Source organism: Scleropages formosus, chromosome 11 (assembly GCF_900964775.1).
Source record: "Scleropages formosus chromosome 11, fSclFor1.1, whole genome shotgun sequence".
In the NCBI taxonomy this organism is placed as follows: Eukaryota; Metazoa; Chordata; class Actinopteri; order Osteoglossiformes; family Osteoglossidae; genus Scleropages; species Scleropages formosus.
The window spans coordinates 24,726,052-24,868,211 of record NC_041816.1 but is presented as its reverse complement, the minus strand read 5'-3'; the positions used below and the strand labels follow the sequence as shown (position 1 = coordinate 24,868,211).

General features: G+C 42.9%; 10 protein-coding genes across 17 annotated transcripts in view; 4 read left to right on the top strand and 6 right to left on the bottom strand.

Annotated features, from left to right (window-relative positions):
• The window catches only part of tspan4a (tetraspanin 4a), a 58,085-nt gene extending 38,341 nt beyond the window's left edge, over nt 1-19,744 (bottom strand). The window contains exons 1-2 of one of the 2 annotated variants that reach the window (XM_018763771.2): nt 19,636-19,744; nt 1,119-1,198 (exon numbers count right to left, since the gene is read on the bottom strand). In XM_018763771.2, the coding sequence (XP_018619287.1) occupies nt 1,119-1,181 (63 nt within the window). In that variant the 5' untranslated portion in view covers nt 1,182-1,198; nt 19,636-19,744. Of the gene's footprint in view, nt 1-1,118; nt 2,564-19,635 lie in introns of those variants that run through there. The other variant, XM_018763770.2, reaches the window with a different exon arrangement.
• A 1,027-nt stretch (nt 19,745-20,771) lies between these two features.
• taldo1 (transaldolase 1) lies at nt 20,772-28,297 on the top strand. The gene is made up of 8 exons (XM_018763934.2): nt 20,772-21,004; nt 24,114-24,237; nt 24,329-24,436; nt 24,544-24,675; nt 24,929-25,104; nt 25,837-26,034; nt 26,401-26,546; nt 27,932-28,297. Exons 1-8 carry the CDS (start codon nt 20,902-20,904, stop codon nt 27,962-27,964), a joined length of 1,020 nt encoding a protein of 339 aa, XP_018619450.2. The 5' UTR covers nt 20,772-20,901; the 3' UTR covers nt 27,965-28,297.
• LOC108941240 (schlafen family member 9-like) lies at nt 28,163-35,251 on the bottom strand. The gene is made up of 5 exons (XM_029256357.1): nt 35,187-35,251; nt 33,030-34,089; nt 32,778-32,900; nt 31,832-32,561; nt 28,163-31,735 (listed from the first exon to the last, which is right to left on the bottom strand). The coding sequence occupies exons 2-5, from the start codon at nt 34,072-34,074 to the stop codon at nt 30,916-30,918; spliced, it is 2,718 nt and encodes a 905-aa protein (XP_029112190.1). The 5' UTR covers nt 34,075-34,089; nt 35,187-35,251; the 3' UTR covers nt 28,163-30,915.
• A 1,960-nt stretch (nt 35,252-37,211) lies between these two features.
• Nucleotides 37,212-53,223, bottom strand: cd151 (CD151 molecule). Of its 4 annotated transcripts, none has more exons than XM_018763954.2 (8): nt 53,105-53,223; nt 48,536-48,620; nt 47,629-47,820; nt 40,834-40,908; nt 39,902-40,006; nt 38,981-39,139; nt 38,677-38,763; nt 37,212-38,368 (listed from the first exon to the last, which is right to left on the bottom strand). In XM_018763954.2, the coding sequence occupies exons 2-8, from the start codon at nt 48,617-48,619 to the stop codon at nt 38,309-38,311; spliced, it is 762 nt and encodes a 253-aa protein (XP_018619470.1). In that variant the 5' UTR covers nt 48,620; nt 53,105-53,223; the 3' UTR covers nt 37,212-38,308. The 4 variants fall into 4 exon arrangements, with proteins under 4 accessions (XP_018619470.1, XP_018619471.1, XP_018619473.1 ...); XM_018763955.2 differs by lacking the exon at nt 53,105-53,223 and adding an exon at nt 53,029-53,099; XM_018763957.2 differs by lacking the exon at nt 53,105-53,223 and adding an exon at nt 52,825-52,976.
• A 4,793-nt stretch (nt 53,224-58,016) lies between these two features.
• Nucleotides 58,017-78,361, bottom strand: cracr2b (calcium release activated channel regulator 2B). 3 transcript variants are annotated; one of them, XM_018763389.1, is made up of 10 exons: nt 78,325-78,361; nt 69,171-69,427; nt 67,795-67,906; nt 66,793-66,922; nt 64,977-65,123; nt 63,634-63,724; nt 63,416-63,511; nt 60,709-60,896; nt 60,530-60,601; nt 58,017-59,292 (listed from the first exon to the last, which is right to left on the bottom strand). In XM_018763389.1, exons 2-10 carry the CDS (start codon nt 69,423-69,425, stop codon nt 59,118-59,120), a joined length of 1,266 nt encoding a protein of 421 aa, XP_018618905.1. In that variant the 5' UTR covers nt 69,426-69,427; nt 78,325-78,361; the 3' UTR covers nt 58,017-59,117. The 3 variants fall into 3 exon arrangements, with proteins under 3 accessions (XP_018618905.1, XP_018618906.1, XP_018618907.1); XM_018763390.1 differs by lacking the exon at nt 78,325-78,361 and adding an exon at nt 78,177-78,318; XM_018763391.1 differs by lacking the exon at nt 78,325-78,361 and adding an exon at nt 78,188-78,318.
• A 725-nt stretch (nt 78,362-79,086) lies between these two features.
• tmem138 (transmembrane protein 138) lies at nt 79,087-92,605 on the top strand. Its single transcript, XM_018763206.2, has 5 exons — nt 79,087-79,167; nt 84,006-84,762; nt 88,857-89,028; nt 89,635-89,710; nt 91,871-92,605. The coding sequence occupies exons 2-5, from the start codon at nt 84,635-84,637 to the stop codon at nt 91,981-91,983; spliced, it is 489 nt and encodes a 162-aa protein (XP_018618722.1). The 5' UTR covers nt 79,087-79,167; nt 84,006-84,634; the 3' UTR covers nt 91,984-92,605.
• A 4,755-nt stretch (nt 92,606-97,360) lies between these two features.
• On the top strand, nt 97,361-98,867 carry saa (serum amyloid A). Its single transcript, XM_018763466.1, has 4 exons — nt 97,361-97,404; nt 97,607-97,725; nt 97,864-98,002; nt 98,393-98,867. Exons 2-4 carry the CDS (start codon nt 97,638-97,640, stop codon nt 98,529-98,531), a joined length of 366 nt encoding a protein of 121 aa, XP_018618982.1. The 5' UTR covers nt 97,361-97,404; nt 97,607-97,637; the 3' UTR covers nt 98,532-98,867.
• A 162-nt stretch (nt 98,868-99,029) lies between these two features.
• On the bottom strand, nt 99,030-115,356 carry hps5 (HPS5 biogenesis of lysosomal organelles complex 2 subunit 2). Of its 2 annotated transcripts, none has more exons than XM_018763119.2 (23): nt 115,182-115,356; nt 113,628-113,763; nt 113,393-113,503; nt 112,784-112,848; nt 110,738-110,930; nt 109,584-109,714; nt 108,961-109,179; nt 108,802-108,873; nt 108,360-108,448; nt 108,061-108,239; nt 107,588-107,746; nt 106,829-106,988; nt 106,223-106,340; nt 104,705-104,851; nt 104,021-104,089; nt 103,263-103,864; nt 102,115-102,235; nt 101,880-102,029; nt 101,570-101,689; nt 101,367-101,480; nt 100,927-101,033; nt 100,483-100,777; nt 99,030-99,706 (listed from the first exon to the last, which is right to left on the bottom strand). In XM_018763119.2, the coding sequence occupies exons 2-23, from the start codon at nt 113,733-113,735 to the stop codon at nt 99,646-99,648; spliced, it is 3,390 nt and encodes a 1,129-aa protein (XP_018618635.1). In that variant the 5' UTR covers nt 113,736-113,763; nt 115,182-115,356; the 3' UTR covers nt 99,030-99,645. The 2 variants fall into 2 exon arrangements, with proteins under 2 accessions (XP_018618635.1, XP_018618636.1); XM_018763120.2 differs by lacking the exon at nt 115,182-115,356 and adding an exon at nt 113,903-114,091.
• A 2,118-nt stretch (nt 115,357-117,474) lies between these two features.
• Nucleotides 117,475-130,395, bottom strand: gtf2h1 (general transcription factor IIH, polypeptide 1). The gene is made up of 15 exons (XM_018763169.2): nt 130,284-130,395; nt 127,905-128,060; nt 126,770-126,962; nt 125,171-125,333; nt 124,954-125,047; nt 124,187-124,336; nt 123,928-124,007; nt 123,678-123,808; nt 123,141-123,228; nt 122,410-122,498; nt 121,462-121,579; nt 121,240-121,330; nt 120,525-120,640; nt 120,314-120,406; nt 117,475-119,863 (listed from the first exon to the last, which is right to left on the bottom strand). Exons 2-15 carry the CDS (start codon nt 128,056-128,058, stop codon nt 119,777-119,779), a joined length of 1,647 nt encoding a protein of 548 aa, XP_018618685.1. The 5' UTR covers nt 128,059-128,060; nt 130,284-130,395; the 3' UTR covers nt 117,475-119,776.
• Nucleotides 130,396-132,188: 1,793 nt separating this feature from the next.
• Nucleotides 132,189-141,501, top strand: tollip (toll interacting protein). Its single transcript, XM_018764001.1, has 6 exons — nt 132,189-132,386; nt 137,673-137,822; nt 138,260-138,442; nt 138,794-138,946; nt 139,127-139,217; nt 140,047-141,501. Exons 1-6 carry the CDS (start codon nt 132,354-132,356, stop codon nt 140,265-140,267), a joined length of 831 nt encoding a protein of 276 aa, XP_018619517.1. The 5' UTR covers nt 132,189-132,353; the 3' UTR covers nt 140,268-141,501.
• Nucleotides 141,502-142,160: the final 659 nt, after the last annotated feature.

The following is a 142,160-nucleotide window of genomic DNA, read 5'->3' as shown; positions in this document are numbered from 1 at the left end:
CAAGAAAACAATTTTGTGTGGCTTAGTTAATATTTAGTCAAAACTTCATTTACGTTCACATTTATCCTTTTTTAGACTTACACTACACTTATATACCAGTAAACATACAGCAGTGTGTCACTCCAACGAAAGGAGCGATCCGGATGCAGACAAATGATTCTTGAGTACTCTCAGTTTGGTATGTACCGTGGTATATAACTGGATACATTACATGAGTAGTTGAATATACGTTTTTTTTGTTTTTTTAATAAAGATGATACAGTTTGCATTTATGGAGTTCACACAGGAGATCAGTCGAAAAGTGGTCTAAAAGAGATGAGTTCTGAGACCCTTCTTGAAAACTGAGACAGATTCAAAATTCATATTAAAACAGTAGTTATATTATTACACAAATAAAAAAGAATTATATTTTAAGGAAGTATTAGTAGCGGAGGAGAAGAGTAATAGAGAATATGACTGGAGTGAGGGAAATAAGAGAGGAATGAAAATGTTACAGAAATTAAATGACACCTTCGTCCATTTATATATTGGGCCAATATGGGAAACGCACTTTCCACAGAGCATCAGAGGTACAACAGCAGGTGCGTCCAGGCAATGACATCCAGAAACTTTTCACCGTCTGCTTGGTGATCCGTTCCGCACGAAGGACGCGAAAGGAGTGCGTGCGCATACATGTGCGGAGCGACGCTTAAGAAAGTAAGACCGGGTTCCTTCTCATCCGTCGTAACGCGCTGAGCGGCGAGTGTGTGGTGTGCACCGACTCAAGGCAGAGGAAGGAAAAACTCCCCGACACCTTCTGCACTCCAGTAAATAGAAGGCATTACTACACACTCGCACGCACACACTGGCAGAGCCACGGGCTAATGCAGTCTCCAACACACACAGGCCGGCACAGCCACACGCGCACGCGTGCACGCACACACACGCCAGGGAAGAAGTGTGTCGGTGATGAGGATACTGTTGAGGAAGACTCGCCTACAAGAGCGGGTATAGGAAGCTCGCCCTCCCACACACACACACACACACACACGCACGCACCTAGAGAAGCACACGCAGGTGCCTTCTGGTGGGCGGCACGCCGATGACGGCGGGGTTCGAGGGGGAAGAGGAGGACTCACCCAGAAGAGCAGGTTGAAGAAGACCATGCCGTAGCGCAGGCACCGCAGGCAACCTTCGGCCATCCTGCAGCGACGCAGCTCTAGGAGGAAGATGAAGGATAAGTCCAGGTAAAAGACCACGTACTTCTTCCCGTGGGCTGCTGCGTAGCCGCCCTTAGCCGCCTGGGGCCCCGGGGTCGTACGGAGCCCGAAGGTGAAGGGCCGGCTGCTGTACTCATATTCGCTGCTGTAGCGGAGCGGGGGGGAGCCCGGCTTGCTTTCCAGGGACGGGCTGCGGCGGTAGGGGGATTCGTCAGTACTGGAGCGTCGCATCGGGGGGCCGGCCAGGGGGCCCGCAGGGGGCCAAACGATCCCTCGACTGTTATTATGGCCCTCAGCAAACCTGTCGCACACCTGAAGGGAGCCGCCGGGCGGCGAGGTTCGGACGTCCCGAGAACTGCGGTCTAGCGTCCCGACTTGAGTCCGAGTTTAGCGGGACCCATCTAGGCAGCCGGAGGCGTGAAGTAGCCGTCCATCCCGAGTGCTCGAGTTTAGGGTCGATGTCACTTGACCCTCTCGAACTCACCGCGCTCAGCCTTAACAGCGATCGGCCCTTTTCACGAGACCTGCCACGAACAGGTTACCCAAAAGTCGTGCCACGGGAACGTCGCCCCCGCCCACCTCTGAGCAGGTCGGTCCGCCTCCCAGCACCACGCACTTCAGGTCCACCCGGCGCCCACCTCGGTCGTCCCACAAGACCCTACGTCTCGCAGCAGATCCCACCCTCAGACCTGTCCTGTGGGGGAACCTGCAGGGGAGACGAGGAGGAGGTGGGATTCCTACCGCGTCCTCGTTTCTCCTGAATCCTCACCCTTCCCAGAAACCAAAGTCTGACCTGGGGATGGGGGTGTCAACAAAACGCTCCATGCCAGCGAGGAATGACAGTGAGACTAAGGGAGCAGAGAATGAAACTATAATGAAGAAGAAGCAAAGTAGCGAAGGCGGTCGCATCCTCCGGCCCCAGGTTGTGCAACAGCCGCCTCCTTGCTTCTCATGTGTCCTGCTTTCTCTCTCTCTCTCTCTCTCCCGTTCTCTCCCTGTCCCTCTCCTACAGTCCTGCCTTTCTCTGCAAGTACGATCAGAGCACCGCTCCCCTCCGTGCACCGCGCCCCTCTGTGCCGGTACGGTCCGGTCGGGTCCCGACGGGGAGGTTTCCCAGGACAGAGGCCGTGTCCCTCCTGTCCTCTTCCACCAGCTCGTCCTCGTTGTCCTCTGCAAGCAGGTGCTCCCTGGCCGCTCGCCAGGGTCACGGCCAGGGACGGGGAGCCGGCAGCGTGTGCAGTCAGCTTCCTCGGAGGAGAGAAAAGACTGCAGTGTGGTAGTAGTCCTGTCTGACTGCCTGGAGCTCCCCCTCCCCTCTCTCACGCGCACTCAAACGCGCGCACACACATCAAGCATGCACACACACGCGCACACACTCACCACACACACACCCTCCCCTCATCTCACACGATAAGTATCCCAAATTCTAATAAGGAGGGGGGATGGTGCACTCATTGAATGGCTGGCCACACCCCCCTCTCTGGTTGAGCCAATCGCCATCATCCCTCGCCCGCGTCGCCCCGCCCACCCCTCCGTCTCTCCGTCACACAATGAGACCGGGCTTCAGCGATCATCAGTTCCGCCGTGCCTCCCTCTCTCTGTTTCGCCCCGCCCCTCGCTCACATTCGACACCCCGAACACCACGGAGGCGTGTTCTCGCACCCGATCTCCTCCTCTACCTCCAGACCCTGCGAGGGCCTCCCTGCCCCCCCAAGCAGCAAGACACCTTGCAGGCGTATGTCTGCAGCGTTGCCCCCCAAGGTTCAGCCCTGCACACGCGTGATGTACATTCACTCATGCGCACACACACACGCACACACACACACACACACACACACACACACACTCCAGTTGTCACAAGGCAGCACATGCAGAGAAACACGACTCAGTTAGAGGGAAGCCTACATCGATCCCCCAAGCAGCAGAAGGTTACCACGGTGAAGACGCAGTCCACCTACGGTGTCCACATTAAGACAATGACAGCACAGTAGTGCCCTATCAGCGGAACCCGAGGCCACAGCAGGAGGCTTTGTGTGCGACCGGGGCCTCTGAGACACACACCTTTGCTCTGAGTATAAAGCAGCGCTTTGGTGACTCTCACAAATCTCAGCGAACCGCCAATGCTGCCGCATCTTAATATGAGACACGTGAAGGCCTGGCTGGGAGCCCCGCGTGTCCGTCTGCTGTGCAGAACGTTCCGGAAGCGCTGCGACTACGAACGCGGCTAAAACCTGGCACGGCGCGGCACGCTGCGCTTGCCATCTGTGTGGGAGCGTGCGCCGCGCGTTCCCTGAACTCCTGTAGGAGGACATACGCCTATATCCCTCACGCCTGATTTGCTTGAGAATCGTGCCACGTCACAGAAACGGTCCGAGGAGGAGAGACATTAAACAGGATTAAATGAACTTCTTTTCAGTTATCAAACAGGAACGGAATCAGCTTGTACTGCTGTAGAAGTTTAAAGCAGTGCAACTGTTTAGTAACAGTCCTTATCCTTCCAGGTATGTGAATTAATGTATTCATTCATTCATTTTCACTAACCGCTTGTCCTGGTTAGGGTGGTGGTGGTCTGGACCCTATCCCAGAATCACTGGGCATAAACCTGGGGGGAAACCCCTGAACAGGGCACAAGTCCATCGCAGGGTCACCACACACACACACACACACACAAACTCATTGACAAACTACAGGGACTGTTAGTGTCACCAGTTCACCTGAACTGCATCTCTTTGGACTGTGGGAGGAAACAGGAGCGCCCAGAGGAAACCGAAATCAATGTATTTCTGTTTTGCTGACAGGTCTATTAAGTCGTTATTTCCACTGTATCCAGACGCACTGTAGCCACAACGGCATTTATTAAAATTTCAATGCGAGAGGGAGGGGAGCGGTCAGCTGATACTTCACCCCATTAGCGGTGAATTTTAACGCTTCCTTGTCACAGTTCAGAGCACGACTCACGTTCATTTAATCGCACGCCTTCTACTTCTGTTTCGCACAATGGATATTGTTGCACTGCTCTTTTCAGGGTCATTGATTATACTGACAGCAGAGGCCGATAAGCAGCGATTTTTACCGCCTGTTGAAATGTGTCCAAGGGAAACCCATCCTAAAGCCCACATCCTCGGGAATCCGACCACAAAGTTTCTGACACGTCACAAATTGTGCTGCGGCGTTGTCGTGGACAAACGCGGCGGTAATCCCACACTGCTGATCCTGTCGTGCTGTGCAACTTACACAGCTGGAACATAATAACTTCATCACAGTCTGGAAAATTCTGACGCTCAGATAGTAACGGAAACCATTCGGCCAAGTCAGGATCACGGCGGTCCGGAGCCTATCCCGGAGTTATAGGCTGATGATACACCCCTCATCCAGGGAGCCAACCCTCAACATTTACATTTATTTATTTAGCAGACGCTTTTCTCCAAAGCGACTTCCAATGAACTCTATGTAGTGTTACCAGCCCACACACCTTATTCACCGCGGTGACTTACACTGCTAGATACACTACTTACACTGAGTCACTCATCCATACATCAGTGGAACACGCTCTCTCTGTGTCGCTCACACACTATGGGGGAACCTTAACAGCATGTCTTTGGCATGTGGGAGGAAACCAGAGCACGCGAACACTTACACTGCTAGATACACTACTTACAATGGGTCACTCATCCATACGTCAGTGGAACATGTCTTTGGACTGTGGGAGGAAACCAGAGCACCAGGAGGAAACCCATGCAAAGAACATGCAAACTCCACACAGACTGAAGGGGGATCAAACCCACATCCTCTCGCACCACACAGGTGCTGTGAGACAGTAGCTCTACTCACTGGGCCACCCATCATCCAGCCTACAGCTGCTTGGAAAGGAAAAACGATTTTTGATGGCAGAGCTGTCAGCCACACGGACCCCCCTGCGCCCCGCAGCCCTGTTTCCACTCTTATTCCAGCTCTTTCAACTCGGCAGACACCCGTGTTAAAAACGGAGCTACACGGCACAGCGGATGATGTAAGAAGATAATTAGCCTTGATAGACGACGTTGAACAAGCGCGTCTCTGCGAACGTAGGGCTTTTGCATCCGAGCACATTTTTATTAACATCCCTGCGATGGCTGGATAACTTAATTAGCGTTACGAATTCCTCGCTTGCTGCCCCCCCCCACCAAGTATCGCCTTATGTTTCCAGCATTGGCCCGAGCAAACTTTCCAGGATTTAAGTTGGATTACGTCTATGAGAAAAGCAGAGTGTTAAAAAAAAAAAAAAGTCTAACCTCCTTCATTGATATAAATCAGTGTTAAAGAGCTGTATCACATTAAGTACGAGCCAGATAGTTCCATTAAATGTCGCTAGGAGCTGTGGATCCGACGCTTATTCCCTGTCTGGGCTGCGCTCTAGATGGGCTGTCGCGAGGATAAAGTATTGCTGTGTCGGCTCGTGTGCGACTTCAGCTACAAGTTAGTTTCTTTACACTTACAATATCTTTATGGGCCCAAACAATCTGAGCTCTTCACATGAATTTATGCATAAGTCCTGTCAACATGTGCAGTACATTTAGCTGACGATTTTCTCCGAAGTGATCCACAACATTAAGCCGGGGTGGCACTGCGAGTAGCGCTGCTGTCTTACAGTACCTGGCTGGTGCGAGAGGGCACGGGTTCACTCCCTGCTCAGTCTGTGTGGAGTTTGCATGTTCTCTTTGAGTGCTCTGGTTTCCTCCCACACTCCAAAGACAGGCTGTTAAGGTTCAACCATAGTGTGTGAGTGACAGAGAGTGTGTGTGTGTTCCACTGATGTATGGATGACTGACCCATTGTAAGTAGTGTATCTAGCAGTGTTAAGTCTTTGGGTGCTCTGGTTTCCTCCCACACTCCAAAGACAGGCTGTTAAGGTTCACCCATAGTGTGTGAGTGCTGGAGAGAGTGTGTTGCAGTGATCTGTGGATGAGTGACGCAGTGTAAGTAGTGTATCTAGCAGTGTAAGTCACCATGGTGAATAAGACGTGTGGGCTGATAACACTAAAAAAATCAAATCAAATCATTTAACTACATAGAGTTCTGGAAGTTGCTTTGGAGAAAAGTGTCTGCTAAATAAGTTAAGATTACAGGTATAACAATCTCACAATTATTTAGACAGCTGGGTGATTTTACTGGAGTAATTTAGGGTAAGTACCTTGCTCAACAGTACCACAGCCAAAGGTGGGGATCAACCCTGCAAACGTTGGGTCCGAAGACAGCAGCTCCAACCACTACACTACCAGCTGTCTTTAAACACTTGCACATGTAAATGTAAATGGTTTTCTCTTGCCATCACACTTTATCGAAAAACACGCGAACAAAATGCGAAAAACATGCGAACGAAGATACAATATTAGTTCAACTGTGAACATCCAGAACCTGGTGAAAATTACCCAGTGGATTTGGGTATTTTTACTTTTAAATGATGGGTATTTTAAAAAAAAAATTCACCTTTTCATCCAAATAAACTCAGTCATGTGTTACATATCTGTTGCTATCTTGTCTGTGCCAATTAAAAGTATTGCACTAGATGGCATTAGACTGAAAAATCAGTCAAGGGTTCAGTTTCATGCTTAATCTCGGCACCTTGGGGCGGAACGTAAAGTACATGTGGGACAGCACCCATCCTGTGAGCACGTTCCCCTTCCCCAGTGACCTTTAACCTTTGAACTGCAAAGAGCCAGAGACCCTAAAGTCAGGGGTAGCTGCTAGCGTAGTGGTTTTGAGCTACTGTCTTTGACCCAAGGGTTGCAGGTTCAAATCCCATCTCTAGCTGTTGCACCCTTAAGCAAGGTGCCGTCCTTAAAATTGTCTACCTGTATAAAGGGGTAAATAATGGTAATCTCTCAGCATATTTCAGACACAGTTGTTCTCCAAGGCTGGCGTTCAGGTTGCTAATGTTTCATTACCATTCGAGGTGACATCGAGATTGGCGTTTAGGTTGCAAACCTTGACTGGTGATGAAATGTTTGCAACCTAAACGCCAAGCTCGGCGAAAAACCGAAGACATCAACCATCAACCTGAGCTACAAAGACCACCAATATTCTCTATGATCTTCATATTTCAGACACCTTTCCCCAGTCACGGGAGGATGGAGAACATTGGAAGGCTTTCACACTGGAGAAGAGCCCTACTTGTTCCAGCCTGCCCCCCTCGCAGCATTAAACGTCGTTTTAATCCGCCGCGCGGATTTTGAATAAGATTTGTACGGATACGTGACCTTGCGTGCAGATACCGACAGTCGAGGCAGCTGAATATTCATAGACACTTATCTACAAGCCATAATCTTGTTTTCTCGCAGGAAGATCAATCCAAAGAACATGAGAAGATGCATGTCTTTTTTTCATCTTTTCAAGCAAATCGTGATGCTGATGCTATTTAAAGACTGGCACCCCAACCGAACGTTTGGGAAACGTTCTAATCTGGCGTTGGGTTTCTTTTCCCCGGACGTCTTCAGATCCATTCGTCTCTTTTCCAATGGCTTCAGCTGAAGTGCGACACCCGAATGAGTGCAGGTGTGATCAGTCCAGGTATGATCAGTCCAGGTGTACCAATCTGTGAAATTGCCCATACGTTTGTATAAATGAGCAAATTAATTAAACAACTGTTATGTATCAGTAGACACCAAAGTATCTCTGAATTTCCTTTTGTGACACAGTAGAACTGTCCCTGGTGTCCAATGCCACATGGAAACTAAAGTACTTGAAACAGTGTTCCTTGTATCCCTGGAAGTGATTTGTTTATTTTATTCATTCATTCAGATGACACTTTTCACCAAAGCAGCTTGTAGTTACCTACCCAGCTGGGTAACTTTATCACAGTAATTTAGGGTAAGTATTTTAGTCAAGGATATTACAGCTGGAGGTGAGATTTCAACCTGCAACCTTTGGCTCTAAAGGCAACAATTCTAACCCTATGCTGCCAGGTGTTTCTCTTAATGCAACCTTGTACCCATCTGTTTATAGTTGCGTTGAGACAGATTTAAATTTAATTATTTATTATTATTATTACTATTATTATTATGGGGGGGTGCAGTGGGGTGGACCGGGTCCTGCTCTCCGGTGGGTCTGGGGTTCAAGTCCCGCTTGAGGTGCCTTGCGACGGCCTTGCCACGGACTGGTGTCCCGTCCTGGGTGTGTCCCCTCCCCCTCCTGCCTTACGCCCTGAGTTGCCAGGTAGGCTCCGCGACCCTGTATGGAACAAGCGGTTCAGATTGTGTGTGTATTTCTTATTCTTATTATAAACTTGTACAAGATTCCACCCAGAGCTCTGTTGCCACACATCTGATCATCCGTGCGCCATGTGTGCAGTGGTGGACAGTACCTAGCTCTGTCTCCCACTCAAGGCGAAACGGACCAATTTGTCTTGCTTTAGTCTCCAGGCCCCATAAGGCTCGTGTGACACGGAGGGGATTCAAACCCAAATCCCTGTTGTCGGCCACAGGCCAATTTACTAGCAGCGCAGCCCGGACTTGTCGCATTTCATTCATTTGCAAAACCGGAATTCTCATCTCTGTCTCAGCGGAGCTCACTAATCACGGCGCTTTTAATTTGCGCTTTACGTCCAATTTCACTCAGCCTGGCGGTGGAGCACGAAGGCGGCGTTCGAGATTTTGTCACCCGTTTCACAGCAGCGCCACAAACGTCGTACCCGCTGCCGTTGCTCCTTACCGCAGCCCGGCTAGTGAACGGGTGGGCATGCATCGGTGCCGTAGGGGTGTAGCACGCCATCGTGTGTGTGTGTGTGTGTGTGTGTGTGTGTGTGTATTTAGACTGGTGACGATAAAGATGTGGGGACTGGTGGTGCACGGAGTCCTTCTTTAAGGTAATGCCAGTGCAATCATCTCCCATCTCCATTTAGGATTACAGGAGAATTTTCCCCATGTCTCGAGTTCTTGAGGGATTAAATTAACGAATAATCTTTCTTCCATATACAAGCACACGTATGCTCTCTTTACAGCAACGTGCGCAAACACACCAGGTGTAAACGGAGCCACCAGACAGGGACGCGAGGCTCAGACATTCATGTCCAGCGCAGACCGGACTCAACGTGCAGGGGTGGAGCAGCAGGCAGATTCAGCCGAGGTGTCTGGTGGAACACAGACTCTGGCCTAGTCATCACACCCCACACCTTCTGTTATGACATCGTCGGGATTGAACTTAATTCTACACATCAGCACCGAAATCCAAGCACGGTGACCACAATCCAAACCTGGACTTTCCTACCAGAACCTCAAACGGAGTCACAGTTTTGGCAGTCAAGTATAAAACAATGTGTGCTCACATATTCAGTGAAAATGTTTTAGTCTATCAAGGGAAGGACAGATGTTAGGTTACTCAGTCAGTAGACACTTTTCTCCAAAGCGACTTCCAACAAACTCTATGTAGTGTCATCAGGCCACACACCTTATTCACCGCGGTGACTTATATTGCTAGATACGCTACTCACACTGGGCCACTCATCCCTACATCAGTGAAACACACTCTCTGTGTCACTCACACACCATGGGGGAACCTGAACAGCATATCTTTGGACTGTGAGAGGAAACCAGAGCACCCGGAGACGTACACTGCTAGATACACTACTTACACTGGGTCACTCATCTGTACATCAGCGGAGCACATACACACTCTCTGTCACTCACACACTATAGGGGAACCTGAGCAGCCTGCCTTTGGGCTGTGGGAAGAAACCAGAGCACCAGCAGGAAACCCATCCAGAGAATATGCAAACTCCACACAGACTGAGCAGGATTCACACCCACATCCTCTCGCACCACACAGGTGCTGTGAGACAGCAGTGCTACTCGCAGCGCCACCCATCATCCAGCGTACGCCTCCTTGGAAAGCAAAAATAATCTTTGATGGCAAAGCTATCAGCCACACGCCCCCCCCCCCCCCCCCCCCCGCACCAGCTTGTCTTTGGACTGTGTGAGGAAACCAGAGCACCCAGAGGAAATCCACACAGTCACAGGGAGAACATGCAACCTCCATTCAGACTGAGCAAGGGTCAAACCCATCTCCTTTTGCACAACTCAGGTACTGTGAGGCAGCAGCGCTGTGTGTACAACAAATTTATATTCTTCTCCTTAAATGGTGTCAGTACATTAATAAAGTTATTTTCATCGATTTTCTTAGCTATTCCCGATTCAGTACGACACATAAATTAGTGAAAGCAAGAAGAAGCTGATAGGAACTGGTATGTGATGTTCTCGCTGATGCGTCAAATTTTTTCATAAGGTGTCACTGAGGGCAATAACACACATGGGGACAATACCGCGGTCGCTCTCCTCGGACTCCTGCACAGGCCGTCGCTGTCATTGCCCTCAAACCACCTCACCTAACTGTCGCCGTGTTGAGCCACCGGCCCGGAAATGGACAGTCCCTCACCTTTGCTCGCACCTTCTAGTCATCTCTTTCTCTCCCGCTTCCGCCGTCTAAGCACCGGAGTGCAGCGCCTGCATTTAAAGTGCCAGCATTTGCCTCCAGGACCCTCGACTTCATAGTCGTTCCCTTTGATGTAATTCTGAATCTTTTTCTTGAGTCAGCTAAAGCTGTTATTCTGCTCCCTTTAAATCCATGTTTTATTTAAATCCTTGCGAGGATGTGCGTGTCTTAGACAAGACCGCCACAGAACCCACCTGCCAATAGACAGTTATCGAAGCGTTTCTTTCGCAGATCGTCGTTTTCTTGTTGGAAATACACAGAAAAGGTGCGGACGCCTCGAGGACGGCGTTCCAGCGAAGGAGTTCCCCCCCCCGGAGCACCAGCCCACATCCATGATGACTGCAGGCTCCCTCGCTGCCGGTGTGATGGGAGGAGGGAGTCCCAGGCCAGACAGCTGAGTGCGTGAAGCTCAATGCACGAGCGAGCTTGCAGCACGAATTCCGGAATGTTCCCTTACATTGAGCAACATAACGTTGTACATTCCTAAATCTTCCCAGTTTCTACAATCTGAGTCTTTTTAACATTTTATTTACCTCTTCGAATGGAGGACACTTGGGGGAACAAAAAAAAAATGCCAGAAGGGCATAAATAAATCCTAGAGCGGGGAAAAAAATAAAGTAATTATGCGAATGCTTAGACATAAATTAATAAATTTAATGAAAATGTAATAAGGGAGGCCCTATGTCTCTGTATCTAACATATTCTGAGTCCCACAGATTATACACACTGGATCGGCTGTAAAAAAAATCTTTTTTGTCTACATCCGTCAACACGAGCCATGCATTCGATAACAGCCCTTGGTGGAACGCAGCCGCAAAGAATGAACCTAAATTAAATTTACCTTTGTAAAGGGTTCACATCTCACGTTTCACATCGCTAGGATTACATGTCTCTGAGTTGTGGCACTTGTCTTTAGTAATAACGTTCTTTGAACCTTCTGAGATTTTTGTTTCAGATATCTTTTAAGAGTGTTATGTATTCCAGCAATGTCTCATAAGTTTAAATGGGTATAGTTCACTCTGCAGTAAAATGCTGAGTCCCTGGGTTGCATTCTCAGGATTTATATGCCTTGAGGGTCAGTGCAATGTAAACCCTGCGGATTTACCCAGAGAGCAGCAAGAATACTAAAAGGGCCGTTGCTATAACTGAGGTTTCAAGTAATTCAAAGGCTAATGAACTGGATGATGTCCAGCTGCATAGAAATAGGTCGAACCCTTAGCAGGCGAAGCAGAAGGGCTACACCACCGAAACATGTGAAGGGAAAGGGAAGAAGAGAGCAGAGCACAGGTCACCTATGAAGAAATGCATGTTAGAGAGGAATGGAAGGTATACAAAAAAAAAGAATACATATTTGTATTTCAATTTATTTTTTGAAAATATTCAGATGCAGGATGATATTTGTTGCAAGAGCTCTGTCGCCCCCTGGTGGTGAGACCCGTGTACTGTCGCGTCTCCCTTGAACCCTGATTCAGATGCTGAGAAAGTAAAATCCACACAATGCTGTCAAAGTTAAATCAATACAGCTGCGCGTATGTGAAGCTCACAAGCTCATTAAAGAAGGAAAACGTCCATTATGTGTTACTATTTCTGGAACTGTAAAAGCACAGTGAAACCATGTAATCGCTGTAAAATCGCATTCTCTCCGGTTGTGAAGGACTTCTCATACTCGGCGCTGGGAACAGATCAATTTAGGAGCTAAAATGAATGATGAGAATCTATAACCACAATCACTGACCCCCAGAAGTTGTTTCTGAGGTTGATGAAGCACAGTTATTAATTCCCCCTGAATTAATTATAGCTTTGGAAACATCTTAATGGAAGAGGGCTAATGCAGCACACAGCTGGGTAATTTTAGCAGAACAATTGAGGGTAAGCAGCTTACTCAAGGGTACTGCAATAGGAGGTGAGACGCAACCCTACAACCGTTGGGTCCGAAGGCAGGGGCTCTAACCACTACACTACCAGCTGTCCCGTTACTCAGCATTACTCGGGTCCTGCCAGTCTCTTCGGGAAACAAAATTGTGATGCAACAGTTCGCTTTGCAGCCCACTCCTGGTTCTCACTATTTACTTTGCGGTGAGATTCCCTTCACGCTGACCCCTCTATGTTTGACACGAGACCCAAAGAGCAAATCAAGAAGCAACCAGCTGCCTGTTGTTCAGCCTCGCCTGTTACCCGGTCCTTCCTCCGCTGACGTTCGGAGCATCGCTTTCTCCGCGCTGGCTGGCGCTGGACCACCGAGCTGTCACGGATTTACCGCCTTGATGTCCACGCACTTTGATCACTCTCCACACCCTGCCTGAGGCTCCATCCTCATCCCCTCCGCAGCAATTCTCCGGGGCCCTCGCAGCTTTCATCGATGGCTCTGCTCCGGCGCGCCTCGGTGGGCTCCTGCGCTCCGTAAGAACTGCGCGCTCAGCCGCCGCGACTTTCTGAGTACCACAGTAATCTTTTCAGTTCAGTTTCACTTACTGACACCCGCCGCAGAAGGAAAAACAACATTTGTTTACGGCCTCTTTCTTTGCTCCGGATCACTTTAAATTCCTGTTTGTGTTTAGTGAGAAATATAATCTGCAGATTGAGATTTAAGAAGGGCATCGTCAAACATTTCGACCCAAAGTTTTTTGAAGTGCGGAAATACATTTTGACTTTTTTTTCTATTAATAGTTTTCATGTTTTTAATCGGAGTTAAGAGATTCTGTGATTTTTGATGTCAAAACAAACCCGTGGGACAGAGAAGTACATTTATTTATTTAGCTGATGCTTTTCACCAGAGTGACTTACAATTATTTACAGCTGGATAATTTTACTGCAGCAATTCAGGCTGCGTACCTTGCTCAAGGATACTACAGCTAGAGGTAGGATTCAAACCTGAAACCTTAGGCTCCAAGGGCAGCACCTCAACAAAAAGCATCCTAGTATGCATGGCAGAGAAACTGGAGAACAGGAATGCTTCATTATGAGCTGGTAGTGTAAAGCCAATCACCCAGAGCAATGCGGTAACTGAACAGAAGATTACCGTACCCTAGAACAATAATTTGAAGTAGGTGGCACAGCAGGCAGCACTGGAGCATCACAGCTCCAGCCCTGTGTGTTCAAATGTGGGTTCTAATCCAACTCTGGCAATGTGGACTTTGCATGTTCCCCCTGTGTTTGCATGGGTTTGCTTGGGCTGCTCTGGTTTCCTCCCTAAGTCAAAAGATGAGTGCTTGAGGTTTACTGGTAATTTGCCCTTTGTGTATGTGAATGAGTGTGTGATTGCCCTAAATGGATTGGCATCCCAACCAGCGTGTACCCTGCCTCATGCCCTACACTTCAGGGATAGGCTCCAGACCACCACGATCCTGCACTGGATAAGCATTACTGAAGATGGATGCGTGGAGTAATTTATAGCATTTGGTTTGGATTACACAAATAAACCAAAATAATATCTTGTACTTCGGTCCGAGTTTTGGAGGAACCTAAACAAGGAAAACTAATTTAGAGGTCATCGGGGGAAATATAATTATTTTCTTTGTCTATAACTGTTATTCGGCTGACAGCTTTGTCCAAGGCAAATTACAGCACTGAGTTTTCTCACTAAGACACCCACGGTGATTTACTCAGTTGTTTATAAGTCCGTGCTAGTTTGTACTCTGTGAAACACACCCACTTTGCATTGTGTGATAGATACACACATCCACACACACACATCCACATTGTCTGAAACCACTTGTCCCGGGCGGGGTTGCGGTGAACCAGAGCCTAACCCGGTAACACAGGGCGCAAGGCCAGAGGGGGAGGGGACACACCCAGGACGGGATGCCAGTCCATCGCAGGGCACCCCAAGCGGGACTCGAACCCCAAACCGACACATCCATCCACTGAGATTTTACATACACGCTGAGGTCGGTAGAATACGGCAGGGGGACGTGAAATTCCACACAGACAGAGCTGGTTTGGGTATCAGGCCCACTACCAGAGCCCAATAGCAGGGTATACGCTAAAATCACCAGTACTCGTGTATTCTAAATCTTCACTGCTTGAGGACCAGTGTATCCATTTTTTTTACAAAATTGAAAAGTTAAGCTTATATTTTTTATAGAAAGACAGTGTTTGAGAGCTTATGTGTTTCGCAGTATAGGAGTGTCGGCTCTACTCCCTCGTCTGAATCTCAGCCTTTCTGGGTCTCTCACGATTATTTTTGGCACCGGACTCTCTTGTGTTGTCCTGCTTCTACAGCCAGGCTGTGGTCCCTAAGCCCATATTTAGCCAGGATCTGCCTTTGTGAGAGCGACAAAAATTGTAGTGTTGTCTTCACTGGCTGCTCCGCGAAAAACAGAGCACATTCCTCTCCTATAAATCATGTTACCAAAACTCTCATTCCATTAAATCCTACGAGACCTCGACCTCCAGACAAGACTAAAGTCTGCGAAGGTGGCAGGACATTCTGCTACACGGCACGACGCGACAAAATGACCTTCCTCAAATATTGAAATATTTGCTCTGCTGTGAAACATGAAAAGAGTGCGCAGCAAGGTGGTGAGCAGTTTTTAGGAACGCCTGTCAGGTGTCAATAGCCTAAGGTTAGTGCATTCATTGCTCACAGCTGCTTCCATTAGACCCACAGGCTGCAGGTTCAAATCCCACCTAGTTTACATTGCATTTATTCATTTAGCAGATACTTTTCTCCAGAGTGACTTCCAACGAACTCTGTGTAGTGTTACCTGCCCACACACCTTATTCACCGTGGTGACTTACACTGCTAGATACACTACTTACACTGGGTCACTCATCCATCCATACATCAGTGGAACACTCGCTTTCTGTCACTCGCTCACCAATCCAGCTGGACAGCATGTCTTTGGACTGTGGGAGGAAACCAGAGCACCTGGAGGACACCCACACAGACTAAGCGAGGATTGACCCAATGTCCTCTCGTACCACCCAGGTGCTGTGAGACAGCAGTGCTACTCGCTGTGCCACCCAAAACCTCTGGCTGTAGTACCCTTGAGCAAGGTGCTTACCACGAATTGCTCCAGTAAAATTACCCACCTGTATAAACAGGTAAGTAATTGGAGGTACCTTAATATTGTAAGTTGCTTTGCAGAAAAGTATTAGCAGAATATGTAAAAATCTCTGAGTTTCAGTTGTAATTCTTGTCCCTTGTTTACTTATGATCACACACACACACATTGGCTAAGGCCACTTGTCCCGAGCGGGGTCATGGTGAGTTGGAACCTAACCCAGCAACGCAGGGTGTAAGGCTGTAGGGGGAGGGGACATATCCAGAACGGGAGGCCAGTCTGTCACAAGGCACCCCGAGCAGGACTCAAACCCCAGACCCACTGGAGAGTACGACCCATCCAAACCCGCTGCACCACTGCGCCCCCTCTACCTATGATCATCTTGATTATTAAAATCAATGCCTGTCAAGATACACACACACACTATCTGAAATTGCTTGTCCCATGTGGGGTCGCAGGGAACCGGAGCCTAACCCGGCAACACAGGGCGTAAGGCTGGAGGGGGAGGGGACACAGCCAGGACGGGACACAAGTCAAGACATCATTTCAATAATTGAGCCATTAAACATCAAACATTCACTTCAGCAACCACTTATTGCACGAAGGACATGTTGATTGAGCAGATCTTGGGAAGGGCTGGACGAAGGGCGGGGCGAAGATCAGGGTGAGGAGGGCTGAAGGGTGGGCCGAAGGGCAGGCAAATGGTGGGCCAAAGGGTGGGGCGAAGGGCGGGGCGAAAGGTGAGCCGAAAGGTGGTCCGAAGGGTGGGCCGAAGGGTGGGCCGAAGGGCGGGGCGCCACCTTGATGACACAGCCGTCCATATAGAGGTACTTGTCCTCATTCACTCACTTTTAATAAGGGCAAATTGCAGTCAGCAATCTGTCTGAACAGCACATCACTGAATAGCGTGATAAAAAAAGCACTCCCAGAAAAAGAAAAAAAAAAACATTAAAGAGCTATAGCTGGATTCAAAGCACCAAGCCCTGCAGTCATCATACCTTGTCATACTGATATTTTTCTGAAGAAACCCGTAACACTGAGATATTTTGACGGAAACTCGCATCAGCCGCTCGTATGCGTATTATTGCAGAGCGATGCCGAACGTTAAACCGTCAAGCATAGCTCTCTGATTTTAACTTAACCACCACAACCGCAGAGACTGAGGTCCAAAAATTCACGTGTCGGATAGGAGCGTCCAACGGAAGAGTCCTTCTTCCAAGTGGAAGGGCCACGTTTTTACTTTAAAAGTCTCCAACTGAAAAGAAGGGGATATCATTTTGGAGTTTACATCAAAGCAGCATGTCGGATTTCTTTCTGGAGGTCCTAAAGGCACGATTTCATCTACATTTCACATTTTTTGTTCCTCTCAGAAACCACTTTCCCAACTGTACCCTTCGGTTTTCCCCGAAACATCACTGGTGATCGGAAGAAAGGCCAAACTGGGGCTGAAGGAGTCGCATCCTAACAGCGGTTAAGGTCAACATGTTTCCTTCACTAAATTAGAGGGTTGTTTAGGGGACAGCTGGGAGTGTAGTTGCTGTAGGTTAGAGCTGCTCCCTTTGTACCCGAAGGTTGCAGGTTTGAAACCCACCTCCTTCTATAGTACCCTTAAGAAAGGTACTTACACTGAAAGTTGCTCCAGTAAAGTAACCCAGCTGTGTAAATGGGTAAATAACCGTAAGTCCCTTTGGAGAAAAGTGTTAAACGAATGTCTAGCTCACAGTTTTACTCCAAGCAACTAACTGTATTATCATGACGATAGTGCTAATACAGCTGTTTGTTGCTGCTAAAGAGGAGCACATCTGTGACAGTTGCTGCATGAAAGCTCCATATTCTGACATCATCCTCTCCCTGCTTCTCCGTTAGGACTTATCGCGGAGTCCCTTCACCCTTCGGCTTGACACACACACAAAGTCCAGTGCGGGTATTAATGCTGGGTTATCCATTTCCAGAGAAACCTTTCATTCCCTCCCTTCTGCTCCTGTCTCATCTGGGGGAAGTGCTGTGCTGGCGGGGCCTCGCTCTGCGTACACCCGGTGTTTTTGTTGTCGGCTGTAACTGGCAAATGCTACGCCGCAGCTAAATTCCACTGCAAACCACAAGAAACTGTAACAGCAGTGGCTCGAGGACTAAAAACAGCCCCAAGTTCACCTACAGATGACACACAACACAAAGCACACACACACACGTGCAGTAAATACAAGAACAGACATATAAATAAATGTAGGAACAGCTGACAGTGTGGTGGTCTGAGCTGCTGCCTTTAGACCTAAAGGTCACAGGTTTGAATTTCACCTACAGCAGTAGGACCCTTGAACAAGGTACTTACCTTAAAAATCCCTCCAGCAAAATTACCCGGCTGTATAAACTGGCAAGTAGTTCTAGGTAGCGTCACATTCCAAAGTCACTTTGGAGAAACATGTGAGCTAAATGAATAACTCCTGTATAGAGAAATATGCCATTCACCATAAATAACTTAAATAGTCCTAATACAGGGGCTCAGTGGTCTGTAGCCTATCCCAGAAGTGTAGGATGTGAGGTATGGTACATAAATAGAAATACATACACAATTCTAATAACATATTTCTTATTCACATTTGGCTGAGAAATATTTGATGGTTCCTAAAATGCTTTCGTAAATTCTGAATTTAAACTTAAAAACTGTCCACTCTCCTAAAAAGTATAAAACTGCCCTCTAGGCCTGGAGCATCACTTGCCATGAAGGCTCCAAAATACTTGGTTTGCTGTTCTGAGTCAGTCTCTGGGGTGCAGCCAGAGGCCTGAATGAGATGGTATCTTTCCCTAAATGTGGAGGGTGGGGAATACGCCCTGCAGTAGAGGAAAGCGCTGGAAAGTTGCTGAAATATTAAACTGCAGAGCGTTGCCTTCCTTAGAAGCTCAGGTGTTTTTTCATTCCCCTTCCACAAAGACCCTCTTTCTCTCCACTGCCCTGAGCTCGCAACACCAGAGGAGAGAGAGATTTTCACACCACGAGGGAAGCAGCTTTAGGGGGAAACTTACACCATGTGGCGAAAACACTTTTAAATTACACTTGAAATCACATGAAATCGATCGACGGGCTGCGACTTGCGAATTAGTGTCAAAGCGTTTTGGTGATAGTGTTTAAAAAGAGGCTTTATACATGTACTGTTAAACACAAAAAAAGGAACAGGATCAAAAGCACACATGCACATAAAGCTATGAGAATTCATGGCTCATAGAATGTCATAATTCACAGAATTTTACAAAAACCAAGAGTTTCCAAGAGTTCCCAAAATTTCCAAAAGTTTAAAACTGGCTGGCTGATGTCAAGGAAATTACTGATTCACTTGTCCTACTGTCGCCCTTCTGATTGTTATTAGCTGTAATACCTTTAATCCAGCCGGCCTGTTTCATAGATCTCAAATGTAACCGGTTAAAGAGAAGAGTGGAAAAACGCTCTGCCCTCGCTGGCACCGGCCTCCCCCATTTGTATGCCAGTGACGGCAACCCTCTATCATCTGAGACACAGACTGCCCTCTCGGCGGTTACCCCCATTCCCAAAGCCTTGTTCCACACCCAATTCTATACTTTTCCCAAAAGCTGAACCGTGACCATGATACCGTCCTACCTGACAACCGAAAACAATCTGACAAACATCTTCCACTGAAGCCAAAACACACCAGATCAATCACCGCACAGCCCCACACAGAGATCAGGAGCGGTGAGACCAGCACAAAGTCACCAAACCCCACAACTCTGCGTGACACCAACACCCCGAGAAGGTCTAGGTCTTACACTGTGTCTGCATCTATTATCTAACAACCACATTTCATTTATTGTTCCTTTATTCTTGATGCTTCAAAAGTCTTTAACCACCACCAGCTTTGCCACTAAAGACAGTGAAGTGGCATAGTATTTGTGTGGTCTTACAGGTGTTTTGTGCATTTGCTGTGTGTGTCTGTGATGTCAAAAAGTGCAGTCCTTACCTCGCTCACCACCAATGTCCCCTGTCCCTGTCCCTGTCCCTGTCCCCTGTCCCCCGTCCGGGACTGCCGAATCCTGCTCACACTCGTAGGGTGTCGTCCGCACCCCAGAGAAGTGTCTTTTACAGTTTCTAAACTTTACGTAAACACCCCAAGGAAACACTTCCCTCCCAGTTTGCTAAGTTTGGCCAAAATAGTCCATATGATGGAAGAAAAACTATTACAGGTTCCTCCTTGGGGGGGTGGTGGAGGGAACACACAGCAACACTGACATCTAGCGGTCACAGCGACATCCAGCATCGAGCCACTTCGGCCCCAAAACGATCTGAACATGTTTCTCCGCCTGTACTGCACCACGTCTTGTTGCATGGAGACAACAAGTATCTTTACTTTTCCTTAATACACAAGTTAAGTTACCAGGAAGCAGCTTTTTCTGCTTCCAAGACACGGAGGCATCTCTTATTTGGAAAGACTCAAAATGAAAAAACACGTCTATTTTTAGTGTTATAAAGTTATTTTATTTGCCTTATATTATTATTTTTCAGTACTTGCTTGCTATACCATATATACCATTACTATACTATTGCAATGCTTATAGTATTGATATAAACAGTAATTATAAAAATATTTAATATGAATATATGCGGCAAAAACCAATCATGCTGATTCACACCACACGACAGCATTGGTAGCTAATGTCACTGTTCTAGAAGCGGGGCGAGTTAACAGAACTCAATTTCATGCTTACAGTGCAATTCAGGCTCTTATAAATAATGAACACTGGAAACATTGTGTCGCGCGGCCTGGGAGGAGCTTCATTGAATGACAGAGACGTGTTGGTGTCAGGAGAGCCCAGTTTAGCAGCTTAGTGCGGCCAAAAATAAGTATTTTCCATTTGGCTGGGGATTTTTAATTAAAGTAACGAATTTAAATGAATGATACATGAGTGCAGTTTTAAAAGACAAATATTCTGAGAGAAGTTTTAGAAAATTTTCTCCAAAAAAACTCTTTCTTATTTGCATAAATAGGCCTGCGTACGTATCCCCGCCCTTCCTGGTTCAGGATTGGTCAAAACTGGTGGGTGGGGCCTACGTAAAGCCAAACTGGCACTGGCCATTGGTGTATAGCAAATGGACGTATTTCCGTGGCTCCGCCTGCGCCGAAGCGCGCCTCCGTCTCCTTCGGCCGCGCTCTCGGCTTCTCGTGGCTTCGAAATTCCTCCGTTGCACGCGCACTGGTATAAAAGGACCCCCCGCTCAGCAATTCGTTATGTCAGTGTCGAGCAACCCGGACAAGCGGCAGAAGATGGAGTCGGCTTTGGACCAGCTGAAGAAGTACACCGTGGTGGTGGCGGACACCGGCGATTTTAATGGTAATGACGGGTGAAATTACTCGGGCCTCGCTTTCCCGACCAACTTGGTCACCGCTACTTCCTTGAAAGCGAATTGCACGACGACGCACCGCGACGTTCGTGTCCGAAGAGTCCAGTTCAGTTGCAGCCCTCGCTTGTTTTCGTGCCTGAGCCTGAGGCGGTCGCCGAGTGTGGGCTGTCACTTCCGTCCGTTCGAGGAGCCGAGTCGGGCCTTCGTGTGCAACCCCGGACACTCGCAGCGATTCCTCCGACGTACATCTCGTAATAGTACGTCTTACAGATGGAGCTCGTATCTCCTGCGTACTTCGCCTTTCACAGCTGGGCTCGGAGACAGGCTGTTAAAATCGGGCTCGCGGTTAGCCACCGATTCGCTCTCATTAATAAGCACGATTATTCGCGCTGAAGCACCGCGCTGCTCCACCTGTATCATATGGAATGGAACGCGGCTAATGGGTGTGTCAGTGGCCTCTCTGCCTGCGTCGCCGTGACGGTGCGGCTTTATTTCCTCGCATGAGCGCGCGCCCCACGTCTCTCTGTTCCGCGCGGAGCTTCGCGAGGCGCCCCACGTCGTCCGAGGGTGACACGCGCCGAGAAACTAAATGCCGAGCCGCGTACCGCGGGGCTCCTCATAACCTCCCCTATGATCATGCGGGAGAAACCACCTCGCTGTGGAACCCAAGAACAAATGTCTAAAGGCAAAACCCTGCAGCTCACTTTTGTTTGCAAAAGTAAACCGTTAGGATGCTGTGTCACGATGACAGGGGGAGTCTGGCGCGCGAGGAAATAAAACGCCTCAGGCCTGAACATTTCTACACCACACAGTGTGTGAAACGATGAAACTCGGTGCAATGGTCACGTTTTCACCCGTAATGCAAATATAATTTTCGACGAAGTGCTTTAAGTAAATGTGTATTACGTGTGCTGTACTTACAAATTCAGCTCTTGGAAGAGTCCCTGTAGGTATGAGGTAAAGTGACCTGTATTAATACGATGTCACTTCAGAAACTATACAGACAAACTTAAAATGAGGGAGAATGTATCGAACTTCCTGTGCTTGTCCTCCTGAACTGAACTTCTTCAAGAACAGATGAACTAGTCATACATGCATCTACATTTATGATACTTCCCTCCAAAGTAACTACTTAATTTATACAGCTAGGTAATCTTCTGGATCAGTTTTGAGTAAGTACCTTGCTCACGGGTACTACAGTTGAGGGTATGATTCAAACCAACAACTTTTGAGTCCAATGACAGCAGCTCCAAGCACTCTGCTACTAGCTGCCTGTTGCTGATCTAGTCTTTTCCTTCTAGATGTGTACAGTAATGCTCAGTGTGGTAAGTTATACTTGATATTGCTCATGTCTTGGATGCCTGTTGTGTTGAGTAACAAGATCTCTTCAGGAAACTTGGAGGCGGTACTGTAACCATATTCTGGACTGGTGCGATAATGCAGTTCCAAGTGAGTCTCATTTAAACCAGTTATGAAGGAGGGTCTGGTGTGGGATTTGTGTTGCAGGGATCTGATGGTCAGGGATGTAACAGTATATGTATGCCTGGCACTCTTTTTAAAACTTAATCTGCTTCCTAAATGGATTCTGGCAACTGCCAGGAGTGAGTTAAATGAGAACTTTAACCCTTATGGTTTTTGATGAGCTTATTTCAGGAAATAAGCCTCCAGTCCAGACCAAAGCCTGTGGAAACTTAACATGGCTGTGTCCCTTACATATTGTAACTGACTGACTTCTCATTTTGAAAAGAACTAACATAATTTTTCGAAATGCTTGTTGCACAACTCGCCGTCATTGTGAAATGTTCCTGGTTAAGGTCGGCGAATAGAAACAGATGAAAGACCATAGTAATGCAAATGGTGTGACTTCTAGAACACCATAACCCCTCTAGCTCTCTATCAAGGTTTTGAAAGTCTCACAGTAAAGATTCCACTTGTGCCCCCTGGGCACAGCTGCCACCTTTACCTCTGTTTTTGTAGCTATATTCATCAGGGTGAAGTGTGCAACAAGGGCCAGGAACACAAAAGATCAGCTTCTGCTGATGGTATGAGGAGGCAGCTTTGTGATGTTACACAGTGGCAGATGACAGGATAACTGGGAATTCTGGGGGAGCCCTGGGTGGGAGAAGAGTAGTTTAGTACAATTAGCTTATTTATTTTTAAGTCATGACACGGTGTAATGTGTCGTGTTCATCTGAGGTTGTATTTACCTGATTTTTAGACCTGCTAAGGACCAGATAAGATTATGTCATATGTAAAACCATAGAATTCTGAGGGTGTACTTTTTCACATGACTATCTCCCCCCAGACACAGTTCTACTGTTATCCATGTCATGTCACATGTAGAGTAGTGTAGCTTTCCTTTGCAAAGGGTGGGGACAGCTGTGACATCAAGCCTTGGTCTAATTTGTGCTGAATCACTGTTCCATTTGTGGAGTTTTGTTTGTTTGTTCTTTAGGGTGGCTTTTATTTGCTTTTTCTTGAGACAAAGGGGGGGGAAATCATATACAGATAAACACTTGCACTCCCTATTTTTCAAAACTTACTGTTTTGGTGTGTGCAAAAAGGAGACATGAAATCCAGTTAAGCTGCCAGTAATGATGGTCACTATGGTGACCTGTTGCTTCTGGGGAGTTTCTGCAGTGCTTTTTCTGCTAATAGTGTGAATATGTGTATTAGTATAAAGACATTGCATGTTGGTCAGTGCTGAATGGGCATTTGCAGGAACACTTTTGTCTCCCCCACTTCATTCAATGTCAACTTAAAAAGGCTTATTTATGGCAAATACTTCTAAAGCAGATGGATCATTAGCTCCTATAATCTTGTGACCTGGGGGTAGAGTAACTTGAAATTGAAGAGGATGTTTGCAATTCATTTTCAACAGTTAAGTCTAGGTGCCAGTATATGGGAAGTGGTGATAGGACTACAGAAACAAGTGTTTTATATGAAATTGTCCCAGTGATAAGCTAGTATGTCACCAGTGGAGTAAAATCTTAAACTTTCTAAGAACAGAAAGGGAGTGGAGCCTGCAACTCTGGATTTTTCTATTGTGATAAAATTCCCCTTGAAGGTGGAATAAGGTGTTTTTTCTATGCCCTGCAGCAATTGAGGAATATAAGCCCCAGGATGCCACAACAAATCCCTCCCTCATCCTGGCAGCAGCAAAGATGTCTGCTTACCAACATTTGCTGGACCAGGCCATCAAATATGGCATTGCTAAAGGCGGGTAAGACCAGTAGGTGTTTGGTATTGCCTGTTGTCACAGTTGATGTCAGCACCTTCAGATGGCTCAACTGGCATCTATAATATGATTACAGAACTGAGGAGGAACAGGTGACCAACATCATGGACAAGCTGTTTGTGAGTTTTGGCCTGGAGATCCTGAAGAAAATTCCTGGGAGAGTCTCAACTGAGGTTGATGCCAGGTTTGACCTAGTTGACTAGTGACTGGCCAAGAACATTTCTTCTCAACAAACCATTGTTCAGCTGAATGCATGTACTGTCAGCTCATCTCAAACTCTCCTTGTTTTAGGCTATCTTTTGATAAGGATGGAATGGTGTCTCGTGCACTGCGGCTCATCTCCTTGTATGAGGAGGCGGGTGTGAGCAAAGAACAGGTTCTCATCAAGCTCTCGTCCACCTGGGAGGGGATCCAAGCTGGCAGGTGTGTATTGTTTGTACCTGTATGGAATGTGTTCTGGTCATGTTTCTGCAAGGTTCTGTATATTCAATAGGTTAAATCATACACAGGAAGACCTGTGTACAGCATCTGTCAGGTTGTATTGATGGAGTTGTTCTGAAACTTCAAAACTGCTGAAATTTGAGCATTTAGTCCAAGTTCTTCCACATGTGGAATATGCCTTCAGTAAATGCATCTGTGAAAGGCTCAGTATGGCTTTGCATGTGCTTCTCCACAGAGAACTAGAAGAAAAGCATGGAGTTCACTGCAACATGACGTTGCTGTTCTCCTTTGCCCAAGCAGTAGCCTGTGCAGAGGCCCACGTCACCCTCATTTCACCATTTGTGGGCCGTATCCTGGACTGGTACAAGGAGAACACAGACCGCAAGAGCTATGAACCCAATGAGGACCCGGGTACTTGCCATATTAAGTGTATAGGGTGCTTTTGATGGCTTTACTAGAGTGCTGTGAAATATTTGCTTCCTTTTCAGTTTTGCCCCCTCCTGTGAATTTCATAATATCTTCTGTTTTGGCAATATATGAATAGAACCAGAGTTGTCTTTTCCTTAGAGTGGAATACAGCAATTTACAAGTGCTGAAAACTGCCTTTAATCTCTAATCCCCAATTAGTCTTCTATTAGGAAAAAAATGATTTTGGACCAAGTATGTCAACCATTAAGCTGCCAAGATGGATTTATAGATGCATTCCAATACAAATTGGACCTCAACTTCAGAAATGTATAAACAAGATTACACAAGTGACTCTGAACTAGTCAAACCATAGTGGGAACCATGCTCATGAAGTGGGAAAGGGTGGAACAGTGATTCTGTCTAGGAATGGCTGTCCTTCCAGAATCTCCATGCACAAACCATGAAATCACTGAGCTCAAGGAACCCTAGAACATCCAGGGAATTGCAGGCTATTGTTACCTGGGAAGTTGGCTTTCTTTTTACAAATGGACAAAAATGAATTGCAGTTGAAGCCACTGCTCACTAAAATAACAGCTTTCTGCTTGCTAAAAAGCTCCTGTAGGAATGTCAAGTGGGCTGATTCAAGTGTAGGTTTTTTAATTTGGCCCTGTTTGAAAACCAAGCACAGCTTGCTAGGACCCTCTATCAAACATACTACTGCTGTCCCCTCCACAGGTGTGGTGAGTGTGACCAAGATCTACAACTACTACAAGAAGTTTGGCTACTCCACAGTGGTGATGGGTGCCTCCTTCCGCAACAAAGGGGAGGTTAAGGCCCTAGCTGGATGTGACCTGCTCACAATCTCTCCAGCACTCCTGGCTGAGCTAAACCAGGACCACAGCACTGTGGTGCCCACCCTCACAGTACAGGGAGGTAAGGGCCATATAGTTCAGCTATCATGGGGTCCATATCAGTGCTGCATGATAGCAATATGACAACACACTACCTTATACATGGTTCTGATTACATGATTGAACTAGAGTCCTAAAAATGAGATTATAGTAAATGGTGTGGAATATGCAAATATTTGTGTTCATTTTGAATTGAAGTCCTGCACAAGTTTCCCACCAAATTGGGAGCATTTTTGGGGGGGGGAATGGAACATCCTACCAATTTCTTTAGAAATTGGTCAAGTATCTTGAACACATCTTTGTACTGTACAAGGTTGCCATGTACCAGAAGCTACAAGGTGGTATAGTTGTGTATTTTATTCCCCCCTCAACCACTCCTGTGCATTAGCAAAAGCTGCTGACCTGGAACAGCTGCACCTGGATGAGAAAGAGTTCCGTTGGCAGCACAATGAGGATCGCATGGCTGTGGAGAAGCTGTCTGATGGGATCCGCAAGTTTGCTGCTGATGCCGTGAAGTTGGAGAGCATGATCAAGGTGAGACTGCACAAAGACTTCTTAGACTCCCTGCAGTCCAAATTTTCAGATTAAAACTCTCAGTTTCTACTAGGGGAAGCAACCTGTATTTACATGCCCAGCCTGTCTTGTCAGTAAAACCAGTTCAGATACAATAGATTTTAAGACCAAATTCAGCTCATCCAGTTTTGGCTACCCATATCAAATAGACAGACAATCCTGTGTAGGATACAGGATGAATCCCTCACCAGTCAGCACTGAATACAACCTCATGTAGACTTCATTTTAGTTCTTATACAGTACATTTGTATTCAACTATGAACAGGTGTCAAATTGCATAACTGAAAAATGAAGTTCTCCCCCTCTCTCAATTTGATATGGTAATCTTTTAATCTGTTACAATTAATTCAATTGACATTTTGTCATTTAGCTCTCACTTTGCCAAAGCAAGTGAGAATGTTAAACTATTTACAATTTACCCATTTATACAGCTGGGTAATTTTACAAGAGCACTTTTAGGGCAAGTGCCTTGTTCAAGGGTATTACCACTAGAAATGGGAACCAAACATGCAACCTTTGGGGTCCAAAGGCAACAGCTCCAACCTTGACATTACTAGCTGCCCTTCATTCAGACTTGACATGAAGGAACATAAGTCGGTGTCAATCTCCAGACAATCCCATTGTCTGTGACTCTTAGACATGTGAGGATTCTTTCCACCATGGGGGTTCTACCAATTTGTGTAGTTTGGCTGCTAAACTTACACCAGATACTGACAAAGTATAATGGAAACATCTTCTGGGTACTTTCTAGGTGTAACATTTAAACTTGCTGACATCACATGGAGGGACTGCAAAATCACCATCTTCATGCCCTTTCCAGCTGGGGTTTCTATTCTAGCAGGATGTTTGCCCCAATTCCAGAAAGTTTAACTGCAGGTCACTTTTTCCTCTACAAGAGAAATGCTCTAAATTGGATTGTAAATTTAACTAAACTTGGAAATCACTGTCCTTAAAACAGTCATAACCCAACAAGTGCATTCACAGCTACAGCCAAGACTTGTACAGAACCTAATGTATAAATGCAGGCAGATTACTTTTTAAAAAGTAGCTCATGCTGTTGAAAGAGACCAGGAGATGAACATGACAGGCTAACTGGGACAAGAGCAAAGCAGGAACAGTGGATAGCACTAGCTTCCTATATAGATAATGTTTCAAGTTCCTTTTTGATTTACCAGCTGTAACTGCACCCTCAAACCCAACCAAACCAGTTCTGTAACCCTGGTAACTTCATAGGTTTGACTTTAACAGAGGTGATTTCTTGCATCACACAATTCAATTGGCAATAAATGATTGTTTTATACTACTGATACTGCATGCACCCCCCCCCCCCCATTCTTCTCTTCTAGGAGAAGATGATGAATGTGAAGAATGGTCAGTGAGGAAGACTTGAACTTCTAGAAGTGGGAAGGTTATTTGGAACACCAGTGGGCCAACTCATCCTCATACCAGTATGGACAGTGATCCTATGAGCAGCCCCTCCCTGTTAGAGGGCAGGGGTGTACATTAGGTAATTCCTGGGTAAAGCTGAAGAACCCTGCTGTTCCTCTACAAATGAGGACCCTCCTGGGTTTTGTTGATTTGATTAGAAGTGGCCCCAGTCCAGGTTTCTCTTAACAAAAGGATTCCCATGATACTCCTTCCACAGGCACATTCCATAGGACAGGAACTTTTTTACTGTCTATTTTGTAAAATTAATAAACTGTCCATGTTGCCTCACTTGTTTAAGTGCCTTTACAGAAAAACACAACTAAAAGCCTAAGGGTCCAGAGGGTGCTAGTTCTACAGTGTTGCTTCTAGTTCAGTCCAGTTTAGGTGTCAGAATAGAGAGCTGATATCAAGATAGTTTACCATTTATAGTTGTCTCCTGGGGAGACCTTAAAGGCATTTATAGGCAACTAGCTGGTCTCCTAAACTTTGCTGAACTGCCCACTTGAGAGTTCCATGGCTGTAGAGTTGAAAGTAGCCTTTCTGACATGTTACAGAGAGGGGAATGACAAGCACCTTTCTCTGTACACAGTACACTAAAGGGATAAAATGATTCCTTTTGTGTTTGTCAGGGTTCTGTTATAAGGTAAATGAGTGAAAGAACTAATCTATTTGTAGGGGATGGTTTGTAGCAGAGGCTGAAAGAAGCTTCAGAAGATGATTTAATCAAAATGGCAAGAAACATACAGGCAGGCTTGAATCATGATGCTATACATATCTTTGACATATGCATAGAACAGTTATGACTGCAAATTGTGACATCAAGCTGGACTTGATTTCAGAACTGTTTGGTGTGCTGAAGGTGGGTGTTCACTGACACACTCAAGAGGGAGTTGCTCCCCAGAGTAATAGCAGCTCTCTACCCACATTACAGCTGCTGTGCTGCAGATGACCTTGAAATTTACATAATTAGTGCTTTCAGAAATAATGTTTTCATACAAAGCCACAGACTTAATACATTCAGTTCACATACCCATTTTGAGAAGCAAATGGGTGTTAGTGAAGTTCTCTGGCCAAAGGATGACTTTGCATTCAACAGTGAGCGCAGCAGCTGTCCTTGCTGCAACTGCAATGTAATGACACTGGTCCCTACAACAATTCACTAAATGCAGTACTTGAGAAATACATGGGTGACAAAGTAATAGTTTGTAGTTTTTCTCAAATGAACTGAGAAGCTGAATTTACTTTAGAGCCACTACTCAGCTCTGAGTACAAATAAACTTATTGCATTGGACTGTGGAGTTAGAATGATTAAAATGCCAGTATTGCACAGAATTCTTAGTCAACTCTCCCCCAGACATTCCCGAATGTCCCATAAATGTGTTAAAATCAGATGCTCTGCAGGGGTGGGTAGGCATCGTTTACATATCGCAAGGAGACTGACTGTTCTTGAAAATTAGCTCAGACTGCTGTGGAGAAATTCACAAAAAGTATTCAGAACAGTTACTCCTCTTCCTACTTTTCATATAATTCAACACAAATGTGTGCAGACTGCTCCTATTCATAAGTGTAAAGTCTAGAAAATGACTCAGGTCTGGCCCTAGATTGTTAGTCAAAATGTGTTCCTAATCCAAAAAAAAAAAAATTAACCACTATCAACTGTCTGAAGAGCATAGACAGCTAATGCTGAATATACTCATCCCCAATATCAAACATTATTTGTTCCTGAAAATCTATCCAAAGGGCAAGTGTCTGGATAGAAGATTAAGGAATATGTATCATTTATTTCTCATGAGAAATGTATAATCTATTCCCAGTGGACCAATACTTGTTGGAAAATGATACAAATCAAATCATACACATTAAAATTCCAAGATTTATTTTTAAAAACTAATCAGATTAGTTGACAGTATTGTCAAGTCTCGTAAGCATCGCTATCCGTGTAGTTGTGACTGAAGCAGGTGTTTGGATACAGTCTTCTCGACAATGGAGTGCATTATTCACAAAAAGTTTCCTTATACAGAAGAGGTGCTCGCTCATACCTACTAACTCAGCTTTGTCAGGTTCACAGTGGTCTGGAGCCTATCCTGGAATCGCTGGGCACCGGGCTAGTCAGGGTACACTCTGGGCAGACCAAGTGCGTTGCAGGGCAACAGAGATGCAGTAATACAAGACTATTTTCGATAGTAGATTTGCCTACTGTGAAAGGGACGTACAAGTGTACTGCAGCTGACGTGATTTAAACAGAATGTCCAAGTGGGCAAGAAATTCCCGAAAGCAAACTGCTGCCACAGTTTATATCCAATGTAATGTTAAAATGGTAAGGAAATTTATACTACACTTAACATGCAAGATTAGTTTTCACACTTTTCATCATGTCAACACAAACAGCCCAGATTTACATTTATCTAACCAATGCCTTTGTCAAAACCAACTTGAAATGTCAGTTCTGTACACAAGCCTCATGTAAGTTCCTTCAACATTAATGGAGTTATCTATTTATGCACCTTACCATGATTTACCCCTTTATAGAGCAGGGTATTGTAATGGAGCAGGGAAAGACCCTAATAAGGACACCCCTGCTCCATCTCTTGGTGGATTTTTATTTTGTTTATATTTTCATAAGGTTTATCTTTTATTAAATTTACAATTTTTAAAAAATGCCCATCCACTGGAACGGGTTATGGGTCCAAGCAGGAGGCATGTATGGTCAGAGACATTTCTACATTTCAGATATGGTCCACTTATGAGTCAAAGCCTTGATAATCACACATAGAGCCTTTGTACTAGGATGTCTGGTACAAATCTTGGAAGTTGCACTTAACTATATATCTCTATGGGGATGAGTATACAGATTGCATATATAGGCTTACACTGAAGCCCAGAACTGGTGGAAACAAAGGGCTCAGCTCTCCCGTCTTTTGTGAGAGCTATTTCCTTTTGCTCCATCTGCCTGTACACACAGCACATACAGCTGTGTTCTGGCTCTGGACATGGCTGAAACCAAAAAATGGAACGCTCTGTTTTGGTGAAATGGATGGATGCTGGGATTGATCAAAATAATGATATTCCTCTCCAGACCAGAAAACCTGCGAACCGAGTCAACCACAATCACATTTCCATCAATTGTCTCTGCGGTACAGGGGTAGTGCTTCAGCTTATCCCCAAATTCTGTACAAATTTTTGGAACCTCCTCCAAAGTTGAGCAGAGAACAGCAATATCATTTGGAGAATTCCCTTTGCTCAGGAGCCTTTTTACAGTTGAAATGAGTTCAGAATGAACATATTGTGGAGCTACTGATCTCTCCTCAAAGTAACCTTGGAAAGCGTGCATGCAATGTTTCTCCCTCGTCATCTTTTCCAAGTGTTTCTGTATCTCTTCACCTTGTGCTCTTGTAAATTCAGCCTCTCGAATTCTGTTAAGTACTTCACAAACTGCACTGTGAATTGCCACACTGTTCCTCAGAGACTCTCTCAAGATGATCTTATTGGGCTGTTTCGAGGGTAATGGTAGTCCACTAGGCAGTGAGTGACTCTGCTGAAAATAGTCCAGGAAAACCCAAAACACACCTCTCTGTTGCTCCACCATATCTTTGGCTTTCTTATACCAGTCTCCATCTTCCCGACGAAAGTTCTGAGCTTCATCAACAATTACATGCTTCACTTCTGGAAAGTTCCATCTCATAAATGTTTTCCGTGTCACACTTTGACAAATATTTAAATTCCTGAAAAGAAACAAAAAAAAGTATTGAAAAGTCCTGTTTAATTCTAATGATTTCTGAGGAATGCAGTGTTCTAATGAAAAAAATTTGGAAACTTACTCTATGAATTTTTTCAGGGGTACATTCTCACAGATATAAAGGATATTACTTGTTTCACATCCAAGTTTGTTTTTAATTCTTCTCATCAATAAGGTTGCAATGACAGTTTTCCCAGCTCCAGGGTAGCCATGAACAAACAATTCTCTCATATCTTCAAAGTCATATTTTTCCTGAATGATGCAAAACTGCTCAGCTGTGAGCAAGTTCAAGAACTCTGACCCCAGCATACTGCTCAGAGCTGAGGTGAAGCTCATCACCACAATCACCAGTGCTTGCAGCAAGGCTTTTACTGTCTTCATGTTGCTCAGCTTGTAGCAATCAGGATAGCGAGGCTCCGGCATGGATTCAAGGCTGCCCCACTTAGTCAAGATTGGTTTTCCAGTCTCACAGTCCACCAGCTGTGGGATTATGCAAACCCATTCCAGATAACCTCCTAGATTCACCAGCTGCTGCTTTAGGTGAAATGCAACATCCCTGGAATATTCCCGCAGAGCTTGGCTTTCATTCTTCACCACACAGTAAAGTGAAGGTGTGCTCTGCTCTGAAACCAGCAAGGCTTCACACAAGACTTCCTGGTTCCCTGGTCGGTTTATGTCAACTGCCCAGCTATTGGAGAAAATTAGGGTTCCTCCACCAGACTGCAGCTTCACCAGGTTTTCAAGCTTTGGATACTTTTGAAATAGGCGTTCCTTCAGCGGATCAGGTCCAGTTGTTATGATCTCCGGATGGACTACGGAAACAAATTAAGTTTTTCTGTAAGCGATGGTATCAAGACAGATTAACTGCTTGAGTGTCTGCACCGAAAGTTTTTTACATGATGTGAAATGCACCTTTGATTACTAAGAATTGGATGTTGCTTTAAAGAAAAGCATCGGCAAATGATACATATAATTCACTGATTATTTCACTGTTTATATAAGCTGTGAAAAAAATAAGAACGACTTACCAGGAAACAGGTTCTGCTGCAGTTCACTCAGATGGGCATCTTTGATACCATACACTGGCTTACACCTTGGTGGAGCAGCCCCCAGACTTAGGATATTATCAAATTGGGAGCAAAGCTCTTTATCTGTACGACAGAAAAAGCACAGGACCTCAAACTCACATTTTACAAGTCACATTCAAACAAAGTTATATTCTGCTTTGAGGAAAAGCACATGCTAAATGAATAAATGAAAACCATTTGGATGAGGTCTACCTGGATCGGTAAGGTGCATCTTCTCCAGCCAAACTCCGGCCTTTATCGGGCACACCTTGTCATTTTCAATTTCCCAGGATTCGGGATGGTTTTCAAAAATGGCACAGCAGAACACTGGAATATGTATGGCCACAACATGAAGCTGAGAAGTGGCTCCTTCCTCAAGAACCTTGAGGATGCGTACCTCCACAGACCAGTCATTTTCCTGGGTACACTGCGAAGTATGAACTAAAATGACCTTGCGCCACATCTTTCCAATTTTGGTCTCTATGAGACTGCAGTCCAAATTCCTGCCGCATCCCACGACTTTTTTTGTTTTGTCATCAACACCAATAAACATATATCCTCCATCTGTGTTTGCAAAGGCACTTACATATTTTGGAACAATTTCTTCTAATCTTTTAATCATGTTTTCAGATCCAAATTGTTTTAATTCAACATTAACACTTTCACCAAATGACAAAACTTCTCCAAGCTGAACCTCCTGTCTTGCATACAGCTCCTGGGCAGATTTTTTTATTCCATTATTGCCAGATATCATGCGGCGTCTCTTTGGGGCAGGACCTTCTTCCCGGCACTGTGCCAGTGTCTTTTTCCATAAAAATTTTTCTAACGCGTTGGATTCAATAGTTGAAGTAGATGATCCAGATCTTTCTCGGAGACCCGTGTCCACACAACAAAGCCGTGGCCGATGACCAACAGAATTCCAAGATTTTACAAAAACCTGCAAAATTGCACCCTTTTGTAAGAACTCAAAATAATCTTCAATAGTTGAGGGATTAACTAAGTCTTTCAAAGTACTTTCTAAATCTTGCCCTATACCATTTTTGGCATAGCTGTATTCATGATTCTCAATTTCTGCAGAGATAATCCCACCCCCAGAGTTCAGCAGAGCAACTGCCGCCATTATAATTCTGTCATGCTGCTCCTGCCTTTTAGCCTTCTGCAACCGACGTCGGCCCTCCTCGCCGAAGGTTATCTTCCCAGCAGCGAGTACCTGATCAGGGTACTCACTGGACAACACTGCCAGTTTTGATGGATCCATTTGGTTGAATAATCTGTAAAAAATTGAATTTGGAAATACATGTCTGCAGCTGTTGGTTTATATTATTGACATAAATGTATTACTAAAGGGGCAAAATCTGTAAGAACACAACCCTTCAAAATTAAAGTGCATCCAAAAATGATACAGAAAAATAAGGACAGAGTTTAACAGTTTGAAGCATAACCTGTGTTCTTTCCCTCCAATTACAAGCCCTTGTCCTTAAGAGACATCCTAAAAGGTTCTTTAACTGAACTAATTCAAAGAGCAGTTCAGTCTTACGTCAAAAGAATTTACTAGCAGTTTCTGTAACTCACAACCAACGTTCACCCTGCTCTAGATCTGGCCACAGTCATTTATCGTGCTTTTTTATTCCTTTTTTAAATTGATCACAGGTCATAATAAATACCAAAACAGGGAACTGAGACCGCGCATGCGCGTGCACGGGGCTGTTGTGACAATCTGGTTAGCGCGAGCTCCTGGGAGCGGGAGAGTCCGTCAAGCGACGCCGATTGTGGCTGTCATCTAAGTTTATTCATTATTATGATAGAAGAGTTATAGAGTTATTATAGAAGAGATATACAGTAAGCAAAGTGCCTTTATCAAACGACAAGCATACGGAGCCAGTGAGTGACGCGCCCCTTCAGGGGCTGTGTGTGTTAGTCACCAGTCCTGACAGACGTTACACCAGTAGCAGTACAAATACATATAAAAAGCATTCGTCCGCTTCCTGTCAATTTCTTTCAATTAATTTTCCTATAAACTTACGCCAACTTTTGGTCAAAATTACGTTTGTAATTTCGAGACGCGCTATATATTTTAAGTGTTTAATCATATTGAAATCAAGTGGAAGGGTAACAAACTAGGTTTACTAAGAGTCACATCTGCAGCCATGTCTCTTTCTCTATCAAGTAATGCAAAAATAGTATTTTTGCTGAGATGTGTACGTAGCTTTGCTTTGGACAAAGCGTAGTAAATGAATAAATGTAAATAATATAAAAGTCCCGAGGATGTTTTGTTTTCGTTGAACAAGCAACTAATTGACCTATCTGTATGTTCCAAAGGGAAGCAGCAAATAATTAAAAGTTTGTTTAAAAGGCGCATCTGTACCTTCTTCTTCTACAGCGATCTTACTCCGATACTGCGCGGTCGACGAACTATCGCCTCAAAGGAAAATTGTTTGTTGACCACAACGATTTGAATTGCCGCTTTCTTCCACTACTGCTTTTAGCCAATCATCTTTCACCTTGGCCCTAGCAACAGGTTGCGCATGCGGACTTCTGCTTTTTTGAGTACGTGGTTAAAGAGCCCTTCCTTTTCCCGCCTTTCACGTGGTTTTTAAAGGCAACTCCTACTTCAGGCAACGAAAATTCGCGAAGGTAGGCGGGGCGTAAGGGTGCCTCTGGATTTGAAGCCTTTACGGTTTAATCACGCGACAGTAGTTTCGATTCAAAATGTTTTCATAGTGATGCTGCACTTAAAAATGCAACTTGTCCTTTACCTATCAGCTTAAAGCGTGTATTTCATTAACTACATGTGTTAAACGCATTCTGTTTGAAGGAAGATGATGACAGACGTGGCCTGTGTGTCTCAATCAATCAATGTGTCCATCAGCACTGGCTTTGCTTTATTATATTACTGTGTTGATTTACAGAAAAATTGAATTAGGGTTTTCAGGCCCGTTCCTGGAAAGCTTGTGCATTTCTGTTTTTGTCTTTTCTTTCTGAATGTGCAACATGCACCTGCTCTTATAGTGTAAGTCAACCTTTGTGAGGTTCAGATTTATGGAAATGCAAACATTTTAATGTGTCCCCTTAGTCCAAGGACCCACCCCCACCATCCACTGGACACCACCTTCTGATCGGTCCACAAAGCCCGAGCATCAAACTGATCAGGTATGGGGGTGGTCTTTCTTCCAGGCAGCTTGACAAGTCAGAGGAGGTGCAGAGAAGTTCGCTTTTGCGTCCTGTTGGAGCCCTTTGTGAGGTAGCACCTTTGGGCAAATATGTGTACGTACTTGAGAAGATATGGTGCTTTATTTATGTATTATACATGTTTTCCACTCTCTTGAATACAAATACACCAATGATTACTTAATTTTGCTTTTTTTTTTTTCTAAAGCAGCTTACAGTGTTAAGTTACTTACAATTATTTATCCATTTATACCACTGGGTAATTTTAATGGAGCAACTTCTTAGGGTAAGTGCCTTTTTCAAGGTTACTACAGCTGGAGGTAAGACTCAAACCTGCAACCGTTAGGTTGAATGGCAGGAATTCTAACCATTCCACTACATGCTTTAGGTCATGTAACTGGCAAATATCTGTAGCTGCAGTATCTTGGTGCCACATTAATAAATTAATTAATGCAGCAGCAAAATACCACAGCTGCAAAATCTATGGGCCAGCAGGATTGTTTTCTTTCCTACCTTGTCTTTCAGTAAGGAGTTCTGTTTTTTCCTTTCCTTTATGGTCAAATGGCTTATAGTTTTAAATACTAATACTGTATAGCTATTGTAATAATCTAATGTATAGCCAACCTTTTGTCTTGTGTCTCTAATCCTTAGTTCAGCACTGTGTGAGGACTGTTTATAAGAAATAAACAATTTAGGCATGCATTCTGATGGATAGTTAATTCTCTTCTGTGTTTATGATGGTTTGGGTATGTTACTGTTCATCAAATATTTGGTTGCTTGCCGCCAGTATGTCTTACATTACATGTCATGTTGTGGCCAGGTAAGGCTGTCCAGTGTTATGTTAGCCATTTAACCTTTAGAAATACAGAAAGACACCTTATGAATCATATCCTGCCATTCATTGTTGCATTGGTGTTTTACATTTATTCATTTAGCAGAATTGATTAGCAAAATTTATACAGTTGGCTAATTTTACTGGAGCAATTTTAAGGCAAGTACATTGCTTGACAACTACAGCTGGAGGTGGGAATCAAACCTGCAACCTTTGGGCAGCAACTTTAACCACCACGCTACCAGCTGTTTCCTGTTTTCTAAAGGAGACTATGAAATGGCAGACATGGGCTCAGAAAAATTGCTTGATTCAGTTATCCTTACATCAAAACACTGCAACTGATATACATGTTATACAACTGTATAACTAAACTGTTTTGGAGAAAAGTGTTGGATAAGTACGTTATGTGCCCAAGTTTTAAATGGTAATGAACCAGTCGTCACACTCATTGAGTTTTCTTTGTGCTTTACTAAAGATTATGCACAAGTTATCTGGTTTACAAAATGTTTCATTCACATAAGATACAACTTTTAACAGGAATTTCTCTTTTATAACGGCTATTTGAAATTTATAAGAGGTAAAACCATGTACTAGTTTGCCAGAAAAAAAGCTATTTTAAGTCAAATAATGTTAAAAAGCAGCACCTTGAACCATTGTCAAGACCAACTAAGGTAGGAAGAAAGATCAGCAGGAGAATGAGAATTTCACCAAAAATAAATGGTTTATGCATCTTTATTTGAGCTGTACTGTTTGTTCTGTAATATAGTACAGGTCCAAAAATAATAACTGTCAGCTTGTTATAATTATGCAATATTGAAGACATCTGAGTAATGTGATCAGCTCAAGGCAACAGACTAGCTCAAGGCACAAAAGTATACCATCTTCTCATTAGTTCAAACTTCTGTTAAATACAGTACTAGCTATTTATAAAAGCAGTGACTTTCATCCTTTTAAAAAGGCAAAAAGAATGAAAACATGAAGCAGCTCATTTTGCTCTTTGTATAATCTTAAATCAGTTGCTTTTGATGATGAATAACTGAAAATCCCTTTTAAAAAATGTTTTAAAAATTGTAATAGCTACAGTGTGTTACTAATGCATTAGTATTAGAAAAATCATGTTTCAGAAGGCCTAACACGAAGTAGGTACAGTGAATATTTTTGCTTTTCCCCCCCCACACTTCTCTCAAAGGCCTGAAAGCCATTGGGCAGTATGAAGAAACAACTTTGGCCTGGACACATACAATCTGCGCAGAAGGAAATCTTGTATTTGCTACTAGAAAATCCAAAATGGATTACTACAGGACTCATTTCCCTCATCTCACACATACTGCTTCTTATTTTTCCTCATCTGCACAGCTGTTCCACTCTCCCTCAATTTACATGCCACATATACAGAGAGACAGAGAGAAAGAGACAGACAGCAGTATTAGACCATAAGGCGTTAAAGTGGCAATGCAGTGGAGATGGGGCAGAAATACGACCGCTCCTGTGTTCAGTACGGCTCCGCTTTCAAACTGCGATACAGGCAGCAAGTGAACACCATTCCTACAATCTGAGGGGAAAAAAAAAAAAAGAAACAGAAAAGGTGAGTCTTCCCAGCTGATATTTATTTGCCCCATTTCTTTAAGTGCAGTTATATTTTTTTTTAACAAGACACATTTGCTTTGTCATACGCATGCTTTCTTATTTTGCATATTTATATATATGATCTATTGATCTGATCAATTTATTACCGGGCAACTATTTGCCCAGCCTACATTGACTGGGTAACAGCAACAATATTTACATGAGGGAGCTGAATGGGGATATACTGCCTGCACACCATGCAAAAACAAAATATGCACACAACGTCCATCTCACCTGCACACAGGCTATCCCGATCCCCACCGCTCCAATGATCTTAAGGTGTTCTAGAATGAAGTTTTCCAGTTTGGTGATGCAGCCACCCTGGGGAAGTTGACACTGCTTTATGAGAGCAACCTCTTTACGAGTTAAAATGGGGTCCTTTCTTCAAAAGGTGTAACAGCAGTTCCATTCCTTACTTGAGCCACCAAGAATTCATCCACAATTTCAGTTTCTTAACACACCACCTCCTGTCTGTCTGCTTTGATTTGTGAAAATAATGTTTAGAGTTTTTCTTCATTGATTCTAGTGTATCTTTTACCTCCACCTTGTAGATGTTTGAGGGGTGGTCCCTCTTGCCACAGAGCTCAGTGGGGGTCTTGCAACAGCTGTCGGGCACCATCCTCCGTTCGGCCTCTGAAGACCTGATCCAGATACTATCCCGCCAGTCAAAGGAATTGTTACTGCCACAGCATTTGAACTATGGGAGAAGAGAGAGGATCATTTCATGCGTTAAGGAAGAAGTGATACTCTGGAGGAGGGAGCAGGCACCCATCAATGGGGCAGTTTCTTTTGCACTGTCCCAAGAATAAAAAGTGAAAGAATGCACCTGTTTTGATGCAGCACATTTCCTCAACCAATAATGCAGCTGAATCCTCTTACAACAGCAAATACACCATAATAGAGCATATGCTCAACAAGACTGAGTTCCCAAATATTCAAGCAAGCCTTTGCATAATTTCACTCAGTACTACTAATACTTTTGCCCCAGCCCTCCACATGACCAGACTGGCCATATACAATAATAGAAATATATTACAGAAACTGCACACTAATATATTACCAGAACATTTTACAACTTTTCAAAATGATACTTGTCAAGGAATCAAATTTTTATATTTAAATTTTAAGATTCAAGTTTTAAAGGTTCAAGGTTTGTCTTAAGTACAGGTACCATGTACAAAGTACTAAGATTCTTGTTTGAGCAGTTCTCCACAGACTGAATTGAATTGTACAACTTAAAAGGAGCTAATGAGTATAGAATGTACGCCCTGTGTTGCCGGGTAGGCTCCGGTTCCCCGTGACCCCGTATGGGACGAGCGGTTCTGAAAATGTGTGTGTGTGAGTATAGAATGTAGATCAGTGCACATATAGAACCGACAGCAAGTTCATACATTTACACAGACTCATGAAAAGAGGTAAAAAGATTGAAGGGTACGAGGGTCCCTTTTCATCATTTAACCTCCTGCTGCAGTTTGTCCACAGCCCTGGTGATGTGATCTTGATCGGTCTGTTTGTACTTCTGCACCATGGTCTCCTTCAAATTCTGCTTCAGCTCCTCATTCAACTGCATAGCAAGAACAAACAGGAGGTCAGACATGCATGGTCATTGACCGGTGTGAGTAGCAATGTAATAATGCACTGATGACATTAGTTGAACATTTTGAAAACTTAGTAAGAAACAGAAGGAAACAGTTTAGGACAAAGACAGAGCTCATTTTTGACTTGAGAAAATGACAATGGAATGACATGTACTGTCCACTAGGGGGGCCTGCAGTTATGGCCAATGAAGAGATGTTTGACAGGGGAACCACTTGCAGCACACAAGTCTTAATATCACTGAAAATTCCATAAATTAAGAAAAAAAAAATATTTCTAAAACTGAAATGCATTAGGTGATAATACATCAAACTTTCCAGGCATCACCTGAATGTTTTTAATTCTGCCGAAGGAATTTTTACAGTAAGATGTTTGTGTAAAATAAAACAATTTCAACCCTATGAGTTTTGGGGGGTGGGGGGGACTGCACATTACCAGTTAATTTAAAAAAAAAAAATCATGGCATCCAATGGATATTCTAAAAAAGAAATTGGATGGATCAATGATTTCATGCCTAAAAATGAAAAATTTTGTCACAGTAACTAGGAAGTGTACTGTATGTTTGCTAAAAGTACCCAGTAAACCAACAGTAGCAATTTGATCAACATGTGAAAACCTATATAGCTGTAAATCCACAGACAAATTTGCAACAGGTGCTTGGGAATGTGGTTGTGGAGCAGTTACCCAGAAAAAGTGTATTACTGCTCATTTTTACTATAAAGCTGGATGGAGACAATTGAACACAGCTGTATTCACAGGAACAGAAATTTGATGTAGGACTTAAAAAGCTTTTACCTGTTGATAATAGATGTAGGCCAGGACCCCCGCAAGGATCTCCATCAGGAAAATGCACAGTAAAAGAACAAAGTACTGTGGGATAAGAAGCAGAAATATTTTTTTAAATCACAATTTAGCATTACATATTGAATACAAAAAGTGTAAAGCAAGAAGAGTAGCAGAGCAGTAACCATTGACTTCTATACTGAAACGTGAAAATCAACATCTCATAATAATGGTGCAAATGGAACTATAAATAGGAAATATGGCAGAAAAGTATCTGAATGCAAAGTATTGAACACTTCTTTGTGTCCCCTACTACTTGAGAAGATGTTACACTCCTGGAAAATAATAGCATGGAAAAAAACTGACATTAGAAGTCACATTTACTTATTTATGGATTCATTTAGCTGAGACTTCTCCAAAGCAACGTACAACGTTAAAATACCTACAACCGTTTACTCATTTATACAGATGAGCATTTCAGGGTAAATACTGTGCTCAAGAATGGGAAAGCATAAGGTAGGCACCTTGAATAAAAGTTTCAGAACAACAACAACAATAGTAATAACAATGTGAGTGCTAAGACTGACATGTTGCATTACACAGTCCCCCCTCAGTAGCACAATATGGCAATGAGTCTGACTTTTAATTGTTAAAAGAACGGCTGTCTCAATGCTACCAGAATTCTAGATTTCGGCTCTGAGAAAACACTTCTAAACACATCGGAAAACTGGATCAGGAGTTTTTTTTGTCATGGGACTGTTGACTCTACACTCATCTGAATTCGGCATGCTATTTTTACAAACTCGATGCACAAAAGCTTAGCCTCAGGTCGGACCCAGTTGTCTGGGACAGGATTCATTGTGCGCTTGAGGCTCAGTGATTTTATGAACAATGACTCACTGCAGTGCAAACACGCTTGCGAGGGATACTGTGGGTGTGTCCTCGTGTTATTCCCAGAAACAGGACTATGGTGCCTTGACCTTCTACAGGACTTTTTTTTTTTTTTTTAAAAAAAAAAAAAAAAAACCCTTTAACTTTTCTTGTATCATTCTCCTTTGCGTAGCAACAAAAGGTAATACATTCCTGTGCCACTCTCCTCCTTTGTTTCAAGCAAAAGAATGCAATGCAACTAAGATCAATTTCTGCCTAAGAATTTGAATTCATAAAGTCATAGGCAGTTATATCTAATACATTTTGGGCTATATTCTGCATACATTTTATAACAGTAGCCTCCTGGGAAACTGATGGGATGGTCTGATGGAAGTCAAAAGAATTTTTAAAACTTCAGTGTTGTGGTCATATTCCTCCTCCTCTCAATTTTTTATAAAATGGAATTTTTTTTATAAGCTAAACTGTATTGTGTGAAAGCACCCTGTAACCTTTTCTTTTTTAGACAGTTTTCTTCATATGCTGCTGGTTTGTATCACCGTGTCTAACATTTTGGCTGCTTCAAGCTTCTGAAATGCAAGGGAGCAGCCAAAGGGTTAAGAAGCCCTGTCCTTCAAGTGAGAAGTTTGCCCTGCTCTTATCTTACAGGCAAGTTAAAGCTGGAGTGGCAATCCCTGCATTGCTCCCACTTGTCACAAAGATTTCTAACCTGTGCAGAGACAAGAAAGATTTTAAAAAGCTTAAAATACAGAGTGGAGCTCCTGGAAGCTGAAGCTATAGGCAAGGCAATTTAGGGAAGAAGCTTGCCACAGACTAAGTGTTAAAGTATTTAACACATCAAATACAACAGAAAACCAAAAATTAAACAGTTCTTATACCTCACAATAAAAATCAGATTAATACCCTTGCAAATACTCATGTAACACTAATCTTCAATTTCTAATTAAAACTTGAAATACTTCAACTGTGAAACAGAAAATCTGTTTCACATAACATAAAACCACAGGACATGAAGTATTAAAAGAAATTCATGATATATCACAAAATATAAAACCATCAGCTAGGCCAAAGTGTAAGATCTGAGAAACTCACAGACTTAGAAAACTTTAAAAAAAAAAAAAAAAAAAAAAAAATTTAAAAACGAGGCTTATTCCCTGACACAATAAGTATTATTAAAATAGTACTGACTTGTGGTTAATACTGAATCCATATACACTTAACATATTAAGTCTGAGCCTGTTCATGTCCAACACTTGTGTGAGAATACCACCACCACCAAGGGGCACTAACTACCTGAATATAATAGGTGGCGCTGTAATTTCAGCAAACTTTTAGGAGCTTACCAAAAAATGAAGTAATATAATAGTAGCCACTGATAAAATCTTTGTGAAATAAAATATTTCCATGTAAAATGGGTTTTCATTTCATCCCATTAAAAACTCTGAAAATTATTAAGTGCTGGAATTAATTAAACTATAAGAATAAGCACAACATGTCAAAAATGGCCATGAACACTCCACGTCCCAGCGTTTAGGGTCATAAGGTCAAAACAAAATTTTATTCAGAGTAGCCACCAAAATAGCTTGGGAACCAGTGGTGTAGAATGTGGTTAAATGCAGGAATGCCAGAGCTGGCCTTGAGAACAACACAAAGTGTTTGAGGACTGTATGCTACTGACCTATCATGTAGCACAATTAATGTCCATCTTTTTACATTTTTAACTGTTCACAAGAATGACCCATACTAAGAAAGCAATAAAGTCGAAAACTGCAAGTTGACAGTAAAAGAATATTATCATTAACCAATTTGATCCCTGCTTAATGCAGAACAACTTCTATCAAAAGCAACATTACAACAGCAGGGAGGTAGAGACTGTCTGTCAACTGCTGCTGAAAGAGGGGGCAGCTGTGTTAGTATACCTCAATCAAACACCACGCTACAAGCCCCCCGCAAAACTCCCTCCCGAGAACCCCTGCTCAGAACGAAGAGGATCGAGTTCCATGACTCCCACCTTCCCTCCCAGCTCATTCCTTTGCTGTGACTCACTGTCCAAACCTAGAGTCTTAAAGAGACACACACAATACCACCTAGGTCTCCTAAATTCAGCCACCATGCAGATAAAGACAATGCAGACAAGCAGGCAAACAAGTGGGGAACACAAAGACCTGGGCAAAAGAAGTTAAGAACAAAATCCTTGATGCATAACACAACCAGAGCACTGGTTAAATATAACTGCAGTAAGTCACACTAAAACACAAATACACTCATGTGGAATGAAGCTGGGGCCAATGGGGACGTCCTAGCATCAAAACTGGTTAAAAATTCAAACTAAACCCACTGCTAAAACAAAATTTAAATTAGGCTGTGAGCTGATAATGTCAATTATTCCTCCCAAAAGCCTCCTCTTATATCCATATAATATAATCAGTATTCCAATTCCTGTTGAAGTCATCCAGCTGTACTTGTCTTCAACTGGGCAAGTAGTGATGAGATCAGATGGGTTTTCTGGTTCACAAGAATCCAACCAAACAGTCATGGGGTGTGGCTGCAGCTCAGTGAAACACCGGTGTACCGCTGTATGATGAAACAGGAAAGGCAATTGTACTTTTCTTTGCATGTACTGGCAGACTGTTTTCTAGGGTATAATCTTAGTTTTGCCCATTCTTGTTTGCTTTTAATTAAGAAAATGCCATAACTGCCTGGTTTCTTCACATATCCTCAACAGGCACAGCACTAAGAAATAGATTTTTCACAGAAAGGAATCATTTACTTAAGCTTACTTTAAAGGTCTTAATTGTACCGTCATCAGTGTCAACAATTTCATAGTGTATTTAACATCAAATAAATTCACAAATACCTGCTGCCTGCTACAAGAACAGTAAACACATTAATCCACCATTGCAAATGAATATTAATATACAGTATGTTGTGCAAGAGTGTACATATTCTATACTATGATTTTATTAATGTTAGTACTGTTATGTAACAGAAAACAGCTGGTAGTGCAGTGGTTATGGTTACTGCCTTTGGATCCAAAGGTTGCAGGTTTGAGCTCCACTTCCAGCTGTAGTACCCTTGAGCAAGGGTATATGTAACTGTGATAATTGTAATCTTAACATTGTAAGTCACTTTGGAGAAAAGCAGCAGCTAAATGAATAAATGTAAACCTGGATCTAGGGTAGGTCACATGAATGTTTACTAAGCTGACCACAAACTCTGGTTTTAGAGACCCACAACTTTCATACTTTTCTCCTCATATATAAGTTATGCATGGTAGCATGGTTGGAAGAGACATGTTTTAGTGAAGTGAGCTACAGGAGCTTTAAAATGAGATTTTAGATGTACAAAACTGAATGAAGTGAATGCTGTCAAAACCAAACTAAAGAAAGTTTTCCTCTCCATTCCAGGTATGGAAATAAAATGCTCCAGTTCAACCAATCACATAAATAGTTTTGAAAACAATACTGTCAGGACTGAACTCTCATTCTCTGCTTTAGAGTATTTGGTCGCATCACAAGCGGAACCAGGAGCTGCCCTGGAGCAAAAAGCTGAGCTGCACCAGTTAAAACTGGACAAAGTGGAATACAAAACCAGAACAATAATCTGAGAATTGTGAGTCTACCTGAGAAAACTGAAATGAACACTAGGCTCAAACAAGTTCTTCAGAACTGATTAGGTTCCTGGGTAGGACTGCTGGTCAATTCCCCTCCTATTGAGATTGATTTTGTGAGACAAAATCTACCAGTTTCTCTGTCCCAGCCCAACTAAGATACGTACAAGAAGATCCACCAGTGTGATGACCCAACATCTGTTGCTGCAATTCTGCCAACTCCAAAGGGCTGAGACTGGTTCACAATAGTATATGATAGAGCTGAGTTTCAGTGTTTGGTTTCTATTGTTGGTCAATTTCTATTCAGCTTTCTTTATTTTGTGGTGTATTTCCTTTATGGGCTTTATTGTTTACCATTGTGTTTTTTTTTTTTTTTTTTTAAACTTGTTTGCAGGGTTTGCTCCTATGGCCCTGCAGTTGAACATATGGAACCTTTTCACCATGAAAGTGATTACTACACAGCTGCCTTTCCCATGTTTTATCCCTGCTTGCACTGCATACTGCTTTAAAACACTATTTCCTACAACCTGGGATTTTACCTCCCAAAAAAAAATATATCAGATCTATACGCAGACCATGGTGTGTGTGGTTTCAGGCATAATCAGGTGCCATTTAAAGTGCAATGCCATGACAAGAAATTGCTGATTTTGGTTGTCTTAAACTGTGTGTGTATTATATGTATATACTGTATATATAAGCATTTGGATGCATCATTTGTTCTGTATATGTGCACGTCTTGTGTACGTCCTTAAACTTCTGTCAGTTAGAATGAGGTTAGGTGCCCATGTTTTGTGTGGATTTGAGGGTGAGTGCAAATGAATCTTTCTTAAAGGCTTTGTGCCAAACATTAGACTTCATGGAATCTGGTAGGAAAAGCAAAATGAAGCCAGATTTCCAGCTAAGTTGATATCTGCAAAAATGCCAGAAATGCAAACAAATGCAAACCTGCAGACCTCCTTCCTCAGTGGCGTGGAGGATGGCAGTGAAACTATTTAAATACATCCTCTTTGTACTGCTCCTTGTGCGCACAAAGGGACAGATTGAAACTCGGTGTACTGAGCTTTTTACATGTGGACTTTGGGTGGGTGAGAATGCTGGGTTTTTCACCAAACTATCACATGATTATTTTAGAATAAGAATTTTCCAAATTCCTCCATAGAAAGATCCCCTTTTAAGCATTAAAACTTGCCATATTAGGTGACTTGATGTCATTCACTTAAACACCATTGTATCTTTGTCATTAATTGTATTCCCATTAACAGAATTGCCACCCCACAATGATTTCTGGATCAGTGAGTAGAAATTATACAAAAAATTAAGACTAAACTTTTTATGTCCCTTTTGAGCTCACTCTTGTTTTAACAGTGTTTTGATGCTTAGTATATTTAAATTTCAAAGTTCTCTTAAAATATGCCAATCAAGAGCCAATTTTGCCACAGTGGGTTAGGGTTTTAGATTCTTTTCCTACCAACACAACCCTCTGTATGTGTCCATGTCTTTGTGTCTCTCTAAGGAAACCCTGACTCATAAAAGAGGAATAAACTTGGCCATTGGCAGAAAAACATTTTCCTGCACCCACCCATCTCAAAATATTCCTGCTAACACAGTGGGCAGCTTTTGTATCCTGCCTTACCCCCCCCTCGCCTGTTTTCCATGCTCCACTGTTCTGCCGTGTAAAAACGTTTTTCTTCCATTTTCACATTATGATCAGATGTGTGCAATCTATATCCCTTCTCTTTGTCCATTGTCGACATTAGTTCTGCTGTGCACAGCCATGGTAAATTTTTCCAGCCTTGTGCCAAGTGTTTGCTTCGTTCCAACATGAAGCATGTTTTACAGTATCCTGCTATGCATGATCTGTGCTCATCTCCCCACTTTTTTGACCTGAACTAAGACAGCAGTTGCCAGCTTTTGTCAATGAGATCTGAAAGCATTAATGCCAACCTCTGCTTCAGTAGATACCATCAACCATTTATACCCTTTCTGATTCACTACATACATCTAAATGCCTAAAAAGTGAAGATTTCAAACCTGGATCTTAACTGCTGAACATATTTTTATACATTTGAAATAAAACAACTAACTACCTTGATTAAGTGTGAGTAATGCTTCAGTGAAGGATGGAATAAACACTTTCATTGATTGCTAGGATGAGTGCTGACAACTGCTGGTCTATGATATACTTTGCCTGTGCATACCTGTGCTTCCATTTCTTGTATTCTGCTGCACAGTCACTGAAGGATGTGTATGAACTTCTTCTGGTGTGTGGATGGTGGTGTACAAAGTATCACTGTATCCAACAGACCCACCACTCTCAGAAGGTTTCTCTGCTCCTTGAAGGTAGCGCAGCAGCCTAGCACTCCTGTCACCATGACGATCACCCCAGCCAGTATCAAGATGTAGGCTGAAGCTGCATATGTGCTGGACTGCAGCAAGCTGATGTAGTCACTCTTCTCAACCAGGGTCCATATGCCAACAGCCATCACAGCGCCACCTGCCAACTAAGAGGACACAGAGCCAGCAAAGTCAAATACACTGCTAGTCCATGAATATGCAGTATCGGTCAAAAAATTTGAGTACAGCTGGGCAACCTGGGCAATACAGGTTGGGATGATGAGGACAAAGACTAAAAACAAAGGAACCCACATGTGAACTACATCTGAGAAAACATGTTGACTGATTTATTGCTGAAACTAGCAATGTTTCAGGAAAAGTAAGTTTCCAGCAAGCGTACTCAAACATTTGAATGACACTGTACTTATACATTTTGATAGAGCCTTCTAAAAGTCTTCACAATCTTAGATTCTTAAAATCCAGTTGTTCCCAATTCTGAATGCTTTCCAAATAGGAATTTCTTTCACAGAATTACACACTGAATGGTTATAGAAATTGGATTTAAAAAAAAAAAAAAAAGATTGAGTCTTTACTACCATTTATAGAATTTAGCTCCTATACAGCAAATTGCTGAAACACCGCACACTACATGCCCCAATGTCTGGAATAACAGCAGATCAACTGATTCAAATGTTTCTGGGTGAAGAGTCAAACTATTTCTGCTGTGCTCATTTCAATCAACGGTCAAAACATGGTACACAGGGGACTGAGGCAAAGCAAAAAGGCTATGTAAGAGAAAAGCTACATAAGGCATGTGAAGACTTCAACTGGAAGCAAATGATGCAGTGACACAGACACACAAAGTAAGGCGGAAAGACTCACCCAGAAAAGGAAGTTGAAAGTGAAGAGCAGGTACTTCAAGCAGATAGTGCCACATGTCTCCTTCTTCTCGTCATACGCCCCCATCCTGAGACAAAGGAGATGGAGCCCTTCAAGCATCAACCACTGCACCCCTTTTCATACGGTTGTTTCCTGTATTTTCACAATGATTTTGAAATTTCTTTGAAATACTTAACTTGATGGTACAATATACAGACCTGAGAAGGCAGAATACAAACAGCTACATTTCAGGAGCTCAATAATAATACTGTAGTTTTCTAATTAAAAAAAAAAACAATTTCATATCATTGAAACAGTACTGTCTTTTGCGAGCATGTTTGTTGCACAGTTCTTGTGATTCAAAAACCAAATTAAAGCAAACTAATAAAAATACTCAATACATATCCACCAGGTCCAGGTTTGAAAACCTGTGACATACAGTTTCTAATAAATGAGAGCAATTTGGTTGATTCATGCTAAGGACACAATTTTAAAACTGGACTCTGGGAGGGAAAAAAAAAAAAATTGAAGTGTGTGGAAAAAGCTGGGAAAAAAGGACAACCTGCAACGAGATGGACAATGAACACCTATCAACAAGAGTTCACACTGGCTCAACAACATTTTTTGCACATAGGTCTTTAAAAGTGTGTTGGGTCTTTTACTGAATTAGCTTAGCAGATTCTACAAAGACTTTGATTTACAAGCTAATTTAATCACTATGGTAAGTGTTGTTCTTACAAATACAGCATGTTTACACTGAGCATCCTGCAGTTCCAAAGATTATATATTAAATTCTGTAGACACTTTATCATGTATCTTAAGACTGCAAAGATAAATTCCAATATCACTTAGCAATTTTAAATTATTTTTACAATAATTAAATTTAAAATTAAGATATTTAAATAGCAAGATTTCAGAAAGCTTCTAGCTATTTCAAATTTAAAGGCATGACAAAATTTACAATAAAGCACACATATCAGAATTGGAACACAGTAATGAGTATTTACAACATGTCTAACATTACAACAGCAGACCTCATTGGCCAGCTATCAAAATTCTCCGGAGCTTCGCACACCTCTGCAGTACTACACTGCTGAGAAAAGTCCACAGTGAGTAACCGAGTACAGAATAAAGGGTGAGTACTCTACACACAGTGTAAAATGTGATACTTTATTACAGTACAGAGAGAATCAGCATACACTGTACAAACAGTGCTGAAAGACTGCGTGCGTGTTTAACACGTGTGGAGGAAGGATGCTATGCCTCTCTAAAGGCCTTGACAATTGCCACTCCTGTCTTCCCAATTCTCTGCATTGATGAATCGCACAAGACGCCCAGACAGTTCATCATCAGTGCCGCTCACGCCAAGACAAACTGCTACGTAACATTATTAGCATGTCGGAGAACATGTGCCCATGTCTGACCTGTCGAGAGAGTACAGTGTGCCCCTGTGAGTTAAAAAGGACACCTGTTGATAAGTACTTAAGTTTCCTTCTGCGCCATTTCAGTATCAGCCACCTAAGGGTTATCCACATCCCCTTTATAAACAACCAGCCCTCTGCTGCCACTGATTTGGCATCTTGGGGAAAAAGAGGGAAAAGTATGGAACCCAGTCAGGTGCATGGTGGTGAGTCAACCAAGCATCAGGAGGGCCCACTGATCTCACGCATTCCTTCTCCCTGACTGCACCCACCAGACGTCTAGCAGGACTACGGAAATCCCGGTACCGCCCTTCCAGCCACCTGCCACACCCTGGGCACTGTCTCAGCAGCAGGTTCTGGGGATGTACAGCACATCTTCACGAAGTGTCAGAGCTCTATTGTTCTGAAACTTCTTTGCAAGGTAAGGAAACGGTGTAAAATTTGCAAAAACAGACCGGAAAGTGGTGACACCAACAAGGCACCAAAATAAAGAGAATGCTGAGCAGCACAGGCTTTTCCAGGCTAAATTCTCCCTCTCGCTATTAATTATACCACAAACCGTATATGATAATTGAATGAAATCTGATTCTGGCACAAAACCTTATTCTGCATGTTAAGCAAAAACAGTAACATAAATTAACACAGATAAACCAGTTTGTGGCACTTGAGAATTAAGGAATGCAGGAATAGTTAAACTGAACCCAGTAACATACATTCCGCATTGGCTTGCTTCTTGTGCTGTAGCCCATGGGTTTTCAGCAGCTCCTCCCTTTGTCTGGAACCATCGAGTCTGAACTCGCTTCCAACCCCCCGCTCTCCCTGCCCGCCTTCATTACTATAATATACACCTTCTGTAACCCTCCCCCTAGTAATCTCTGCGGCGCAGACAGCCAGATCACTGAGGGAACATGCCGATGCTCCCCTCTGCACCCAACCACAATATGCCTCTTACAAAAGAAACACTAATGAACAACACGTAGTATAAATTATAGGGTGATAGGTATATTAATTAAGTTTTAGATTTCAGAGTGCCATTTCCCAAAGTGCACTGGTCTGAAACACACCGGGTTTGTGATACAGGCCAGCAGGGATCAAGGTGTTGCGTTATGGATTTAACCCCATCAGCTGACAATGGATGTTGTATTGGAATTGCAGCACATGATTTTTTTTTTGCAGGCTTTCATTGGGGAAGTCCATCTATAACAGACAGAAAAACTTTTAAGTGGCTTTGTTATGCCAACAGAAACCAAAGTGTAATTTTCTTTTTGAGAAATGTGTCATTTGTATTTTATTTTCCAGTCGAGAACACTCCCGTCATCTTCAGTTTGTTTTTGGCGGTCACCTCGCACGGCTCTCAGTGCCCCTGGTGATAAGAATGTCTATGGGTCTAACACTGATGCCTTTTGCCAATGCCAGTTTCGTCAAGTGAATCACCAACCCAAATATTGTTCCTGCCCTCCTTCTGATCCTGGTAATGTTTTGGTGCTGTGACCCGGACCCGAGAAGATCAGCCACAGCTGATCATGGCGGGTTTCAAGTACACAGCAGGAAGTAAGATGGCTGGTTACAAAGGCAATCTGAGTGGCCATGCATGTAGAAAACTGCTGCCCAGCTGTCTCAATCCATCAGGATATGACCCTCACCTCACACAGGTTTATTAGCCAAGTTCAAACAAAGCTTTACTGGCACACTTCCATTTGAACCATACAGTAGACAGTGTGGCGAAAGAGACCAAAAAAAGCTCAAGAAAACAGAACGCTAGTGTCAGGAACTTTCAAGAGGGTAGTTACATCACAGTTTTTCATTCCTTACAGTCTTGGAGAGTCAAACCAACACGTGAACCAAGTTGTGTACATAGTGAATGCTCACATGGTCTCCTAGACAACGCCACCTCAGCTCAGCGTGTTTGTGTTGCTCCTGCTTCTTCTCTCAAGCATCAGTGGGCAAACACTGTGGTCACCATTGATGGGAAGAACTGAGCTCAGCTACTGACACCAGTACATAAATAACATTGTAATTTACGGACTTCGTCGTTCTATCCAGATGCACATCAACAACTTGAGTCAGAAAAACAAGTCTATAACATGAAAACGAAGCCAAAAATTCAGCAGACCCAAATCAGGAGATGCGATTTGGTAACAGTAACACAAGTATCCCCAAATAAAAGACAGGAAATCAATCTGTGAAAGTGTGAATGAGCTTGTTTCAACGACAAAATGAGAGTTTTCCTCACTTGGAGGAGAAGTGCGAGAAGATGCCGGTGTCGAGAGCGCCAAACATCTAGTGAAGGACCAGAGGCACCCAGTGAAGGACTGACTTTGAAGACATGTCCGATGACTTTCTGCAGGTGTTTCTCACACACTGTTCGCAACAACTGCATGCAGTATTATAGAGGAGATGAATAGAGCAAATAAAGAAATAAGGTGGAGTAAACAGCAGCCAGGAGGAGAGGGGAGGAGGCAGAAGAGCCTAGGGCCCTTAACTTAGGGCCACGGTGCGGAGTATGTGGAGCGACCTCAAGAGGAATCAAAAACAAGTCACAAGGTGGAATTATTACACGCCTACCTGTGTGGAGTACCAGCAAGGTGCTCAAAAACCCTCAGAAAAAAAGTGCCACCTTAACTTCTCCTCAGTGGTCGACACACACACACAAAAAACGAGTCGTTGTTGTGTAACGAGTCTCGTCACGGGCGAACACAGAGGGCTCCGAGGACTTCCCACACACTTTTTTTTTGTTTGTTTTTTTCTTTTTTTTTTTTTGTTTTACCCTCAGTCACGACAGTTAAACCGCCTGTCACGCGCCACGCCAAACACCTCAGCGACAGAGGAAACACACACACGATACACTCTCTCTCACGCTCTCGTTCGTACTGTATTCCAGATCCGCACGTTCACAACTTCTGAGCAGACGAGGGTGCGGAGAAGTCGTCCAAGGAGATGTAAAGGTGAGCTTTCTGAGGGACAGGAGGAACGTGAGGCGATGGAGTTTCTCATCCACCGCAAAACAGCCCCGGTCGGTGCACGAGGGAGGGGGGTGTCTGAGTGCCGACAGCGACGTCACTCATCATTCTTTACCTTCTTCCCCGTCTTAGTCCACTTGCTTAGCCCTCGTCTGCAAACTCAATCAAACGTACAAAATGATTTTTAGTACCTTGCGGCGCCTTCCTTTGGTCGACGTCCTTTGTATAAGCGGGGGAGGAAGAAAAAAAAAAAAAGGACACACAGCGCGAGCACTGCTAGCGCAAACTCCGCGCGAGCTCCGCCCCGAGGCCACTCAGTTACAACGAGTGGCTCTGCCTAGCGGCCCGGCCCTCGTCTCGAGTGCGCACTTGGTGTGTGGCTCCACCTAGTGCTCACAGATGGTACTGCACAGCTCTCTGGGCTGTGTCTTGAGAGTGCGCTGCCACCTAATGGTCACAGATGGTACTACACGGCCCTCCCCCTACAGCGTTCTCCGCAGTGTGTCTTAAGGTCGCGGGTTCGAATCCCACCTCCAGCTGTAGTGCCCTTCAGCAAGATACTTACTTTAAATTACTCCAGTAAAATTACTTAGCTGTATAAATGGGTAAATAATTGTAGATTAATATTGTAAGTCGCTTTGGAGAAAAGCGTCAGCAAAATGAATGAATGTACTGTAAATGTTAATGTATATTTGTCTTGAGAGTGCGCTGCCACTTAGTGATCATAGATGATACTATAGGGCCCTCTTTCCATAGCGCTCTATAGGGTTAGTCTTAAGGGTGCGCTGCCACCTAGTGGTCACAGATGATACCACTGGTGCCCCTCACAGCGCTCTTCGTAGTGCGTCCAAAGGTCGCAGGCTCGAATCCAACCTCCGGCTGTAGTACCCCTGAGCAAGGTACTTACCCTAAATCACTCCAGTAAAATTTCCCAACGGTATAAATGGGTAAATAATTTTAGTTACCTTAACACTGTTTGGAGAAAAGCTTCTGCTAAATAAATTAATATAAATATTTCTAGGTGCTATGCCACCTAGCGGTCATAGATGGTATTGCATGGTCCTCTTCATAGCGCAGCGCATATTGTGATGCTTGGATATTTCTAAATTCCTGTGACATTATTGGCTGTGCCACTGTAAAAATAACATAGTCCTTACATCGGGCTTTTCAGTCCCAGGTGCTCAAAATTAAAACACAGGAAATTTATACCAGTCAATTCACTTAAGACCCAAATGAGCCGTCCAGAATTTTATTGTAACTTCAACTTGTTGTATAAATAATTTGCAGGTATGTTTAGGAACTACTGGTACAGGCATATTTAGTGGAAAAGGCTGGACAGTTAAGAAGAAAACAAAAAGAAGGAAAACTATTGTATCTTCACTAAAGGTCTTTCACTTACTGTAGATGGCAGAACAGCATCAGTATGGCATCCCATAGTGTGTGAGTGACAGAGAGAGTGTGTGTTCCGCTGATGTATGGATGAGTGACCCAGTGTAAGTAGTGTATCTAGCAGTGTAAGTCACTGCGGTGAATAAGGTGTGTGGGCTCATAACACTACATAGAGTTCATTGGAAGTCGCGTCGGAGAAAAGTGTCTCCTAAATAAATAAATGTAAATGTAACGGATGGTTCTCTAGAATTATACATCTCATATATTGTCAGAGGTGGTTTGCTATAATCACCATAACTGGACTCTGTGTACAGTATAGAGCACCCTGTATGTCTGAGTACAGCATTGAATCACAGTGAATGTAGCATTGTAATTGTAGGAATTATACAGAATCATATTGTGTCTGCCTGTATAATTTTGAGCAGATCTTCATACACATTTATTTATTTAGCAGACACTTTTCTCCAAAGCAAGTTCTAATGAACTCTATGTAGTGTTATCAGTCCACACACCTTATTCACCACAGTGACTTACACTGCTAGATACACTACTTACACTGAGTCACTCACCCATACATCAGTGGAACATGCTCTCTCTCTCACTCACACACTAATTTACCTGAACAGCATGTCTTTGGACTGTGGGAGGAAACCAGAGCACCTGGAGGAAACCCACGCAGACACAGGGTGAACATGCAAACTCCACACAGACTGAGCAGGGGATCAAACCCATGTCCTCTTGCACCACCCAGGTGCTGTGAGACAGCAGCGCTACTTGCTGTGCCACCCAACACTTGATCTTTAATGTTTGACTTATGAAATTTTGACGATGCAAACATTTTCCCATGTATTTATTTATTTTAACTTTGGAGTTACACATAGAGCTACGAACAGACTTCTAGTCCCAGTTAAGTGCAAAAGTTATAGAGTCTATAGTCAATGTAATGTGGATTGGACATTGTGTTGAATCCCAGTATTTACACCTGTGCTCCCGAGAGGTAGTTATGGTATGGCAGAGTCTGATAGGTAATTCATAGGATCTGACATTTATAATAAAGTAATTTCTGACTTTGTGTTCCTGTGTACGTGTTTTTCTGACTGCACTGACTCTACCACCATTGTATGGCCACACATGAGGTTCTGTATTCTGTTTTGGGCCCTTCTATTGGAACAAACCTTCTATAGTCATCAGCACTACAGCGCTACCGTCATTTTAAAATGACACTGACAGATTCACAGGCTGCCTTCCTTCAGACATAATCTGTTCTCTCCGTAACCAAATTATTTTACTTTCTCCTGCTTCCACCACGTCGCACCATACATTTGAGCAAATGCAAATTATTGCAAACACATATTTGCATATCTTTCTCCAAATAACACAGTACTTATGCTTGAACAAAGCAAATTTCTCCAGTCCTGTACTTGCATCTGTCTTTGTAAACATAATGCCTGATGTTTGAACAAGGACTTGACTTTATATGGCACCAGCATCTTTTATTTATTACTTTTCTTATTTTTATATTATGTTGCATTTTTCCCTCCAGCCCTGGAAAAATGTTTAATGAAATTATTGTTTTCTAATGTTTATTATACTTTTATTTTATTAGGATAGCTGGTAGACCAGAGGTAAGGGCAACTGCTTTTGGACCCAAAGGTTGCAGGTTTGAGTCTCACCTCTGGCTATATTACCCTTGAGAAAGGTACTTACCCTGCTTCAGTAAAAATTACCCACCTGTATAAATAGGTAAATAGTTATAAGTACCTTAACAGTGTAAGTTACTGTAAATAATGAGATAAAAATTATTTCTCACTGTTCTGCCATATAAAAAAAACAGCTAATTGTTGTGTGATTGTTCATCTCTATATGTAAAGAAGTAAACGTGCATATTTGTACTGTATTAATGTGTCACTATTCAATAGGAATGAAATGCCTTGCAAATGGATCAGTTGAATCAGCTGAGCGTGAGATCAGATTTATGAACGTCATCATTTCAGAGCTGTTGGAGTAAAAATGCACTTTCAAAAGCAGTAGTGGCAATAGACATTTGCTACCCAAAGTTTTGATCACATGACCAAATGCAGACTTGACCATCTGCAGAGACATGGTTTACACATGCAAATTATCTGGATTTAAAACATCTGTGTCACAGAATGACGCATCAACAATATCCTGACTGAAAAAACACAAGGAGCATGGTTCCCATAAATAAATTTGAACACATGACTTGTCTTATAATCAATGAGTGACATGGTCAAAGCATTTAATTAAATAATTTAAAAAAAAAATGGATCGACCGATTCATCAACTGAATCAATAACGATGTGGCATAAAGGCACTCGAAGTTGTGCGTCACTTTAAATAAAAACACTTTATCAGAAACATTATGTTTTGAAATGAGTACAAGGGTGTTTATTGTCAGTGACCCCTCTGCTTCCACTGTCATTTCTCTAAAGGTGATAAATTATCTTTTTTAAGTGTTTGCTATTTTATGTGCCGGGGCTATACATGTCTAGAAATCTTCATACAATCAGCACACACATTACACAACTCAGCAGTACAATACAATGTGTTTGCTTGTAATTTTTCATAGAACTTGGTTCAGAATTTCTTTGGACATGAGTGGTGGCTGTCATTTTTTCCACCGGAATTAATGTCACACACACACACACACACACACACACACACACGGGCTGTATCCAACGAGGACAGAGGCAGCCTGAGTCACAATGAGTCTTTGCTCTTTATTGTTCACCCTTAGCTGAGGTTCCACAGCGTATCATTGCACCGAGCGGCACTCCCAGATTGACATCACATTTCAAATCCAATACCTGGAGCACGAGACACAGACATCCCATTAACAAATAAATGCACATATACAGTACATACAATCAAAAAGTGAACCCACAAGCAAGACATATATGCTGTATATATGTTTTACTTCTGGGTAATGTGTATATACACACACACACACACACACACACACGTATATACATGTACATTCAAAGTAGAGCTATGTCTAAGATACACAACAAAATTCAACTGTGCAAAATAAAGTCCTAACCAAGCAGGTCTAGGAAGCCCTGATAGGCTGGTATCTTACCAGTGTTCACAAATATGTGTTCATCTCTGCTTTGTTCTACAACACAAAAAGAAACCCAAAGACAGAAGACTATCAAGCTCAAATAAAAGCTTTAGGAATCACATAAACTAAAAGAAAAGGAATGGTCTCTAGAGTTTGCAGGAACATATGCACAGTTGTTCAAGATACCCTATATGCATTCAGGGTTCTTAATACATTCGATATGAGTGTTGTTTTCACATTTTTGCAAATCAAACTCTGGAATGTGAAAAAATTACTTGAAATAATTTAATATCATTATAAGAGCAGACTCATTCCAGGCTACAGGATACTCAGGTTTTTACTACACATCGGCTGTTTTGTACATAGTTTTACTGTTTGAATCCATTGCAAAGAAAAATGAAAGTTTCCCATGCAAATCCATGTATGACCAGTGTTAGTTGTTCACATAACCCTTTGAAATCTGTTGTATTCCTTCAAGCAAATGTAGGAAAATAAATTAAAATTGTATAAATAATTAATGCACTACTGATATGAAATTAGAAAAACACAGGTTTCATAATTTCATAATTTACTTCTTCAATGGCTAATGAATATTAATAAAAAGTGACAAATCGGACAGTGATACCCCTAAATAAAACCGCAGAAAAAATTAACTAGTACGTTTTTCAATATACAAACACCTCCAAGAAATCTGAGTTAACATTAAAAATGCCAATAAATGAAACAAGTTTCGCTGAAACAAAAATGAGCACACATATTGCATCTCTAGAACGAGCACTGAGATCAGATTAATAGTTTAAACTTAAATGGCTACAGCATGAAAGTGCAGTTCCTTAAGTTTATAGAAATCAACCTACTCCAAATGTATTGGAGGTAATTGCTCATTATCTCCACAGTGGTGGAAACACAAGAAGAGAAAAGTGGGATACCTGTCACAGCTTTAATCCTTCATATATACGGGATGATCAGGAATGCTCACAACAGTATCAGCACATAATGGGTTATGTACGGGGGGAAAAAACTGAGTTAATAGAAAAAAAAAACCCCCAAATCTCAGTAGTCGATCCCATTAGCATAGAATACTACACTACTAGTCCCATCCAGTTGCTTTCCAACAAGTCATGTAACAGGCCAAATATACAAATGACCCCAAAGTCTCACTCTACAAAATAAAGTAACAGAACTAGAAGAAATAAATTACCCTTATTTTGTGACATTCCTGACTTCACAGACCAGTTGATTGACCAGTTAAGGGCAGGGATCCATTAACTTACATAGTTAAACAGACTACACAGAAACTTGGTCCAACCATAAGAAGAATTGTTCCCATCTATATCCACAAGACTCAAAGTCTCTTCTCTTGTCCCAGACCACCAACACTATAACATGAACCAAAAGTTACACACAAGAGTACTAGTCTGGCTGCAGCACTGACTTTCCAAAACATCAGTTACAGGAGAAAACTCAAGTTTAGTAGAGTAACAAACTGAACCAATCAACCTTACAAGACCATTCAACCGCTTAGCTGCCTTCTTGGCAAAAGGCAACAACACTAAGAAATCTGTATAAAGTCAAAACGTCTTTATTTTTGGTCCTTGCATTAGGGTTACGTTACGATTTACGTTCTGCTTTACAAAAGTTTCTTATGCTGTTTGACTGTTTATGCTCCGGCTCCCTTCTGTTCCAGTCCGGAGTTGGTGGGACCAGTGTACAGCCAGAGAAAACATGGTACTCTAGTCAAAGGGTGGCTGTACCCAATATGGAGGGAAGGGGTGCAACCAGAGAGAATGAGTATTTTCCCAACTGCATTGTGGGAGTTGGGGCACACTGAGGACCGGGGGCCGGTAACTGACTCTCTTCTGGGACTGATGGACATCCTTCTCATCACGTAGTCTTTTGTTCATTTCCCTGTGAAAGAGAGAACGGGCACAGACACTTTGGAATAATCTAATATGAAAAGGCAGAGGGAAGAACGATCAAGGTCCGTAAACATTAATCCTGAGAAAAATTCTTTTTAATCTTTTAAAACTCAATGAGTCATGTTCACATAAAAATGTATGGAAAGTTGTAGAAATCGATGTCAGACTATCATGAGGTAACTCTTATAAAACTCTATAGCCGTGGTGGATAGATATCTTTGTTCAAACTTGGTCATCCAACAGAATAGTCCAACTTTACCAGGATTTTCAGGTTTAAACTCATTCTAATCTGAAATTAATCGACTGATGACAACAAAACAACTTCACTGAGGACCGTGGGACGTATTGAAAGCACCAATAAGCCGATCACTTTGTTCTTACCATGTGGACTCTGATCATTCTTTCATCTTGAGCTGTATTTGCACTGCCTGAGAGATTCCTGGACGCTGATCGCTTTTCCATTTTACTCGAGTATTAATTGATGATTCAGTCTCATTAACTAGGTGGCACCAATTTCTAAATTTCTTCAAAGCAGACATTGATCGTTTTTTCCCCTGCACCTTCATTCATTAATTCATTACTAAAAAAAAAAGTGTATAGTCAGGATGTTCAAAGGAATAAAAGGGATATAAAAACAGAACAAAAAAGATGGAATGCAAAGCTAGGCATTGAGGAACATGTACAGAATTTACAGGAGTGATGAGATTTACTGGAGTTTAGAATGATTTACAACACTGCGTCTACTACCTGATTCACTCTGCATAACTTGTTAACACAGCTCATTCATCTCAGTCTGTCAGCACATTAGACTTAACTCAAATTAATGCTGCTGCAGGCAATCCAGTAAGCATGACATGCCCTTTACTTTTACCCTCTAACTGTAATGTTACATCTCAGCATTATTTATTAAACCCAGTCTAGAACAATGCATGTAGTCGTACAGTAGCACAGTCAGTAACGCTGGGCTCCAGGGCTGCGGTTTCATTCGTGGGGTTCAAATTGAGGCCTCCTCCCACACCCTAAAGACGTTACTGCAGAAGAAGGTAATAACCCACTTCCACACCATCCCCTACTGTGAAAACTGTGAAAATGGGCCATCAGGAGTTGACTTTGACTCACTGACCCTCACCTTATGTAGATCACATTGAGCAGTGTAAACCACGAAGACTGAGATGCACATATCTGGATAGACACTGACAGAGTAAGTTACACCTGTACATACGTACCGAAGCAGTTCGAGCTGCCTCATCAGGCTTTCCTTCTCTTTCTGCATGTTCTTGGAAACCTTTAGCACATCCCTAGATGGGGGGGAGGGGATAGAGAGATGCCATTGCACACCGTTTCTGCTGAAACATTACAAGAATCTAATGTGGAGGAGAATGCTCCATTTCAGAAGGTTGCCCACCTCTCACGGCTTTGCTGCTCACAGGCTGAGCTGCTCTGGAGATGGTGCAGCTCTCCCAGTGCACTGTCCAGCTCTGCCCTGCAGGCCTCCATCTGCTCCTGCAGCTGCAAGTTGAGGTTCTGGAGCTTCTGAATGTGCCCCCTTGTTTCCACCTGCTCGGCGGTCAACGTGCAGACCATGGCCTCCAGCTAGAGGGGGTGAAGGGCAGGAATCATCACCCGGATCATTTTAAATTCCCCTGGTTGTGCCTGAACTGCCCTACATCGCAGGGAATTAAGAGCATAGTGACTGGGAGTATACAAACGTGAGCATTAATAGGCCGGTACGGGCAGCTGATACTGTAGAGGTTAGAGCTGCTGCCTTTGGACCTAAAGATCGTTTGAATCTCATCTCCAGCTGTAGTACTCTTGAGCAAGGTACTTCCCCTACATCACTGCAGTAAAATTACTCAGCTGTATAAACGGGTAACTAGCTGCTGGTAGGTTAACAGTAAGTTGCTTCTGAGAAAGTATCAGCTACATGAATAAATGTAACGTCAGTTATGTACAGGTGGTCCCCAATTTACAATGGGGTTACGTTCCGCGAAACCTATCATAAGTCGAAAATACATTTAACACACCTAATACACACCTCTGCATGACAGACTGGGAGATGCAGATGGCTGCCGCTGCCCAGCATTACAAGGGAGTATCGCTCTGCATATCGCTTGCCCGGGGAGGAATCAAAATTCGAAGTACAGTTTCTACTGAATGCTTATCGCTATTGCACCACTGTAAAGTCAAGAAAATCGTAAGTTGAACTATTGTAAATCAGGGACCATCCGTAAGGTATTATTCATAATGAAGTTTTGTTTTTATCAAGTTCACATTTTTAAGAAAAATATATCTTTACTGGACTGGCGTCCCGTCCTGGGTGTGTCCCCTCCCCCTCCGGCCTTGCGCCCTGTGTTGCCGGGTAGGCTCCGGTTCCCCGCGACCCCGTATGGGACGAGCGGTTCCGAAAATGTGTGTGTGTGTGTGTATATCTTTACTGGCAACCAGTATTAGTCTGTTCTTTGTCAACTGAAGTTTCATCATTATAACTGTCATGAGACAGGTTACTTTTACCCTACTGATGATGTGTTACTGCAATAGTAATCCTGCTGTAATCCTGAAAATAGACAATAAACATTCAAATCCTTTTATGGCTTTTATGGCTTCCTGAGAAGTAGGAAACAAGGTTCTTCTGCAAAGCGTTTGATCAGCTCAACCTGGAACCCAGATCACTGTTTCTCTATTTGCTCCAGTAAAATTACCCAGTTGTTTAAATTGGCAAATGACTGCAGGTAGCATAAGAAAGTTGCTTTGGAGAAAAGTGTCAGCTAAATGAGTAAATGAAACAATTAAAAGTTGCCATCAAAGCCACTGTGCAAAATGTGATTATTATATATATTAAGTATACTTAATTATACTTATTATATATTCAGTATTTTCCTGACACCTTAGTCCAAGGTGATTTAAAATATGACTTAGTAACTACTGAGGTACCAAGTTACAGCTTATACAGCTACATAATTTTTATTGCATCAGTTCAGGGTAAGTACCTCGCTCAAGGGCACTACAGCAGGAATGGAGTTTCAAACCCAGGTACTTGACTAATCACTCCACTACCTGTTGCAATATACAGTATACACACACACACACACACATTTTCAGAACCGCTTGTCCCATACAGGGTCACGGGGAACCGGAGCCTACCCGGCAACACAGGGCGTAAGGCCGGAGGGGGAGGGGACACACCCAGGACGGGACGCCAGTCCATCACAAGGCACCCCAAGCAGGACTCGAACCCCAGACCTACTGGAGAGCAGGACTGTGGTCCAACCCACTGCGCCACCGCACCCCCCATACAGTATATAATTAACTTGTATTCCATGCTGAAGGTAAAAGTGGACTTGTATGTAGAAGGTTGTTAAAATCCTGTCAGAATAACTGTTTTCAGATGTTGAATCACATACTCACTAAACATAACTGTTGCACTAAGTATCTAGATATAAAAATGGATGAAGTATGCTACTCCAAATTATCAAGTATGAAAGCCAGAAATGATTACTTCTGCATTATTATTATTATTACTATTAGTAGTAACCATTATTTATGCATTTTTCTAAGCAACTTACAATGTCAGATTTGTATACAAAGCTGCTTACAGTTATTTTCCCATTTTATGCAGCTGAGCAATTTTAAAGCACACTCAAGCTTACCGAAAAACGCATTAGTATATATCAAAATTTTTACCGAAAAATACCTTTTCAATTACCTTGAAAGTGCTCTCGATCTTTGCTTTAAACTTTAAATTTATTAATTCAGCTGACACTTTTCTCCAAATCGACTTATAACATTAAGATAGATACAGTTATTTACCTATTTGTACAGGTGGGTAATTTTACTGGAACAAATTAGGTCCAGCTGAAGGTGGGACTTGCACCTGCAACCTTTGGGTCCAACGGTAGCAGCTCTAACCACTGCCCCACCAACGGCCCCACCAACTGCCCCAATGAAATGAAACCATTAAATTGTTGAGATTTTTGAAAAAGACCAATGGGAAACAGGAAGTAGGAGATGAGGAGTGGAGGAGCCAAAAGCTCACGGTGAGAGTGTTAAATGACACTGCGAATGTGTTGTGGGAAACCAAAATGACCATCTATCTCCTCTCCTTGTTGTTGTACCTCTTTCCTTTTAGCCACGGCGTTCTCCAGCTCCTGCTCCCGTATCCTTAGCTCCTCCTGAAGCTGCTGGCACCGGTCGCTCTCTTTTGCGCTGTTCTACAGTCACCATCGTCACAATCAACACAGTCATCACTAAAACTGCCACTTTTATTATCTGCCATTGTAAAATAATCCAATTAACTGGACAACACAACAGGTGCTGCAGTATGAGGATATACCTGAGAGAGCCGCAACTCTTTCGCCTCCCTAACCTGAGTCTCCATCTCTTCGTACATGGAGCGCACCACTTGATCATGGTCCATCTCACGCCTGGGGAGAAGAGAGCAGAGGTCAGGCTGGAAGCAAAACAACAGACAGAGCAAGAGGCAATACACAGAGAGGATGAGAAACCTATTGTGCTTTAATGGTATTATAATAATAATAATAATAATCACATTTATTTATCAGATGCTTTTCTCCAAAGCAACTTCCACTGAACTCAGCCCACACACCTTATTCACCACAGTGATTTACACTGCTAGATACACTACCTCACTGGGTCACTCATCCATACATCAGTGGAACACACATTCTCTCCCGTCACTCACACACTAATCTACCTGAACAGCATGTCTTCAGACTGTGGGAGGAAACCAGAGCATCCAGAGGAAACCCATGCAGACATGGGGACAACATGCTAACTTCACACAGACTGAGCAGGGATCAAACCCACATTCTCTCACACCACCCAGGAGCTGTGAGACAGCAGCGCTACTTGCTGTGCCACCATTATTATATTATTATTAGTGACCACTGTTTATGCCTTTCTCCAAGGCAACTTACAATGTTTGTACACAAAGCTGCTGACAGTTATTTGCTCATTTTATGCAGCTTGGTAATTATTTAGAGCAAAACTGTGAGGGCACATTCGAGCTTACCGAAAAAAGTATTTATTTTTCAGGATGGACCTATTTCTCTGTGTTTTCGGTATTTATTTTTACCAAAATATTTACTGAAAAATAAGTACGTTTTTTAGTAAGCTCAACTGTGCCCTAAGTGTTAATTTGCTCTAAATCTTAAATTTATTAATTTTTCTGACAATTTTCTCTAAAGTCACTTACAATGTTAAGCTACTTTAAATTATTTACTCATTTATAAAGGTGGATAATTTTTACTAGAGTCACATTACTGTAAGTACCTTGCTCAAGGATACTACAGCCAGAGCTGAGATTAGAACCAACACCCTTTAAATCCACAGGCAGCAGCTCTAACCACTACACTACCAGCTGCCCATTTATACCCCCATACATACACCAGGAGGTTCAAGCACCCAAGCCCTTTATTCTTCATTTCATTATAAGATGGGCACATCTTCTGTTTTCTCAAATTTTTTTACTGGAGTAATTCAGGGTAAGCACCTTGCTCAAGGGCACTGCAGCAAGAATGCAAACCCAGGTCATCCAAGGGTAAGCTGACAGCTCTAAGCAGTACAAAACAGCATGAGTTGATGTGAGAGATATGTTGAAGAGGGGTATTAAACTGAGAGGAAGGTAGACAGAGGGACTGTGCTGAGACAGCGCACCTGTGCAGTGCCTGTTCTAGGCTCTCTCTCTCCTTCAGGGCATCCCGCAGTTGGGACCCAGCATGGGACAGGAGCTCCTCCAGCAGACAGAGCAGTTCAGGATGGTCACGTCGCAAACCACACCACAGGGTGTGAATCTCCCACTGGCTGCAGGGCAACACAGCGGTGAGCACTCGACACAGCTCTGGAGACAAACCTCTAAACACAGCAGCACAGATGGTTCCCAGCACAAGGCAGAGCTCAGCAGGTAAATTGTAGTACTGGACACTGTGGAAAATGCTAGAAAATCCCATTGTGATAAGGTGTAGGTCAGCTTAGCGGAACATCTCTACAGGCAAAGCCTGGACTGCGCTGATTCATTCATTCACATTTATTCCTTCATCTGTCACTTTTCTCCAAAGTGATTTACAATGTTAAGCTAATTACAGTTATTTACCCATTTATACAGCTGGGTAATTTTACTGGAACAATTTAAAGTAAGTATGATTATGCCTTTCTTCAAGTCACCTTACAATGTTAGATGTGTATACAAAGCTGCTGACAACTATTGACCCATTTTATGGAGCTGGGTAAGTTATTACTGGATTTAGAACAAAGATGGGAGAGCACAGTTGAGCTTACTGAAAAACGTATTTATTTTTATTGAAATTTTTACCGAAAATAAAAAAGTTTTTCGGTAAACTCGATTGTGCTCTCCCACCTTTGCTCTAGATCTTAAATTTATTAATTTAGCTGACGCTTTTTTCCCAAAGTGACTTGCAACGTTAAGCTAGCTACAGTAATTTACCCATTTATACAGCAGGGTAATTTTACCAGAACAATTTTGGGTAAGTACTTTGCTCAGGAGTACTACAGCTGGATGTGGGATTCAAACTGGCAACCTTCAGATCCAACAGCAGTAACTCTAACCTCTACAGTATCAGCTGTTCCAAAAATTTATGTTCCAATATAACAAACTGTATTTCGCTTCAGTGGTTGCAAGAGTTCTTGCCTCCTTCCACAACACACCCTATACCACAAAGCCCTTCGACTAACTGCTTCACAAGAGTGAGTGGTTATGTCACAATTTTAAAAATCCATCGTTACAAACAAGGTGCAAAGCATTGCTGACTACCAACTGCTTGGTGCCCTAAACAAAAAAAAACAACAAAAAAAATTGACATGGATCAGTTATCGCTTGAATACACAGCTCATTTGAGGACATATACACACACACACACACACAGACAGAGAGTAAACTGTTTGCTTGCGCACCACCTATTGCCATTAGTTGGAGAGAAATGAGCCAAGTTCTATTTTTGCATGATCAGTCATTCTTCCTTGTTTGACTCATATGTCACATACTCTTATTAACTGCAATTTTCTCCTGACACTCATCTTCAACTGCTGAAGTTGGAATTTACATTTACTCAGTTATTGGACACTTTTTTTTATCCAAAGTAACTTACAACGTTAACTTTGAATTATTTACCCATTTATACAGCTGGGTAGTTTTACTGGAGCAATTTAGGGTAAGTATGTTGCTCAAGGGTACTACAGCTGGAGGTAGGATTCAATGCTCCAACCTTTGTGTCTAAAGGTAGCAGGTCTAACCACTGTACTACTAGCTATCCTAGCAATGAAGCGGATGTCAAAAGGAAGGAATTTACATTATGCGATTCAAACACACAAACAATGCATGATAGACCTTTACGCTGTGAGGCGGCTGAGCACAAATTCTTGTTTCTTGAGTCTAAGAGTTCTGGGGAATCAGCCTGAGTCTCCCTGCTGCGCTTAGGATCAGTTTTCTCTGACGGGTACAGATCGAGGGGCTCACTCTTTCAGTACTGCATCGGCTCCGAGCTCCACCAGGATCTGCAGGAACTTCTCATCTGGGTCCGGCTTGTCTACTCCCTCATGTCTCACCTCCTTTCCTGAGTCGGAATCATTTTCCCACACCAGCTCACCTGGACCAGGGACAGAGAGCATATTTCACACACCTAGACCCTGGACCACTCAAGTACACAGAGACGAACGCTCTGTAGGGTTATCTCAACGAGGCATACAATGTTCATTTGTTTTCATCACTTGAGCCATCAAAATATTTCAGATAAATACATTTCAACTACCATTTTCTACGTGAGAAAGATACGGTAAAATACAGCATAAGCCAGTGAAGGACAGTATCTCATCCTGAAGCTTTTTTCTACAAAAACATGCAGCTGGTGCTGTTTGCACACATATTTAATTGTTAATTAATTCTGGACAGACTTGGCAGTAAGAGATTCCTCCTCCATGTACACACACACACACACTGACTGAGGCCAACTGTCCCGGGCGGGGTCATGGCAAACCGGGGCCTCGCCCAGCGGTGCAGGGGTGCAAGCAGGACTCAAGCCCCAGACCAACCACATAGCGGGCCCCAGCCAAATCCGCTGCCCCGCCGCACCCCCCTCCTCCATGTACATCTCCGAGTTGTTGTTGGCATTTCGGGTCAGTATTTTAATTTTGTATTAATAGCTCTGGTTTTTCATATTCTTAAAGTGTCAACAAACCCTTTATTTTTGTTTGCTGATATGTCTCTAACTTTGAATAAAGTTGGCCGCCACTGTGTCCCACCCACATGGCAAACCTTGAACCTCAAAACTACCCACAAAAAGTCAAGAATGCACTGGCTCCTCAACTTACAAACACAACTGGGACCAAAAGCCTTGTCGGTCAGCATTTCATGCAAAATGCGGCTGGTTACTACCACTATTACCAAGGTCATGAACAGCCTGACTAAAGATGACATGTTGGGAACTCAAATACTGGATGATATGAGAAACAGGTAACAAACCTAAACCCTTCCTGAATTCCACAGGGGTCAGGAAGCCATTCCTCTCCTGGTCCAGACTCTCAAACACAGACTCCAACTGGTCTGGAGTTAGGGGCAGCTCACCCTGCAGGCGCTGATGGTCAGAAACAGGAACTCATACAGTGGGCCAAAACAGAGACATGCAAAGAAATACTGAAATACCAAATTTCACAGCAAGCCAAAAGCTGCAAAGGGCACCAAAACTTTAAATAATGCAGCAGATCAGCAAAGAAACATAAACGTTTGGATAAGCGGACATGCAGCAACATAAACACTGGCTCCTCACATTACAGATATTTGTATTGTCAAATATTTGCAACTCAAATATTTATCTGTTTATTCTTTATGTTTGTCACCATTCTGTTGCAGAGCCAAAGTGACCTGCCTTTCCTTTACCAGCCACTAGTTGGCAGTGCAGCACACCAAACGAATCAGGGGTGTTGCACTAGATTAATTCTACTGGCTTCCACAGTTTGTGTGGGAGGAGCAATAAGAAGATAATGAATGTTAAACATTTATGGGGTAATTCAGTCAAAAGCAGGAACCAAACTGGATTTTGCGAAAAGGCATTTTCATTTTCGGTCATTTTAAATTTGTTTCAATTGTGACATCGCTTGAAATTAACAAAATGGTTAAACAAGTTCTACAAAGTATTTCCCATTTATTACTCGTAGTTTATCCAAGCTTTCACAAACCCTAGCCTGTAAATAAATAAGAGGACATCTCTATTGTTAAGCTTTTGTTTTTATTTGATAATAAAGCTGAAAAGGGAAAGACACTGATAAAAGTTGCATGGGATCAGAGGATGAATTGGTTATCCATCAGAATCAAAGACTGTGGAGATTACTCTATTTAAATTAATTAAATAAAAACTCCCATCTCTGGACCACCATAATGTCCAAGGCGTATCCTGCTTCATGGCCAAAGCTTCTTAGACTGACTGCAGTAAATCACAACCTTGTATTGGACAAGAAATTATGGATGGATGGATGGATGGATGGATGGAAGCCTTACAGATTATTACATGTTGATTTGAGGTTTCTATAGTACTTAACCCATGAATAAATGAAGGAATATCTCTAATATGTAGCTTTTATGATTGTGGTTTAGTAGGAAAAAAATTCCGTGAGTTACAAGCAAATCAAGTTACAAACACAGTTAAAAGTGGAAGTCTATCCATAAGTTGAGGAGCCAGTGCACACTGAAACAATACACTCACTATAATGTGGGTGAGGCAAACACAAAGCAAGAGTATGTGACGCCATGAACACAATTGTTGAGAGGCACACAGCTACAGAGTGTACAAAAACACTAGAGTGCACACAGCAGACCACAAACAGGCTGGAACTGTTTCTCACCTGCATGTCCCTCTTGGTGATGAACCCCTTGCCCTCCTTATCGCAAAGGAGAAAGAGTTCCATCGCCTTCCCCACTATGTCCCGCTGCGGTGTGTCCGGCTCCCTGGCGACCTCCGCAGGGCTTTGGGGTGTTGTCCTCCCCCGACCTTGACTGAATCTGGGGCTCATGGTGCCTCTCATCCTGGGGCTGCAGGGTGACATCTCACCCCTGCCCTCCCCCACCAGCACCTCCCCCTCGAGCAGCCAGCCGGACATCACTGCTCAAAGAGACAAACAGGCAGACATACACAACTGTCACACTGTCCACTTGAATACAAAGTGCCACTTGGTGGGATACAAACGACAGCTGTAAAGACAGGGGTTCGAGACTTAGGGCACACATCAGTTCTTAGCAGCCACTTATCCATGTAGGATCAGGGTGATCATGAGCTAATCCTAGGAAGCACATGACATATAGGAGGTACGAGCTGGAACACAAGGACACGTGCACTATGCATACACACACACAGTGCATACACACCATCACACAGTACAGCAAGGTATACAGTGCTGCTTGGAAGCATGTGAACTCTATAGGGATGGGCATTATTCATGTATAAAATAAGATAAACTCATAAACTCTAAAAACAAACATATAAAATTAATAAATGACTGATTTACACCCCTGATTCTACTTACTTGGTTTACCCAATGTAACTTGGGCTTCGCTTATTTTTACACCTGCACTACTTGTTTGTTTCTACTACACACATGATTTCCTCTAAAGCAACATATGGAATTGGTCATTACACACCTATTATGCCACATGAGAAACACTGATTCTCAATAAATAACCGTTTAGTGGTAAAACTAAGGGACACTAGGGGTTACCATACTTTCAAGCAGCTTTGCATGAGAGATGTTGCGATGTTCATGAAGTTAACGCGAGCACGGCGATAGCCAGCACACTGCGCTCAGATGGGTTCAAAACCACAGCCCTCAACAGGGGACAGCTGGTAGTGTAGTGGTTAGTGCTACTGCTTTTGGATCCAAAGGTCACAGGTTTGATCCCCACTTCTGGCTGCAGTACCCTTGAGCAAAGTACTTACCCTAAATTGCTCTAGTAAAATTACCCAGATGTATGAAGGGGAAAATAATTATAAGTAGCTTAACACTCTAAGTTGCTTTGTAGAAAAGCGTTGAATAAATGTTAAGAAATCTGAGCACTATGGATTCTGCAAAGCAGCCTTGAACAGCAAGGATCCTTCCCCAATGTTGACATTTCCACCTGCAAAAACACAAACTAATATGAACTCATCCCTAGATATTTGAATAGTGTTCTATTTCAGTTTATTTAAAGGTTTTGAGAGCACAACATTAATTACTCAGCATTTTGTGGAAATCCCCAGCACGAAATGACCTGGAAGGCAGAGAACTTCACAGCTGTCGCCACTTCACCTTAGAGTGTTTACTTTAGTTTAACTGCGAGTTCCTTGTACGCAGACCGCTTGTGTGACTTTGCCTTTGTGTCTGAGTCAATTTACCTTTGCTGACCTCCCTGAACCTGAACAGCAGGTCTACCTGTGGAAGGCTGGTGAAAAATGAATTTATTTAGCTGAGATGAATGAGAAAGAATTCAGGGCCGTGAGGGATGGGGTCCAGTGGTGGTGGTGGGGGTCATCTGGGGTCATCTGGAGTCATCTGGAGTCATCTTACGTGCTGGAAGACTGCTATGGATGACCAAGCAGGTGTGCAACTGGGAATGTTCCCCAAGGTTAATACAGTAAATGATTTACGGAGTCGTCCAAGTGAAGCGGTAAACGCTGTGGAACGCGGTGCAGGGGAGGCCAGCACAAAAAAATGAAGCACCAGAGCAACGAGGCCAGTTCACTGTGGTAAAACTCAGCTGAAAAAAACAGCCTTGCTTCTATCAGTCTAACGAAAGACACCCAAGAGAAGCTGAGACAATTCGCTGGTAATTCAAATCCTCTTAACAGACACAGATACCATCAAACAACAACGCTCACAGACGCTGAGGGTGTAAAGGTGTTTGTTTTAGATGTGAAGTCACCCAGGAAACCATTTACCGCACCAGTGTCTGGGAGTCCAGTTCAGCAAACTGTGCAAAGCCGAAACTGGCTGGTTGTAAAATGAGGAACTAGGTCTGCTGCACTCTCAACTTATCGCTAAATGTGCCTGCATTCCACCAAACACAGTAATACCTGACTGCGCTTAGCATCGTGTACCTGGTCTGCTTGTAGGTGGTGTAACAGGCATGGAGAAAGAGCACCCTCCTTACACGGGTACACCTAAACACACGACTCTTCCCGACCACAAAAATTCACGATGATCAGCCAACAAACTAAATGCACACATGGAACAGCTGGTGGCGTAGGGTTAGAGGTGTTGCCTTCGGACCCAAAGGCTACATGTTCCAATCCCACCTCCGGCTGGAGTACCCTTAAACAAGGTACTTATCCTAAATTGCTCCAGTAAAATTACCCAGCTGTATAAATAGGTGTAAAAAGCGTAACATTTTAAGGTGCTTTGGAGAGAAGCATTATGTAAATATAATACTGACCTGGGTAACTGAGCTGGTTTTACAGAGCACCTTCAAGTGGTGACCTTTCCCTTGGAAAGCTCCTTCACACTCTTCTACCGCACGGCCGTGATATCCCGAACACTTTCCACCAACATTCAGTCTCGAACCTTGAATCAGAGCTACTTCTTCACCTCGGACACTCGACATGTCAAACACGCAGCGACGGAGACACACTTCAAGCGGTAAACCACAAAGGTCAATTCACATTTCATGGTTTTATGGTGATCCTAAACTGTGGAATAAACCACACCTTAAATATCAGCAATTTGTTACACACCACACCCGTCACCCCAACCCCTAGTACTGTGTTTGGAACAGTGTAATGGCAGTAAATGTCTTTGCTGCAAAGCCTCTTTGTTTTTGCACTGAGTAATGTGACTCGGTCCCTTATCCCCTTTCTCCATGTTTAGTGGTGCGTTCCCATGACACAACCCAGCTGGGACTGGTAAACATGGTGAGTGTTGCGGCAAGGCAATGGCGGCTCACTGAGGTGCACCTTGAGATGTCACTGAACCAGTTTTTCCACACAGTGGGAGCACAGGAAAGTCTCTCTCTCATTTCTAAAACATCTGACTTCTCCAGGATGATGGAGACAAGCAGGATGTTGAGGTCAGCTGATAGAAGTCATTAAGCTCCCAGCAGCAGAGTATCCATACAGCACCTATTTACCCGTTCTTTTCATTTTAAGCGAACTGTATAAACATTAACAATACGGATCCTGTACATGGACGAGGCCGAGGGTCACGTGTACATGAGCACGGTAACAAAGCAAAGGAAAAACCCTGGCCATCGAGAGTCATTAGGGCTGAAATTGTTCATGGCAAGAAAAATTTTTCAAAATTATTGCACGTTGTATTGCAAAACTAGGGAGAGCTGTGGTATTACACCCGTACAGAGACACTATGGGCAACAGAAAAAATAGCCAAAATCATCATTTCCATTGAAACTGCTAAGCAGCAGTATAACTTAGTTCTAGTTAACAACGTATATACCTTGCTATATTATTGTTATTAGTATTACAACTTAGTTCTGGCTAACACTGTATGCAATCTACAGTCAAAATGATCTTTTTTTAATGCTTGTTTTTTTTTTTGTTTTTAAAAATGGTTAGTTATGTGAGTACAGGTGGTCCCCGATTTACGATGGGGTTACGTTCCGCGAAACCCATCGTAGGTCAAAAATATCGCAAGTCGTAAATGCATTTAATACACCTAACCTACTGATTATAGCAGCCTAGCATACATGCGATGGCCATTACAGGCTTGTTGCCTTCCTGCTGGGCAATTTTCTTGAGTTTCTCTTCAAGAGTAATTGCCTTCCTCTTTTCCTCACCAGTAGCAGGAGACAAAGATGGGCATTTCTGTGATATGGATGCACAAAACACAACCGCGTGACAGACTGGGAGATGCGGATCGCTGCCGCTGCCCAGCATCACAAGAGAGTATCGCACTGCATATTGCTTGCCGGGGGGGAGAAAAAAAAAATCTAAATTTGAAGTATTGTTTCTACTGAATGTCTATCACCAGCTCAGCATCACAAAATCGAAAAATCATAAGTCGAACCATTGTAATTCAGGGACCACCTATATATGTATGCTCTATGTGTGCATTTTGTACATCTTGTGTTGCTGCAACCAAAGTGAATGTCCCTCCTGGATTTATAGTTTCATTAATTCATTAAATAGAATTTAGGTTACAGTACATAGTACAACAACAGGGTCCACATCTCACATTTTAAGCTTCAGTTCGAGGTGTTGCGTTAGACTAAGATCCAAGAACTGCAGCGTAGTTACACCGCTGTGAGGTGACTTGTTCGATATCTGTAGGCTGCCAGCTCCAACTACATGAAAGCACAAAAAAAGATTTTTTAATATTTGTAAATTAAAAAAAACAAAAATCAAGTATACTGAATTGAAATGCAAATAAAAGCAGAGCAAATGACAGTAAACTGAGGTATAAACAACCAAACCTCTTATCTGGAACAGTGGTTATAATGGAATGAAAGTCAATCCGAAAACAAACTAGATTATTATCAGATTCTAAATACAGTCAAATTATTTACCTTCAGAATAAACAAAGCAGACAACCATCCAGGCACAGTACAAAGTAAATAACCGGCTCTTTCCAGTTTCAATGGTAAAAGAAATGCAGGTACATATTGTTTCTGTAAAGGGGGAAGCAGAGACAGGTGTACTTTCTACTTTACTGCATTAAATTATTTTTAAGTGGCCGATCACATATTTTGAAAACTTCCCAATTTATCACATTCAGCACAGCACTCAACAGCAAACACCTCGCAATCCTTCTGTGAGACAGGACAGATGCAAACCACCGCCCTCAGTACATTACAGCTCCTAAACTAAATAAAATATTAAAACATTTAAAATAACTGAAAATTAAAATGTCATTCCCACAACCCCATTCAAAGCCAATGGCCAATTAATCACATCCATATACATCCAATACTCATCAGCCCTGGGCCACTTTCAACTTTCTTTATTAATTTACAAAAAACAATAAAAGCTTCCATCGTTTCATTTTTGGGTAAGGCTACGTAAAAATCTTGGATATAGCTATAGAAAATAAAAATAAAATCTCCACCTTTACATTTTTATTAAACCTGAGCTACATTTTAATTATAAGTAATTTTTAAAAGACTGATGATAAAAAAAAAAAAAAAACACCATCTCTCCATAAACTCCTATTCAAGAAAAACTATTCACAATTCATCCCACAAACACATGCATTACTCATGCTTTTACTGATCACTGAAATCAGGAACAGCAGACTGGTGCTGTAAAGAAAGTAAACAAAAAAGGCTTGTGGAATTAAAAGTGGTCCTTCCACTCTTTTTGGACTCAATACTTTGAGTGCATTTTGCTGCCAACTAATGATGGAAAGTGGAAGTGCAGGTCATTTCCACTGCAACATTTACATTTATTCCACACTTTTCTTAAAGGCGACTTACAATGTTAAGCTACCTACAGTTCTTTACCCATTTATACAGCTGGGTAAGTTTACTGGAGCAATTTAGGGTAAATACATTGCTCAATGGTACTACAACAGAGATTCAAACCTGCAACCTCTGGAACAGCAGCACTAAGCACTACGCTACCAGCTGTTCCTTTATAACAGAAATTTTAAAAAGTATAATGGTGAAGAAAGAGCAATTAAAACTAAATAAACTGGATAATCATATCTTTGAGAATGTGTAACTCAGTTGTACTAGCATATAACAAATATTGCCAAAATGTGTATGTACGTAATATTGCTTTTAATGTCTTTAAAAATAATCCTGCTTTTATATTACTGTAATCTTTTAATACAACATCAGCAGTATGAGTAAAAAAAAAACTAATCTATTTTTTCTGCATATTAATTAGGTGCCGCTTCATACAGCAGCAGAAGTAAATGTCTAACGCTCCTTCATGTTTGGCAATTTTTAAAGGCTTTATGTTTGAGTCACAAATGCCATCCTGAAAAACTAAGCCAGTTTATATCAATAAAACCTAATTTCAATGTGAATTTAAAAGGAAGACAGGTGGGAACAAGCATCCAGCACGAGCAACAGTGCGGAAGGTGTATGCAAACAAGGAGTTTGAAGACATTTGCATTCAGACCAGCAGCAGGAGTAATCTCGAGGGAGAGAGCAGAGCCACGATGCAGGAGCACAGCGCAGCCGGATTAAATGAGATGGTTCTAGAAAGCAGCAGGACACAGCGCATGCTAAAAAGCACCACAGTGTCACACATGTCCCAGAGTGGAAACTCCCCAGTAACAAAACAGCTAGTAACAAAACTAAGTTATTGGAACAATCACTAAATAAATAGACAAGGCAGAAGGTCCCAGCCAGACAGGTACTTGTACCGGTGTTTTCCATGAACTGGGTAAAAAATGAAAAATTGGAGAAATCACAAAAATTACGCAAACTTAGGCAGTGTCTATAAGTAAAAGCATTTCGTTGATAAATTCCGTTTCAGAAACAACTAAATCATCTTTTTGTCCTTCAGCTATTACTAAATATTCTTACCAGCTAGATGAGTTTATTTATGGGCCGTCAGATGGCACTGTCAGTTTAGTCTGAAAATTAAGGACACCTGATCATGATCTTGACTCCCAATACATTCCAACCCATGACTAAATACCATTTAGATACTTTATTGATCCTGGGGGAAATTCACTATCTATCTATCCATCCCGAGAACTGAGTGTATTCTAACTATTTCCTCAAAACACATTAAGAGTGCGTAAATACATTTGAATAACAAACATTCAGATAGCATAATAAATTACAGTTGTAGCTAAATTAATAAGTTTATTTTAAAAAATAACCATAGTTAGAAACCAGTAGAACAAAAATGAAGCAAAAGAGGGAGAGGAAAAAAAATCTCTGCCACTTTCGGAAAAAAAAGTTTATTTTCTTAGCTTAAGAACATAAACCGACCATTGAAAGAATGTCTTCATATTTCAACGAAAGCATAAATGTTTTACTAATCTCGTGTTGCGTCTTCAGCACGATCAGGAGTTCAGTGATAAAAAGGAGGGAAAGCGAATGACTACGTTCTCATGCAGCCCACCGCTGTGTAAAAGCAAGAAAACGTGAGTGTCAAGTGTGTTTTCAAACAAAATCCAGTATCCAGCACACTGCACCAAATCCAGACTTAACTGTACAGTCACGTAAAATCAGTTAGATTCACTTATGAGCCAGTGAACCCCGCAGACAGCAGACAGGATATATAGAGAGTGCTGTGCCATGAAGCACCATCACCGAACTCTCTGAAACACTCGCTGTAGAGCAGTTTTTATCCGTATAGCATTTAGTCACAGATATTAGTGGCCTTATTTTATTAGGTTATTTTGTGCACTTCTAACTTTTTTCTGTTGATGACTAACTTATGTGTATGTTTGTTCTGTATTTACTTGTCTGATTTTAGGGTGTATGGTAAAGTTTTATATTGTAATTTAGAAGTATTTTATGTGTTTTGGAAGATGCATGTATGTGATACGATGACTCAGGTTAGGCTGCTATTGGGGAACAGTCCTTTCATGGGTATGTTGGTGTGGGGAAGACGTGGGTCAGTTGTATATTTTGAAGCCAGGAAGGGGGATTGTTATGGGAAAGAGACTTTGTTATCATAGTTATTGTCTTGACAATGCATTTTGATTTTATGTGATGGCTTTTTTAGTGAGCTTGTTGACCAACTGTAGGAAATGTGGTTTTGGATTTGTTTGACTGTAAATTTGTTTATGTTTGTTTTTAATTGTGTATTGTATTAATAACTTTATTTAATAAAGTTAATTTAAAAAAAAAAAAATCGATGTAGCCTGAGCAGTGTGACAGGAAAAACCAGCGAAACACTCGCTGTAAATTTCTTTACAGTGTAAAGATGACCACTAACTTACTAAAACAAATTTTGACGAATGAGAGCTGTTCTGCGCCAGGGGACACACACACACACACACACACACACACACACACACACACACACACACTTCACAATTTTTCTACCAATTTTGTCCCTTTATCTTCTTTCACGGACAATTATTCCGTCAGACTGAACCGCACTGTGTTACACGACGTACAAGAAGATTCGCGTCACACAGAACGCGCTGGATTTGGCGCCACAGAAACGAGGGCGCGCGCTGCTGCGCTTCGCCTCCACAACAATTTCCGTTCAGTTACTCAAAAGCAAAATATGAGCTTTTCCATAAGTAATATTGCCCATAATACACCTTCTCCTTCCTTCTTTCGTTCTATTCTTTAAAATAAATCCAGTCCCGAAGCAAATTTCCCCTTTTCAAATTAAAAAAGCAACCAACGTTCTATTAAAATTAATACGTTATTAAAATAAATTTATCCTTAAGATGAATTATGAGTAAAAGATTCGATTTTTACCGTGCAAAATGTACAGCAAAAGTTAAAAAAAAAAGACATAACCGGCAGGTCGGTCCCAAAAATCGCACGGCGGAATATATTATTAACATTGTCATTCAGTGATTAGAAACAATTCACTGTCTATGTGTGCTCGGAGTTCCCGAAACTACGGGAAACTCAAACTGTGATATTCTTTCTTGCACTCAAATGTGATTAAAATGTGTCGATCCTTTTCATTTGAAGCCAGTTTTTTATAAGTAAAAAAAAAAAAAAAGGAATAGAAACCGCTTTGGACTTTGACAGAAGTCCTCAGTAAGACTGTAAGTTCAACGTGCTTTATTATTTTCTATTTCTTTTTATATTATTAAATAAAACTGCGTTGAAACAGATAAAAATGTTACATTCGTGCTCCCCACTGCGGCTGCTGGAAAGAAGAGTGAAGCTTTTCGGTATCCAGAGTGTATTCTGTGTACGATCATGATGCAGTGGTCATACAGCGGCGCACCAGCCAGGCAGCTGTCACCTCCTCACCGAGCGAACCGACTTCGTACCTTCGCCTCACCTGAACCAGCACGCGCCGTTCCGGTTCTCTCCCTTACACGGTCAGATTTTTAACGGCGACTGTTTTGCTCCGCCGAAATTAAGCTCATCCAGGAAAGCAAAGTGAACACATCGTGTCCGTCCGCAACGTTTACTCACCGTTGCCCTGACCGCGCGTTTCCAAGTTGCGCGCGCCTTTCCGGCACAGCTCACGAGCGCCCCCGGCCGTTTGTGTCTCACACTCCGCCGCCTTAAAGAAATGGCACTTTGAAGCGGTCAGTTCGCGTACCGGCAGTTTCGCCTCTCGCAAAACCTAACCGAAAATATGTTACTTTTTTCATTCTGTCCTCCCCTCCTTTAGACATAATCGGGAAAAGAGGGGTGAATATTTAAGTATAGCGGTTCTTTTTTCAACTTCCATTCAAAAGTCTTAACTTTAGAAACTGGCCTCCCCTACACGGCGCTGGGTCGGTGTTTTCTTGCTCAGACACGATAAAGCAGAATACGAACTGATCCTGAATCAGACTCCGAGGCCTCTTCCTACTCAGATGCAGTTCCCAAGGCTTTACCGTAAAAACATGTGTATACGGTGTGTCAAATACGACTAAGGTCCAAACAATTGACTAAATCATAATGCTTCTTTTTATGGTATTACAGACTGATATTTGTAACGAATGAATAAGCAGGCACACTTTTATTGTTTAAAATCTGTAGGTAATATGATATGACATTATTATACATCGTTCTGGGAATTTATACTCTGTGTACTCGTGTAGTTATCATAATCAGCTGCGCGTATGACTAGCGCTATGTAAACCGGCCTTTGTAAAGTCTATGCGCGTTTCATATAAGTGCGGTGGTAGGGGATAAACCGCGTTTCCATGGTGTAGCCCGAGCTCCGGTCGCTGGGGCTCAGTCTGCTAGCGGCTAGCAGTCGTGGAGCGATGCGGGGAAGAGCGAACATAAAAGCAGCAAAATTTCTGAATCAAAGACGGATCTCAGGTACTTGTTACTTTAAACATGTGGAACAGGTTTGTTTGGAACAGCAAGACAAGTGTTTTTTTTTTTTTCTTTCTGAGCGATATGTACGTGCTTAACTAAACCCGGAACGGAGCTGCTCGCGGGTTATTTTTAAGCCAAGGATAGGAAGGAGAAACGATGTAACACTGCTTCAGGTGTGATTATTGCCAGATGTAGCGCTGCGCCGCGTTTTCTTATAATAGCTGGAAATGTACCTGTGCGGAGTGATAACCGAAGAGCGAGTCGTGTTATTTTAGCGAATTCGAATAAATCTCTGCTTTTCAAAAACTGGGCCGTTTTGCCGCCGAGAATTCGGGTCCGTTTCCTCCTTGTTTATTTGCGCTGATACGATCTGTTGTACTGAGTGATTGAGAAACAGAACATTCCCTGGAGGGGGAGTTTTTTTTAGCCAAGAAAAACTGGTGGTTGTCAGTTCCCAATATGAAGTCAACATTATTATTGTTATATTATGAGTGCTGAATCACGTTGCTCCGATCCACGACTATCTAATCACGTCGCCCTGAAATATTCCTTGGATCATTATAATAATAAAATTGCAAGCAGCCCCCCCCATCCTCTTCCAGGTAGCAGAACAGTTTCCCCTTCGGAGCAGTTCTGTACACCTTGAGCACAGTGAAACTGGGTATAATCCCTTTTCACACTGTCTGTGTGTGTACCTATTAATACCTCGCTGTCATTAAGGTCTTTAGATGAGCCGTGAGGAGCATCAGGTGAGGACCATCTAGCCGAGCGCCATCCGGAGACGCTGAGACGGACCGCTGTCCTGCAGTGTAAATTTTCGTGTGGGTTTATACACGTCCCCAGCTCTGCTCTTCTCAGGGCTCTGGACCCAACATTGTGCCGGCGCACATGTCTCTATTGGAAAAGACAGGCAGCGTTGGCTCTGTCTGTGGTTGAAGGTCAGTTTTTCTGTCTAGTGCCCATTCTCAACATCCTTTGCCAAACTTGGTCTAGGGATGGTACAATTGCAGGCAGGGCTGCTGCGTACCGCACTATTACATGTCATAGGAGTGGGACACACACACTCCACTTTGTGACTTTTCTTACATTCATTCATTTAGCTGATGCTTTTCTCCAAAGCGACTTACAATGTTGAGGTGTGTACATCTATTTACCCTTTTATACATCAGTATTTTTTTTTTCCAAAGCAATTTTTGCAGTAAGTACCTTGATCAAGATACTTCAGCCAGAGGTGGGATTCAAACCTGCAACCTTGGGGTCTAAAGGCCCATAGACAGCGGTCAGAGCTGCCACCTCGGAGCTCGCGGGTTTGAATCCTGCTTCCTGCTGTTGTACCCTCGGGCAAAGAACTTCTCCTGAATTGCTCCACAAAACATTTCCCAGCCCTGTAAAGTATATCAAGGTGAAGTCTCTTTGGAGAAAGGCATCGAATAAATGAATAAATGTAAAATAACACCTTTCTAATGCCATGGGGCCCTAAGAGAACAGAGAGGAGACTGGATTTTGTTTCTTTGTACAACAGGTCTGACAGCAGAGGAGTGAAATAAACTACCTATAGCCCATGATCTGAACACTGCAAAACCAGCAGCTGCACTTCGATGGCATTTTTGTGTATTTTACAACTTTTTTTTTTTTTTTAAGGTCTTAATAGAATAAAATGGCTGAGTAGCAGACTGCAACCCTTCCATGTGACTTACTGACCGAAACCTCAGCTACTCCTACTCCTAATTCTATTGTTCAGGTTCACTGTTCAGCTTTATTTTAAGGAGGCTCTCTGAGCCATATTATAGGGGGACCTTTGGTTTTAGAGTCTGCAAATCTGTTACGTCTGTTGGGTCTTAGCGGCAGCGTTTGGCAGGGTATTACAATGGCTCTGCAGGCCTAGCATCTGCCAGCCACCCACCCCAACCCATAATCCCTCGTGTTACCGAGCGCTCGGGCGGACTGGCTGGCACGGAGACGGGCTCCTGGACGAAAACTCGCACTGTGTTTTGACCGTTGGGTCGCTGTGGCCACGGGATCAGGCTGCTGGTGAGGTTTTCCGTTGCCTGTCTAGGGGATTCCTGCTGGAGGTGTGGTGGTGGAGACTGGCTTGGCTTTGGGCGTCTGGTGTGGGAACACCCGTCTGCGGTGTTTTAGTCTGTCAGCCCCTTTACCCAGGTACAAATTGGACATCTTGCCCAGGTGATCCATAAATACCTTTTGAATTTATTAATTTTACACCACACTTTTTTTTCTCCAGAGCAATGTGCAATGTAAAGATACCTACAATTATACACACACACATTTTCAGAACCGCTTGTCCCATACGGGGTCGCGGGGAACCGGAGCCTACCCGGCAACACAGGGCGCAAGGCCGGAGGGGGAGGGGACACACCCAGGACGGGATGCCAGTCCAGCGCAAGGCACCCCAAGCGGGACTCGAACCCCAGACCTACCGGAGAGCAGGACCTGGTCCAACCCACTGCGCCACCACACCCCCCATTACCTACAATTATTTACCCATTTATACAGCTGGGTCAGTACCTTGCTCAAGGGTACTACAGCTGGAGGTGGGATTCAAACCTGTGACCTCTGGGTCCAAAGGGAACAGTTGTAAACACCACACTAGCAACTGGCCCTTAGGAGTTCAACTGTCTATTTAAGAAGCATTAGTTTTAAAATAGTATGTTAAGCTTTTATTTTCATTATAGGAAAAATATTAGGACTAAGTCCGGTTTGCTCCATGTTCCAAGGTTTGTCATTGGAAGAGATGTTGGTGTGTATTTTGTGTCTTTTTTAAATTGTACCGGTGTTTATGAGCTTGTGCATATTTCAGTTAGGGTTATGTGTGTGGGTGTGTTTGTTTATCGATGTGACTGCTCCCCTGTGCTGGCTTACGAGAAGTGAGAGAGATTAAAACAGAGTGGAAACATTGCCACTCAGTGAAATTAAACTTTAATCCATTTCCCTTTGTAGTTGTCATACCTGTCGGAACGCGGTAAACCGTCTCCGTCAGTGTAGATGGCAGCCGACAAGATTTGCTCAAAGTCTCTCCTCGCTTTTTTTTTTTTTTCCTTCCCTTCTCCTTCCCCCTTTTTAATTTACTCCCATCACTGGGACTCTAACATCCAGAAAGCAATAAATTCTGAGAAATGTTGACTTTCCTTACCTCGCTGTGTCCGCTGCTCTAAAAAGGTTGGTCTTTATAGTACTTATGGGCTGGAAAAAGTCCACCTGTGTTAGTGGTACTTTTATTTCACAGCTGGCACCGTAGTGGTTACACCTGCTGCCTTTGGCCCCAAAGGTCATGGGTTCGAATCTTATCACTGGCTGTAGTCCTCTTGAGCGAGGTACTTACCCCAAATTGCTCCAGTAAAAAAAAAAAATAATAATAATCATCCAGATGTATAAATTTGTAAATAATTGTAGGTAGGTTAACACTGTCAGTGACTTTGGAGAGAAACGTCTGATAATTGTAATTTCACTTGAGCCTGAGAGTCCGGCTTTCTAAAGCCGCTCTGGCCGAAATCCAAAAGTCTCCTTAACTAACTGTTGTCTTTACAGTTTTCCAGCCCCCCGACAAAAGATGTTCTGGATTACATACAATACAGCACCATCTCTCCAGCCAGATGTGTTTTATCAGACACAAGTAGGAAATCCCATAGTCAAGAGCAGCCAATTAAAAAATTTAGTAATGTCCTACACTGTGATATGGAGTGGAGATTGTATGAAGTCATGTAGTAATTAATAAGTGGGCGACACGGTGAGTAGCGCTGCTGTCTCACAGCACCTGGGTGGTGCGAGAGGATGTGGGTTCGATCCCTGCTCAGTCTGTGTGGCATTCCTCTGGGTGCTCTGGTTTCCTCCCACACTTCAAAGACATGCTGTTCAGGTTCAGCCATAGTGTGTGTTCCACTGATGTATGGATGAGTGACCCAGTGTAAGTAGTGTATCTAGCAGTGTAAGTCACCGCGGTGAATAAGGTGTGTGGCCTGATAACACTACGGAGAGTTCATTGGAAGTCGCTTTGGAGAAAAGCATCTGCTAAATAAATAAATGTAAATAAAATATGGAATGCTGGCAAAAGCAACCTGTAGGAATGTCAGATGAATGAACTGCAACAAGTTTTTTTTAAAAATGTGTAATTACATGGGTCCTATAGCCGTTTTCTGCTTGTGTGTTGGAAAACACAGACATCTGCGTGTGTGTGCGCACCATGTCTTTGCCCCTGTTTTCCATAGCCATTCTCTGACTCGGGGTGTGAGAAGATATTGGCATACTGTATTAAACCATGGTATCAAAAGCGACCTATTATTAGTCATTATTGTTGGTGACTGATGCTGCTGTGACCACATCTGGAACTGTTGTATTGTTATTCCAACCTGGGGGAAATGCAGTACCTGCTTTTTATGTTTTTCCTCTATTAACAAAAGGGTTTAATTAAGTGGAGCTTTAAGAGCTATTCTTCCCCTCATCAGTTACCTGTGTACAGGAGTAATTTACCATATCTGATACTTTTCTCCAAAGCAGCATCCCCATTTATACAGATTGGTAATTTCCCTGGGGCAGTTTAGGGTAAATGCCTTGCTCAAGGGTACTACAGCTGGAGGTGGGATTCAAACCTGCAACCTTTGGGTCCAAAGGCAGCAGCTCTAACCACTATGCTACCAGCTGTCCCCTGCACTGATAGTTTGTGCCGGAAGTTGAGTTTATAAGTCTCCTTCCTCGCAGTTGGAGAAATAGATTGTAGAATTTAAATTCTACACTACCATTCGGTGGAAAATTAAGTGATCTGTCGATATTGACTCCAGTGTTTGTAACATCATTAACCTGTTAATTCGTTTCCTTTTTTCCAGCAAAATTCAAATAATCCTCTTGCTGTTGAGAAGATAAGATGCAGTGCTTGATACTCGGCTCTACACGCTGTCTAGTGCAGCACCGTACCAGACCCCTGTGCCACCTGTGACCTCCGCTCTTACCCATAGTCCTTTGTCCCACGCTCTCCTCTCCTCTCCACTCATGTGTTCCTGAGCCATGTTCTGCTCGTCCAGATGCGCGGTGGCTAGTATCACACCGATGGCATTGTTTTTGCCTCATCTGGAGAAAGACGGCGCTGACATTCCCATGCGCTGAGCGACTGGTCACGGACTCGCACGCACAACCTCCTGAGAGGACATCCGGGACGCTTTTTTTTTTTTTTTTTTTTTTTGGCAGCCTTGATTCTGTAATGACGCTATGGACCGGAGCAGCGACGCATACTCGGCTGTCGCCTGGAACGCCGAACTGGAGCCGAATTGCCTTGGACCGTTGGTGTGAGTTAACGCAAGTCAGCGTGTGAGCACCTGCTGCGTAGGAAGCACGGAGGACAAGTGGACAGGACTCCGAGGACGAGGCTGTTAAGCTGGATCTCGAATCTGCGAGTTGTGATCCTGAAGCCATACCAGCAGGAGGACACTTTTAGCCTGAACCCACATCCTGCCTAGAGATGCTTCAGACAAACAACTACTCCCTGGTTCTGCTGATCCAGTTGGCTCTGCTGGCCTACGACCTCTTCGTCAACTCCTTCAGCGAGCTGCTGAGGGCGGCTCCCGTCGTCCAGCTGGTGCTCTTCATGTGAGTCGAGGGAAGGGAGGGATGGGTGCCGGCAGGGGGCGCCTAGGAATGAAGTGGGGTAAGGGTGGGGGGGGTGCATTGTTGGAAGGGTGGGGCATCGGTGAAGGAAGGAGAAGTGGGGGAGAAGCAGTGAGGTAAGGAAACCTGGGGGTCTGTTTGTAGGTTCAGGAGAAGGGGAGGATGTTGGATGCGGAATCTAGAACAGGGGTGTAAAAATGTGGGAAAGGGGAGTAGGGAACAATCATCAGCTGTAACACCAGGGGAATAACCTGATTTCAGTGTTATTTCCATTTTTTTTTTTTTTTTTTTGGCAATTTCCTTAGAGTTCCAAACTAGTCAGTGTTTGGCTGGAACTGCTGCCTTTCAGCCCAAAGGTCGGAGGTTCGAATCACACCTCCATCTGTAGTACCCTTGAGCAAGGTACTTATTGTAAATTGCTCCAGGAACACAACCCACCCGTATGATGGGTAAATAATTGTACGTAGTTTAACACTGTAAGTTGCTCTAGAGAAGAGTGTGCTAAATAACTGCATTAACTTTCTCCTTTTTTTTAATGACAAGGGTGAAATGTGATTGGGATCACAGCAGCTGTACCTTAACATGGTGTGAACATCACATTAGGGCAAAGCTTCTAATGTCCAACCTTAACTTTGTAGCGCAGTAAGCAGGTTGCCGTGGTAACGGCACAACTTTTGGTGCCTCCTTCTAATGGTTCAGTTTTGGTTCCGTTTTCATTTACAATTTTGGCTGCATGTGGGTAGACCAACCTTTGACATTGATGGATAGGGGAGAAAATTCTGATCTCAGAAATGATACAGGTTGTCCTCAGCTGCAGGCAGGGTTTCCTCATGCTGTGTTATGTAAAACATAAGGATGTATTTAAACAGTTAACGTACATTTTCATGATACTGTTTTCCATTTATACAGCTGGGTAATTTTTACTGGAGCAATTTACGGTAAGTACCTTGCTTAAGGGAACTACACCAGGAGGTGGGAATCGAACCTGCAACCTTTGGGGCCAAAGGCAGTAACTCTTAACCACGTTACCAGCTGCCCCGCATAAATAATATGTTGTGTAATTGGGGCTGTATTTTTTTCTAATTTCACACATTATTCATGTTAAAATCATACAGAATAACAGTATAAATAGGCTATAGTATTTTCATGCTGCACTATTATTCGTACTTTAATTTCTAAAGCTTTTCTTTTGCTTTTTTCCTGCGCTGCCAGAAAAGTGTCACTTAAGTGGAATAAGAAGTAAAACGTTCTTTAAAAAAGTTAGTAAATGAAATGCAACCATTGATGGATCCACTGACTGGATCAATAAGAAATATGGCACCTTGCAGCAGCACAGATGATCGATGTTACCGTACAGCGGATGGAGCAGTCCAAGTTCAATGGTATGGCCAAACATCAGGACTTGGAAATAATGCAATTTGGTTGACGGCATGACCATTGTAAATCGGGTAGCCATAAATCACATACGTCGTAAGTCCAGGACTGCCTGTACGGTCATGTGCCACATAACTGTCCACGTAAACGACAGTGGTCCCATAACATTATAATGGAGCTGGAAAAATTCTTTTCGACCAGCGACGTTGTAGCGTGACGTGTTACTCACATGTTCGTGGTGGTGCTGCTGTAAGCAAATCTACTGTGCTGCCAGTTGTATAAAAGTGTAGCACATACAATTATGTACACTACATAATAATTGATAATGATAAACACCTATGTTGTTTTATAAGTGTACTCTTTCTACTTATTAAAATTTACTGTAAAACAGTATGCTATTACGCCACGTCATAAATCTTGTGTTTACCGTGTCTCTTGACTGCATCAAGGCTATACCATCTAGGTGTGCATAAGTACACTCTATGATCGAGGTTATACCATCTAGGTGTGCATATGTACACTCTTTGATCGAAGCTGTACCATCAAGGTGTGTATAAGTACACTCTGTGATCAAGGCTATACTATCTAGGTTTGTATAAGGACACTGTGATCGAGGCTATACCATCAAGGTGTGTATAAGTACACTCTATGATGTTCGCCTAACAACGCATTTCTCAGAACATATCCCCGTCATCAAGCAACGCATGTCTGTACTTGAGTTTGCTGAGACTCATGTTGCTGGTAGTAGTAGTGGCAGGTAGACAGAGTCCAGAAGCGCTGAGTGACTATAGGTGTGTATCTGGCCGAGGTGCCTGAGCAGGTGACCGCGTTCACACGAGCCATGTCGGCAGCAGGCCCGGGGTGCTGATCCTGAAGCGTTACTGCTCCTACTTCATCTGACCTCCTGCACAGGGCGAGGGTGTGGATAAAAGAATTAATTATCCATCTTCCCTCCTGGGAATGTCCTCAGTCTTACACTACACCTACGATGTCCCTGCTTTAGCAAGAAGTCCTCTTGGTGCTTTCCCCCCACGTTCCTCCATGTTCAGCAGTCATGAAGTGGTCCATCTGTAGGGCTTTCCAGTCCTATGTTTGTCTGATAGGCGCCTCCTTTCCCCCACAGTTTCTGCATCGTGTTTGCTGCAGGACGCGGTAGCCGAGGGCAAGTAGTGAGGAAAGCCTTGGGTCTCCGCCAGCTTCCAGGGAGCTTTGACAATGCAATCTGTGCATTGCACTCATCCTTAGGTCTCAGAATTACAACAGCTTACAAATATCTACAGCCATCACCCCTTCTCTTATGGTGTGAAAGTGTACCATAATTCATATGGTTTTTTTTTTTTTTTTCTTTTCATAAATTGTGAAATCATCTTGAAAATGTAGTGATATATTTTATAGCTGCAGTGACTCCTCAACATTACACTTGTGATTTTTCTCATTTATTTTTAATGGCATTTTTTCCACTGTTTACTAAAATTTTTGTTGCAGATCGAACGCCACCTGCATTTCCGTGTCAAAGTCTTAGTTGGCAGTGAGACGCATCCAGACGGAGTAGAAACGCAAGAGGGGTGTGGGACTGCCTCCATGCAACTCACTTCCACATTGTCTACAGCTTGTGTCTGGTGTTCCTGAGTGTTGGCGATCAATAGCAAGACGACATGGCTCAAAGCTGGCAAACATATATATTTATTCATTTAGCTCATACTTCTCTTCAAAGCACCTTAATGTTTGGCTGCCTACAATTATTTACCCATTTATACAGCTGGGAAATTTAAGTGTAGCTTCTGGCTCAAGGGTATGACAGTTGGAGGTGGGGATCAAACCTGAAACCTTTAGATTCAAAGACAGTAACTCTAACTACTTGCTCAAAGGTACTATAGATGGCAGTGGGCTTTGAACCTGCAACCTGTGGGTTCAAAGGGAGTAACTCTAACCTCTACACTACCAGCTGTCACCGTATGATGTGTTTGTGATTAACTGCTCATCCGCATTGAGTCGGAGGTTGTGGAGCTGGTGTATTTTTCATTTTCAGTCATTTTTTAGCAAGGGTTAATTTTAATGTAGTCTGACATTAATTTTAAAAATTGTGGCTTAGTAACGTCACATCCAGGGTGTACTGTGCCTCACATGCTGTTTCTGTAGTCCATCCCAGAAGCACTGCAACCGGTACGAATAATATGTGGATGGACGTGTTGCAGAGTATTAAATTTTGTAGCTTAGTCTCAATTTTTTATAGAATCTATCCCCATCAATAATTCAAGGAATGTCTATATTCTTCAGCTTTTATTGCATAATACATATATTTATAGGGGCAGCTGGTGGTGTAGCAGTTAACACACCTGCCTTTGGACCCAAAGGTTGCCTTTTTAAATCCCGCCTCCAACTGTAGCACCCTCGAGCAAGGTACTTACCCTGAATTGCTCCACTAAAGTTACACACAGACACATTGTCTGAAACCGCCCAGCTCTATAAATGGGTAAATAATTGCAAGTAGCTTTACTTTATAAGTTGCTTTGGAGAAAAGCATCAGATAAATATAAATGAATGGAACATAATGGTAAAAACAGGTTTGAAGTTACAAACAAACAGAGTTGTGAACAAACCCCTGGTCCCAAGTGAATGTTCAGAATTCAGTGGTGCAGTAATCGTTAAAACGAATAACCAGCAAAGCTCAGACGGCTTCTCTCTGCCTTCTTCTGCCCCAGTATCCAGGACATCGCTATCCTCTTCAACGTCATCATCATCCTGCTGATGATGTTCAACACGTACGTGTTCCAGGTGGGCCTAGTGTCTCTGCTGCTGGAGCGCTTCCGGGCTCTGCTGCTGCTGTCTGCCCTCTACCTGACCCTCAGCATCTCCTTCCACTGCTGGATCATGGTACAGTGAGTTGGAACTGCTCTAGGCTCCAAGGGGCTTTGTGGTGCACAGGCACTGTGCGACAGTCAATGTCTTTAGGGTGTTTATATCAGGAGTGGGAGTCCAGATCACCAGGGAGGAGTGCAGCTGGTAGTGTAGTGGTTAGAGCTGCTACCTTTAGACCCAAGGGTCACAGGTTTGAGTCTCACCTCCAGCTGTAGTACCTTTGAGCAAGGTACTTACCCTAAATTGCTCCTGTAAATTTACCCAGCTGTACAAATGGGTAAATAATTTTAAGTCACTTTGGAGAAGAGCATCAGCTGAGTGTCATGTTTCATTGGGCAACTGTTTGGAGGAGATAGGATGGTTATTTAATCCCCGGAAGGAAATTCACACGCATAGCAGTTTATTACGTGACACAAGGTAACATGTGTCCTTGAGTGGCACTGTGAAGCCCAGTGGCTGTGGGTTTAATTTTAAAAAAAAAAAAAAAAGACCCCAGAAGTGCTTTTTTTTAATACCATATTTGAATAATCTTCTGGTTAAAGGAGGTAATGATGATCGCTTAGTTTTAAGTGAATAAACATTGTAGTCTTTCTTTCCTCTCCCATTTTATTTGTTTGGCAGAACTTGCGCTGGCTGGACTCCAACCGATTTGTATGGACAGATGGTCTCCAAACCCTGTTTGTTTTCCAGCGACTGTGTAAGTAACAAGAGGTGTGATGAAAAAATTGTAACACTTTTTATTTCAGAGAAGTGGGTGTACATTGTGTCCGTTGTCTTCTGCATAGTAACATGAGCAGTACAGTGGCACAGCAAGTAGTGCTACTGCCTCACAGTGCCTGGGTGGTGTGGAAGGACATGGGTTTGATCCCTGCTCAGTCTGTGTGGAATTTGCATGTTGTGTCTGTGTAGGTTTCCTCTGGGTGCTCTGGTTTCCTCCCACAGTCCAAAGACATGCTGTTCAGGTTCACCCATTTTGTGTGTGTGTGTGTGTGTGTGTGTGTGTGTGTGTGTGTGTGTGTGTGTGTGTGTGTGTGTGTGTGTGTGTGTGTGTGTTTCATGGTGCACGCACCACCAACCATTTTACCGCAGCTTGTGATGGGCGGGGGACATTCTTGTTATATCACATCCTCTCATCACCTGACCTCATCTCATTACACAAGTTGACACCACCCATTTATTAAACCTTAGGTTATGTTTGTTAGTGTCTGTGCACATGTTAAAAATGTTAATTCAGTCTTTCTTATATAAACCGCATAGAAAATGACATTTAAAAATCACAGTATTAATGGTATGTAGTGCCGTACTGCCTATTGCAGATTTAAGACATAAAAATATTTTAAAATTGAAAGTGATTTGAATATTTTATGAATAGGGACCTATAAATAGGAGTACATTACTGTGTACACAAATGCTGATGATGACACTTTATTGATCCCTGTGTGGGAATTCAGTGGGGCTGCTGCTGTGACGGCACCAAACGCACATCTTTGGAGCGCAGGAGGAAACCCACACAAACGTGGGCAGGACTTGCAGGCTCCACACAGGCTGAGTGGGGGTCGAACTGGAGATCTATCGTGCTGTCCAGGCCACTACGTAAATTTTAATTTTAAAAAAAAAAAAAAAGTTTACATGATCATTTTACATCAGCCACGCCACCACAAGGAGGCCGCAATGTTAACGTAACCAGTAACAGAAATTTTCCATGGCTTGGAATTTAAGCCACTGACCTCCGCTGTTGTTTTACATAAGTCATGTATTATGTAACCTGGAACCCTTCTGTGGCTGGAAGGCGGAGACTGGAGGAAGGGGACAACACACATGTACAGTGCTGCTTGAAAGTGTGTGAACCCTCTAGGGATGGTCATATTCCTGTATGAAATATTAAAATAAACATACAAAATGAGTAAATGACTATGATTTACACCCCTGCTTCTACTTGCCTAGTTAGTCTAACTAGAGCTTCACTTATTTTTACACCTGCACTACTTGTGTGTTTCTACTACACACACCATTTCCTCTAAAGTAAAATGGAATTGGTCATTACACACCTATTATGTCACATGAAAAACACTGATTCTCATTAAATACCCATTTTGTGGTAAAAACTAAGGCACACAAGGAGTTACCATGCTCTCAATCAGCGCTGAGGACACACACACATGGCGTTTCATACGCACAGAGGCCGTACCCTTTCAAGACCCTCCGCGGGGATCATATCGCTCCAGCTCTTCATGTATGGAGCAAAACTTGATCCGTAAACGAGGTTATTGATCACATACAGTGGTGCCTGAAAGTATATGAACCCTACAGGGATGGTTGTTATCCTTGTATATAATAAACTTACAAAATGAATAAATAACCATTTCATGGTAACTCCTTGTGTCCCTTAGTTTTATCATACTTTCAAGCAGCCCTATTGTAGGTGCACTATTTTTTTTTAAATAACTAAGAGGTCTTGGAAGTTTTTGATCAGACCTCTTATGTTTCTCAGCGTTGCACAGAAACACGGTACAGGGTCATAGACTGCTGTAAACAGAGTCGTAGCACTTGGTTCTTATTGGCAGCATTTTGCATGAACGTGGTATCCAGAGTGTTCCGCCAATGAATACGACAAGAGGGTCAACATAGTGCTAGTTGCAATGACTGCTGCCCACTGGGGGGTAATAGCGTGCCGTCGGTTCGTGTGGCACAAATCGAGGGGTGAGAGACACGGCCCTTGAAGTGCGATCCCTTAGCGCAGGAGCAAGGTTGTGGTTTATTCTGCTACCGTGAACACCGTTCCATCAGCTAACATGGAGACCGGTGCAGAAGTTTCTGGAATGATGTGTTAATACGGACTCCGCGTGCTCGTTCGCAGCGGCCGTGCTGTACTACTACTTCTACAAGCGCACCACCGAGTACTTGGGCGACCCGCGCCTCTACGAAGACTCTGCCTGGTTGCGCGACGCCTTCGCTCGAGCGCGACAGTGAGCGAGAGGTCCAGCGCAACGTGGACGGACGCCGCTCCGTGGACGCCGTCCAAAACGGGAGGCGGCGCGGACTTGGCCGTGTGCGTCGACAGGGATGGACGGAGGCTTCGAAGAGGAGAGGGGACAAAGGACTGGACAGCGGACGAAGCTCTTAGAAACACGGTACAAGGCTGAGATCCAGTGGAACTTCGAATGGGGACAGAGCGGAAACTCGATATTGCAAAAATCGTCTTTCTCACGTTGTCACTTTTTATCGTCCTCCGCATGGAGAAGGAGTGGAAGCCAGTGCGGCGTCATGGCGATGATCACGTGCTCCTTGTCACAACAGCTTCCTGAAAGTGAACTTTTTAAGCGCATTTATTTTTTTTTTCCCCAGAGTCGAATGAATAAACCCAGTTTATCCATTCTGACGTCCAGCGTGAATAACCGTACAAATGGGAGGACGGTTTGCTTTGAAAAAAGTAGCCGATGAGATTTGTACCTTCAAATTTGGAATAAGGATTTGTTCACATTAAGGGTGGTAAATTTGTTTTCTTTGGGCTGTGCTCACCTGGAGTTGTATTTCTGGCGGGACAAGACAATTGTAACATGCTTTTTTATTAAATAAAACCCTATTATTTTAATTCCAGTGGCAAATGATTGCTTTCTCTGGTTTATAACTCTAGCTTTTTGCTGAGAAGTTTTCATGCTGTTCTTGAATTTATTCACTTCTAACACTTTTCTCCAAAGCAACTTACAATGGATTACACATCTAGGGAATTTTACCACAGCAATTTAGAGTAAGTACTTTGCTCAACGGTAGTATAACTGGAGGGGGATTGAACCTGCAACCTTTGGGTCTAAAGCAACAGCTCTAACAACTATACTACCAGCTGTCTACTTATTCTTGAATTACTTTGTCTCACTTTTCCAGGCTGAACCCCATGACACAAATATTTTCAAAAGGCTTTTTTTTTTTGTCTCTGGGTTTATTAAAATTTACAGTGCATACAGTTATGTTTCAGATGGACTTTTTCTAATTATAAAAATAGTTTAATAATTAGAGCATTCTTTTTAAAGCATATAATCTTAACGGTTGTGTGTTTTTACACCGAGACGCCTCTATTTCAGTGGCTACAGATGGCGGTGTATTTTTACCGCGGTTTAATCTGGGATTGAGGTTTTAGCGCTTACAAAATGATTGTACTCTATGAATAGCCTGTGTTTTCATCCCAGAGCTGTTGCTCTGAGGCTCGTAATGAATGACACGTTCTTTCGCTGAGCCTTCGGAAGCGTTTAGCTGGTTGTTAAAGGACCCTGTATGTGAAAATTGAAGCGATGATGGAAACTTATCAGTCCAGCAGTATAAAGAATAGCATTCAAAGGTTACCGTGCTATTTGATTTGACTTTACCCGCTACTTCTTGAAAGCTGTAATGAAAAGCGTAACTCCATGTGTAGACTCTTTCAGTTTTGAAAATATTAGTGGACATTTCGAACATCTAATCATTCGGTCACGGTTTATTTATATCTAAAACTATTTTAGTTTTAAATAAATAGAACTAAAGCTAAATTACTCTTGGTAGTTGTTCGGAGACAGAATGCCAGCACTTTAATACATTACCTTTAGGAAATTAAAATGTTCTGGCGTGGCTGCACATTTTGGCTCTTAATTTCCTTCATGAAAAGTTTGCAAAAGTTCACGCCCTAATGATAGTTAATAGGCTACAGAAGTTTTCTTTATTCATTTAAGCAACATAACAGGCTTCTCTCCATTTTCGGTTTGAAATGGAACTAAAAGGAAATGTATGTATACAGACCAGAAAATTCAAACTATTTTTTTGTTAAATAATGTTCTGTGTTAACTGGTTCAACGGAGATAAGACGGTGTGTCTCTTAACCCGAGGGAACAAATCATTTCAAATAGTTGTGTCAAAAACGTACAGTGATCACTGACTTGCGATGGGGTCACCTTCCGCGAAACCCATCGTAAGTCAAAGATGCATTTAATACACCTAACCTACCGAACATCACAGCCTAGCATACGTGCGATGGCCATTACAGGCTTGCCGCCTTCATTCTGGGCAATTATCCTGAGTTTCTCCTCAAGAGTAACTGCTCTCCTCTTCTTCTTCCCTCCAGTAGCAGGAGACACAGATGGGCATTTCTGTGATATTATGGATGCACAAAACACAACCGCGTGACAGACTGGGAGATGCGGATCGCTGCCGCTGCCCAGCATCCCGAGAGAGTACTGCTCTGCATATCACTTGCCCAGGGAAAAAAAAATATCAAAATTCAAAGTACTGAATATCTATCGCCAGCTCACCATCGTAAAGTCGAAAATCGTAAGTCGAGGAGCATCCGTATTTGGGGAAAAAAGGCCTAAGTAATCATGTTAATAAGTAAAGGCTGGAAAGAACTCGGTGCTCGGAGTCCGTGGAAATGACTATAATTACTGTCTCGTGGCTCCTTGGCCGTGGGTTTGAATCCGGCTCTGTGCCGAGTTTTCATGTTCTCCCTGTTTTTCCTTGAGTTTCCTCCCCAAATTTACTTTGATTTGACACTACTGCAAAGCAACACTGATGCTAAGTGCATTTAGTAATTTGAACTGAGGACCAGTAAGACAGTAAAGGGGTCTCCACCCCAGCTATATTGGAGGTCTTTTTCATATTAACACTTTTCTTTTTTCTTTGCTCTATATCGGATGGTAATTGAACAGCGCCTGCCAGTTGCATTCTTACGGACTTTCCAGCACTTTTGGCCCCAGCTGCCGGACTGAAATCAGCTCTTTATCCCTTGTCCGGGAAAAACTGAGGCCATTTTTCATGCATGTAATAGTTCCGTTGGACTGTATAAAACTTGAGCTGACAGCGCAAGTCCGTGGTATCTCTGGCCTTTTAATACAGTCCTGGTTCTTCTTAATGAATGACGACAGACAGTACTGCATACATTTATTTATTTAGGAGACACTTCTCTCCAAAGTTACTTATGATTGTTTACCCAGAGTTCATTTTTACTGGATCAGTGGAGGCTGAGAGGGGGTGTGGTGGCGAAGTGGCGCAGTGGGTTGGACCGCAGTCCTGTTCTCCAGTGGGTCTGGGGTTTGAGTCCCGCTTGGGGTGCCTTGTGACGGACTGGCGTCCCGTCCTGGGTGTGTCCCCTCCCCCTCCGGCCTTACGCCCTGTGTTGGCGGGTAGGCTCCGGTTCCCTGCGACCCCATATGGGACAAGCGGTTCAGAAAATGTGTGTGAGTTGACGCCGAGTACCTTGTTCATTGGTACTGCAATATCATTTTAAATGATTACAGGGGTTACAGTGATTCGGGGAATCCGTGTTTTTAGAAGACTTTGCCGAGCCTGTTCTTTTGCTCCTCAGACTGGACATGGATCTGGTATCAGTGGGACAGCTCATAGCGTAGCGCTTAGTGCTACTGCCTTCGGACCCAAAGGTCACAGGTTTGAATGCCCTCCGGCTATAGTACCCTTGAGCAAGGTACTTACATTAAATTACTCCAGTAAAAAAACAAGTTACCCAGCTGTACAAATGGGTAAATAATTGTAGGTAGATTAACACTAAGTTGTTTTGCAGAAAAGTTTCAGCTAAATGAATAAATGTCAGTGTGTCCAGCTACAGCAAGCAGTAGCTCTTTTTCACCGTGACCATGATGTCAGCGGGAAGAATTTGGGACGGAACACAAGAAGCGTGTACTGCCAGGCAAGAGAGAGGCACCTCAGGACAGGGCAGAGAGACCAGGAGGGGGTTTTTTCCGTGGACTTTCCAGCACTCTCAGTCATGGCTGCTATGTGACTTCAGGGCTTTTTTATAAAATACATGCATGGAAAATGACACCTTTTCCCGGACAAGGGATAGTTTTCTCATTCTTACGGTAAGTCGGACTGTATCAAACTTCAGAACGTATTTCTCTAGTGAAGGTTTGAACTGGCAGTGCCAGGCCACGGTACAGTGCTTTCAGAAAATATTCAGACCCCTTTTTTTTTTTAAACTGCAGCCCTATCCTAAAAACTTTTACATTCAATTTCTTCCCTCATCAGTCTACATTTAATACTCCATAATGACAAAGCAAAAACAGTATTTTACAAATTTCTTAAAAATAAACAACTGAAATAGCATGGTAACATAAGTATTCAGACCCGCTGCAGTGACACTTTAAATTTACAGTAGCTCAAGTGCATCCCATTTCTATTGATCATCTTTGACATGTTTCTTCACCTCGTTTGGAGTCCACCCGTGGTAAATTCAACTGATTTGATTTGGAAAGGCAAACGCACCGATCGATAAAAGGGCTCGCAGTTGACAATGTGTGTCGGAGCAAAAGCCAAGCCATGAGGTCAAAGGAATCGCCTGAAGAGCTTTGAGACAGTAGTGTGTCGAGGCACAGATATGAGAAAGGCTACAAAAAATTTTGTGACATTGAAGGTTCCTAAGGGCACAGCGACCTCCATAATTCTTAAATGGAAGAAGTTTGGAACAACCACGACCGTTCCTAGAGCTGGCCACCCGGCCAAACTGAGCAATGGGGGTCGACGGGTCTTGGTAAGAGAGGTGATCAAGACCCTGATGGTCACTCTGGTTGAGCTCCACAGATCCCATGTGGAGATGGAAGAAAGTTCCACAATCATTATGTCAATGCCATTTCAGTTACGTTTAATACATTGGCAAACACTAAAATCCTGTTTCTGCTTTGTCGTTACGGGGTATTGAGCATAGACTAATGAAGGGAAAATTAATTTTAGCATACGTCTGCAACATAAAAAAAAGAAATGGTCTAGTTTGTGAATGCACTGTCTCTGGCCTTTTAATACAGTCCTGGTTCTTTTTGATTGAAGGCAAACAGCATTACATACATTATGAAGAGCAAATTGATTTAGGAGCCATTCCTTCTCTTCCAAGCGACTTACAACTATTTATCCATTAACAGAGTTCACTTTTAGTGGAGCAGTTCAGGGTGAATTCACTGGTAGTACAATGGGGGGGGGGGGGGTTGATGCCAGCCACTACGCTGTATGCTACCCCTGCACTCCTACTGTGAAGGGCAGACCCATCTCAGTGAAAGCAGTTAATGTATTGTGATGCCCCCCCATCACTCCCTGTGTAAGTTGGCACTGAAATGTAATATGTTAAAATTCTTCACATTTCAGTGCCATAACATTATGATCAGTTAAAACCACAGTCCCTTCACTAGTCATCACAGGTGGATCTGGGTGCAATTCTACAGGGTAAGGAGAAGTAGTGATTGCACAAGTCTGGATTTTCCTTTGGACCTCCTCTCCAGTGTTGCCTCATGTAGGATTGCACAGCCCCAGGGTGAGCTCCAGATGGCCACACCCAGAGGAGTGAAACCATGGACATAAAAGTCGGCCGTTGCTCTCGCTCCAGAAACTGCACTGCAGTGATCTGGGAGAGAACCCTGCAACCATCTGGTGAGTACGGACACTGAGAGAGAACGCATCCACTGAGGACCAAATATGAAGCTGCTCGTCAGGTTCCTTGAACATTTCTATTGCCGGTATCGAAGAAAAGCTTGATAAAATGTGTACTGATTGGTAAAATTCATTAATTTTAATAAGCAATGTTACTCATTACTAATTGAGTCAAAACACTCAACAAATTACCTCCTCCTAGTTCCCTTCTGTAAGTCTACAAGTCTGAAGATATGAAGCTGCTGCTGGCAGGACTGGTTCTGGTGCTGGTCGTGGGATCCCATGCCCAGTGGTACAAGTTCCCTAGAGAAGCATACCAGGGTAAGTTCTGTGTTTCCTCCTAGGTTACCTAATTACTGTTTAACTTATGACTCATTTATTCACTTTAGTATCACTAATGTACTGGTTATGAATATCATACCTTCTCAACATGGTCTGTTCCACTTGTCCTTTCTGAAGGGTCACGTGACATGTGGCGCGCCTACTCAGACATGAAGGAGGCCAACTGGAAGAACTCGGACAAGTACTTCCACGCTCGAGGGAACTACGATGCTGCCCAGAGGGGCCCTGGGGGAAGGTGGGCTGCTGAAGTCATCAGGTAAGCCAAGACTCTGCTGTGTCTCCATGGCTGTGGTGCTGCCCCTCATCTTCTCAATAACTTTCAGATTCAAGGCCCATTGAAATGTTTCCCCACCTCTTTTGGGAAAAGACCAGGACTTGAACTTCTGAGTCTCTGCAGCTAAGCTGCAAAAAGCTACATCATCTCAGCAATTTTCTCTTCGCATCAAATACAACATGTAAATTTTTTAACCCTAACCAGCACTTATTTGAGTATCAGTATATCCATACATCTTCATCTATGAAGGTATAACAGCAATGCTCTTTGTGAGACTGGCCCCTTCAAACTTCCAGGTCAGTTTTACCTTCAGCATGTATATTGTAAAGGTCTCTACTATACCATCCCTCTGCCCTGTCCCTCCACTCTCAGCAATGCCCGGGAGAGGGTGCAGGGAGCCAGTGGGCGTGGCCACGAGGACACAGCCGCAGACCAGGAAGCTAACCGCTGGGGTCGCCACGGAGGTGATCCAAACCGCTACAGGCCTAACGGACTGCCCAGCAAGTACTGAACTCCACCAGAGCTCAGCCGTACACTCAGCCTTTCAGAATCCTATGCTGTCTGCTGGAAACCTGACAATTTACATTTATTCATATAGCTGATGCTTTTAGCCAAGGTGACTCCCACTCTTCAGCTACTTACAAATCTTGACCCATTTATACAGCTGGGTAATTTTACTGGCACAATATAGAGCGAGTGCCTTGCTTGAAGGTACTACTCCTAGAAGCCTGTGCCGTCTCCTGGAAACCTGACATCTGTCCAGATGAGTTCTGTGCCCTTTCAAGTATTCAATACTTGACATTTCCTTTTGACTGCAAGTAAGAATAAAAGTTACATTTTCCCGTAATGTGTGTTGTGTGTATTGAGGACATTCAACATTCCTCTACATTTATTCTTCCAATGGGTCAGCACCGTCATAAAGAGGATCATGTAAGGCTTGGTTTTGTATTCACCCCATTACTTTGAAGGATTGCAAGTAGCACATTATGTTAGCAGGCAGTGTATCATCTATATATAGATGCCTTGAACAGATGTCAACATTTGTCTGTATATGTGGCTCTCTTCAGTGCGTCAGCATAGTTAATGACCCTCCTTAGTGTAACAACTTACTCGTAAACATTTTTACTTCCCTTGGGGTAGGCAGGAAGGATGACCACAAATAAGCTCACACATGAACTGGAATGGTTTAATAAGGAAACTTGCAGGAACACACTATAGGAGACCATGCACTAGCAATATGGCCCTTCTGTGGAATTTAAGGCAAACTTTAAAGAAACACTAAAGAAAAACGTTAAATATCAGTGCATGACATTTACACTTTAAAGCAACAATTGTGCTAGAAAATGTTCAAGGCTGAAACCCTGAACTGACTTAATACTGCAGCTTTTCAGACATCCTGAAAGTAGCAATTAAATAGTTCAAAAAATACTTAATTGGGTACATTCTAGTGAATGTTTTCACTTAAGGAGCCACAAATATAGATAAAATAACCTAATAGGTAGAGGCCATAGTGAGACTGTTCAACCCACGAGGGATGTAATGGAGCTCCAGTGGATCTCAAACCGAAGGCTGGTGGTTCTTCCTTTGAGAGACATAGCAGCCCTGGAGGTGATGGGATGGCACAGTTAAGCCTGCTGGGACCAGAGGAATCTGTCACAGCGCTCCAGCATGGTCTGGATCAGTGCTCTGATTAAGAAAGTTGGACATCAGGTCATTAGACCCACACAACCACTCCTGTTCCTCAAACACCCATTCCTAACAGAGTCCCAGGGGAAAATGTATGCAGCTCATCAAAAGGCATCACATTTATATTCTGTGACTGCAGGAACACTGCACCGCCTAAGACATTAACTGAAGCACCCACCTCATGTAATTAACTTTAAATCTTCCTACAGTTCCAGCAAAAAAGGAACCAAAAAATATCAATTCTGGAGAGTAAATAACACCTGTACTGAATTGTAGGCTGGACTCCTCAGTTTTCATGGTAAACAATACTTTCATTACATAAGATAGAATGCGTCTGTAGCCAAAGCTATGGATAACTTTTACTGAAACAAGATGGCAAAGGGAGACACTGGGCAGCAGCACTGCCTCACAGCTTCAGGTCAGCAGGTTAAAATCTAGGTTTAAATCCAGCCCTGTCTGTATGAGCTCAGCATGTTCTTATGATTGTGGAAAGATTTGTTACGTTGTGAATCTAATTTGTCAGCTTTTGCCTATTTGAGTGACCGTGTGTTTGCCCAGTATCCTTTTCAGGGTGTACCCTGTCCTCTAAGCTATGCTTCTTGGGACTAGGTCCAGACCATCATGACACTGTACCGGAAGCAGAAAATGAGAAACCATCCCTAACAATTTATAAAACTTTGCTGCCACAGTCACTGTTTAAATGAGCTCTGCTGCTTCTCCTAAGACTTGAAGAAGCATGTCTGTGCCCGCGAGACCTGAAACGCATGCATTCTTACCTCTGTCTCTTCTCTGCTATCCTCAGAAGCTCACACACCATGGTGGAGTGGTGATCCAGGACCACACGTACTCCCCAGTCCTGCAGGCAGGTCAGCGCCCGATCTGGTCCCACAACTCGGGCCAATTGCAGCGTCAGGCTCTCAGGTGTGATGCAGTTGCTCCAGTCAGAAGACCCATTGGTTAAGCCATTTCCATTAGGACAGGGAGGGTCAGCATCTGCCTCTGAGAGCTCACAGTATTGTTGAGAAAGCTGGATGAGCAGCTTCCATTCATCTAGTGTTTCAGGCATTATTCCTGAGAGATGGAAGGAAGAAGGGCAAAGTAACCAGCACAGAATGGCCAAGATCAAAATAAAAGTGAAAGGAGTTATTGTCCACTGTCCCCTCAATGTATATAAAAAAAAAAAAAAAAAAATCCCATAAATCTTTGTCTGAGGTCCTCACCATTGGGTCCCTGCAGCAGACTCTGGTCATTCAGCCTGCAAATGGTGGAGAAAGCTTGTGTCCGACGACGCAACTGGCAGCACAGAGACAAGTAGCCTGTCCAGTACCTGTAGGAAGACCACCCAGTCAGCACATGGGTGGTACATTTCAACTGAATTTAGATTCATGGCTTTTTAACATAAATCTATGCTCTGTCTTCACATCACACCACAAAAATTTCTGGCAAGTTAATTTTCCGGTTTGTGTAGACAATTTGCTGCTCGCACACAGAAAGCAAGTAGCAGTTTCACATTCCTTTGTAATATTCATATAGTTACACATTTCAATATTGTGATGGACCTCAATCAGGGCTATTTGTTGTGGCCAACATCCATCACAGCCCTTTCCAGTAAACAAATATTCATGTTTGTCACTCATTACTATTGTGTGAAACAGCTCACCCATGCATTTTGCATGTCTCAGCCATTTTCTGCTTGGATGCAAAGTCAGCTGGGAGTCGAACCAAAAGAGAAAGGAGACGCCCATATCCCCAGGTGAACAGGTGAGATTGCATCCTTTTTATAATAAAAAAAAAAATAAGGAAGTTACAATGAACATGCCAAAGCACAGAAGTTCATACAGAGCAACAGGCAACTGTGCAAACCTGGGCTCTCCATCTGCAGTCAGAGTGTCTGACAGTTGAGGGGCATCATGAGATAGCGCAAGCTCCAGCCATTCCTGCCTTAGAGACTGAGGCTGAAGGAGTGATTCCAAGAATGGGAGCCTAGAGGAAAACGCACAGAGGGCAATAATGCAGAAAGGAGCAAGAAGCAAAAACAGTTGTAATCCCATAGTTATATTCAAAGCTGTAAAAGACAGGGGAAATGAAAAATATTCTCAAGTTTTCACAATTTAAATTCACAGCTGAGAAATAAGGGAAGACAAATTTTTACAAGATTTTAAGAGGCCTGTACCTTTGCTCCTCAGATTGGGAATGGATCAGATTGTCCAGATATGGCAGGAAGTGACTTTTCTTGACCATGGCCATAACGTCAGCAGGGACAACTCTGGGGTAGAACTGAACAAATGCTCGTACAGCTGACTCACCATGTTTCTCGTACAGCCTAGTGGGAGAGAAATACATAAAGACAGAGGTACATTGTGCTAAATGTAGCAAGAACAGACCCTCAGACTGGATAGAGACCATACCTGTGCAGGTGAGCGAGCAGCAATGGGTTCGTTGAGGGTTGTAACTCCCTCAAGCTCTTCAGGGACCTCAGAAGAACTCCTTTCTCTATCACCTCAACTACTGGGCTGGAGCGGGTCAGCTCTGTCATGTGGGAGCACATGCACACACAGACACACAATTTTATAAGACTGACTTTTCACATAGAAAGTACTTCCTGTCTGTGTCTTATGGGTTAAATGCTTTCTTCAGTACAAAAGTATACCCATTCCTTACATAAAGGGGTCAATTTGTTCCATTAAAATAATCTGTTGGGCCAATTCCCATTGTCAAAGTGGGAAATTACCATTATTTCTAACAGAAGGGGTGGACAGACAAGTTCACAAATGAAAAAAGTTAATAGAATATAAAGTATGCATGACAATAAGACCAACATATTTCATAATACTCCAACAATATTATTGCTAGTTTATCTTTTAAAGTTGTACCTCCAGTACAATTTCTCTAACCACTTCAGTGTTGCAGTGCTCAAGAGTCTAACCAGGAAGAACAAGGCTGGAAGTAAGTGGGGCACACCCTGAATGGAGGAGTCATTTGGCTCTTGAATGTTTATGATATACAGCTCACAAGATCACCGTCTAAGTCTTTCACTCAGCACACAAACATCATGCCATTACAGCAGTGGTGCTCAAAATTTTTTGGACCAAACAAAAACATGAAAAACTTTTACAGCAACTAAAATAGGGTGACGTTACAAATACATACATAGAAATATAAAAACTGCAATATCTTTTAAGGAGCGACAAATAAGGTGGTATTATACAATGCTCATGCTGTGACAGGATTTGAGGGTTTAATGTAAATGAGCAGTGTGAATGTTTAAATTTTAAAATTAAGCAAACCCATAATGGACTCATGTATCCTTACACAAACTGGTTACCAATCCACATAGTTGAGAATAAAAACTGGATTTTGCATTTAAAGTGAGATACTACTACTACAATCTTAATAGTTTTAGGAGGTCCTCAGAGTTTAAGATAGTCAATAAGTTGCAGTCACACTATGCAAGTAAAAGGCAAACAAACACTGTCACAGACAGCCAGCCTAGATTTCTGAAGCGAAGCAAAAACCAAGAGGAAGGAAACGATACAACTCCAGGTACTGAGCTCACCCAACAGGCCAGCCATGTAGGCGTTCCACACAGCAGGCTGGTCCCTGTACCGCAGCAGGCAGCACCGACGCACCCTCTCCAGGTCAAGCAGGAAGAAGTAGCGATGAAGAAAGATGCAGGCAGCTGATGGCACATGCTCTCCATGACCCTCCTGGGCAGTGCTACCTTGGAAACAGCCCAGTTCCAGGTTCAGAGAGGCCAACTGAGAGAGATCCACATGGAGTTCTGCAGGTATTGGCCAGGGAGGCTCAACACGCACCGGCTCAAGGGCTACCGTTTTGTGGCCTGTAGGCTCTGAGTCAGAGACCTCTCCACCCAAGTCATTAATAATCTGCTCTTCAGTAGCAGGTTGGAGCAGCTGCCTCTCGGGATCCATGTCTTCTGCAGTCCCCGATGTCTTCTCCGCCACTTCCTCATCAGAGCTACCCATGGACAGCTGCTCCAAACATTCCTCCTCTGTATGACCTTCGAGCAGACAGTGCTCTCCAGTTTGGTGACACTCCTCTGGGCCTAGAATTTTCTCCAAAACTGGCACCCACACTTGCAAAACCTCTGCCAAACGTGCAGGGTCCAGGAGAATAAGAGGGTCCTGTAACTGAGAGCTGCAGTAGCAAGGAGGAATAAGATTCTCATAATATGATATCATCACTGTCTGACTGACAATAATTTGTGTGTAGGAGATAGTGACAAAGACTAAGGGTAACACACATTTATGTGTATGTAAAGAAAAGGATGGGTCTGTATAGCTGTGTACTCACATGGTCTCCTGAGTAGTTGCTCTCAGCTCCTGCAGATCAGTCCCTGTGCCAAGTCGTTCGGTGCCAATCCTGCAACATACAGCACAAGTGCTATTAAAACTACCATGTAGCATCGCAGGTTGCTTGTGCTACCAGAAGTAACAGCAGTTACACATTCGAAGCTGCAAGTGACTACACCTGCCATAGCTGACATCTAGAGTTTTACTCAGGGCTATTTGACTATGTAAGCTTCAGATTGGAAACAACTTAAGGGCATTCAAAAAGGAGGAAGACAAGGTTTGGAGAAAAAAAAAAAAAAGTCTGAAATGCCTAATTAAGCAACTATTTTACTCTAGAAAACAGCTCTTGTAACTTGATACACTTTATGAAATTCGCCTTTGATTAAACTGGACACACTAAAAACCTGTGAAAGAGAATGTTAAAACCTACAAATGCTAAAGATTGCAGGATACTAGCCCCTTGTGTCTGGAGACTGAGTAATACTGTAGATGCAGACATGCGATTCTCATACTCAGTTTGTCCAATAACACATACAGAACTGATCAGGAGCTCGTTGCTCACATCACGTCACATTCCACTAACAGTTTCCAAGCAACAACCCTACTCTTGTAAGTAGGGAATCCAACGTGTTTGCTCATCACCAACAGCAAAAAGAATGAGACCTCTGACAATTTCCAAACTCACTCATTGTCTGGCTCTTCTGGGGGCAGTACTACAGCTGCAGTGAGCTCGCACTGCCCCACTTCCCTCTGGTCTGAACGAGGCCAGAGGTCAGAGTTCATCTGGAGTGTGCTGATTTTTTCTGAGGTTTTCTTCACAAAGCTGGAGACACTGGAAGGAGACATGTAAATTTAAATATTAACAGTGTACAATGTGATTTTTATGTAACATGGAACTACTGAGCATTTTACTAATTTTTGACTGAAATATTTAAATTAGTATCATGTACATGTTAACATTTTAAAGCAACACTACAAATTATGGAAAAATTTATTCATGTTATTAAATTGTCAAAAAAAAAAGCATTTTGAAGTGATGACAGACAGGAACAAAGACTTGTCATTTCCATAAATCCACAAAAAAGCCATGATTGGGGAGGAATATGTGCACCCAACCAGCCAACAGAAGTGAATATATGGTCATATGACCAAGAGAATTACAAATGTCGACAGAAAGCAGCAAGTATGATGCTGAGCCATGTATTCACAGATAAATGGTACAAGAATCTCAAAACATCAGTTACAAGAAAGATTATTCCAGCCATATATATTGTACAGACAACTCATTGTTTTAACATTCGCCAATGAGATGTCCTGCTTTCGAATGAGCCCAACTTACCGACAGCGTAGTACTGAGACGCTAGCTGACACAGCCATCAATGTCTGAATTCAAGCACTTTTGACGATGAGAAAGGACAACCGCGCCTCACAAGAGAGCCCCAAAGAGGAAGTCTATTTCAGGAGGGACTCTCTGCACTACCTACATAAACACTTTTTGTTCTGTGATTTCACTTCCTCTTTTTCCCTGAAAGTTCACTTATTAGTTTAGTTTCACTTATTTAAAAGGATAAGCGGTCTTGAACAATGGCTGATGAAATGGACAAACCTGACACTCAAAGTCCAGGAAAACATTTTCTTTCCTGTTTGTACAACATGCCAGTACTTTGCTTTATCTTACATTCCATGGAATCAACATTTAAGAGGTCAAGTTAAATAATAATAATAATAATAATAATAATAATAATAATAATCTAGAGTCATTTAAAGTTTCAACCTACAATTGCAGGCTGAGCCTAATGTCAAACTGCAGATAATTCAGTAAACAAGTCATTTTAAAAAAAAAAAATAATTATTCATCATACAGACTTAATTTGATGACACCACTCCATGCTGCACCAGAAAACCAATTTTCTGCAGGACACACTTCCACACAAGAACCACTGCCTACTTTAGTGACCACACACAATGCAGACCATGAGTGGAACTGTTCAATGACCACATTCAACCTGAAGACTCTGTAGAAACACCAAGCAACAAACAGAATTCATGCAATCTGTGTAATCAAACGCTGATCATGACAAATACACACACTTTTGCAACTGCTTAAGAACCACCGCAAAACCCTACGTAAGAAACTAGCAAGCACAAAAAAAATCCAGCAGATATGACTGGTGCAGGGTTCAGGGGCCTGGGGGTGACTTACCTGTCCCGGACAGCCTGCAGCGCCACACGGGGGGGTTTGGGGCGGAATGAGAGGGGGAGGTGAAACTGCAAGCCGGATTCGGGTCGGTCAGGCTCCACCCGTTCGCTGGGTAGGGGATCTGAGGTGGCATCAGGGAAATGAGGGGGGATCATGTGGCCCAATTGTTGGTGAGGGCAGGAGAAGAGATGTTGGGAAGGCAAGTGAGAGGAAATGAAGCCATAGCAGGATGGGTGTCCAAAACTGCTGGAACCAATCATTCCCAAAAATAAAACGATGGACAACAAAAGGTGGCAAAATGGTGATGTCATGCCATGAATTTAACAATGAAAACACTACCAGCCTGAGCCATTTTTTGTGGGTGAGGAGTTTATTCTAAATATTCCTTGGATGCAATCTTCATACAGTGGCTTTTTTTTATACACAAAACAGTAATGTAACATGGGGTGGTGTTTTTAAAAATTAAGTCAGTTTTTTTTTTAATTTTTTTAAGACAGATGCCTTTATTGCTGATAAATTGCTTGAGGTTCCTTTCAATCAGTAGAGTTCTGTAAAGAACTGATAAGGAATCCACATCCTCTGAGCTGGGTCATAGGTCACACCCCTTACCCTGCTCCAATGGCTCCTCCTCCTGCACAAAGTTAAACTCCTTGAGCCGCTCTTCCTCAAGCATCGACTGGCTGACCAAAGAACAGGTGTCCTCGTCTGACTGGCTTCCTCTTCGACTGATTACTCGGTAGATACCACAGTCCAACACGTTAAAGCTTTCCTGTATTCAGAGAGTAGAACTGACATTCAAATACCAAATGGCAGAATGATGGAAATTGAAACTGCTAGACCACTGCAGTAATTCACAAGACAGAATCAGCACCCCAGTACCTATAGGACCTGACCAATCCCTACACTCCACTTCCAGCTGTTTACTGCAGCCACTGACCAGGGGTGCAAAATCAAAAGCCTGCCTATCCTTGGTTTTGGCCTCAACGTGAAGGACTGAACTCCTTCTCCACCTAAGAACTGCCAAAGCCTGGCCACTGCTCAAGAAAGAGCATAACACACTGACATAACTGCAATATGAAATAAATCTGGGTTCTATTCATCTCAAACTGTGGATGGTAGACAAACCACAGTATAACACTTAAATACCTGATGTGTTCATACAGTCTGAATACACCAAAACTGCGCTGTTTTTGGATCAAACCTGCCAAATTAATAGATTTAAACACTACTGTTATAATCTTAGGCTTCATAGCATACAAATTTCTTGCTTCAGGTTAAATAAAACAAGTTAATGATTCCATACATGAAACAGCCTCACAAAAATGCCGCTAGTCAGAGTCTCACGACACATTCTACATTGCAACTCACATGTGAAGAAATGCTGCTCCTACGGCTGCTAGAGGCAGAATCCAGAGGCTCCAGCCTCAAGATCACTTCTTCCAGCTGGCTGGCCAGGTCTTGCTGTATGCTGGGGTTAAGCTGTGACCGCAGGTACTCAAGTCTGTCAGTGGGGAGGCACTTACGGGCCTGCCAAAGACAAGACAACGGCACAGAACTATTAAGGCAACACTCCCGGTACTAAAACAATGCAGTACTGTGCTGTAACTTATAGATCCTTAATTTGTAAGGTCCACACTGGAGAAGCAAGGCCTGGAAATCTTTAGACTCAGTTGTCAATTCTGCTCTCACTCCACATTCTGTGAGGTGACAGGAAGGCCTGTACAATTCCAGTTACTACTGACCTAAGTGAAACTGCAGTTTCTGATGCAGTGAACTCAAACAGCAAAAAAAGATTCACAATTACCACTGGATACTGCATCTTGTGCTGCAGTGACACTTACCCTCGAGGGGACGATGACATGCTGGAACATGCAGCAGATTGTGGCAGCTAAGAGCCAATACTCCCGGCGAAGAAGTCGCTCTACACAGCGCTCCACGGGCAGCAGGGACAGGTGAGTCAAGTGCCCATCACAGCGAAGACAGAAGAGCTCGCTACGGAAAACTGCTACATCTACTACATCTGCAAGATGACAAATGTATATATTAAAAAAGAAATTTGTAACAGTACTAGATATGAGAATTAGTTATACAGAAGGTGGCTGACAACAGCACAATTGCAGTGCTCCAACTCATTTTTTACCTTTGATCTCAGTCCACAGCAGGACCTGTCCACACTGAGGCACAAAGACATAAATGGCTGAGTCAGTCCAGGTCAACAGGTTCTGGTCACTGCACACACAAAAAAAAAAAACAAAAAAACGAAACATTTCAGGACAGAGAAGAGCAGTCACAAAAGATGGTGCACATGGCTTTGTATGAACAGAACACAAAGGCAGAGGGGAATGTGCAGCTGGAATACCCAAGAAATGCATAAGCTTCATGGAGTATGTAGCAGGCAACAGGGGACAGAGAGCATAAAAGATAGCAGTGGGTGGAAATTAGGGAAAATACTGTAAGCTACAGGTAGTATTCAACAGACAAGGCCTCCAGTGAATCATGCACCATAGTTAACAGCTTACAGAAAAATCATACGCAGTTCGCAGCCAGCCCTAATGAACAGGCAATTTAAAATGTAAGAGTACCTGAGGTAAAGCAGTTTGGGGAAAGCAACTGACTGAGGGCTTCTCTGGGCAGAGCTGTACTGTAGTTCACACCTGAATATCAAATTGGAGTAGTTACCAATCTGATAGAACACCTCACATACAGAACCAAATGTATATTTACTCACTATCACACAGTACCTGTAGGAGACAAGGGGCACGGGGGGGCAGGCGAGAAGCTGCTTGAACTGGTGGGTGCTCAGCACCTCTCCACTGAAACTAGCCTCCCACACCCGGGATCCTGGACGGGCACAGTACAGGAGTGGGGGCTGGCCCAGAACCGACCCGCGGCTCTGTGGGAAGAAGCAAGCCCCATACTCCCCATCACGTTCCTTGTTCCCTACCCTCCAGAATTTCTCCCTGTCAAGAGGTGGATGGAGAGAAGAGAAAGAGAAACCAAAACCCATCAGTTCAGACAATTACCAAAAAAATTTATATTTGAAGAACATCAGAACATGCAAGCACTCAGCAATACATCTGATTTTTGTGGCAATATTATAGGACACCTTTATGCATCAGAGAAAAGATAAGTCAAGAAGGGTGACGTGCCATCACACCACCAGAAAAACTGACCACTTCCAAATTGTCCCCTATTCTGTGTCTACCAAAGCCCAGAGTATGACATGTCCATGTGACAGATCATTCACAAGGGAAATTCCCAGTATCCAACTTACAAAAAGCCTTTCAGTTCACATCTCTAGTGGTCTCATACAGCACTACTTCAGGACATTCTGCTCTCTCCAATACAAGTCAGACATTCCTACCTCTCTGTGTCGCACAGGTAGCAGCGGCTGAGAGAGGACACCAGCAGGCGGCCATCCTGGTAACCCAGCTGCACCACCTTAGAATCCACAGTGGTGATCGTCTGAACTGGGAAGATGACAAATGCAGAGCCCTGCAAACAGAATCCGCAAGTTACCGTGGCAGCATTCTCAGTTAAATAAATATATGAACCTAAGAGTTCCAACTCATTGTACAGATGCTTTTAAATTTAGTCCCAATAAAATTGATGTAAGGTCTTGTCTATTAAACATCACAGAAATGCACTTTCCTGAATTTAGAAGCATCAGTCAAAGTATATATTTTCCATATAAACTTAATCCGTTATCATTTGGTCATTTATGTCCCTTTTCCCTGTCACCTTACATATTTACCAACTTGGACACCTGGCTTTTACATTGGGGTAACTCATTTTGGGTACCTTGTTTACTAACATGCTTTTGTAGCCTCAATTTTCCCCCCATCTGATCCAAAGCATAAGGGTGAGAACAGTGTGAAAAATTTAGAGGAAGTAACAGACAAAAATGTTTATTAATGCAAGTTTTACACAGTCTATCACCTCTTCCCATAGCACCTAGTTTGGCACGAGTTACATAATACATACAGTTCAAATGCAGAAAACATACTACATACATCCATATTTTATGAATACAGTATGGGAATATATCTGGTAATCAATTCAACTGCATAATCTTTATGTATGATATTGAGCCCATTTATAAAACATAACCCACCCTATAAAAACTTCTACAAGATGCAACCCATTACCCTGTTGTAATTTTCATCTGATGTTCCATCTCAACATTTAAGAAAATACAAAGAAAAAGGTTCCCAAAATATGCTTTCTTGAATCTGAGCGTTAAGTTAGCCCTAAACCATTTTTTTTTTTTTTTTTTTTTAAAAAGTGAAGCTTTTGTTAAGGAACTTTATTAATTTCCAGCTTGAGCTTCTGCTCCTTTTCTTACTTCAGAGACTAGAAAGACACTAGACTCTAAATTACTACAGTATAGCTGTACTTGAAAAGACTAAAGACAGAACTGACTTATTTACATTCTACACACAGGAAAATGGGAGCAGTCATTTCACACATAAGGCTGGAATGTGGGAACATGGTACATTTCCAGGGTGAGAACAATACCTTGCCTAGTTTGGAGGATCCAGCACGAAGGAAGGACACCTTCCCCCCAGCATCTCCGATAAAGACTCTCAGCGTGGTTGTGTCCCAGCACAGTGCTGTGATGTTCTGCCCCCGATGCTCCCAAGATATGCCGGCTCGCTCTGGCCGACCCCGTCGCTCCAGCTGCAGCTCCCACACCACAACCAGACCCTGACTGGATTACGACACAATGCATATGTACATACAGTACACTGAACACACACACACACACTCATTTAGCTGATGCTTTTCGCCAAAGCGACTTACAATGTTAAGGTTACAACTCTCACACACACACACACACACACACACACACACACTTTCAGAACCGCTTGTACAACTATTTACCCATTTATACACACACACACACACACACACACACACACACACACACACACACACACACACACACACACACACACACAGCGTCTGAACTGCTTGTCCCACACAGGGTCACGGGGAACCGGAGCCTAACCCGGCAACACTTTCACTTTGTATTGCTAAAAGGTATGAGTCTGTTCCCATTTATACAGCTGGGTAATTTTACTAGAGCAATTCAGGGTAAGTACCTTGCTCAAGGGTACTACAGCTGGAGGTGAGGCTCAAACTTGTGACCTTTGGGTCCACAGGCAGTCGCTCTAACCACTACACTACCAGCTGCCCCACACACAATCCCCAGCATATGTGCATACATACCAATTCCATGTACAGATACACACTACATGAATATGCAAGCAAATGCTCAAACTGTTCAGCAAATTTCAAACTATGTACTAGAGGTTTTAAGTATTGCAGAGGTGAACATCTGAGGTCTCCAACACCATACTGCCTTACCATTAAGCAAGATTACCTTCACAGGGTAAACTGGTAAAGTTTAAATTTCTCATGCTGAATTCCTTTCAACATTCAGGAGTCTAAATGCAGCTTTTCCAGACTCAGTTTGCTCCTGATCTCATCACTGCTCCATAAATTTCCATCACATCATTTGTCATGACCACCTTTGTATTTTCCATCAGTTCCATAGACAGTGACTCATTATGTGTGGCAGCAAAAACACTGGCACAGGTATTCTTAATTTACAACATATGAGACTCATGAGAACATGGATTTACAACAGTCTTCCCATCAACCTTATATTTTCAAGTCCTTAAATTCGGTCGTAATGTCTAATGACAACCACTCTACCGTACAATAGCATCGGCTGGCTGCTCCATGTCTTGTGGACTCAGTAGCAACCAAATTCCATTTTATTTACAAAAATGTCATTTAACATTTAATTTATTATTCCATTCCAGTTCATTTTTTAACAAGGGCTACCAAGCAAAAACATGAGTGGTACAGGAAAGAAAAAGTGAAAGATTTAGAAATTGAAACAAATAGCGCTGCATGGAACTATATAGTAGTGTTCTGTATTTATATTATTCTGTATTAGTATTATTTAACATGAATAATGTTTGAAATAGGTGGACTAAATATAACAAAGACTGATTATACAATTTAACACTCAGGCATATTAATTGCGTATATATCCTTGCATTTCATGCAACACAGTAAAATGAAGTTGGATAAGGTTATCAAATCAGAATCCTGTTGTCCAGGTGGTACTCAAATTACAACAGTCTGATCTATAACGTTTTTAAGCCTTTGATTCAGGATACATAATAAGGATTCTGGTCTCTTATTTTATTTCCATCAACTTTACTTAAGCAGAGAACCCAAAGAATTTCTCACTACCACTGCTTAATAATTCATCCAGAAATACTCTAAACTGGTGCTCAGGGTGCTAGACCAAGCTTTTGACTGGAAGCCCTTTTTAGCAGCTTCGGCAACAAGCCTTCCTCCTCTGACTGCCTGTGCAACCCAGCATAAAATACACCCTAAACAGCAATTTTCACCCAAAGCTCCTACACCCTACTTCTATTAGATGTTAGTACCAATTTTAAATATGACAAAGCAGAACAGCAGCTTAAAATTAGTAAAATATTTAGAAATGCCCCTGACCAAGCAAAGGTCGAATGAAGTAGCTACCTTGTTGCAACAGCAATGAAGTCTTCATCATGGGGGCAACATGCTACCTGGGTGATTGATCCCTCCTAAGAATAAGAAAGAAATTTGTTGGAGAAGAGCTGCCAACTAAGACAGTTTGAGGAGCATCTGATGCAACAGTAGATAATGTGTGCGAGAGCAAAGATTTGTGAAAGGATGGGTGGGGCACAGCACTGATGTGAAAGAAAAAAAAAAAAGTTTTCTACAGAACATATTGCATGTTAAGGAAGCAGTGGAATAAACATTTATATTTATCTAGCAGACATTTTTTCCAAAAGCGATTTCCAGTGAACACTGTAGTAGTATCATCACACCTTATTCACCCAAGATGACTTACACTGCTAGATACACTACTTATAATGAGTCACTCATTCATATACCAGTAAATTACATTTCCCCTCTGTTACGCACACATTATGGGTGAGTTTAGAGTCACTACTCCACATGAACAGTACATCTTAACTCCACACACACTGAGCAGAGATTGAACCCACTCTTGCATCCCCCAGGTCCTGCGAGACAGCAATGCTAGTCGTGCCACCATGTGAACTACAGCACACAATGTGTGAAAGAGAACGTTGGCCATTGTACCTTGTGTGTTAGAATGAGCCGCTGTTTCCATCCTTCTCTCTGGATAAGATGAAGCCCCCCCGCCGAGGTTCCCAGAGCCAGCCACTTCTTAGATACTGCGAGGCAGGTACACTATGATACACAGAAAAATGCACACACACTTAGATACAGCCCACACAGAGCAAAAGTCATTCTACAGAACCCTCCAGCAGGGCAGTACACAGGAAGATGAAAACCTGACTATATTTCTTCCTACCTTGAGCCGACCTGAGTCCAGGCGCAGGGCAGCGAGGAGAGGGTCAAGACAGTCAAACTCTGCCAGCACATGGGTGCAGGACTCAGGCAGCACAGGCAGCGAGGGCATGGTGATCACGCCTCAGTTCTCCGACAGCCTACGGCCAACAATAAGCGCAAGAAAAACATTCACCCAGGAGCCAGAACGCAGCAAATCTGCAAGATGCAGCAAAACAGGGTAAACATGCAGTTAATCTAGAGCCAGCAACAATATGCTGAACATGTGTGGCTGAATACCCAGCTCTGTGACAGGGCTTTCTGCAAGCCTCTGCTCCCATTCGCATGCCTGTTGGGTTAAATGAGTCTCCTGACCTGCAGCAGTATCACATGACCAGAGTTATGAGCCAAGCTTAGTACCACAGTGATGCCAAACTGTCAACAATGGGGCACTGAAAGTGGACAAGTCCCCTGCCCCTCATCGCTCAATGTCATATGATCCCACGTATCCCCTTAAATTGTGGAAGCATGACTTCCAAAATGTTATTACAAGACAAAAATGTTACTTCCCACACAAGAAAACAACTTCCTGTTACTGAAAGCGCTCTTTTTCAATAAGGCAAGGCATGATTCCGTGTTGGAACATGTGGCAGGTCACAAATATTTTAAATAACGGTGGAAATGCAAGACAGTCTGATGAAGTGTGTATGAGATCAGTGTTGCAAAAGGGTGGCGGGGAACGAGCAGGTGACAAGAAGACGTGACTTGTCTTGTCGCGCGCACACATTCCAAGACGCACACAAACATAAATGGACGATACACACACGAGAAACACGCTCACGATACAGTCACATTCCAGCTGGCAGGCGCGCGCGCGCGCGCACACACACACACACACACAGAGAGAGAGAATCAGAATGGCTCCGACCCCTGCCAAATTCTACAAGCTCAGCCCCAAATCACCCCCACGTTATCCAGCCACTGCACACCTAAAACGTTTTGCAAGAGGCGACTGATTCAAAGGGAAAGGGGGGGGAGGATTCTGGGAAGCCCCGCGGCGTGAGCGCGCGCCGCTCCAGCTGATTATGCTCGAGCCAACGTGCGCGCGCATCACGAGACTCTCTCTCCCGGTCGAAACGCCCGCAGTTTGCAACTCTTCTGGAAATCGCGGGCGAAAAGGGGTCTTTGACCCGTTACTTCGCAAACACTTTCCTTTACTACTTTCTGACACCATGATTTTGTCAGAAAATGTAAGTCAGCGTTCAGCAGGAACTTACAAACGAGCCACATCCATCGCAACAACAGCTCAGCGCCGGTGTGCCGAGTCAGTGTGCACTACTGTACTGGCATTCATACCCGCTAAAATAAAAAAGATAAAATTATAAATGTCTCCAAAACACACAGCGTAACCAATATTTCCGATACTGCACAGTCGCTAAATATCGACAGGAAACGGACACAACTCAGTCAACTGTACTTCTCGTGTGACTGGTCAGAACTGAATATAATAATCTGTCACTCAGCAAACTACTAACACTACGGCGCGTACTTTAGTTTAACGAATAATCTCTTAACTCACCTGTCCCTGACGAACAAACAGCTTCGTAAATTTATTTCGTTTTCATGGTCAACCGAGTGCTCCGGACTCCCAAACGCCCAGTTTTAATGCAAATTGTTTCAAATCAACTCCTAACAAACCTTACGGACTGGCGCAAGACGCCGCTCGCGAGCTGGTTCGCGGAGGTCCAACCAAGCTGACCGGGACTACTTCACCTTGTGCAAACGCAGCACGGCGCGCATTAATACGTCAAACATTGCTGCCGCTGCTTCTGGGTTGGCAGTAAGTGTCTGGCATTCCTGTCAGCTTGAACCGCACCATTTCTAGACAGTCTCTCGCGCACGCAAACTTTTTTTTAAAAGCACTGATATTTTCGTGTAACAATAAATACGGAGCGCAGACAGGCTTCCGCAATTTTAGCGCGCGAGTTAAGGATTAACTACATTCTGTGTTTTGGACTATTGTCTTTGGCGCAAGCGTCAGAGGTGCAGCTTGTCTGATTGCAGGTTCCATTAGGTATCGATTGAAAGTGGAGAAGCGCGCGGAGAACAGAGTGCGCGAGGTCCGCGGAATAACGTCATCGTTATTTAAAAGCCTGCAGTCCTCCGCTAATCTGTGAACACATCAGGTTCGAGTGCTCAGAAAGAACTCATGGAACTGTATGGAGAGGAACTTTATTTTACTTTGTTTAGCAAACGCCGTTGTGCAGTGGGAGATCATTAACTTTGCACTGATTTACCCTTTCCTACAGCAGGGTATTCTTACTGTAGCAGTTCAGGTTACATACCTTGGTGAAGCCAAGGTACCACAGAAAAGTGGGATTTAAACCTATGACCCTCAGGAGACACTGCAATGGCCCCTAACTATTTTGTCACCAGCTGGGTGCAAATGTAGAAATGCTGACTTTTAATTTAAACAACATCCACTTTGTGTCCATGAAAAGATCACCAACTGTGACATCATCGGTGAAAGATCAATTGCCAACAACTGTTAATCAGATAACAGATCTCATCAACAGAAGTTGAAATCACTTCAGAATTCCTAATTTCACAGTAAATCACAATATATTCTTCCCTATCAGTGATGATAATCTGACTGAAAATCTGCTCATAAAGTAAATTCTTGTATTTAAAAAACCATTACCAGTAAAACAAGAGATCTGCAGGAAAAGTCATGTAGCTTAAATGTTTAACTATTAACATTTTAGATGTATAACAGTAATTTGACTCTTAGCAATATGATGTGGGTCTTTACACTATTTAAATTTAGACATTGTTCATTAAATGTGCAGATATTGCCCAAAAATTTAAGTTGGTGACAAACTTAAGATATGAATCTTCAATTGGAGAGAATACACATACACACACACACATTGTCTGAATCACTTGTCCCATACGGGATCGCGGGGAGCCGGAGCCTAACCCGGCAACACAGGGCATAAGGTTGGAGGGGTAGGGAACACACCCAGGACGGGACACCAGGCCTTTGCAAGGCACCCCAAGCGGGACTCGAACCCCAGACCCACCAGAGTAGGACCCGGTCCAACCCACTGCACCCCCCTCTTGGAGAGAATAATGAAATTGAATAGCAAAGGTTGTACCAATGACTGTAGTTATTTTATATGTTAGAAACAACATAAATCATTCTGGCTTTCTTTTTTAATTTCTTACACTGGCACTAACACAATATTCACTGCGACTCCAAACACACACCTTCATGTGATTTATCACAAAAACCTTCTGGAACAGACTCTGGTGTTCAGTCATACTATCTCAAGTTTAGTGTTGTCAGCAGGTATTTGAGAAAGGTGCCTTTACATTGTTCATAATCAGTAGGGACAAATCTAAAGGCACAGATACCAGGTAAAGGTTTACTTAACGATTTACATGTTTACTGTGGGATGTTGCAATTCTACTTCACCAAGAACTTTTTTTCCCCCATTGTTGATGTCTTTTTGCTGTGTAGATCTGGGTGACATCTCCAGTAGTTGGGACAGCAGACTGTGTCCAGCCTGTTTGTCCGCTAATATCTTCTATACAAATGTTCCTTAAAGCAAACTGAAATTCCCGCAACTGTTTGGTGGAAATGGTGTAAAAAAATTTATTGGGCCAAAGTTACTTCCAGGATCATATCACTTTGAAAGTTGCTTAGAGTGATAAACGATCATACTAAGGCAAAGAGATGTGTATTCCTTTCAATATTTATCAGAATTGTAAGAAAGTACTAAAAAGAAAATAGGCATCCACTTAAAAGCTTTTCTTTATATCTTTATTAAAGACAGTTAAAACTATACAATTTTAATTTCTTAAACCAACTTACAAAGTATATGTTCAATTTAAATGCATTTTTCTTTTTATTCATATTTTAATTTTCAACACACCAAATGTGGTAAGGTCTATTTTCCACTCTCCTTTATTGGTACATCTCACAATATGAAGACAAGAAAAAGATTGATAAAATAATAGATCCATTCAACCCTGCTTTTGGAGATCCACCTGACCAATCACCCAAACCAAACCAGTTCTACGAACAAGAATATCAGTGCAGGTCAAAGGACATATTTCTTAAATAATTTTGGGTTTATAACAACACATAATTTTGGGTAGACTTTTGTAAAACTACTCCATCTTGCATCATCTTTTATCATGACAAATTATGATAAAATAACATTAAGAGCTACTATAGCATATGGGACTTGTAAAGATCCTGGTTGGAAAAATAATGTTTAAAAATTGTTTTGAATTAAACCAGGTGATTCTTGCAAAAATTGAAGAGGAAAAAAAAGTTGTAAAACTAGACTATTTACAGGAAAGATGTAGAACCATTGTTGGGTTTAGAGTCTGTGGCACAGAGCTGAAAGCTCACTCAAGCACAACTGTAGATAACAAAGCAAAGTAAATCACAATTTTTCCCAAACTGGGATTTGCATATCTTTGTCATTTTCTCTTATAAAACTGTTAATACAAACGGAACCAACCTTTGGCTGGTATATGTGCAAGATCATACTGCTTACTTATGGTACAATACTGGCAAAATTGACATCAACCAGTGATGGTGAGCATCAGGAAAACTTAAGAGGACAGTTCTCACACATGAAATGTCACAGTGATATGAAAGACGTCCCAGCAAAAGCAAAGCTATTGCACTAGCCATGACACAGGAGGTAAGACTGACTGATTGATAATAGTACATCTGCCTGTAGAAACATCCCCCCCCCCCCCAAAAGTCTGATATCTCTTCATGCAGTTCAGCTGAACGGCCACTTTATAACGTACCGACAGTATAGCTCAGTTCATGAAGACAGGTGCCTTTTGGGAGGCCTTCATAAAACACCTAACTGCTTAGACTGACTGCTGACAGTGTATATATCCCACATCCCACCCCTGGGCAAAAACACAGGACTCAAAAGTCACACTCCCTAACAGGGGATGGGGACATACTACTTCTAATAAAACCACAATCAGCCGGTAGTTGACAAGTGTTGCTTAAGTCATGAAGAGATATCGGAAACATGAGGGAAATCCTAAATCAGTATCATGAAGAAGTGGCACATCCTACTTGATCCCGACCCCAGGCCACTTTTGGGTTACATGATGGAGAAGCCCAGTTCTTCAACATGTATTGAGAAGTATGCCAACGTGGAAGAGGGTAGGCAGAAAACAACACTTCAGTGGTAGCAGAACCAGGGCTTTAAACCAAAAGAACCAGAAACTAGCTCTGCATTGACCATATCTTAGTTTTGCTAAAGGGCTTCCCCTTTCCTGCTCCTGCAAAACGTTACGACTAAGAGGAAGCAAGCAGGGGTTCTCAATCAAGGAAGTTGCACAGAAATGAAAAAGCGCCACCAGCGAGGCAGAAGTCAGCCACAAACTGAAGCCTCTGTCTCAGCTTGTCACACGGAAAGCTGCGATGATAGTTTCGTTCATTCCCCAACTGGGAAATCCATCAGATAAACCACCACCAGGGTGGAAGTGACAGCCTGAACCTCTGTACACATTCTCCCTGTCAGTTTAAAAACATTATAAGCATAACAAATTAACCATTTTTGAGCTTTAAGCACAGCTAGTGTGTTTGGGTCTTGCAGACACACACAGCTGAGCCTGCAAAACAGTTATCAGACTTGTCTTTTTTTACACTATTGCTTTATTCTTTTCTCTCTGACACACCCATTCCTCTGAGGAGGTGGGGTGGCATTGTATTTGTGGGAACACTGAGCATGTTTTTTTTTTTTTTTTTCAAAAAAAAAAAGAAAAAAAAAGACACTTTAGTCCTTTTGCTTTTCATGCTCAGTTCCTGAGAAGCCCTCCCTCTCCAGCACGTGCACTTAGAAAGTTGTGAGATTTCTTCCCTGTGATCTGTCTCTGCTCCAACCACCGTGGTGGAGCACACAAACAGGCACCCATTTAAAAGAAAATTAAAAACTGAGAAACAAGTATTGCCTGTGTGGCGCTCCAATTCTTCTCTGCAGACCCATGGAGAGTGTGGTGGCACCCTCCATTTGATATTTCTCCCCCTCTGCAGACCAAGTGCAGGGGTCCGGTCTCGGAGCCCCATTCTCAGCAGCCAAGCTGGCCCATGCAAGGGAACGAGGCTCCTCCCTTCCTTTCGCTCCTCTTTCATGTCTTTCTCATCATACGTCGGGTCTGCCAAGCATGGAACTTATTGTAGGCTGTTTGCAGCATTTCCTCAAGGTGCCCTGTTAGCTATGGGGGGGTGGAAATCAAAGGGTTATACAGCTGTCACCATAGATCCAGCAGAATAGATTTATTAATCCTAGTCAGTAACCGCTTATCCAGTGCAGGGTTCCAGTCATCTACAATCTCATAAGCATAAGGTGTCAGGTAGTGTATACCCTCAATAGGAATTTGCTTCCTAGCAGAAATTCAGTCCATCACACAAACTCTTTCAGTCACTCACACACAAAGAGCAATTTAGAGTCACCAGTTGACAGGGCAGTTTAGTGTTGCAACAGCATTGCATCTGTTCATTACAATTGCCTGCTGTGTGTGTTGAAATTTGGCACTACTGCTGCTACTGAGGTTCAGAAGAGATGAGAGCTGATGTTAAATGTTCTGTCAACCCCTCACATTTAAGATGTTACAGTGGATTCCCACTGGAAGCAAACATACAAGCACTCCAACAGTAAAGCTTACATTGGTGCTAAAGTACTGGCGCTGGACCTTCTCTTGGAATGGGTGAAGCTTAGTGAGCTGGAACCTCTCCAGGTTTGACCTCATCTTCACCACCTTTAGACAGGAAAAAAAATTAACTTCAGTGGAACCGCATCCTGAGAGCAATAGTAAAGTCACCACTTTCAACAAGAAGTGGTGTCATTATACCCAAGTAGGAAGAAGGAAGTCTCACCTTCTCTTCCAGGAAGGGGGTGTTGACAGGGAAGCAGGACCAGAAGTGTCGCAGCAGCTCCCCAGCAGCTGTATAAAGGTGCTTGAGCTCTGACTGTACCTCACTCGGTACCATCTCTGAAACATAAGCATACCCATCATTTGGCTACAGCCAAATCTACTGGTACCCAACACTAAATGCACCCTCCTCAAAGAGGATGATTGTTGTTCTTAAAACATCTTATTTTCCTAAATTGCCATATTTTGCATCCCTCCACTGTTTCTGTCACAGCGGTCCAAGTCAGACCTAAGCTGTATGTATCCCAATTCATACCCCCCTTTTCCCCTTCTTTAAACTCTGTCTGCAAGCAAATAATCTTTTCTATTGATGGAACTCTGTGCAGAAACATTGTGTACTCTCGGGTAAAATTAACAAAGTCAAGTGTACTTTACCATCAAATAAATACAAGTTGTTGATAATGAAGCCAACCAACATCAATTCAGCCCCAAAAACAAGAATTGGTTTATTATATAAATTCTGATATCAAACGGACATTACACAGGAATTAATTCAAGTTGCTGATTTCAAGAAAACATACTATGGGGTCTCAGTGATACCACTTGTTTATGTGCATATGTTTTTAGCTCTGTTTCAGAAAAACTAAAACTGATGTCGTGGCCCAAATTTGCTAAGTTAGTGTTCCTACTTGGGTGCAGTGACACAGAGAGGTACCCACGGTTTATGGCTTGTTGCGTCCCGGCTTGCATGAGCACTCCCCCTGGAGAAAGGGCTACAATTGCTGAGCTGGCCATGGTGCTGGACATCACCTGGTTCAGAAACGTGGGAAAAAAGTCAACACAATGTCAGGCCCAGTCTAGTCTCAGGTAGGACCACTATTGAGATGGACACACATTAAGGCCAGTCCTTACCTAGAGCCACATCACAATGTAGGCCTTACCTGAGTAAGACAAGGCTTGTAATTGGCCATCTCATGCTGGACGAGGATCACAGAGTTGATGATGTCCTGGCTGGTGGTATAGTGCTGGGTCTGGATGGGCACAGGCCCGTGAGAATATCTGGCATAACACAAAGATGACTCTTGGAATCAGTGTCATTACTGCCACAATAACTGGATGCTTTGTGCTCTCCAGAAAGCCAGTGTTCTTTCATTTTTTTTTTCTTCATATACTGAAATTTCTTTTATTGTATATTTCGTAAGACATTACAATTTAAAATGTAGTCATGCGCCACTTAACATTTCGCTTAACAACTGACTACATATACAACGGTGATCCCATAATATTGTAATGGCGCTGAAAAATTATCGACTAGCAACGTTGTAGCGCAATGTGTTACTTACGTGTTCGTGGTGGTGCTGGTGTAAAAACCTACTGCGCTGCCAGTCATATAAAAGTATAGCACATACAATTATGTACAGTACATAATACTAGATAATGATAATAAACACCTGTTACTGGTTTATGCATTTACTACACTGTACTTTTTAATCATTAGTGTTCTCTTTCTACTTATACAAAAAAGTTTACAGTAAAACAGTGTACTGTTATGCCACGTCATAAATCTTGTGTTTACCGCGTCTGTTGGTGAGAGACACATACTGTCTGACTGATTGTAAGCATGTAATAATTGTGACTTTAACATTGTAAGTCGCTTTGGAGAAAAGCATCAGCTAAATGAATAAATGTAAATGTAAACGTAAATAAATAAATGTAAACTTATCCCCGCTGTTAAGTGACGCATATCTGCATCATATAAAAACAATTGAATAAATGATTAACAAGCTCACCTGGGAACTGAGAAAGCTTCAGCTGCCTATCAAAATCAACTTGTAATGTATCCTGTGCTTCAAACTATCTGCAGGGAATGAATGGTGAGAGACACATACCTGTCTGATTTCTTCAAGTTCAGAGAAACAGTTTTCAGGCCATCCTCCTGCTGAAGGTCCTCATACTCAATGGCTTCCTGCAGCTTCACCTACAAGCGTCACATTTGCAAGAGGCCCTCAAAGCACTACGAACCACCAACAGGAAAATACCAGTCTCCCAGATCATGAAATGAGAACCATCCACTTGTTTGCAGTACAACCTCCACATCTGACCAATTGCTTACAGTACCTTTAAATGTTTATGTATAAATTGATTTTTACAGCAAAAACAAACACTGCTGTAAGGTGGCAGCTAAGTGAGACTGCTTTCAAGGTTCAAAATTTGAATGGACTGAAAATAGACACTGAAGGCTGTAAAGTGCCCAGTAATGACAGAATGGCAACACCGCTGATAAGCAGCCAGCCAACAAATCAATTTCAAGAACTGCTTGTCCCGAGCGGGGTTGCAGCAAGCCAGAGCCTATCCCGAAGACACTGGGCGCAAGGCTGAAGGGGTGGGGGACACCCTGGACGGGATGCCAGTCCATCGCAGGCATTGATAACTAAAACTGCTATTAACTTCACATTTTTATCTCTGCTTCTGGGCTGCAATGAAATGCTGCACTGTGAACTTCGAGGCAAGATGAACAAAGGCTGTTGCATTGTTCCGTTCCAACTAAAGCAGTCAATCATTACACTGAATCCTCAAGAAGAAATTACTACAGACCTAAATTCAAGCCCCACGTTCATACCTTCTTGATGGGTGGCTGAAAAAGGTCAGAATCCCTTGAGTTTCCATCTGTGCTACTGGTCTCACTGGCCTGGTCATTAAGGGGATCTCTGTTTGGGGGGGTAAACACAAGAAGTGGGTTGGTGCTCAAGCATCTGCAGGTATTTACAATCGTGCTCTGCACTCTACCAGAATCTCCTATAAACCCCTCTCTCCAAGAAAAGCTCGAAACCTTCCTTTCCCAAGCTCTACACTGTCACAATTTCTCTGGCATGAACCTGTCAGTTACACTTATTACTAATAGCCGTTTTGAACAACTACATAGTAAATTCAGCAGTGTTTCCACGCCACCAAATTCTGAGAATGCATTTAATAAGAAAAGGTTATGCCTTTAAGTTGTTTGCTAAACACAAAGGACATTTTGCAAACACAGCTAGGGAATTAAAGGCACCCAAAGTATCAAAAGGGAGATGTTTCAGCTGTAAAGTGCATATGATTAAATGATTTGATAGTTCGCAAGAGGGCAGAGTGAAAGAAAGATGTTTCCCCATGTCCTCACTGTTTGCGCAGGCCTGCTGCCAGCACCATGGCACTGTGGTGGTTGAAGCGCTTGATGATGGCCGAGTTGCTGTTCTCCTTCACTGTTCTGTTACTGTTGGAGGTGGAGGGAGTTGCAGCAGTACCATAACCCTGCAATGGGGGGGGGGTAGGGGGCGCAGTGAGAAGCTTCAAACGGGCCTTGTAGGAACTGCACTCACAAACACTCTCGTCTTATATAGAGGAATTGTGTCTGTTCCAGCCAGATTCACCTCATCCAACGCCTTATCCTCTAGGGACTGAAGGTCCACCAAAGGGTTCTTCACGCCTTGACCAACCATTGACTTCAAGCCTGTGTTATGCAGGCAGGTAAATTTACAAGGTTAACACAACTCTTTCCATTTCAGCTACATCAACACATCAGAACACTTTAACATTGTGACCCTGACAGTTCCAAATTAGAGCCTATAAGATACAACTACTCTGTCAACCATCCCTTGCATCTCCACAAGCCTCCTACAAGGCCATTACCTTTCTCGTCCTGCTTGGCACACTCTGAGAAGAGATCCTGCAGGCCTGTGCTGATCCGGTCCCGGTGGAAGTAGTGTGACTGGAAGAAGCGGGTCCAAAACTCCTTCTCTGTCAGGTTGTGGGGCACATTCTCTGCATATTTTTGCTTCACTGCATAAAAAAGCATGGAAATGGGGTTTTCCTCACTGTTTAGCAGAAACCACATAAGAAATAGATTCAAAGCTGTACTACCTTAATATACTAGGGCAGGAGAAACACTACGCTAGTTCAAGTAAGATCTTTCACAGACGAGTAATGTGAATAAACCCCCTGGTGGAAGTGAAGCCTGCTTCTTGGTCAAAGTATAAATAGATACACAGGTTCTGCAGACCTACTGAAACAGTTCTGAACTTCAGGGCTTAATTTTACCCTAAGCTATTGCCTCTGCCTATTTCCACAAAGCTGAAAGTAACAACACTATAAACAGCAAACCTCTATCTCTGTTTAGCAGGAACAGGAAAGGTTAGACTGGTAATAAAACCAAGCCAAATCTCAGAGAGGTAAAGTTTACTGGTTAATTTAATCCAGTTTAAACATCAACACAAACTGCTGGAAATTCCTGTTTTTATGTAGTAACAGCACAAAACCTGAGAACACTACACAAAACTGAAACTGATAAATTACTTCACTCCACAAGGCTTTTAGGGTAATGTTTTCACAAGTCCACACGGTTTCTTCATAAGCTCAAGCATCAGGCTTTATATACCCCTATTGATCAGGCACTGTACCTGCAGGGTACGTTCTGAAGATGGACTCTATGATGTCAGAAGTGAGGTTGTATCTCAAGCCATTGCAGCCATCTGTCTGAGGCCTGATGTCTGCCTGCAATCCAGAGACATGCTGACTGAGCACAGAGTCTGAGCACAAATTAGTTGACTGTGCTCGTAAGGCATCCATTATGTCCATTTAATGTGTTGCCTACTTTTTCAGTGGGAGGAGCCTTACCAGGAAGGCTGCTGATATCCCCACTTCCTGCTTGTTATTAGACGTTGAGTGGTTTACGGAGTTCATGCTCAGCCGATTGGCCCAGAATTCCTCAGCGCTGATCACCTGGCTCACCACGAGATCTTTGTAGAGCTGGAAGAGCACTGGATCCTCCTGGAGCATTCTAGAAGGGGACAAAAATGAAAGGTTCCAACAATATTCTGAAGCAAAAAACAGAGCACTGGCAACACAAGTAATGGGCTGGTGTTGCACAGCGCTTAGAGATGTCACCTTGCAATATGTAAATTTGGATTCAAATTCCCATACCGCTGTAGTACCTTTTAGGTTTGCGTCAGTAAAAACTACTCTCCTGTACAAACGGGTAAATAATTGTGGAAACCTTAGCAGCAAAAAACTAAAAGTGGAAGTTCCTTTAGAGAAGTGTCAGCTAAGTGAATATACACACACACACACACACACACATTTTCGAAACCGCTCGTCCCATACGGGGTCACGGGGAACCGATTATGTAAATAAAGTATCCTGCAACATTTATACTGTACACCATACCATAATTTACACAAAGTATGACAGACAGTGACCACAGCATTAGCTGATAGTAGTGAATATTTGTCAAAAACTGGACAGCTGGTAACATAGTGGTCACAGGTTTGACTCTCTCCTCCAGCTGTAGTACCCTTGAGCAAGGTACTTACTCTAAATTGCTCCAGTAAAAAATTATCCAACTGTGTAAATGCATAAATAATTGTAGGTAGCTTAATACTGTAAATCACTTTAGAGAAATGCATCTCCTAAATGTAAACTGAGAATGAAAATTGTGGGAAAACAGCGCACTGGACAATGTATCCTCTACGCCACTGGACTGAAAAAATCAAACATTTACTGGTAAGAATACCCTGGAAACCAGTACAATCTAAAGGATATACGATGGTTGAATAAAAGTCAATGCTTCCACCGCCACAACTTTTGTCACAATTATAATATTTCCATGAATGAAGTACAAAAATTATGCTTGAACTGAGTTCTTTTATTGCTTGTATTTTCTATTTTCTTTCTTTACATCACCACCACCATTTGGGACACAATGCTGCCAATGATGGATAAGTCTTTGAAAATCGTCACAAAAGAACTGCACTGTCTCTTCAACCAGGACCTCACAGTCCATTGCACCTCTTCATTTGAGTCAATCTGGTGCCTGTAAAGGTATTCTTTCAATTTTGGGAAAAGATGAAAGTTGCATGACATGTACTTAAGTTAAAACCAGAGGCAAAATTCTAAGTGCAATTCCTAATCACAAAAAACCAAAGAACCAGGTTTCTGACTGAACAGCATAATAGTTAATACGGATATGAAAGATCTCATCTTTTTGTCACAAAGAAGTGTCAAGTCCCTTGAAGGAATTTTGTCATGCCTTTGATCCACATGCATGAATTACTGCACTAGAGTAAACAGACAAAAAGTAATATTGAGTATAAACTACACCTGTGTCACTGAAGCATTTGTAAAAATGAATCTGATGACTAATTGATGGGGAACTGCAGTTATTGGTGTAAGCAGGTGAGGACCAGAAGAACCAAAGGCCTGCTGCCTGAAACTCACCGGTTCTTCTCCTCTAGCTCCTTATTGGCCTTCTTCTTGAACTTGGGCAGCAGTTGCTGCAAAAGGTCCTTGGCAGCATCACGGTCCCGCAGGGCGCTGTTCTCATTGGCAAAGTGGAACGTGGTGCTTTCGCCCGTATGAAGGACCAGCTGCAGCTGGATCTTGGCCTTGCCATCTGGACTGATTTTCTGACCTATGAACAGATTAGGAGTCAGAACTGTGACCAGGACCAGACACAGCACCGGCCCTGCACTGACTATGCACAGTCTGTGCAGTTTCTCACGATCCAACTGAAACTCATTACCCATACTTAAAGCTGGCATTACCTCTGCATTTCAAATGTGCTGCTATACAAAGCCCACTTTAATGCGTCAGGAGGAAAATGTGTAATCCTAGTCCTCAATGACTGTAGAATGCACTGTATTTCTCTCTTTCTAAGCCCTAGATTCACAGAAGTGGGACATTTTGGGAAAGGAAACCAGCTTGTTTGGTGTCTGGCTTGTGTTTGAGGTGAAGCTGAATAGGAAGAGATAGGGACTAGAATTTGTTGCACCTGCACCACTTTAATATTTTAACTCAGACACATGATTTTACAAGTTAGCACATTAAAGAGAGGCCATGGGTTTATGTGTTTCAAGCCAGAGTATTTCTTTTTCAAACTATTCTTACACTCTTAGACAACTGAGGATGGAAACAGTACATTCAGCTGGAACTGTGATTTAGCACTATATCAGTATTGGATCCTATCAGAACATCAGTGTCAAATACACTCATTTTTCCAGTGTGTGCATACAGTATGTGTGAACCATTTACCTGCAAATACAGAAGTTAGCACATCACTGTTAGGATGTAAGTTTTGAAGACAGAAAGTATGAGTGTTTGTTTATGTATGTGCCAAGAGAGTTGTACGTATGTTGCCTTAGGTAAAAGTGTCTGTTAAGCAACTAAATAACTGACTGATTATAACAATTATAGCAATATTTAACGTGCAAGCATGGAGGTTTTGCTGTGCTCTTGTGAAATGTTTTTGTACTGGGCAACTCTGCATACATGTCTGTGACTAAAGCAAAGAAAACTGTGAACTGTGTGCACACACAGATGGCCGTGCCATTGTTAGTAAGCAGGTACAACTCACAGCGAATGTCTGCATACAGGTGGCTGACGGTGAAGCGGTCCTTCCCCTCTGGGCCCCAGGCGATCCTCTCTGCCATAAGGTACAACGTTCCATCCTGCTTCTTCTGCCGCACCTTCTTCACCACCAGCAGCACCTCCTCTGATGAGGCTGCCATTGCTGGGCACACAGAGACAGAGGCAGGATGGCTGCCTACACTAGAGCTACAACTGAAGCGGTTCGTCACAGGACACAGAGGATGGGCAGAGAAAGGCACTAGACTGAACCTGCATTGGAATTATAACTAACAACTTACCTTGCAAACATCACCTAAACTTCGATATGACTGCAAGTTCATGAGAAATGCAGTAACTTCAAAGTAAAAAAAAAAAAAAAAAAAAAAAAGGTACAACACAAATGTAAACCTTAAATAAATAAAAGACAACAAAAGGCATGCCCACACTACAAGAATTCAAATCATTATCTTTATTCTACAGGTATACTCATCATCAGATCAAATTATATACTTACAGCTACTATGCACCAGCTCTATAAAATTACTGCCACACTTCTTAGAGCTCCCCGTCACAGGCAGATACCACAACCCCTATCCCAGTAAACCTCACCCAAGAACCGGAGATCAATATAGAAACTGGGCTTGTAGTGGACCCTTCTAAAATCTCAGCAATCTAGAGAAGTATGACCTAATTCAGAGTTCAATGTGAAGGGCAGGGTTTGAATAACATGTATATCTTGCAGTGTTGAAGAACATTTTCAAAATCAACCTCTTTCAAACACCTTTCAGTTCCCACCTCCTGACAAAACCATAAATTTACTCTTGACATTTTATTTACCATAATACATTAACTAGTAAATATATGTTTTGACAGCTGTTTGACCTGCATCTGGAGATGTTTTTCTGCTGCAGAATGCACATATCACCACCTAAAATTAGGTCTAAATGATACATATTATATAAAATTAGCCCCAGGTATATGCAAAGCTTGCCAGAATTACAGAAAACAGTGTTTAAAGTACAATTTATAAGTCCCTTTTAGATTAAACTGTAGCTACATTTGCAGACGGAAAATCTCAGATCATCATAAACAACTGTGACAAGAAACGCAACCCAAATCTTAGAGAGAGGAACTAGTTACTTTTCCTCAAGGCATCAACAAGGTGTTGGCAGTAAATTCAATAACTGCCAAGTTATTTCTAAGACAAATGAAATCAGTTGAAATTCATTCACTGATCTCAAATCAAGTCTTTGCGGTCAACAGGTAACATAATTCCCTCCCCCAGAAAAACTGTAGAAAATTATTGCATCATAAGTATCACTGCATTTGCACCACATCCATTATTGTGTTACATTAAAAGGATTTTGTTAGCAGGGTGTTTCGATTACTGTTATACAATGAAAAGGCATCTGGTTAGGGAGGTACACGATGTCTTTTCATGGTTCTTGTACCTGCACTGGAGCCACAACTGCTTGTTTTGTTCCAGCTGATCAGTCTTAAACAAATGCGTGTAACTGTACTATTGATTGAACCCTGGTACCAAATCCATATTTTGGCTCATCGTCAACTGCACTTATAATTGACAGTGTCTAATGTAGCAGACACAGAATGGGGTTCAAGAATGTTCTACTGGCACAATGACATGACAGACACCATGACAGCAGTGGCACCACTAAATACTGCTCCTTTTTATTGCAGAATGAATGTGTACCAGCCTGGCCAGGGCTTGTAAATGTAGGGGATGAATTGCTGCATAAGATGATGTGTCAAAAAATAAAATATCACATTGGCCCACTTTTTCAAATCTGCAATCCCAATTTTACAATATTTATTTATTTATTTATTTTTTTATTAAAAAAAAGCAGCCGAGTTGAGCATTTTAACCCCATGAGCATCTACGCCGGTAATCGTGGCGCGACTCTTCACCTTATTTTTTGCTAGAAACAGCTATTATTCAGTCAATAATATAATATTCCATGTCTGAATGAAGATCATCTTGTTCTTGAATTTTAAATTGAAAATGTTAACCCGGGGGGAAGTCCGAGTCAAAACAGTTGTTGTGTAGTAGCGCAACATCATCATGTCGTGTCAAACAGCCCACTGACTCTCACTCACTGTCGGGCAGCTGTGCCACAACCAAGTCAAACATGTTTATTTTTTCAATTTTCCTGCTTAGTTCTGCCAGTCATCACCTGAACTGAACCGCGGTTACAAGCCAGGACGCACGAGCAGCCTGCCCTGAGGAGGCTCGCTAGCTACCGCACCGACCGACGCAGCGCTCGGGGAAATATAGCACAAACGCCTCGGCAGGTGGTTCTATTCGCCTTCGTCAGCCGCCCCCTATTTTGTGACAATGAGATACTATTATCAAGGCGCAAACTTGTACCTTTAATACTCGTTATTGTCGCTGGAAAGCACCGGGCAGCTTCGGAGGGATCGCCACTTCCAGCTCCTCCATCGGCACTCCGCGCCGACTGTGTTGCACTTAAATAAATCCGGGTAGGAACAGTCGGTTTGTCAAAGAGGCCCTTTCGCAGCCACTTCGAGCTCTTCCATCGGCACTCCAAGTCTACTGTGTCACACGCAAATAAATCCGGGTAGCAACAGCCGGTTTGTCACAGAGATCCGTTTGTCGCCACTTCGAACTCCTCCGTTGGAACTCCGAGATGAATTGTGTCACGTTAAAATAGAACCGGATAGAAACAGAAAGATCGTTATAGGGGCCGATACGGTGCTACAGCGAGCCAACCGACCTCATTGCCTGTGTTACACTCAAATAAAACCGGACAGGAGCCAACAGTGTATTTGTCATTACTTAAACACGTTTAGATTTTGTTTTGCGCTACAGCATTTTAATGTGTTCCTGTGGGTTATGGAGAAAACCTTACCCAACCTTTTAGCGGGAGTTCTGTGGGGAAATTTCCGAATCGTCACTAGTCTAATATGACACCATTCAAGTCTATTATCAGTATCTTGTTTTATTAACTTCAGAAATGCAAACAAAAATTGCAAAAAAAGAGAGATGAACAATAACCACTGCATTTTAGTTATATTGACTATTTGCAGTCACGTTCTGTCGGTTTACTCTCGGATTGTCCCATTCCATCTTACTGAAAATGCCCAGGTCATTATTTACACTACTCCACATCCCATTTTTTATACCTAACCAGTATCACCTGCCTGGTTTCCATCAACCTGCAATTCGATTCCAGGGGTGGTGATATCCTACAAATTTTAGCGTGGAACCTACCGCTAGATTTCAACCAACTGAGGTAAGCTATTTTCAACAAGTAATGATAACTGGGAGGCCCCTGACTGTCCTCATCCAAGCACCTTTTCCTTCCCTGGTGTATCCTCAGGCCTCTCAACAATGTCATCCTCCTCCACCCAGAGACACAAAGCTGTAGTTTCCTTTCCTCCCTCTGATGGTGACCCCCATGCACTTCCAGCTGCTCATAGTCATAACCGATTCAAAACCATAACGTCCACCTGTGAGTCGGCTTCCACCCCTGATCTCGCTGACTTGTGGAGTGTTACACCTCTTCGTTCCTCTGTAGCCATTGTGGATGTATCCATCTGGCTTCAACAGCCAGTGATGCAGCTGCCATGAGTTGCCAGGCTAAGGAAGCACCAGATGGGGTCTATTCCCTCCTGCCAGCTGTCTTTCCATTCTTTCATGTGGTCTTTACCGTTACCAGCGGCCCAGCACAGTACATTCAACATACACAGGATATGTTACATTCTGTGCGTTTACATCAAGGCTGTACAACAGGTCCAGTTCCATGAATCTCAATACCTTACACATGAAGGCCCAAAGAAAACATGAGGCACTGCCATGATACATCTCCAGGACTCAGCAGTAAGAGGCCTAATGTCCTCCCCAAACACCACATTGGCTAACACGGTGCTGAAATGTGTGTACTGTTCATCATCATCATCATCATGATCATTGAATGTATTCTTTATTTCAACACCAAAACAACAATATAACTGCATTAAAGCACAGCACAGAATACACTGATATCCGAACCACAAAAAAAAATCCCCTCCTTCCCTTCCTCTCCCACACCGTCAATGTTTAATTACATTCAAATAAACCGTACAGTGCAAACAGATCGGCAGTGCGCCTCCCTTTCTCGTTCTGTACATGTTGTAAAATCTTAACAAGGTTGCTCTAACTCAACCTTCGATAGAGTAACACTAGTACAGTGAGTTCCGCGTTAACACGACACTGTCATGCACTATCACACTGCTGCGGCAAGAGGGCGCGCCGTGATGTCACGCGGATTGCGCAGTAATCTGGCTGCGCTGCGACCGCTGAGGATAAGTGGACACATCAGCTGACTCGGAAGTGCGCTCGGTATATTCAGCGGGTTCGCTGCGTTCGTTTTGGGCTTCGAACCCCGCTTTCTGAAATTAAAAACCCGTTGTTGTGGGACGGACAGCGCTGTGACAAATGGCTACGACTATCACCACTCAGCGGGGGCAGGTGAGTGAGAAGCACAGCAGCAGCGGCGCCACCACCACCACCGTGGCGTGACCCGTGTTCCCGGGTTTGGCTCGAGTGACCAGTCGTCGACTTCACTTCAGTCAGTGAGTGAAGTGGCTGCCCGAGCGCGGAGCTGCTGCTGGACGGAGTGAAGAAACGCTGTTTGTCTGCGCGAGCTTCTCAGCGGGGAAGGGGGGGCAATGAACAGAACAGAAGTGACTGACTGGGACTCGCGGGAGCGCCGTTTCGTTTATTATCGTCAATTCGTCCCCCTAGGCTACCCGCCAGTTCCAGGAGGTACCGTTAGGGTTACCTCCCAACGCAACGCCCTGACCTGTCCTGACTGAGTAACAGTCTCCGTGAGTTCAGTTGTCTCAGTCAGTGGCAAATCTGGTAAACAGGTGAGGTGTATAGTTACCATAGTGAACAACCGAGTAACCAGGTTAGTGCTAGTTACCATAGTGAACAACCGAGTACTAGTTATCATAGGGATCAACCAAGTAACCAGTTTAGTACTATTTATAGTAACCAGCAGAGTAACCAGTTTAGTACTAGTTACCATAGTGAACAACCGAGTAACCAGTTTAGTGCTAGTTATAGTAACCAGCTGAGTACTAGTTATCATAGGGATCAACCAAGTTACCAGTTTAGTACTAGTTATAGTAACCAGCAGAGTAACCAGTTTAGTACTAGTTACCATAGTGAACAACCGAGTAACCAGTTTAGTGCTAGTTATAGTAACCAGCTGAGTACTAGTTATCATAGGGATCAACCAAGTTACCAGTTTAGTACTAGTTATAGTAACCAGCAGAGTAACCAGTTTAGTACTAGTTACCATAGTGAACAACCGAGTAACCAGTTTAGTGCTAGTTATAGTAACCAGCTGAGTAACCACTTTAGTACTAGTTACTATAGTGAGCAACCAGGTAACCAGTTTAGTACTGGTTAGCATAATGACAAAACAAGTAACCAGTAGGACTAAGTGGAAAATCTTCTAAACAGGTTATGATATAGTTAGTGACCTGCTTAGTAACCAGTTTAGTACTAGTTGTTATAGTAACCAGCTAAGTAATGAGTTTAATACTAGTTATCAGAGTGAGTGGCTGAGTAACCAATTTAGTACTAGTTATCATAGTGAACAGCTGATTAATCACTTTAGTACTAGTTATAGTAACCAGTTTAGTAATAGCATAGTGACCAGCCAAGTAACCACTTTAGTGCTAATTAAGTGGCAGGTCTGGTAAATGAGTTAGTGTACAGTTAGTGACCGGCTGAGTAACAAGTTTACTACTAGTTATCATTGTGTCTGAGTAACCACTTCAGTACTAGTTATTGTATTCACTAATGTGGTAACCAAGTTACTGGTAACTATCTTAGTGACCAGCTAAATAGTCAGTTAATTACTACTAAACTGGTTCACTACATAGCAAATGTTTTTATTTCTCAGGTTTGCAGGTAATCAGTATAATGGTAATTACCTTTGTGACTAGTTGAGTAACCAGTTTACTACTATAATACTAAATATATAATACTTTCAAGAAATAATAGTGATTTCAGTGTCTGACTAGGCTGCTCTCCATGTGTTGAATGAAGCTGGCAGAAGGAGGCAAATTATACTTGATCACGTTTGCTAAAGTGGGTGGGTTGGGGGGGGTAAACTTGGGGTTCCTTTCAAATTGTTTCAACAAAAACCATAGCAGTACAAACTAGTTCTTAAGTAAACATTTCAGTGAACATTTAGATTAGGCTAAATCCACACACGTCCCGTCAGCTCCCTGTTACCGCAGCCATTTACTAATTAGCCTAATAATAGTCATTGGCGGGCGCTGACACACTGAACAATTGTTCTAACGGTGTAAAAATATCCTGTACACGGTTACACGCCCAGATTTGGTGACGTTAACCTCTTATTTACATAATCTAAGTTGACATAATCAGTGTTAGACCACATGTAATCAAAGTATTTAACCAGCTTGGTGAGCTTTAACCCCAGGCTAAAGTGGCTGATGGCCTAAATGGTCTTTCTCACCTTGTTTACTTACATTTGCTCACATTAAATGCACTTTGAACATGATTAAGAAAACTGTAGCTGTTAATAAAAATTGATCTGAAAAGAATCCATAGAAGAATTGAAAGTCATTGCAAGTAATGAGTTGGAAACTAACAAAGTTTGAAAAATACTGAACGGGTTGGTTAAGATGACCGTTGGAGTCGGTTGCCAGTGGTCACGTCCATCTCTTCACGGTAGGGTGTGAGCTCTTAGTAGAGAGGAAACCTCACACTGCACATATATAGATATGCACAGTGTTAGTGGTTACAGTTATTGCCTTTGGATCCAAAGGTTGCAGGTTCAGTCCCCATCTCTGGCTATAGTACCCTTGAGCAAGGTACTTACCCTAAATTGCTCCGGTAGAATTACCCTGCTGGCTAAATAGGTAGATAATTGTGATCTTGTAACTGTAATAACTGTAACCATAACATTGTAAGATGCTTTAGAGAAAAGTGTCAATTAAATGAATAAATGTAAATACATACAGTACATGCATACATTGTCAATAACCAGCTGTCTTGTGCAGGTTCTTGGTGGTCTTAAGCCTATCTTGGAAATGTAGGATGCAAAGCACATTGGCTGATGCGTACGTATATACACACACACACACACACACACACACACACACACACACACACACACACACACACACACACAGACAGACACCTGTGCTTTGGGCAGTTTTTAGTCATCAGTTCCCCAGAAACACATTTCTTTAGACTGTGGGAGGAAACTAGAGCACTGGGAGGAAACCCAGCAGTGAACATGCAAACTCCACGAACATTGAGTTGGATTCGAACCCACACTTCATGTTTAGTCAGCAGCGGATGTTACCTGTTATGTAGTTGCGTGTACCAAACAATCCACATGTACCTTAATGCAGCAACACAAAATACTCAGCATTTCATGTTCTGGATTAACATGTTGCCCAACATATGCATTATTTTTGGAGTTAATGTGGAGCTGTTTTATTATTGGTCTTAACTGGTAAAATTGATTATAGATTTAGATGGATAACTACAGGTGTGTGTTTTATTTATATATTTTATATATTTATATGTTTAGCTGATCTTTTTGTCAAAGACAGCTTACATTTACATTAGTTCACTTCAAAGTGACTTATGGTACTAGGCTCCTTATAGTGATTTGCTCTTTTATGGAGTTGGGTCATTTTTACTTGGTGCAATTTAGGGTAGGTACCGTGTTCAAGGATACGACAGCAGGAGGTGGGATTTGAACCTGTGCTCCTTGGATCCACAGACAAGCTTTGACGGCTGTGCTACCAGCTGCATTACTGTTTTCTAATGTTACTCAATTTTTTACAAAGATTTACCCACTTGTATGTTAGCGTACTTTGGCAGTGTCAATTCACGGTAAGTTCCCTGAGGAAGAGTAAATCCAGGATCTTCAGATTGTAGGACAGCGGTTCTAAACACTGCACCACTTGTGTGTACAGCATTCTAAATAACATATTTTTTTATTGTTTTACAGTGAAGTTCAAGAAATAGTACTTTTAAATTGACATAATTATGCATGATTTGTGCATTTTTACCCCCCACAAAAATAAACAATTGACTCAGCGGAAGTCTTTCTGGCTTTTAGGGAAGAAGAGAGTGACAGCTGACAGCTGGAACAAAAGGGTGAATCTATTAAGTACGACTCTTAAGTGCCGTGTCACATCAGCTGTTATTCTCTCTTTTTGGTGCAGTGGGTTTGTGAGTCGTCGTTTTGTCATATGTTCAGACAGGCTAGTTCTGGAGCAATTTTGTCATCAGTTTTTAACTTAAAGGAATTCAGAAAAGGAAAAATATGGCTAAACTGCTTTGTTTCAAACTGATGACAGTCTGTGCTTCTCAAAATATCGCCTTTCAGAATACGTTCAGTACCTTTTTCCATGTGAGGACAGTCCTCTGCTTTTTATATTTTATGCAAATAATAAAAGCCCAGTAAGAGGAGAGATGGGATAAAGGGCACCTTGTGCTGCTCTGCTCTGCCAGCAACCTTCAGCTCTCTTTAATAAACATTTAAGAATTCACTGTAACAATGAAGATGTGTATTTTTGTCGCTACCTAATAAAAACCATCTCCCATCTTATGTCCCGATGATGCTAGTTGGGGGCCGTGTTTCAGTGCCCTTACGCTCTTGGGCTCGCAGTGATGCACCCTGACAGCTCAGGAACACACATCCCTGCTGTAATGTATTCTTTGCTCTGTGCCAGCAGTACATCCCAGCTTTTCTACAAGACAAAGGCACTAAGTTCCTTCATGTTTAAGGTTCCACCTGCACTGCCCAAGGTCTGATTGAGACAAGGATACCGTTAGTGGCATTACAGGGCAGCTGGTACTCTAGTGGTTAGAGCTGCTGTGTTTTTACCCAAAGGTAACAAGTTGAAATCCCACCTCCAGCTGTAGTACCCTTGAACACGGTACTTACCCTAAATTGTTTCAGTACAATCACCCAGATGTATAAATGGATAAATCATTGCAAGTCATTTTAGAGAAATGTGTCAGGTGAATAAATGTAAATGTGTGGTGGGGACCGGATAGAATGAAAACCCAAAAATGTCCCGTGGACTTGATCTGATCTTCTCATTCCTGGATCTCAGCAGCCCAGCTGAGTGGTTCCAGGGTGAGCTGTAAATCCTGTCCTACAGGTTGCTAGGATTCATCTCGGGGGGGTTACTCTAGTTCACACGCAGTGTTGTCATGTTGACCTCCTTGACACTCGTGTACCTGGAATTGTAATGGTTCTGTCCAAACTTGCACTCAGACGAACACAGCACTTTATAAAAATGCATAAGTACCAAACAGCCCATCCCACATTGTGAAACGCAGGCTCTGTTTTTGTCCGTTGCATCAGGAGGAAGTGGTTGACTCAATATTTTGAAAGATACTGTGAAGAAATAAGGAAATGGGAGGTCTCAGACCATATTTCTACAAATTAAGATGAAGGAGCAGAGAGAAGAACCTTGGAGAACTGCAATATTTTACAATGAACTGTAAAATGGTTTTCCTTGCAGACTCATACCTCAGGAAACATCCTCCTGGGAAAGCCTGTCTAATGACAACTTATGGAGTATGAAGATGATTGTTCTTGGTATAAGGATTAATTGTGATAATAAGCACTGTCAGTCTGGAAGGGAATAAAATACTTGACAAATAAATGTAGAGGATAGAATAAGCCCATTTCAGTCAGCTGACGTAGCAGATGCATCCGTTTGTTTGTCCCCTGTACAGGTGTACATCGGGGAGCTACCGCAGGACTTCCTGCGCATCACGCCAACTCAGCAGCAGCAGCAGGTGCAGTTGGATGCGCAGGCAGCCCAGCAGCTGCAGTATGGAGGGGCATTTGGCGCAGTGGGACGGCTTAGCATCACCGTGGTGCAGGTACAGTTTTTTGTGTGTGTGTGTGTGTGTGTGTGTGTGTGTGTGGGTGGGGCGCATGTGCACATGTAGGGGCACTTCTCTGGGGGTGTGTGCATGGCTAAGATCCCTTTTATGTAATTACTGCAAGTATTGCTACGTTTATGTATATTCTTGTGTGTACTGGTTCACAGCATACAAGAATATACATAAAATTATGCATGTACATGTACACAGTACAAAATGACACATTTAACAAATAATTTTTTTTCCCCCAATGTATGGCTCAGTAAAGAAACCCAACACTCCTGTGTTCCACCAGCTCATTAATGTCAGCTTCTGCACTGCATTGTAACTGGATGGATATGGTGGCCCCTGACTCCACTATCCTATCCATGCCTCCTATTTGTTGGCAGTGGGCAATCACTGGGTTATCATCTCATCATCCCCTTTTCACTCAGGCCAAGCTGGCAAAGAACTACGGCATGACTCGGATGGACCCTTACTGCCGGATCCGGCTTGGCTACGCCGTCTATGAGACTCCCACGGCTCACAATGGTGCCAAGAACCCACGGTGGAACAAAGTGATCCAGTGCACTGTTCCTCCCGGAGTGGACTCCTTCTACCTGGAGATTTTTGATGAGGTTAGGCTAAGAAATGAAAACTAGACTTTTCTAGGTTTAAGAGGATTTGAAGGCTCTTGGACTTTTTTTGCAGGAAATCTTCAGTCTGACGAATTCTTTCAGCTGAGCGTTGATACAGCTTTTGAGTTTCAGCACTTTCTTCTCCAGTGGCTGTAACCATCTTTGATTTTGGACTATTAATATCTTGCCTTCATCATGAGTTTCTCTGTCCTTTATTGAGAAGTGCAATGTGGAATTGGAGCCAGTTGAAGGCAACGTGCCGTGTTCCCCAGTCAGCACTGCTGAACACGGAGTGGTTTGTTTAAGGGGGGTATATACCTTGTGATTCATGGGCTTCTCTCCCTCCTTCAGAGAGCCTTTTCTATGGATGATCGCATTGCCTGGACACACATCACCATCCCAGAAGGCCTTAAGGAGGGTGGCGTGGTGGACGAGTGGTACAGCCTCAGTGGCAGACAGGGTGACGACAAGGAGGGCATGATCAACCTCGTCATGTCTTTTGCCGTGAGTCCACACGCATCGACACAGAATAAAATTATGTATTAAAATATTTCAAATTATTATTCTGGCCCACCTGACATCCTAACGTTTTTATGATAGGAACTAAAATCTCAGAATTTGTGTATGTATTTGCTTACTTGCATGGATTTTTCTCCATGACCCCCCTTCTCTCCGTTGTGTCAGTCTGTACCAGCTGGTATGATAATGCAGCCGCAGCCCGTTGTCCTCATGCCCACGGTTTACCAGCAGGGAGTTGGATACGTGCCCATTGCAGGTTAGTGAGATCCGGTGGATGTGAACGCTGCAGATGTTCGTGTAGGAGTTCCTCTCAAGGTCGGGTTCTGGATGCGGTTGCACATTTTGTCCTGCTGAGTAAGCTCATCCGATCACCGTGACATCAGCGATGGCAGTTGTACACGTGTCTAGAAGATGCTGCATTCCTGTCATGCAGACTGTGATCCAATAAGCACCCGACACCCTCTCCTGTGCCGCCTGCTGTCATTGGACATTCGTCTTGTGCCATCATTCATCCACCAGTAACTGCCATAGGCCGCCACAACTATTTACCCCAGTTTATGTTTATCAGCCGCTGTTGTTGGTGTCATCAATATATTGCTGCGAGACTTCAGATTTGATAATAAGGATGACACTTTCATAGATCAGGGAAGCAATAAGAAGGACAGATGTTTCAAAAGATCCCCATCAATAATTACCCCGAAATCATGACTAAAAATTTTTAAAAGAATTTGGTTCAATGTTTTTAATAACCAATTAGAAAGTTTTCACTAAGTTATTTACGGCAACAGCATCCTGTGAGACCATCATGGGTGAAAGGATTGTGTTCGTGGCTCTCCTACATGCCGTTGGCAAGAAGCGCTCACGTGCGGAGTGTGGTGTTCATGCATGCTGTGTGTTAGGAACGTTCAGTAAGTGAAGCCTCTGGCTCTGATGTACCAGGAAGCAGGCTGTGGTACACAGAATACACTAAGGCCATCACTGCAGCAAGGGCTCTGGTGACCTGGGGTTGTTTCAAGCACTCAGCACTAGGGGTAGGAGGGATGGGGTCAAGGCATTAAGATGACCCCTCTGCTTTCTTTTAACAGGCATGCCTGGCATGTATAACCAGGGAATGGTGCCCATGGGAATGCCTGCTGTGCCCCCAGCTGCTCCTCAGGGTGCCCCCTGCAGCGAGGAGGACCTCAAGGCACTGCAGGACATGTTCCCCAATTTAGACAGAGAGGTCATCCGCACCGTGATGGAGGCTCAGCAGGGAAACAAAAACGCAGCTATCAACTCCCTGCTGCAGATGGCCGAGGAGCTGTAATGGCATCTAGGATGCGTTCCCACTCTGCAGCTGCCTGTACATACTTCTAATGTATATGTGTACTTATGTGTACCTGCGTCTGTGTGTTTGATACATACTGTAGATGTACAAATATAGTTATATACAGTATATATATATTTAAAGGGTAATCATTTATTTAATAAATGCTGATGGATAATTGGGTCCAGGATTGTTATTGCAGAGCAGCATTTCCCAGGGGGTGACAGAATGCAGGGGGTGGGCGCTAGGATGGGAACTGCTCAGAATGCCAATTCCCCGGACGATCGCTGGTCCCGTCTTTGCCGTTTAAAGCCACACCATTACAATGTTTTCTACGGTTGCGACTGGTGTTCTTGCACATTGCTCATTCTTTCCAACCAAATGTTAATGCTTCTTCGTGTGCTGAGCGGTCGCTACCCTAAGCTCACGTGTTGTTATGAAGTGCGTGAATATTGCAGACTGCCAAAGGTTTTGAATCCTGCTTTTATTTGTTGCGTTTCATGTGGTGAGTAAAGACTTTTATACCCTCAGAACGAACCATTTGGCCATTTTTATCACAGCTGTGTTAATGTTTTCTGTTGGCCTCGAACTTTGACAGCTATTCAGCAGGTTGGTTTACTGCCAGAGATGATCACTGGGGTGATTTCTGCCTTGGCAACGCATGGGGGGTGACCTTATCTGACCTCAGCAGTAGACTAGCTAGTGTGAACCCATGGTACACACTGGTACTGCTATTTCTGCTTTACTGTGCAGAATGGAAGGCAAAAAAATTACTTGTTATTGGGATCTTTATGAAACCTTCAAACTAATTTAAAAACTACATAGTTATTGCCATGTGGAGAAAGCCAGATCGGACATTTCCTTTTTAATTATGGTTTTTACATCCACACTAGGTAACTTAGTCAATTCATAAATGCAGTAATCATGCCTCTAGTATTGAATGGGACTATCTGTAGGGCTCAGGATTGATTTTGATTTGCTCTTGCTGTTGTTTATGAAATTTACAATGCACTATTTGTGATAACACAATTTACTGATAATGCTTAAAATTTAGGGGTTTTTTTCCTTTTGATTTATATGTAAAGAAATATATCAGTGTTGGGTTGAGGGTTGAAAGCAAGCTCTGCCAGGCCTTGTTCGGCATATGCAAACATACCCTTCCTTAATATGATGTAATACTGGACAGAACCTGACTGACCTAAACTGTCATAGCCTGAATAAATGGTGTTTTCAATTGTGTCAAATATTAAGAATTAATGTCTCTGAATTCTTGGACATTTCCATTCTTTCTGGTGTATTGCAGTTGTGATTTTCAAAAATGTGTCCTCTGAGGTGTGTGTGTGTGTGTGTGTGTGTGTGTGTGTGTGTGTGTGTGTGTGTGTGTGTGTGTGTGTGTGTGTGTGTGTGTGTGTGTAAATGTGAGCATTACAATGGTCATTTCATTTGGTCCAAACTGCTGCTGACAACTTTATAGTGAAACAAATTAACTGGTTTTCAGAGAACTTTTCTGACCTAGAGTAGGATTTCGATTGTATTGGTGCAGACATGACTGAAAATACCACTTAACTTAGGTTGTCAATTTGCTATTTACTTATTTCAATTAGCTGTTCATTTTGCTTCTGGGCAGCTGCACAGGACAACAGATATAAACTCATACATTTAACCTGTCCTGGTCCGTATCCATACAAAGTTTTCTGGCTTTTTTTGTGCATGACACCCAACCCACTTCAGGCCCTACACATCAACCTTCCAGCAAAGGCCATGTAGCCTCTTATGATTGGCATACATCTCACCCTCCAACAGTTTAAGCGATGCTGCTCCACCAGTTCTACATTCTTTCTCTCATGAGTCTCTTCCACACATTCTTTCCAAGGGACTTTAGGCTCAGAAAAA

Bases quoted from the DNA above. Each gene is read 5' to 3' on its own strand.
- tollip (XM_018764001.1), top strand. From the start codon at position 132,354: ATGGCTACGACTATCACCACTCAGCGGGGGCAG. The intron at 132,387-137,672 runs GTGAGTGAGAAG...TCCCCTGTACAG, and splicing joins TCACCACTCAGCGGGGGCAG to GTGTACATCGGGGAGCTACC. The intron at 139,218-140,046 runs GTTAGTGAGATC...TTCTTTTAACAG, and splicing joins TGGATACGTGCCCATTGCAG to GCATGCCTGGCATGTATAAC.
- gtf2h1 (XM_018763169.2), bottom strand. From the start codon at position 128,058: ATGGCAGCCTCATCAGAGGAGGTGCTGCTGGTGGTGAAGAAGGTGCGG. The intron at 122,499-123,140 runs GTATGAACGTGG...TGACGCTTGTAG, and splicing joins TTCAGCCACCCATCAAGAAG to GTGAAGCTGCAGGAAGCCAT. The intron at 121,580-122,409 runs GTATGTGTCTCT...GTGTTATGCCAG, and splicing joins AACTTGAAGAAATCAGACAG to ATATTCTCACGGGCCTGTGC.
- tmem138 (XM_018763206.2), top strand. From the start codon at position 84,635: ATGCTTCAGACAAACAACTACTCCCTGGTTCTGCTGATCCAGTTGGCT. The intron at 84,763-88,856 runs GTGAGTCGAGGG...CTTCTGCCCCAG, and splicing joins GTCCAGCTGGTGCTCTTCAT to TATCCAGGACATCGCTATCC. The intron at 89,029-89,634 runs GTACAGTGAGTT...TTTGTTTGGCAG, and splicing joins CCTTCCACTGCTGGATCATG to AACTTGCGCTGGCTGGACTC.
- hps5 (XM_018763119.2), bottom strand. From the start codon at position 113,735: ATGCCCTCGCTGCCTGTGCTGCCTGAGTCCTGCACCCATGTGCTGGCA. The intron at 107,747-108,060 runs GTAAGTGTCACT...TGTCTTTGGCAG, and splicing joins ATGTCATCGTCCCCTCGAGG to GCCCGTAAGTGCCTCCCCAC. The intron at 104,090-104,704 runs GTGAGTTTGGAA...TGTATGTTGCAG, and splicing joins CCAGAAGAGCCAGACAATGA to GATTGGCACCGAACGACTTG.
- cracr2b (XM_018763389.1), bottom strand. From the start codon at position 69,425: ATGTCCGGCTGGCTGCTCGAGGGGGAGGTGCTGGTGGGGGAGGGCAGG. The intron at 67,907-69,170 runs GTGAGAAACAGT...TCTGACCATCAG, and splicing joins TCACCAAGAGGGACATGCAG to CGCCTGCAGGGTGAGCTGCC. The intron at 66,923-67,794 runs GTTTGTTACCTG...TCCCTGGTCCAG, and splicing joins GGAATTCAGGAAGGGTTTAG to GTGAGCTGGTGTGGGAAAAT.
- taldo1 (XM_018763934.2), top strand. From the start codon at position 20,902: ATGTCAGTGTCGAGCAACCCGGACAAGCGGCAGAAGATGGAGTCGGCT. The intron at 25,105-25,836 runs GTACTTGCCATA...TCCCCTCCACAG, and splicing joins TGAACCCAATGAGGACCCGG to GTGTGGTGAGTGTGACCAAG. The intron at 26,035-26,400 runs GTAAGGGCCATA...CCTGTGCATTAG, and splicing joins CACCCTCACAGTACAGGGAG to CAAAAGCTGCTGACCTGGAA.
- cd151 (XM_018763954.2), bottom strand. From the start codon at position 48,619: ATGGGGGCGTATGACGAGAAGAAGGAGACATGTGGCACTATCTGCTTG. The intron at 40,007-40,833 runs GTAAAAGCTTTT...CTTGCTATGCAG, and splicing joins CCTACATCTATTATCAACAG to TTGAATGAGGAGCTGAAGCA. The intron at 38,764-38,980 runs GTAAAAGATACA...CAACTTCCCCAG, and splicing joins CAAACATCTACAAGGTGGAG to GGTGGCTGCATCACCAAACT.
- saa (XM_018763466.1), top strand. From the start codon at position 97,638: ATGAAGCTGCTGCTGGCAGGACTGGTTCTGGTGCTGGTCGTGGGATCC. The intron at 97,726-97,863 runs GTAAGTTCTGTG...TCCTTTCTGAAG, and splicing joins CCCTAGAGAAGCATACCAGG to GGTCACGTGACATGTGGCGC. The intron at 98,003-98,392 runs GTAAGCCAAGAC...CTCCACTCTCAG, and splicing joins TGGGCTGCTGAAGTCATCAG to CAATGCCCGGGAGAGGGTGC.
- LOC108941240 (XM_029256357.1), bottom strand. From the start codon at position 34,074: ATGGATCCATCAAAACTGGCAGTGTTGTCCAGTGAGTACCCTGATCAG. The intron at 32,901-33,029 runs GTAGACCTCATC...TCTGTCGTACAG, and splicing joins GATGCACCTTACCGATCCAG to ATAAAGAGCTTTGCTCCCAA. The intron at 32,562-32,777 runs GTAAGTCGTTCT...TTGTTTCCGTAG, and splicing joins GCAGCAGAACCTGTTTCCTG to TCCATCCGGAGATCATAACA.